Genomic DNA, 134292 nt, shown 5'->3' on the forward strand with positions numbered 1-134292 from the left:
TTGACAAAAACAAACTACATTGTCACCAGAAGAGCAATACAAAATGTACAAGTGATATATTAAAATCATCTTTCCAGCTTGAATTTCAATGATGCATTGGGGCAACGATTTTGTGAGAAACATCTTCACCCTTAAATAAAGATTTTCTTAATTCCTTACCTGTGTGCTAATTAGATATCACCTTGTTTTCACATTAAACAGACTTCCACATGAGAAAACAGCAAAGATGCAGTGGCGTTAATGTTTCCTGGTGTCAACCTGTATTATTTCCGTAGATATTGAAATGAGGATGCATCTTGCTGCCTTTCCAATGAAGCAAGTTTAATTTAGTAATAGGTGAAAAACCATCCCTACAAAGATGTTAATCAGATACTTGGCTTTGTGGACACTTTTCAGAGAACAAATTTGTTATCATAAAAATAAAGCCAGAAAATGAAGAGCTGTTTAATCACTCAATTGGATTTTTCTGCCAGCATTTTTCTTTTTCTCTGCAACCCACTGCTAAATTGTGCTTCCTAGCTGTTTTTTTTATAAAATCACTTAATCAAATCTAACTCTGATTACATCAGAGAAGGCCAGGTACCCTACACCATAAGAGAGGGTTTGCAATTTTGACTTGTCTACTTAAATATCACCAAAATCTGATCACAAGGTCAATTACGTCCCTGGGTGGGATTGAACCACCAACCTTTTGATTAATAGCTGAACACACTAACAGATTGCGCCACAGAGACACTTTGCAAAAAGTCCATACTGACAAAGACTAATAAGCATTCATCTAGAACGTTTCCTAGAAAAACTTTAAAAAGTCAATAATCTGGAGAGTTTTTGTAAGATGTTTCTTCCAGCAACCAATGAAGAAACACATTGGTACTTTCGCATGATGAGTGAGTGCTTCAGGATCTCTTGCACTTAAATGTGCAGCAGAGTACTGCAATGGAAGCATGCTGGGCCCATAACCCAGAGGTAGGCAGATTGAAACTATCCTTTGCTATATGCATTTTTTTTTGTTCATTAAAGTAATCCAAAACTGGGATTGATATTTTAGCTTTTATTTTTACTTAAAGTACAATAACTTTTACCATTTTAATTTGTTTTAATAGTATATTGACAGTATTGTTTTCTTTCAAAAATCCACTTAATTTTTGTTTACCCTATTATTAAAATGGTAATTGACAAAAACAAACTACATTGTCACCAGAAGAGCAATACAAAATGTACAAGTGATACATTAAAATCATCTTTCCAGCTTGAATTTCAATGATGCATTGGGGCAACGATTATGTGAGAAACATCTTCACCCTTAAATAAAGATTTTCTTAATTCCTTACCTGTGTGCTAATTAGATATCACCTTGTTTTCACATTAAACAGACTTCCACATGAGAAAGCAGCAAGGATGCAGTGGCGTTAATGTTTCCTGGTGTCAACCTGTATTATTTCAGTAGATATTGAAATGAGGATGCATCTTGCTGCCTTTCCAATGAAGCAAGTTTAATTTAGTAATAGATGAAAAACCATCCCTACAAATATGTTAATCAGATACTTGGCTTTGTGGACACTTTTCAGAGAACAAATTAGTTAGCATAAAAATAAAGCCAGAAAATGAAGAGCTGTTTAATCACTCAATTGGATTTTTCTGCCAGCATATTTCTTTTTCTCTGCAACCCACTGCTAAATTGTGCTTCCTAGCTGTTTTTATAAAATCACTGAATCAAATCTAACTACATCAGAGAAGGCCAGGTAGCCTACACCATAACAGGGGGTTTGAAATTTTGACTTGTCTACTTAAAGATCACCAAAATCTGATAACAAGGTCAATTAAGTCCCTGGGTGGGATTGAACCACCAACCTTTTGGTTAATAGCCTTACACACTAACTGATTGCGCCACAGCGACACTTTGCAAAAGTACATACTGACAAAGGCTAATAAGCATTCATCTAGAACGATTCCTAGAAACATTTTAAAAAGTCAATAATGTGGAGAGTTTTTGTAAGATGTTTCTTCCATCAACCAATGAAGAAACACATTGGTACTTTCCCATGATGAGTGAGTGCTTCAGGATCTTCTGCACTTACATGTGCAGCAGAGTACTGTAATGGAAGCATGCTGGGTCCATAACCCAGAGGTAGGCAGATTGAAACTATCCTCTGCTATATGCATTTTTTTTTTGTTAATTAACGTAATCCAAAACTGGGATTGATATTTTTGCTCTTTTATTTTTACTTAAAGTACAATAACTTTTACCATTTTAATTTGTTTTAATAGTATATTGACAGTATTGTTTTCTTTCAAAAATCCACTTAATTTTCTTTACCCGATTATTAAAATGGTAATTGACAAAAACAAACTACATTGTCACCAGAAGAGCAATACAAAATGTACAAGTGATATATTAAAATCATCTTTCCAGCTTGAATTTCAATGATGCATTGGGGCAACGATTTTGTGAGAAACATCTTCACCCTTAAATAAAGATTTTCTTAATTCCTTACCTGTGTGCTAATTAGATATCACCTTGTTTTCACATTAAACAGACTTCCACATGAGAAAACAGTAAAGATGCAGTGGCGTTAATGTTTCCTGGTGTCAACCTGTATTATTTCCGTAGATATTGAAATGAGGATGCATCTTGCTGCCTTTCCAATGAAGCAAGTTTAATTTAGTAATAGGTGAAAAACCATCCCTACAAAGATGTTAATCAGATATTTGGCTTTGTGGACACTTTTCAGAGAACAAATTTGTTATCATAAAAATAAAGCCAGAATATGAAGAGCTGTTTAATCACTCAATTGGATTTTTCTGCCAGCATTATTCTTTTTCTCTGCAACCCACTGCTAAATTGTGCTTCCTAGCTGTTTTTTAATAAAATCACTTAATCAAATCTAACCCTGATTACATCAGAGAAGGCCAGGTACCCTACACCATAACAGGGGGTTTGCAATTTTGACTTGTCTACTTAAATATCACCAAAATCTGATCACAAGGTCAATTATGTCCCTGGGAGGGATTGAACCACCAACCTTTTGATTAATAGCTGAACACACTAACCGATTGCGCCACAGAGACACTTTGCAAAAAGTACATACTGACAAAGACTAATAAGCATTCATCTAGAACGTTTCCTAGAAAAACTTTAAAAAATCAATAATCTGGAGAGTTTTTGTAAGATGTTTCTTCCAGCAACCAATGAAGAAACACATTGGTACTTTCGCATGATGAGTGAGTGCTTCAGGATCTCTTGCACTTACATGTGCAGCAGAGTACTGCAATGAAAGCATGCTGGGCCCATAACCCAGAGGTAGGCAGATTGAAACTATCCTCTGCTATATGCATTTTTTATTGTTAATTAAAGTAATCCAAAACTGGGATTGATATTTTTGCTCTTTTATTTTTACTTAAAGTACAATAACTTTTACCATTTTAATTTGTTTTAATAGTATATTGACAGTATTGTTTTCTTTCAAAAATCCACTTAATTTTCTTTACCCTATTATTATAATGGTAATTGACAAAAACAAACTACATTGTCACCAGAAGAGCAATACAAAATGTACAAGTGATATATTAAAATCATCTTTCCAGCTTGAATTTCAATGATGCATTGGGGCAACGATTTTGTGAGAAACACCTTCACCCTTAAATAAAGATTTTCTTAATTCCTTACCTGTGTGCTAATTAGATATCACCTTGTTTTCACATTAAACAGACTTCCACATGCGAAAGCAGCAAGGATGCAGTGGCGTTAATGTTTCCTGGTGTCAACCTGTATTATTTCAGTAGACATTGAAATGAGGATGCATCTTGCTGCCTTTCCAATGAAGCAAGTTTAATTTAGTAATAGGTGAAAAACCATCCCTACAAAGATGTTAATCAGAGACTTGGCTTTGTGGACACTTTTCAGAGAACAAATTTGTTAGCATAAAAATAAAGCCAGAAAATGAAGAGCTGTTTAATCACTCAATTGGATTTTTTTGCCAGCATATTTCTTTTTCTCTGCAACTCACTGCTAAATTGTGCTTCCTAGCTGTTTTTATAAAATCACTAAATCAAATCTAACTCTGATTACATCAGAGAAGGCCAGGTACCCTACACCATAACAGGGGGTTTGAAATTTTGACTTGTCTACTTAAAGATCACCAAAATCTGATAACAAGGTCAATTAAGTCCCTGGGTGGGATTGAACCACCAACCTTTTGGTTAATAGCCTTACACACTAACTGATTGCGCCACAGCGACACTTTGCAAAAGTACATACTGACAAAGACTAATAAGCATTCATCTAGAACGTTTCCTAGAAACATTTTAAAAAGTCAATAATGTGGAGAGTTTTTGTAAGATGTTTCTTCCATCAACCAATGAAGAAACACATTGGTACTTTCCCATGATGAGTGAGTGCTTCAGGATCTCTTGCACTTACATGTGCAGCAGAGTACTGTAATGGAAGCATGCTGGGTCCATAACCCAGAGGTAGGCAGATTGAAACTATCCTCTGCTATATGCATTTTTTTTGTTAATTAAAGTAATCCAAAACTGGGATTGATATTTTTGCTCTTTTATTTTTACTTAAAGTACAATAACTTTTACCATTTTAATTTGTTTTAATAGTATATTGACAGTATTGTTTTCTTTCAAAAATCCAATTAATTTTCTTTACCCGATTATTAAAATGGTAATTGACAAAAGCAAACTACATTGTCACCAGAAGAGCAATACAAAATGTACAAGTGATATATTAAAATCATCTTTCCAGCTTGAATTTCAATGATGCATTGGGGCAACGATTTTGTGAGAAAAATCTTCACCCTTAAATAAAGATTTTCTTAATTCCTTACCTGTGTGCTAATTAGATATCACCTTGTTTTCACATTAAACAGACTTCCACATGAGAAAGCAGCAAGGATGCAGTGGCGTTAATGTTTCCTGGTGTCAACCTGTATTATTTCAGTAGATATTGAAATGAGGATGCATCTTGCTGCCTTTCCAATGAAGCAAGTTTAATTTAGTAATAGGTGAAAAACCATCCCTACAAAGATGTTAATCAGATACTTGGCTTTGTGGACACTTTTCAGAGAACAAATTTGTTAGCATAAAAATAAAGCCAGAAAATGAAGAGCTGTTTAATCACTCAATTGGATTTTTTTGCCAGCATATTTCTTTTTCTCTGCAACCCACTGCTAAATTGTGCTTCCTAGCTGTTTTTATAAAATCACCGAATCAAATCTAACTCTGATTACATCAGAGAAGGCCAGGTACCCTACACCAGTGTTTCCCAACCACGGTCCTCAAGGCACACTAACAGTCCTGGTTTTAGTGAAATCCAGGCTTGAACACAGGTGACTTAATTAGTACCTCAGTTATTTTGATTTAACCATCTGTGCTGAAGCCTGGATATCACTAAAACCTGCACTGTTGGTGTGCCTTGAGGACCGCGGTTGGGAATGCCTGCCCTACACCATAACAGGGGTTTTCGAAATTTTGACTTGTCTACTTAAAGATCAACAAAATCTGATAACAAGGTCAATTACGTCCCTGGGTGGGGTTGAACCACCAACCTTTTGGTTAATAGCCATACACACTAACTGATTGCGCCACAGCGACACTTTGCAAAAGTACTTACTGACAAAGGCTAATAAGCATTCATCTAGAACGTTTCCTATAAAAACTTTAAATAGTCAATAATCTGGAGAGTTTTTGTAAGATGTTTCTTCCATCAACCAATGAAGAAACACATTGGTACTTTCCCATGATGAGTGAGTGCTTCAGGATCTCTTGCACTTACATGTGCAGCAGAGTACTGTAATGGAAGCATGCTGGGTCCATAACCCAGAGGTAGGCAGATTGAAACTATCCTCTGCTATATGCATTTTTTTTGTTAATTAAAGTAATCCAAAACTGGGATTGATATTTGTGCTCTTTTATTTTTACTTAAAGTACAATAACTTTTACCATTTTAATTTGTTTTAATAGTATATTGACAGTATTGTTTTCTTTCAAAAATCCAATTAATTTTCTTTACCCGATTATTAAAATGGTAATTGACAAAAACAAACTACATTGTCACCAGAAGAGCAATACAAAATGTACAAGTGATATATTAAAATCATCTTTCCAGCTTGAATTTCAATGATGCATTGGGGCAACGATTTTGTGAGAAACATCTTCACCCTTAAATAAAGATTTTCTTAATTCCTTACCTGTGTGCTAATTAGATATCACCTTGTTTTCACATTAAACAGACTTCCACATGAGAAAGCAGCAAGGATGCAGTGGCGTTAATGTTTCCTGGTGTCAACCTGTATTATTTCCGTAGATATTGAAATGAGGATGCATCTTGCTGCCTTTCCAATGAAGCAAGTTTAATTTAGTAATAGGTGAAAAACCATCCCTACAAAGATGTTAATCAGACACTTGGCTTTGTGGACACTTTTCAGAGAACAAATTAGTTAGCATAAAAATAAAGCCAGAAAATGAAGAGCAGTTTAATCACTCAATTGGATTTTTCTGCCAGCATATTTCTTTTTCTCTGCAACCCACTGCTAAATTGTGCTTCCTAGCTGTTTTTTTATAAAATCACTTAATCAAATCTAACTCTGATTACATCAGAGAAGGCCAGGTACCCTACACCATAAGAGGGGGTTTGAAATTTTGACTAGTCTACTTAAAGATCACCAAAATCTGATAATAAGGTCAATTACATCCCTGGGTGGGATTGAACCACCAACCCTTTGATTAATAACCAAACACACTAACCGATTGCGCCACAGAGACACTTTGCAAACTTTCATACTGACAAAGGCTAATAAGCATTCATCTAGAACGATTCCTAGAAAAACTTTAAAAAGTCAATAATCTGGAGAGTTTTTGTAAGATGTTTCTTCCATCAACCAACGAAGAAACACATTGGTACTTTCCCATGATGAGTGAGTGCTTCAGGATCTCTTGCACTTACATGTGCAGCAGAGTACTGCATTGGAAACATGCTGGGCCCATAACCCAGAGGTAGGCAGATTGAAACTATCCTCTGCTATATGCATTTTTTATTGTTAATTAAAGTAATCCAAAACTGGGATTGATATTTTTGCTCTTTTATTTTTACTTTAAAGTACAATAACTTTTACCATTTTAATTTGTTTTAATAGTATATTGACAGTATTGTTTTCTTTCAAAAATCCACTTAATTTTCTTTACCCTATTTTTATAATGGTAATTGACAAAAACAAACTACATTGTCACCAGAAGAGCAATACAAAATGTACAAGTGATATATTAAAATCATCTTTCCAGCTTGAATTTCAATGATGCATTGGGGCAACGATTTTGTGAGAAACATCTTCACCCTTAAATAAAGATTTTCTTAATTCCTTACCTGTGTGCTAATTAGATATCACCTTGTTTTCACATTAAACAGACTTCCACATGCGAAAGCAGCAAGGATGCAGTGGCGTTAATGTTTCCTGGTGTCAACCTGTATTATTTCAGTAGACATTGAAATGAGGATGCATCTTGCTGCCTTTCCAATGAAGCAAGTTTAATTTAGTAATAGGTGAAAAACCATCCCTACAAAGGTGTTAATCAGAGACTTGGCTTTGTGGACACTTTTCAGAGAACAAATTTGTTAGCATAAAAATAAAGCCAGAAAATGAAGAGCTGTTTAATCACTCAATTGGATTTTTTTGCCAGCATATTTCTTTTTCTCTGCAACTCACTGCTAAATTGTGCTTCCTAGCTGTTTTTATAAAATCACTGAATCAAATCTAACTCTGATTACATCAGAGAAGGCCAGGTACCCTACACCATAAAAGGGGGTTTGAAATTTTGACTTGTCTACTTAAAGATCACCAAAATCTGATAACAAGGTCAATTACGTCCCTGGGTGGGATTGAACCACCAACCTTTTAGTTAATAACCATACACACAGACTGATTGCGCCACAGCGACACTTTGCAAAAGTACATACTGACAAATGCTAATAAGCATTCATCTAGAACGTTTCCTAGAAACATTTTAAAAAGTCAATAATGTGGAGAGTTTTTGTAAGATGTTTCTTCCATCAACCAATAAAGAAACACATTGGAACTTTCCCATGATAAGTGAGTGCTTCAGGACCTCTTGCACTTACATGTGCAGCAGAGTACTGTAATGGAAGCATGCTGGGTCCATAACCCAGAGGTAGGCAGATTGAAACTATCCTCTGCTATATGCATTTTTTTTTGTTAATTAAAGTAATCCAAAACTGGGATTGATATTTTTGCTCTTTTATTTTTACTTAAAGTACAATAACTTTTACCATTTTAATTTGTTTTAATAGTATATTGACAGTATTGTTTTCTTTCAAAAATCCAATTAATTTTCTTTACCCGATTATTAAAATGGTAATTGACAAAAACAAACTACATTGTCACCAGAAGAGCAATACAAAATGTACAAGTGATATATTAAAATCATCTTTCCAGCTTGAATTTCAATGATGCATTGGGGCAACGATTTTGTGAGAAACATCTTCACCCTTTAATAAAGATTTTCTTAATTCCTTACCTGTGTGCTAATTAGATATCACCTTGTTTTCACATTAAACAGACTTCCACATGAGAAAGCAGCAAGGATGCAGTGGCGTTAATGTTTCCTGGTGTCAACCTGTATTATTTCAGTAGATATTGAAATGAGGATGCATCTTGCTGCCTTTCCAATGAAGCAAGTTTAATTTAGTAATAGGTGAAAAACCATCCAAGAGCTGTTTAATCACTCAATTGGATTTTTTTTGCCAGCATATTTCTTTTTCTTTGCAACCCACTGCTAAATTGTGCTTCCTAGCTGTTTTTATAAAATCACTGAATCAAATCTAACTCTGATTACATCAGAGAAGTCTAAATACCTAACACCATAACAGGGGGTTTGAAATTTTGACTTGTCTACTTAAAGATCACCAAAATCTGATAACAAAGTCAATTACATCCCTGGGTGGGATTGAACCACCAACCTTTTGGTTAATAGCCATACACACTAACTGATTGCGCCACAGCGACACTTTGCAAAATTACATACTGACAAAGGCTAATAAACAATCATCTAGAACGTTTCCTAGAAAAACTTTAAAAAGTCAATAATCTGGAGTGTTTTTGTAAGATGTTTCTGCCATCAACCAATGAAGAAACACATTGGTACTTTCCCATGATGAGTGAGTGCTTCAGGATCTCTTGCACTTACATGTGCAGCAGAGTACTGCAATGGAAGCATGCTGGGCCCATAACCCAGAGGTAGAAAGATTGAAACTATCCTCTGCTATATGCATTTTTTTTGTTAATTAAAGTAATCCAAAACTGGGATTGATATTTTTGCTCTTTTATTTTTACTTAAAGTACAATAACTTTTACCATTTTAATTTGTTTTAATAGTATATTGACAGTATTGTTTTCTTTCAAAAATTCACTTAATTTTCTTTTCTGTGTGCTAATTAGATATCACCTTGTTTTCACATTAAATAGACTTCCACATGAGAAAGCAGCAAGGATGCAGTGGCGTTAATGTTTCCTGGTGGTAGTGGGGTACTGTGTTTGTGCTTTCCTCTGGTCAGCTCTGGTAAAAGTCAGATTTCTTTGTCTCAGATCTTCCTCTAGCCTTGTTCTTCTTTCGAGAGTTCCCTTGTGCTGCCTCAGTTGGATCTCCTTCACTTGACAGGGGGGTACCCGAGCAGCGACCCTCCCCAGCACTAGCCCAACTCCTACTTACCTGCCAGGTGAGATACTATGATCAGGAAGGTGCTTCTCCCAGGGAAAGGCTCACCCATTGCAATCTGGGTGTGCTGCTCCTGCGATTTCCCCAAATGTGGGAAACTTGACTGCATAATTTGTGTTTCCCCTGGTCGGCTCTCGTATAATTCAGATCTCTTTGTCTCAGGTCTCTCTCCAGCCTAGTTTGCTGTCTGTTTCCACTTCTCTTTTCTTAAACCGCTCCCTTCTATGCCCTTGTGCACCTTAATTAAATCTAACTCTGATTACGTCAGAGAAGGCCAGGTACCCTACACCATAAGAGGGGGTTTGAAATTTTGACTTGTCTACTTAAAGATCACCAAAATCTGATCACAAGGTCAATTACATCACTGGGTGGGAACCTTTTGGTTAATAGCCCATGTAAGTGCAAGAGATCCTGAAGCACTCACTCATCATGGGAATGTACCAATGTGTTTCTTACAAAAATTCTCCAGATTATTGACTTTTTAAAGTTTTTCTAGGAAACGTTCTAGATGAATGCTTATTAGCCTTTGTCAGTATGTACTTTTGCGAAGTGTCGCTGTGGCGCAATCAGTTAGTGTGTATGGCTATTAACCTAAAGGTTGGTGATTCAATCCCACCCAGGGACGTAATAGACCTTGTTATCAGATTTTGGTGATCTTTAAGTAGACAAGTCAAAATTTCAAACCCCCTCTTATGGTGTAGGGTACCCGGCCTTCTCTGATGTAATCAGAATTAGATTTGATTAAGTGATTTTATAAAAAACAGCTAGGAAGCACAATTTAGCAGTGGGTTGCAGAGAAAAAAAATTATGCTGGCAGAAAAGTCCAATTGAGTGATTAAACAGCTCTTCATTTTCTGATTTTATGTTTATGCTAACAAATTTGCTCTCTGAAAAGTGTCCACAAAGCCAAGTCTCTGATTAACACCTTTGTAGGAATGGTTTTTCACCTATTACTGAATTAAACTTGCTTCATTGGAAAGGCAGCAAGATGCATCCTCATTTCAATGTCTACTGAAATAATACAGGTTGACACCAGGAAACATAAACGTCACTGCATCCTTGCTGCTTCCTCATGGGGAAGTCTGTTTAATGTGAAAACAAGGTGATATCTAATCAGCACACAGGTAAGGAATTAAGAAAATCTTTCTTTATGGGTGAAGATGTTTCTCACAAAATTGTTGCACCAAGGCATCATTGAAATTCAAGCTGGAAAGATGATTTTAATATATCACTTGTACATTTTGTACTGCTCTTCTGGTGACAATGTAGATTGTTTTTGTCAATTACCATTTTAATAATCGGGTAAAGAAAATTAATTGGATTTTTGAAAGAAAACAATACTGTCAATATACTATTAAAACAAATTAAAATGGTAAAAGTTATTGTACTTTAAGTAAAAATAAAAGAGCAAAAATATCAATCCCAGTTTTGGATTACTTTAATTAATAAAAACAATGCATATAGCAGAGGATAGTTTCAATCTGCCTACCTCTGGGTTATGGACCCAGCATGCTTCCATTACAGTACTCTGCTGCACATGTAAGTGCAAGAGATCCTGAAGCACTCACATATCATAGGAAAGTACCAATGTGTTTCTTCATTGGTTGATGGAAGAAACATCTTACAAAAACTCTCCACATTATTGACTTTTTAAAATGTTTCTAGGAAACGTTCTAGATGAATGCTTATTAGCCTTTGTCAGTATGTACTTTTGAAAAGTGTCGCTGTGGCGCAATCAGTTAGTGTATAAGGCTATTAACCAAAAGGTTGGTGGTTCAATCCCACCCAGGGACGTAATTGACCTTGTTATCAGATTTCGGTGATCTTTAAGTAGACAAGTCAAAATTTCAAACCCCCTCTTATGGTGTAGGGTACCTGGCCTTCTCTGATGTAATCAGAGTTAGATTTGATTAAGTGATTTTATAAAAAAAACAGCTAGGAAGCACAATTTAGCAGTGGGTTGCAGAGAAAAAGAAAAATGCTGGCAGAAAAATCCAATTGAGTGATTAAACAGCTCTTCATTTTCTGGCTTTATTTTTATGCTAACAAATTTGTTCTCTGAAAAGTGTCCACAAAGCCAAGTCTCTGATTAACACCTTTGTAGGGATGGTTTTTAACCTATTACTAAATTAAACTTGCTTCATTGGAAAGGCAGCAAGATGCATCCTCATTTCAATGTCTACTGAAATAATACAGGTTGACACCAGGAAACATTAACGCCACTGCATCCTTGCTGCTTTCTCATGTGAAAGTCTGTTTAATGTGAAAACAAGGTGATATCTAATTAGCACACAGGTAGGGAATTAAGAAAATCTTTATTTAAGGGTGAAGATGTTTCTCACAAAATCGTTACCTCAATGCATCATTGAAATTCAAGCTGAAAAGATGATTTTAATATATCACTTGTACATTTTGTATTGCTCTTCTGGTGACAATGTAGTTTGTTTTTGTCAATTACCATTTTAATAATAGGGTAAAGAAAATTAAGTGGATTTTTGAAAGAAAACAATACTGTCAATATATTATTAAAACAAATTAAAACAGTAAAAGTTATTGTACTTTAAGTAAAAATAAAAGAGCCAAAATATCAATCCCAGTTTTGGATTACTTTAATTAACAAAAAAAATGCATATAGCAGAGGACAGTTGCAATCTGCCTACCTCTGGGTTATAGGCCCAGCATGCTTCCATTGTAGTCCTTTGCTGCACATGTAAGTGCAAGAGATCCTGAAGCACTCACTCATCATGGGAAAGTACCAATGTGTTTCTTCATTGGTTGATGGAAGGAACATCTTACAAAAACTCTCCAGATTATTGACTTTTTAAAGTTTTTCTAGGAAACGTTCTAGATGAATGCTTATTAACCTTTGTCAGTATGTACTTTTGCAAAGTGTCTCTGAGGCGCAAACAGTTAGCGTGTTCAGTTGTTAACCAAAAGGTTGGTGGTTCAATCCCACCTAGGGACGTAATTGACCTCGTTATCAGATTTTGGTGATCTTTAAGTAGACAAGTAAAAATTTCAAACCACCTCTTATGGTGTAGGGTACCTGGCCTTCTCTGATGTAATCAGAGTTAGATTTGATTAAGTGATTTTATAAAAAAAACAGCCACGAAGCACAATTTAGCAGTGGGTTGCAGAGAAAAAGAAATATGCTGGCAGAAAAATCCAATTGAGTGATTAAACAGCTCTTCATTATCTGGCTTTATTTTTATGCTAACAAATTTGTGCTCTGAAAAGTGTCCACAAAGCCAAGTATCTGATTAACACCTTTGTAGGGATGGTTTTTCACCTATTATTAAATTAAACTTGCTTCATTGGAAAGGCAGCAAGTGATGTCATCCAAGCAGTGGGTCAAAGTTGGCTTCAAACCTCGTCTGCTTATGAAAAGAGAAAAGGGGTATGCAGGGCATGGCGGCCTTTTGCGGTGCTTGGATGACCCCTAGTTCGCATTAGATAATGCAGTCGAGTTTCCCACATTTGGGGAAATCACAGGGGTCAGCATACCCAGAATGCAATGAATGAACCGCACCCTGGGAGAACAGTCTTCATGACCATGGTATCTCCTATGCAAAATAAGTATGATTTGGGATAGGGCTGGGGAGGGCCGCTGCTCAGGCACATCTCTGTCAAGTAAAGGAGATTCAACTGAGGCAGCACAAGGGAACTCTCATCTGGGGACAACAACTGCAGGGAGAACACATATTTTCAGATGAACATGGGAGGGCAGAAGGCTGCCTAATACTGAAGCACCCCCAAACAACAAACCAAATGCAACAACTAGTGCAAGCATTCCTGGGGGAAGGCCTGCAGCAGATGGATTTGCATATGGCGATGTCATCCAAGCAGTGGGTCAAAGTTGGCTTCAACCCTCGTCTGCATATGAAAAGAGAAAAGGGGCGTGCAGGGCATGGCGGCCTTTTGCGGCACTTGGATGACCCCTAGTTTGCATTAAACACCTCCACCCTCCGTCGGTGTGGGGCTCATGTTGGCTATGCCCCAGCCCCTGAAGCATTCAAGCTGATTTCTTGCAGCAGCTGGGCACTGTAACAGCTCCAGAGCTGCTCTGTAAGGCAAGTAAAAGGGTGTGGGCCCTGCAGCACTACCTGTAGTTCGCATTGTGCGAGACCCCTAGTTCGCATTAAACACCCCCACCCTCCTTCGGTGTGGGGCTCATGTTGGCCATGCCCCAGCCCCTGAAGCATTCACGCTGATTTCTTGCAGCAGCTGGGCACTGTAACAGCTCAAGAGCTGCTCTGTAAGGCAAGTAAAAGGGTGTGGGCCCTGCAGCACTACCTGTAGTTTGCATTGTGCATTGGAAGGCACAAAGTAAGCAGACGGGAGGAGAAGTCAGGATAGTGCACAAGGGTATAGACGGGAGGGGCTCAAGAAAAAAGAAGTGGAAACAGACAGCAAACTAGGCTTCCAATGCACAATGCAAACTACAGGTAGTGCTGCAGGGCCCACACCCTTTTACTTGCCTTACAGAGCAGCTCTGGAGCTGTTTAATCACTCAATTGGATTTTTCTGCCAGCATAATTTTTCTCTTACGTCCTAGAGGATGCTGGGGACTCCGTAAGGACCATGGGGGATAGACGGGCTCCGCAGGAGACATGGGCACTTAAAGAAAGACTTTAGATCTGGGTGTGCACTGGCTCCTCCCTCTATGCCCCTCCTCCAGACCTCAGTTTACTACTGTGCCCAGAGGAGACTGGGTGCTTTTCAGGGAGCTCTCCTGAGTTTCCTGACAGAAAGTATATTTGTTAGATTTTTTTATTTTCAGGGAGCCTGCTGGCAACAGACTCCCTGCATCGAGGGGCGGAGGGGAGAGATGCACACCTACTTCTGTGAGTTGATAGGCTCTGCTTCTTAGGCTACTGTACAGCATTAGCTCCAGAGGGATCGGTACGCAGGTCTCACCCTCGCCGTCCGTCCCAGAGCCGCGCCGCCGTCCCCCTCGCAGAGCCGGAAGATAGAAGCCGGGTGAGTATGAGAAGAAAAGAAGACTTCAGAGGCGGCGGAAGACTTCATGATCTTCACTGAGGTAACGCACAGCAGTAAAGCTGTGCTCCATTGCTCCCATACACCTCACACACGGCAGTCAGTGTAAGGGTGAAGGGCTCAGGGGGGACGCCCTGGGCAGCAATATAGACCTCTCTTTGGCAAAATAAATATATATGCAGCTAGGCACTGTATATATATATATAAGAGCCCCCGCCATTTTTTTACTATATTTGAGCGGGACAGAAGCCCGTCGCTGAGGGGGTGGTGCTTCTCCCTCAGCACTCACCAGCACCATTTTCTCCACAGCACCGCTGAGGGGAAGCTCCACGGACTCTCCCCTGCTTATACCACGGTAGAAAGAGGGTCTTAAAGAAGAGGGGGGCACATAATTAGGCGCATATATATATGGAAATACAGCGCTACTGGGTAAACATAAAATTATTGTGTTTTTTTCCTGGGTCATATAGCGCTGGGGTGTGTGCTGGCATACTCTCTCTCTCTGTCTCTCCAAAGGGCCTTGTTGGGGAACTGTCCTCAGATAAGAGGATTCCCTGAGTGTATGGTGTGTCGGTACACGTGTGTCGACATGTCTGAGGTAGAAGGCTCTCCTAGAGAGGAGCAGGAGCAAATTAATGTGGTGTCTCCATCGACAACGCCGACACCTGACTGAATGGATATGTGAAATGTTTTAAGTGCTAATGTAAACTTATTACACAAGAGATTAGACAAAGCTGAAGCTAGGGAACAGTCAGGGAGTCAACCCATGCCTGTCCCTATGTCGCAGGGACCTTCGGGGTCTCAAAAGCGCCCACTATCCCAAATACTCTCAAACACTAAAAAATTGACAAAAATGGTCCCCTAAACAAATTGGTTAAATTTTGGGTTTAACCAATTTGTGTAATGACCATTTTTGACCACTTTTCTAGTGTTTGGGAGCAAATGGTTAATTGACATTTGCTCCTATACATTACCAGATTTTCATTCCATCCATCCAGACTGGATAGATAGCCTGACAGATAATTGTGTAGTGTACGCCCAGGATAACTGTTAGTCATGCTTTATTTTATGGCGGCACATAAATGGGTGGACAGATCCAGGGCAAGCACTGCCCACTCATGCATAGTTGTCAACTGATGTGAAGTTCCAGGGGGCAATCTCAGTTATAAAGAGAAGTATCTGGAAATTGTCCCTAGTTAAAAAAAAAATAATAATTTTTATCAATTCCATTTATTTAGTATGATATCCCAGGTGATAGGATGCCGGCAGTCAGAACAACATACTTTATTAAATAACACATCTCAAACTACCATACCCAGGATTCAAACCTATAACCTGTTGAATTCTAATCAAACACCCTACCTATTGAGCTATTTGATCCTGCATAAAAATTGTGAACATTATATGAAGCTATTGGTACTTTGCAAAAAAAAAGAATCAGCATTACAACGCAGCAGATCCATGCAGTTTGCAGCCACACACTACATGTATCTGCTCAGCCACAATGCTGATTATTTCTTCACAAAGTACAAGGTGAGCTCCAAACAGAATTCTCAAGCTTAGAATTATACCTTTCTTTGCCAAACCTTGAAGTCGGGCCCCCCACCCTGGGATCCCCCAGAGGGAGGCCTGCACCGTCATGCGGCAGGCTTGTCCGTTTTGGAAGCAGGCTGATGGGCAGCCCAGGATTGCTTCAGTCTGGGCTTGGCAGGTCTGGAAACATGAGCCTGCTTTGGGTATGCCTGACTAAAGTAAAGGAGATTCAACTGAGGCAGCACAAGGGAACTCTCATCTGGGGACAACAACTGCAGGGAGAACACATATTTTCAGATGAACATGGGAGAGCAGAAGGCTGCCTAATACTGAAGCACCCCCAAACAACAAACCAAATGCAACAACTAGTGCAAGCATTCCTGGGGGAAGGCCTGCAGCAGATAGATTTGCATATGGTGATGTCATCCAAGCAGTGGGTCAAAGTTGGCTTCAACCCTCGTCTGCATATGAAAAGAGAAAAGGGGCGTGCAGGGCATGGTGGCCTTTTGCGGCACTTGGCTGACCCCTAGTTTGCATTAAACACCTCCACCCTCCTTCGGTGTGGGGCTCATGTTGGCTATGCCCCAGCCCCTGAAGCATTCAAGCTGATTTCTTGCAGCAGCTGGGCACTGTAACAGCTCCAGAGCTGCTCTGTAAGGCAAGTAAAAGGGTGTGGGCCCTGCAGCACTACCTGTAGTTCGCATTGTGCGTTGGAAGGCACAAAGTAAGCAGAAAGGAGGAGAAGTCAGGATAGTGCGCAAGGGCATAGAAGGGAGCGGCTCAAGAAAAGAGAAGTGGAAACAGACAGCAAACTAGGCTGGAGAGAGACCTGAGACAAAGATATCTGAATTATACGAGACCTGACCAGGGGAAACACAAATTATGCAGTCAAGTTTCCCACATTTGGGGAAATCGCAGGAGCAGCACACCCAGAGTGCAATGGGTGAGCCTTGCCCTTGGAGAAGCACCTTCAGGATCATAGTATCTCACCTGGCAGGTAAGTAGGAGTTGGGCTAGAGCTGGGGAGGGTCGCTGCTCGGGCACCCCCCTGTCAAGTGAAGGAGATCCAACTGAGGCAGCACAAAGGAACTCTCGAAAGAAGAACAAGGCTAGAGGAAGATCTGAGACAAAGAAATCTGACTTTAACCAGAGCTGACCAGAGGAAAGCACAAACACAGTCCACCACTACCACAAATAATGCAGTCGAGTTTCCCACATTTGGGGAAATCACAGGGTTCAGCATACCCAGAGTGCAATGAATGAACCGCACCCTGGGAGAACAATCTTCATAACAATGGTATCTCCTATGCAAAATAAGTATGATTTGGGATATGGCTGCGGAGGGCCGCTGCTCAGGCACATCTCTGTCAAGTAAAGGAGATTCAACTGAGGCAGCACAAGGGAACTCTCATCTGGGGACAACAACTGCAGGGAGAACACATATTTTCAGATGAACATGGGAGGGCAGAAGGCTGCCTAATACTGAAGCACCCCCAAACAACAAACCAAATGCAACAACTAGTGCAAGCATTCCTGGGGGAAGGCCTGCAGCAGATAGATTTGCATATGGTGATGTCATCCAAGCAGTGGGTCAAAGTTGGCTTCAACCCTCGTCTGCATATGAAAAGAGAAAAGGGGCGTGCAGGGCATGGTGGCCTTTTGCAGCACTTGGCTGACCCCTAGTTTGCATTAAACACCTCCACCCTCCTTCGGTGTGGGGCTCATGTTGGCTATGCCCCAGCCCCTGAAGCATTCAAGCTGATTTCTTGCAGCAGCTGGGCACTGTAACAGCTCGAGAGCTGCTCTGTAAGGCAAGTAAAAGGGTGTGGGCCCTGCAGCACTACCTGTAGTTCGCATTGTGCGTTGGAAGGCACAAAGTAAGCAGAAAGGAGGAGAAGTCAGGATAGTGCGCAAGGGCATAGAAGGGAGCGGCTCAAGAAAAGAGAAGTGGAAACAGACAGCAAACTAGGCAGGAGAGAGACCTGAGACAAAGAGATCTGAATTATACGAGACCTGACCAGGGGAAACACAAATTATGCAGTCAAGTTTCCCACATTTGGGGAAATCGCAGGGGCAGCACACCCAGAGTGCAATGGGTGAGCCTTGCCCTGGGAGAAGCACCTTCATGATCATAGTATCTCACCTGGCAGGTAAGTAGGAGTTGGGCTAGAGCTGGGGAGGGTCGCTGCTCGGGCACCCCCCTGTCAAGTGAAGGAGATCCAACTGAGGCAGCACAAGGAAACTCTCGAAAGAAGAACAAGGCTAGAGGAAGATCTGAAACAAAGAAATCTGACTTTTACCAGAGATCAGAGGAAAACACAAACACAGTCCCCCACTGCCAACAAATAAAGCAGTCACGTTTCCCACATTTGGGGAAATCACAGGGGTCAGCATACCCAGAATGCAATGAATGAACCTCACCCTGGGAGAGTAATCTTCATGACCATGGTATCTCCTATGCAAAATAAGTATGATTTGGGATAGGGCTGGGGAGGGCCGCTGCTCATGCACATCTCTGTCAAGTAAAGGAGATTCAACTGAGGCAGCACAAGGGAACTCTCATCTGGGGACAACAACTGCAGGGAGAACACATATTTTCAGATGAACATGGGAGGGCAGAAGGCTGCCTAATACTGAAGCACCCCCAAACAACAAACCAAATGCAACAACTAGTGCAAGCATTCCTGGGGGAAGTTCTGCAGAAGACGGATTTGCATACGGTGATGTCATCCAAGCAGTGGGTCAAAGTTGGCTTCAACCCTCATCTGCATATGAAAAGAGAAAAGGGGCGTGCAGGGCATGGCGGCCTTTTGCGGTGCTTGGATGACCCCTAGTTCGCATTAAACACCCCACCCTCCTTTGGTGTGGGGCTCATGTTGGCCATGCCCCATCCCCTGAAGCATTCAAGCTGATTTATTGCAGCAGCTGGGCACTGTAACAGCTCCAGAGCAGCTCTGAACGGCAAGTAAAAGGGTGTGGGCCCTGCAGCACTACCTGTAGTTTGCATTGTGCATTGGAAGGCACAAAGTAAGCAGACGGGAGAAGTCAGGATAGTGCGCAAGGGCATAGAAGGGAGCGGCTCAAGAAAAGAGAAGTTGAAACAGACAGCAAACTAGGCTGGAGAGAGACCTGAGACAAAGAGATCTGAATTATACGAGAGCCGACCAGGGGAAACACAAATTATGCAGTCAAGTTTCACACATTTGGGGAAATCGCAGGAGCAGCACACCCAGAGTGCAATGGGTGAGCCTTGCCCTGGGAGAAGCACCTACATGATCATAGTATCTCACCTGCCAGGTAAGTAGAAGTTGGGCTAGAGCTGGGGAGGGTCGCTGCTCGGGTACCCCCCTGTCAAGTGAAGGAGATCCAACTGAGGCAGCACAAGGGAACTCTCGAAAGAAGAACAAGGCTAAAGGAAGATCTGAGACAAAGAAATCTGACTTTTACCAGAGCTGACCAGAGGAAAGCACAAACACAGTCCCCCACTACCACAAATAAAGCAGTCGAGTTTCCCACATTTGGGGAAATCACAGGGGTCAGCATACCCAGAATGCAATGAATGAACCTCACCGTGGGAGAACAATCTTCATGACCATGGTATCTCCTATGCAAAATAAGTATGATTTGGGATAGGGCTGGGGAGGGCCGCTGCTCAGGCACATCTCTGTCAAGTAAAGGAGATTCAACTGAGGCAGCACAAGGGAACTCTCATCTGGGGACAACAACTGCAGGGAGAACACATATTTTCAGATGAACATGGGAGGGCAGAAGGCTGCCTAATACTGAAGCACCCCCAAACAACAAACCAAATGCATCAACTAGTGCAAGCATTCCTGGGGGAAGGCCTGCAGCAGATGGATTTGCATACGGTGATGTCATCCAAGCAGTGGGTCAAAGTTGGCTTCAACCCTCGTCTGCATATGAAAAGAGAAAAGGGGCGTGCAGGGCATGGCGGCCTTTTGCGGCGCTTGGATGACCCCTAGTTCGCATTAAACACCTCCACCCTCCTTCGGTGTGGGGCTCATGTTGGCTATGCCCCAGCCCCTGAAGCATTCAAGCTGATTTCTTGCAGCAGCTGGGCACTGTAACAGCTCCAGAGCTGCTCTGTACGGCAAGTAAAAGGGTGTGGGCCCTGCAGCACTACCTGTAGTTTGCATTGTGCATTGGAAGGCACAAAGTAAGCAGACAGGTATAAAAGGGAGGGGCTCATGAAAAAAGAAGTGGAAACAGACAGCAAACTAGGCTGGAGAGAGACCTGAGACAAAGAGATCTGAATTATACGAGAGCCGACCAGGGGAAACACAAATTATGCAGTCAAGCTTCCCACATTTGGGGAAATCAGAGTGCAATGGGTGAGCCTTGCCCTGGGAGAAGCACCTTCATGATCATAGTATCTCACCTGGCAGGTAAGTAGGAGTTGGGCTAGACCTGGGGAGGGTCGCTGCTCGGGCACCCCCCTGTCAAGTGAAAGAGATCCAACTGAGGCAGCACAAGGAAACTCTCGAAAGAAGAACAAGGCTAGAGGAAGATATGAGACAAATAAATCTGACTTTTACCAGAGCTGACCAGAGGAAAGCACAAACACAGTCCCCCACTACCACAAATAATGCAGTCGAGTTTCCCACATTTGGGGAAATCACAGGGGTCAGCATACCCAGAATGCAATGAATGAACCTCACCCTGGGAGAACAATCTTCATGACCATGGTATCTCCTATGCAAAATAAGTATGATTTGGGATAGGGCTGGGGAGGGCCGCTGCTCAGGCACATCTCTGTCAAGTAAAGGAGATTCAACTGAGGCAGCACAAGGGAACTCTCATCTGGGGACAACAACTGCAGGGAGAACACATATTTTCAGATGAACATGGGAGGGCAGAAGGCTGCCTAATACTGAAGCACCCCCAAACAACAAACCAAATGCAACAACTAGTGCAAGCATTCCTGGGGGAAGGCCTGCAGCAGATGGATTTGCATACGGTGATGTCATCCAAGCAGTGGGTCAAAGTTGGCTTCAACCCTCGTCTGCATATGAAAAGAGAAAAGGGGCGTGCAGGGCATGGCGGCCTTTTGCGGTGCTTGGATGACCCCTAGTTCACATTAAACACCTCCACCCTCCTTCGGTGTGGGGCTCATGTTGGCTGTGCCCCAGCCCCTGAAGCATTCAAGCTGATTTCTTGCAGTAGCTGGGCACTGTAACAGCTCCAGAGCTGCTCTGTACGGCAAGTAAAAGGGTGTGGGCCCTACAGCACTACCTGTAGTTTGCATTGTGCATTGGAAGGCACAAAGTAAGCAGACAGGAGGAGAAGTCAGGATAGTGCACAAGGGTATAAAAGGGAGGGGCTCATGAAAAAAGAAGTGGAAACAGACAGCAAACTAGGCTGGAGAGAGACCTGAGACAAAGAGATCTGAATTATACGAGAGCCGACCAGGGGAAACACAAATTATGCAGTTAAGCTTCCCACATTTGGGGAAATCGCAGGGGCACCACACCCAGAGTGCAATGGGTGAGCCTTGCCCTGGGAGAAGATCCTTCATGATCATAGTATCTCACCTGGCAAGTAAGTAGGAGTTGGGCTAGAGCTGGGGAGGGTCGCTGCTCGGGCACCCCCCTGTCAAGTTAAAGAGATCCAACTGAGGCAGCACAAGGGAACTCTCGAAAGAAGAACAAGGCTAGAGGAAGATCTGAGACAAAGAAATCTGACTTTTACCAGAGCTGTCCAGAGGAAAGCACAAACACAGTCCCCCACAACCACAAATAATGCAGTCGAGTTTCCCACATTTGGGGAAATCACAGGGGTCAGCATACCCAGAATGCAATGAATGAACCTCACCCTGGGAGAACAATCTTCATGACCATGGTATCGCCTATGCAAAATAAGTATGATTTGGGATAGGGTTGGGGAGGGCCGCTGCTCAGGCACATCTCTGTCAAGTAAAGGAGATTCAACTGAGGCAGCACAAGGGAACTCTCATCTGGGGACAACAACTGCAGGGAGAACACATATTTTCAGATAAACATGGGAGGGCAGAGGCTGCCTAATACTGAAGCACCCCCAAACAACAAACCAAATGCAACAACTAGTACAAGCATTCCTGGGGGAAGGCCTGCAGCAGATGGATTTGCATATAGTGATGTCATCCAAGCAGTGGGTCAAAGTTGGCTTCAACCCTCGTCTGCATATGAAAAGAGAAAAGGGGCGTGCAGGGCATGGCGGCCTTTTGCGGCGCTTGGATGACCCCTAGTTCGCATTAAACACCTCCACCCTCCTTCGGTGTGGGGCTCATGTTGGCTATGCCCCAGCCCCTGAAGCATTCAAGCTGATTTCTTGCAGCAGCTGGGCACTGTAACAGCTCCAGAGCTGCTCTGAACGGCAAGTAAAAGGGTGTGGGCCCTGCAGCACTACCTGTAGTTTGCATTATGCATTGGAAGGCACAAAGTAAGCAGACGGGAGAAGTCAGGATAGTGCGCAAGGGCATAGAAGGGAGCGGCTCAAGAAAAGAGAAGTTGAAACAGACAGCAAACTAGGCTGGAGAGAGACCTGAGACAAAGAGATCTGAATTATACGAGAGCCGACCAGGGGAAACACAAATTATGCAGTCAAGTTTCCCACATTTGGGGAAATCGCAGGAGCAGCACACCCAGAGTGCAATGGGTGAGCCTTGCCCTGGGAGAAGCACCTACATGATCATAGTATCTCACCTGCCAGGTAAGTAGAAGTTGGGCTAGAGCTGGGGAGGGTCGCTGCTCGGGTACCCCCCTGTCAAGTGAAGGAGATTCAACTGAGGCAGCACAAGGGAACTCTCGAAAGAAGAACAAGGCTAGAGGAAGATCTGAGACAAATAAATCTGACTTTTACCAGAGCTGACCAGAGGAAAGCACAAACACAGTCCCCCACTACCACAAATAATGCAGTCGAGTTTCCCACATTTGGGGAAATCACAGGGGTCAGCATACCCAGAATGCAATGAATGAACCTCACCCTGGGAGAACAATCTTCATGACCATGGTATCTCCTATGCAAAATAAGTATGATTTGGGATAGGGCTGGGGAGGGCCGCTGCTCAGGCACATCTCTGTCAAGTAAAGGAGATTCAACTGAGGCAGCACAAGGGAACTCTCATCTGGGGACAACAACTGCAGGGAGAACACATATTTTCAGATGAACATGGGAGGGCAGAAGGCTGCCTAATAATGAAGCACCCCCAAACAACAAACCAAATGCAACAACTAGTGCAAGCATTCCTGGGGGAAGGCCTGCAGCAGATGGATTTGCATACGGTGATGTCATCCAAGCAGTGGGTCAAAGTTGGCTTCAACCCTCGTCTGCATATGAAAAGAGAAAAGGGGCGTGCAGGGCATAGCGGCCTTTTGCGGCGCTTGGATGACCCCTAGTTCGCATTAAACACCTCCACCCTCCTTCGGTGTGGGGCTCATGTTGGCTATGCCCCAGCCCCTGAAGCATTCAAGCTGATTTCTTGCAGCAGCTGGGCACTGTAACAGCTCCAGAGCTGCTCTGTACGGCAAGTAAAAGGGTGTGGGCCCTGCAGCACTACCTGTAGTTTGCATTGTGCATTGGAAGGCACAAAATAAGCAGACAAGAGGAGAAGTCAGGATAGTGCACAAGGGTATAAAAGGGAGGGGCTCATGAAAAAAGAAGTGGAAACAGACAGCAAACTAGGCTGGAGAGAGACCTGAGACAAAGAGATCTGAATTATACGAGAGCCGACCAGGGGAAACACAAATTATGCAGTCAAGCTTCCCACATTTGGGGAAATCTCAGGGGCACCACACCCAGAGTGCAATGGGTGAGCCTTGCCCTGGGAGAAGCACCTTCATGATCATAGTATCTCACCTGGCAGGTAAGTAGGAGTTGGGCTAGAGCTGGGGAGGGTCGCTACTCGGGCACCCCCCTGTCAAGTGAAAGAGATCCAACTTAGGCAGCACAAGGGAACTCTCGAAAGAAGAACAAGGCTAGAGGAAGATCTGAGACAAATAAATCTGACTTTTACCAGAGCTGACTAGAGGAAAGCACAAACACAGTCCCCCACTACCACAAATAATGCAGTCGAGTTTCCCACATTTGGGGAAATCACAGGGGTCAGCATACCCAGAATGCAATGAATGAACCTCACCCTGGGAGAACAATCTTCATGACCATGGTATCGCCTATGCAAAATAAGTATGATTTGGGATAGGGCTGGGGAGGGCCGCTGCTCAGGCACATCTCTGTCAAGTAAAGGAGATTCAGCTGAGGCAGCACAAGGGAACTCTCATCTGGGGACAACAACTGCAGGGAGAACACATATTTTCAGATAAAAATCTTGGTCATGCTCTGGTTTCTCTTCAGAACGAACAAATCTTTCGCCTCTTACTAAAGATTTCCGTGGAGAGGAGCAAAACCGAGTTTTATCTCAATTTTTGCATGCCCCATCTTTTTGGGGTTTCTTTTACCGGTTTAAAGATAGAATGAGTGTGCTTTAATGTAAGCTCATTTGCATAGAAATGACAGTAAATGTTTATTTATGTTCAAACAGAACTTTCTTGACCATGCTACTTGCTTTAAAGATCTGGGAGCACATGGAATACAGTACAAACCATGCTTATAGCAAGGAGAAGCCAGGTGAGAAATCTGCTTTCTTTCAAATTGGGCGCTCACTTTGATCTGAATGAGGACTGCTGGCACAGCACTCAGGCGACAGGTGGAATCTTGGTCATGCTCTGGTTTCTCTTCAGAATGAACAAATCTTTCGCCTTTTATTAAAGATTATCCGTGGAGAGGAGCAAAACTGAGTTTTATCTCAATTTTTGCATGCCCCATATTATTGGGGTTTCTTTTATCAGTTTAAAGACAGAACGAGTGTGCTTTCTTGTTAGCTTTAATGTAAGTTTATTTGCATAACAATGACAATAAATGTCTGTTTCTTTTCAAGCAGAACTTTCTTGACCATACTAATTGCTTGAAAGATCTGGGAGCACATGGAAAAGAGTACAAACCATGTTTATAGCAAGGGGAAGCCTGGTGAGAAATCTGCTTTCTTTCTTTCAAATTGGGTGCTCACTTTGAGCTGAATGAGGACTGCTGGCATGGCACTCAGGCGACAGGTGGAATCTTGGTCATGCTCTGGTTTCTCTTCAGAACGAACAAATCTTTCGCCTTTTACTAAAGATTTCCGTGGAGAGGAGCAAAACTGAGTTTTATCTCAATTTTTGCATGCCCCATATCATACCTCCCAACTGTCCCGATTTTCGCGGGACAGTCCCGTTTTTTGGGGACTGTCCCGCTGTCCCACCTGCGGGCCGCAGTGTCCCGCGGTGGGGAGGACAGTTGGGAGGCTCTGTCTGTCGCTGCCCTGCTTAGCAGAGCAGCGGTGAATAGTCGCTGTGCGCACAGCGTCTATTCACTGAAGTCAGAGGGAGAGGTGGCATGCCAGCGGCTCACAGAGCGCTGGGCATGCCCCCTCAGTGCCGAAAACGGGGGCGTGACTCGCGATCGCGGGTCCTCCCGCGAAGCCATGCCCCTTTTTACTTAGGCCACGCCCTTTTTGGGAGCGCGTGCGACTTCGCCGCGCGTGTGTCCCTCTTTGCGAGCCGACAAAGTTGGGAGGTATGCCCATATTATTGGGGTTTCTTTTATCAGTTTAAAGACAGAACGAGTGTGCTTTCTGGTTAGCTTTAATGTAAGTTTATTTGCATAACAATGACAGTAAATGTTTGTTTCTTTTCAAACAGAACTTTCTTGACCATGCTACTTGCTTGAAAGATCTGGGAGCACATGGAAAACAGTACAAACCATGCAGTATCACAAGAGCCTTTATTTGATCTTTCATGAAGATAGAGCAGAATTGAGGACACGTCAACAATTTCTGCCGAAGGTGGTTCATCTTTCCACATGGTGCCTTTGGCCACTGACACCTTCGTTGAGTCAAAGTCTCTGGCTGTGGTCAGAACTTTGAAAATTTATGTCACCAGAACGGTTCAGATTAGGAAAACAGAGGCTCTGTTTGTCCTGTATGCTCCCAACAGGATTGGGTGTCCTGCTTCCATGTAGACCATTATGCGCTGGATCTGTGGTAAGATTCAGCATGCTCATTCCATGGCAGGATTGCCGTTACTGAATTAGGTGAAGACCCATTCTACTAGAAAGGTGGGTTCATCCTGGGCAGCTGGTCGGGGAGTCTCGGCATTGCAACTTTGCCGAGCAGCTATTTAGTAAACACTTTTGCTAAGTTTTACAAGTTTGATACCTTGGCCGATGATAACTTCAAGTTGGGTCATTCGGTGCTGCAGAGTCGTACGCACTCTTCCACCCGTTCAAGAGCTTTGGTATAACCCCATGGTTCTTAATGTGACCCCAGCATCCTCTAGGTCGTATGAGAAAATAGGATTTTAATACCTACCGGTAAATCCTTTTCTCTTAGTCTGTAGAGGATGCTGGGCACCCGTCCCAGTCCATACTGTGTCTGCAGTTATTACTTGTGGTTATACACATGTTGTGTTATGGTTCTGGTCAGCTTTTTGCTGCAATTGTTCATGCCGTTGGCTTGTGTTCTGTTGAATGCCACGTTCTGCGGCATGCTTAAGGTGTGAGCTGGTAAGATGCTCACCTTAGTTTAACAATAAATCCTTTCCTCGAAATGTCCGTCTCCATGGGCACAGTTCCTATAACTGGAGTCTGGAGGAGGGGCATAGAGGGAGGAGCCAGTTCACACCCTTTGATAGTCTTAAAGTGCCCATGTCTCTTGCGGATCCCGTCTATACCCCATGGTTCTTAATGTGACCCCAGCATCCTCTACGGACTAAGAGAAAAGGATGCCCTTGCGCACTATCCTGACTTCTCCTCCCGTCTGCTTACTTTGTGCCTTCCAACGCACAATGCAAACTACAGGTGGTGCTGCAGGGCCCACACCCTTTTACTTGCCTTACAGAACAGCTCTGGAGCTGTTACAGTGCCCAGCTGCTGCAAGAAATCAGCTTGAATGCTTCAGGGGATGGGGCATGGCCAACATGAGCCCCACACCAAAGGAGGGTGGGGGTGTTTAATGAGAACTAGGGGTCATCCAAGCACTGCAAAAGGCCGCCATGCCCTGCACGCCCCTTTTCTCTTTTCATATGCAGATGAGGGTTCCAGCCAACTTTGGCCCACTGCTTGAATAACATCACTGTATGCAAATCCGTCTGCTGCAGACCTTCCCCCAGGAAGGCTTGTACTAGATGTTGCATATGGTTTGATATTTGATGGTGCTTCAGTATTAGGCAGCCTTCCGCCCTCCCATGTTCATCTGAAAAGATGTGGTCTCCCTGCAGTTGTTGTCCCCAGACGAGAGTTCCCTTGTGCTTCCTCAGTTGAATCTCCTTAACTTGACGGGGGAGGGGCTGCCCGAGCAGCCACCCTCCCCAGCCCTATCCCAACTCATACTTATTTTGCATATGAGATCTCTTGATCATGAAGATTGTTATCACAGGGTGAGGTTCATCCATTATATTTTAAAATAGGAAGGTACAAATTACATATTTGAATTGCATTTATGTGCTGGATTCAAATGTCCCCCCCCCCCTTCCTTTCTCAATTGTGCCCGTCAGCAGCTATTCTAAGGTTGCTGCCAATGGGTGTGACACATTAATTTCTTCTGTGGGGTACACTGGACTCCACAAGGATTCACATTGGGGTGTAGAGTAGGATCTTGATCTGAGGCACCAACCGGCTCAAAGCTTTTGACTGTTCCCAAGATGCTCAGTGCATTCTCCTCTATAACCCCGCTTCCATGAACAGGGAGCTCAGTTTGTAGTTGGTGCCTTCAGTAGCAGGCCACTTAACAGGGGCCTGCCTCAGGCAGCCTATTCTTAGCTATAAATTTTGACAAGAAAAGAAGAACTTGTTTTATGAGAATCTACAAGGGCTGCAGCAGGCTAGGTCTAATAGACATCTTTACTGCAGCTTCATCACTCCCAGCGGCGCTGTATACTCCCGTGCCCTGGTTGCTGGGTCACTGCAGCGGAGGGTCCGGTTTCATCCTAAGGTCAGTCACACACACACCACCCTTCCGGATCACGAGGCCGCTGATGAAGGGGAGCGTGGCCGTAGGGGGTGGACCGTGTGCGCACTGGCGTGGACACTGATTACTGGGCAGCCGCTCCACTAGCCACCAGGTACAGTTAAGGAGCACAGGTCTGGGGGTTTTTCTCCTATATTAACCCAATTTTGTACTGCCCGCAGCGCATTGTGATAGGTAATAGGGCCTGATTCAGGTTGGATTGCAATCACAATAAGCGATCCAACTGCAAAAATTGCTAAGAGCATACGCATGTGCCTGCATTTTCTGCGGCACCCCGCAGAGAATGCGATCGCCTCTGCCTGTCAATCGGGGCGGGGGGGGGATAGGTGGGTCAGCAACACTCCATTTCCAAGTCAGGGATGGAGCGGTGCGGGGGCAAGGCTTCAAAATGGGGTCTGCAACGGAGGAGACACAGGGGGCGTGGTCACAGCGGCTGTATGACATCACATTCAGCCGCTGTGATCACAAAAATGGTGGCGGCTTCCTGCGCGCACATACAGTCTGCACCAGCAGGAGGCTACACCATTTTTTATGATCACGCTGAACTGCAGTGCGACTGCAATTACAGCATGGTCAAGAAGGGAGGCGTCATGCTGGGTGGCCATGCCCTTTCACTGTGCAGGAGCCAGCACTGCTCACACACTAGTCCCCGGGTGCAGCCCCCAACCCCCGGGACACCCGGAGCAACAAAATGTAGATACAGGCCACCAGGCCACGCCCCTACCTATGAAACCATGCCTCCTTTTTACCATTGCGCTGCTTATCTGCGCGCACTGCATTACAATCTCCCTCGCCACCTCTCTGGGTGTCACCAGTGATAGTGACACCTCTGCCATGCTTGTAGCAGCTGGTCCTAAGATCTACGCCTCAAGCCCTGAGTGTTTGCCCTTGTGACTTGTTGATCATCATAGCGAAGCAGATGCTTACAGAAAACTGCAGGGGCTTAGATTGAAAATAAAAAAATTGATGGGTATAAGGTAGAGAGGAGCGGGTTCGGTTCTCCGAGAACCGAATTCCCCACGAACTCCACGTTGTTTACACTGGTCCGAGGCAGGCTCGGTTGTTCCCGCCTGACTCGGAAAACCTGAACAAGGGAAAATGTCATCATCCCGCTGTCGGATTCTCGCGAGATTCGGATTCCATATAAAGAGCTGCTTGTTGCCGCCATTTTTACTCGTGCTTTGAAGAGAGAGCGGAACGGACGTGGCTATGTTCTCTCAGTGGAAATCTCAATATCAGTGCTCAGTATCAGTGGTTACTTATTGCTGCTCAGTAATACTAGTAGTGTGTCTCTCCTGCTCAGTGTCAGTTCTCAGTAGTATCCTCATCAGTGCTCAGTGCTGCATTGTGGTGCTCAGCATACTACAGTACATTACTAATAGTCCAGTGCTGCATCTTGCTGCTCAGTGTCAGTTCTAGTATCCTCATCAGTGCTCACTATCACTGTTCATTGCATTTTGGTTTTCTGTATACTACAGTAACATAGTAATATAGTAACATATAGTAACATAGTTTTTGAGGTTGAATAGAGGCAAATTGCCCATCGTGTTCAACCTGTTTTAAGTTGTGATGATTCTACATACTTGCTGAATGTTTTATGACTAGTTAGCTACTATAACTCATGTTACCCCCGGATTAACCATGTTGATATTTTAAGTATTATAACCTTAGATAGCTTTTTCATTCAGAAATGTATCCATTCCTTTTTTAAATCCAATTACAGAGTCCGCCATTACCACCTTCCCTGGCAGGGAATTCCACATCCTGATTGCCCTAACAGTGAAGATCATAGTATCTCACCTGGCAGGTAAGTAGGAGTTGGGCTAGAGCTGTGGAGGATTGCTGCTCGGGCACCCCCTGTCAAGTGAAGGAGATCCAACTGAGGCAGCACAAGGGAACTCTCGAAAGAAGAACAAGGCTAGAGGAAGATCTGAGACAAAGAAATCTGACTTTTACCAGAGCTGACCAGAGGAAAGCACAAACACAGTCCCCCACTACCACAAATAATGCAGTCGAGTTTCCCACATTTGGGGAAATCACAGGGGTCAGCATACCCAGAATGCAATGAATGAACCTCACCCTGGGAGAACAATCTTCATGACCATGGTATCTCCTATGCAAAATAAGTATGATTTGGGATAGGGCTGGGGAGGGCCGCTGCTCAGGCACATCTCTGTCAAGTAAAGGAGATTCAACTGAGGCAGCACAAGGGAACTCTCATCTGGGGACAACAACTGCAGGGAGAACACATATTTTCAGATGAAAATCTTGGTCATGCTCTGGTTTCTCTTCAGAACGAACAAATCTTTCGCCTTTTACTAAAGATTTCCGTGGAGAGGAGCAAAACTGAGTTTTACCTCAATTTTTGCATGCCCCATCTTTTTGGATTTTCTTTTATCGGTTTAAAGATAGAATGAGTGTGCTTTAATGAAAGCTCATTTGCATAGAAATTACAGTAAATGTTTGTTTCTTTTCAAACAGAACTTTCTTGACCATGCTACTTGCTTGAAAGATCTGGGAGCACATGGAATACAGTACAAACCATGCTTATAGCAAGGAGAAGCCAGGTGAGAAATCTGCTTTCTTTCAAATTGGGCGCTCACTTTGATCTGAATGAGGACTGCTGGCATGGCACTCAGGCGACAGGTGGAATCTTGGTCATGCTCTGGTTTCTCTTCAGAATGAACAAATCTTTCGCCTTTTATTAAAGATTTCCGTGGAGAGGAGCAAAACTGAGTTTTATCTCAATTTTTGCATGCCCCATATTATTGGGGTTTCTTTTATCAGTTTAAAGACAGAACGAGTGTGCTTTCTTGTTGGCTTTAATGTAAGTTTATTTGTATAACAATGATAGTAAATGTCTGTTTCTTTTCAAACAGAACTTTCTTGACCATGCTACTTGCTTGAAAGATCTGGGAGCACATGGAAAAGAGTACAAACCATGCTTATAGCAAGGGGAAGCCTGGTGAGAAATCTGCTTTCTTTCTTTCAAATTGGGTGCTCACTTTGAGCTGAATGAGGACTGCTGGCATGGCACTCAGGCGACAGGTGGAATCTTGGTCATGCTCTGGTTTCTCTTCAGAACGAACAAATCTTTCGCCTTTTACTAAAGATTTCCGTGGAGAGGAGCAAAACTGAGTTTTATCTCAAATTTTGCATGCCCCATCTTATTGGGGTTTTATTTTATCTGTTTAAAGATAGAACGAGTGTGCTTTAATGTAAGCTCATTTGCATAGAAATGACAGTAAATGTTTGTTTCTTTTCAAACAGAACTTTCTTGACTATACTAATTGCTTGAAAGATCTGGGAACACATGGAAAAGAGTACAAACCATGTTTATAGCTAGGGGAAGCCTGGTGAGAAATCTGCTTTCTTTCTTTCAAATTGGGTGCTCACTTTGAGCTCAATGAGAACTGCTGGCATGGCACTCAGGCGACAGGTGAAATCTTGGTCATGCTCTGGTTTCTCTTCAGAACTAACAAATATTTCGCCTTTTATTAAAGATTTCCGTGGAGAGGAGCAAAACTGAGTTTTATCTCAATTTTTGCATGCCCCATATTATTGGGGTTTCTTTTATCAGTTTAAAGACAGAACGAGTGTGCTTTCTTGTTAGCTTTAATGTAAGTTGCCATAGATGCAGTGAAACACATGTGTAGGGCACGGCGTGTCCGCGTGTATTTGACTCATGTGAAATGTTATAAAACAAAAATATATGATTATGATGTTAGCTGTTAGTCTCCACTAATAGGGAATAGAAGCTGAGCTATAAGAAAGGAATACACTAGATATGATGTCACTTAGCAATTACAATGTCTAAAGTGCATACAGATAGCTACTAATAACTCTTGATAAGAAAGTATATCAGTGTGGGTATATTTATATGATGGGATATTGGGACTAGTGAATATATATCACTCCTGCTGTCCAGATTGGCAATAACCAGACAATTATGATAAGAGTAGAGATGTCACATGGGCTGCTATAGATATTAATTTAATGCTGTATGTGTCATTTGTTACAAATGGATACATTTTCTATGAGTCAGCCTAGCAGCTGCATGTTCTAAAAGAACACTATCCTCACACAGAATCTGCTAACCTTGAGATAACTAAATGACAGTGTGTAACAGTCTCTTTACTATAAGACTGTTACAAAGTAATATATATATTTGAAGTCAGTCTAGCAGCTGTGTGTTCCAGCAGTTTATAAGACAAAGAAAATCTCCTATTGTGGAATCTAGACACATGGGACTGCTGGCCTGTGTCATACTATTTCTATGTAATACCAGTAACATGTATATAACTGTTACATAATTGTTACAAATGGATAAATCTTTGAGTCAGCCTAGCAGCTGCATGTCCTAACAGGACACCATAAATCCTTTACAGTGTAACAAATTGATTGGTAACACTTAAAGGCTGGAGAGCAGTTATATGCCTTACTAGCATACTCAATATACCACATTATTACACCAGTTACCACGATTATTGACAGCGCATTTGATATATTATATTACCCTCACACTGAGTCTGTTTACCTTTAGATAACTAAGTGACCGAATATGTAACAGTTTCTCTATCATAAGACTGTTACAAAGTGAGATAGATATATTTGGAAGTCAGTCAAACAGCTGTGTGTTTCAGCTGTTTATAAGAAAATTCCTCATTGTGGAATCTGGACCACTAAGGGTTATTATATATATAGCACATGGAATTGCCACATCTCCCTATATGATAATTTCATTACACTGTAACATAATAAGAATTAACTCTTTAACAGTGTAAATAGAGAGTAATGAATCTCTGACACATGGAATATATTATTTCTTAGATGAATTGGATAAACCATTATGACAGACACTTTGCTTCTTAATAAGAATTGAGGTGGCTATACCTCTAAGGAAAGCATTATTGCCTACGCCTAGATCAGATTAAATAAGATCTGGCTGAATATATGAAGGAAGGTTGCTATTTATATGAGAATTGGAATTGCTATATTCCTTAAGGCAACCCCACCGATTGATATATGTTGTCAATTAAGTATATCTGAACGGCTATATCTGGACCAGATTTAATAAGATCTGGCTGATTATATGAAGGAGGGCTGCTATTTATATTGGAATTGCCATATTCCTTAAGGCAACCGCACCTGTTGGTATATCTCGCCAATTAACTATATCTAAACAGCTAAATTAAAGCTATTCATCATTTTTTTAGTTTGGATATTAATAAATATGATCTTTCCATGATCCATAGAGATTTCCCTATCAAGTGATTCCTTATCCGATATAGAAAGCTATCCCCCTGTGGTATTGAATTTAGGAATATAGTCTTAGGGGACACAGAGAAATAAGTGATCCCCATCTACCTAAGCACCCCACAAATTGGAGGTTAGCTTACCGGTTATACTCAATCACCCCCACAAATTCGCCAATGGGGATGGCTTCCCGGGAGGTAACCCCTATTGAGTGAAGGGAGTATATAGGATACGACCCAGTGGTACCTGACGACATAGATACTAACAGCTATTTAATAACATTACGCTAGAAAGTGATTATTAGCAACATATATATCTATATAAACAACCCCGCCAGGGTTGTGCCTTCAAAAATAATCACACACGGACACGCTTTTTAAACCTTTTTTTCACATCTCTTTATTCTTCTTATGCACATGTATGTTAGTTCTGTGATTTTAACATTTATGTTTCACTGCAGTTTGGGATAATAATATTAATATTTATCCAATTTTAATACATACTTAATAAAGGTTATATTTTATGATTCATTCATTCTGTCCAGTGCGTCAACAGTGCAGATTTCTTCTTGTTTTTTCTCCCAAATTCTATAACAATGACAGTAAATGTTGTTTCTTTTCAAACAGAACTTTCTTGACCATGCTACTTGCTTGAAAGATCTGGGAGCACATGGAAAACAGTACAAACCATGCAGTATCACAAGAGCCTTTATTTGATCTTTCATGAAGATAGAGCAGAATTGAGGACACGTCAACAATTTCTGCCGAAGGTGGTTCATCTTTCCACATGGTGCCTTTGGCCACTGACACCTTCGTTGAGTCAAAGTCTCTGGCTGTGGTCAGAACTTTGAAAATTTATGTCACCAGAACGGTTCAGATTAGGAAAACAGAGGCTCTGTTTGTCCTGTATGCTCCCAACAGGATTGGGTGTCCTGCTTCCATGTAGACCATTATGCGCTGGATCTGTGGTAAGATTCAGCATGCTCATTCCATGGCAGGATTGCCATTACTGAATTAGGTGAAGACCCATTCTACTAGAAAGGTGGGTTCATCCTGGGCAGCTGGTCGGGGAGTCTCGGCATTGCAACTTTGTCGAGCAGCTATTTAGTAAACACTTTTGCTAAGTTTTACAAGTTTGATACCTTGGCTGATGATAACCTCAAGTTGGGTCATTCGGTGCTGCAGAGTCGTACGCACTCTCCCACCCGTTCAAGAGCTTTGGTATAACCCCATGGTTCTTAATGTGACCCCAGCATCCTCTAGGTCGTATGAGAAAATAGGATTTTAATACCTACTGGTAAATCCTTTTCTCTTAGTCCGTAGAGGATGCTGGGCACCCGTCCCAGTCCATACTGTGTCTGCAGTTATTACTTGTGGTTATACACATGTTATGTTATGGTTCTGGTCAGCTTTTTGCTGCAATTGTTCATGCCGTTGGCTTGTGTTCTGTTGAATGCCACGTTCTGCGGCATGCTTAAGGTGTGAGCTGGTAAGATGCTCACCTTAGTTTAACAATAAATCCTTTCCTCGAAATGTCCGTCTCCCTGGGCACAGTTCCTATAACTGGAGTCTGGAGGAGGGGCATAGAGGGAGGAGCCAGTTCACACCCTTTGAAAGTCTTAAAGTGCCCATGTCTCTTGCGGATCCCGTCTATACCCCATGGTTCTTAATGTGACCCCAGCATCCTCTACGGACTAAGAGAAAAGGATGCCCTTGCGCACTATCCTGACTTCTCCTCCCGTCTGCTTACTTTGTGCCTTCCAACGCACAATGCGAACTACAGGTGGTGCTGCAGGGCCCACACCCTTTTACTTGCCTTACAGAACAGCTCTGGAGCTGTTACAGTGCCCAGCTGCTGCAAGAAATCAGCTTGAATGCTTCAGGGGATGGGGCATGGCCAACATGAGCCCCACACCAAAGGAGGGTGGGGGTGTTTAATGCGAACTAGGGGTCATCCAAGCACCGCAAAAGGCCGCCATGCCCTGCATGCCCCTTTTCTCTTTTCATATGCAGATGAGGGTTCCAGCCAACTTTGGCCCACATCTTGGATGACATCACCGTATGCAAATCCGTCTTCTGCAGACCTTCCCCCAGGAATGCTTGTACTAGTTGTTGCATATGGTTTGATATTTGATGGTGCTTCAATATTAGGCAGCCTTCCACCCTCCCATGTTCATCTGAACAGATGTGGTCTCCCTGCAGTTGGTGTCCCCAGACGAGAGTTCCCTTGTGCGTCCTCAGTTGAATCTCCTCCCCAGCCCTATCCCAACTCATACTTATTTTGCATATGAGATCTCTTGATCATGAAGATTGTTCTCACAGGGTGAGGTTCATCCATTATATTTTAAAATAGGAAGGTACAAATTACATATTTGAATTGCATCTATGTGCTGGATTCAAATGTCCCCCCCCCCCCTTCCTTTCTCAATTGTGCCCGTCAGCAGCTATTCTAAGGTTGCTGCCAATGGGTGTGACACATTAATTTCTTCTGTGGGGTACACTGGACTCCACAAGGATTCACATTGGGGTGTAGAGTAGGATCTTGATCTGAGGCACCAACCGGCTCAAAGCTTTTGACTGTTCCCAAGATGCTCAGCGCATCCTCCTCTATAACCCCGCTTCCATGAACAGGGAGCTCAGTTTGTAGTTGGTGCCTTCAGTAGCAGGCCACTTAACAGGGGCCTGCCTCAGGCAGCCTATTCTTAGCTATTAATTTTGACAAGAAAAGAAGAACTTGTTTTATGAGAATCTACAAGGGCTGCAGCAGGCTAGGTCTAACAGACATCTTTACTGCAGCTTCATCACTCCCAGCGGCGCTGTATACTCCCGTGCCCTGGTTGCTGGGTCACTGCAGCGGAGGCTCCAGTTTCTTCCTAAGGTCAGTCACACACACACCGCCCTTCCGGATCACGAGGCCGCTGATGAAGGGGAGCGTGGCCGTAGGGGGTGGACCGTGTGCGCACTGGCGTGGACACTGATTACTGGGCAGCCGCTCCACTAGCCACCAGGTACAGTTAAGGAGCACAGGTCTGGGAGTTTTACTCCTATATTAACCCAATTTTGTACTGCCCGCAGCGCATTGTGATAGGTAATAGGGCCTGATTCAGGTTGGAATGCAATCACAATAAGCGATCCAACTGCAAAATTTGCTAACAGCATACGCATGTGCCTGCATTTTCTGCGGCACCCCGCAGAGAATGCGATCGCCTCTGCCTGTCAATCGGGGCGGGGGGGGGAGAGGGGGGTCAGCAACACTCCATTTCCAAGTCAGGGATGGAGCGGTGCGGGGGCAAGGCTTCAAAATGGGGTCTGCAACGGAGGAGACACAGGGGGCGTGGTCACAGCGGCTGTATGACATCACATTCAGCCGCTGTGATCACAAAAATGGTGGCGGCTTCCTGCGCGCACATACAGTCTGCACCAGCAGGAGGCTACACCATTTTTTATGATCACGCTGAACTGCAGTGCGACTGCAATTACAGCATGGTCAAGAATGGAGGCGTCATGCTGGGTGGCCATGCCCTGTCACTGTGCAGGAGCCAGCACCGCACACACACTAGTCCCCGGGTGCAGCCCCCAACCCCCGGGACACCCGGAGCAACAAAATGTAGATTCAGGCCACCAGGCCACGCCCCTACCTATGAAACCATGCCTCCTTTTTACCATTGCACTGCTTATCTGCGCGCACTGCATTACAATCTCCCTCGCCACCTCTCTGGGTGTCACCAGTGATAGTGACACCTCTGCCATGCTTGTAGCAGCTGGTCCTAAGATCTACGCCTCAAGCCCTGAGTGTTTGCCCTTGTGACTTGTTGATCATCATAGCGAAGCAGATGCTTACAGAAAACTGCAGGGGCTTAGATTGAAAATAAAAAAATTGATGGGTATAAGGTAGAGAGGAGCGGGTTCGGTTCTCCGAGAACCGAATTCCCGACGAACTCCACGTGGTTTACACTGGTCCGAGGCAGGCTCGGTTGTTCCCGCCTGACTCGGAAAACCTGAACAAGGAAAAATGTCATCATCCCGCTGTCGGATTCTCGCGAGATTCGGATTCCATATAAAGAGCTGCGCGTTGCCGCCATTTTTACTCGTGCATTGAAGAGAGAGCGGAGAGGACGTGGCTATGTTCTCTCAGTGGAAATCTCAATATCAGTGCTCAGTATCAGTGGTTACTTATTGCTGCTCAGTAATACTAGTAGTGTGTCTCTCCTGCTCAGTGTCAGTTCTCAGTAGTATCCTCATCAGTGCTCAGTATCACTGCTCATTGTCTTGTGCTGCATTGTGGTGCTCAGCATACTACAGTACATTACTAATAGTCCAGTGCTGCATCTTGCTGCTCAGTGTCAGTTCTAGTATCCTCATCAGTGCTCACTATCACTGCTCATTACATTGTGGTGTTCTGTATACTACAGTAACATAGTAATATAGTAACATATAGTAACATAGTTTTTGAGGTTGAATAGAGGCAAATTGCCCATCGTGTTCAACCTGTTTTAAGTTGTGATGATTCTACATACTTGCTGAATAATGTTTTATGACTAGTTAGCTACTATAACTCATGTTACCCCCGGATTAACCATGTTGATATTTTAAGTATTATAACCTTGGATAGCTTTTTCATTCAGAAATGTATCCATTCCTTTTTTAAATCCAATTACAGAGTCCGCCATTACCACCTTCCCTGGCAGGGAATTCCACATCCTGATTGCCCTAACAGTGAAGATCATAGTATCTCACCTGGCAGGTAAGTAGGAGTTGGGCTAGAGCTGTGGAGGATTGCTGCTCGGGCACCCCCTGTCAAGTGAAGGAGATCCAACTGAGGCAGCACAAGGGAACTCTCGAAAGAAGAACAAGGCTAGAGGAAGATCTGAGACAAAGAAATCTGACTTTTACCAGAGCTGACCAGAGGAAAGCACAAACGCAGTCCCCCACTACTACAAATAATGCAGTCGAGTTTCCCACATTTGGGGAAATCACAGGGGTCAGCATACCCAGAGTGCAATGAATGAACCTCACCCTGGGAGAAGAATCTTCATGACCATGGTATCTCCTATGCAAAATAAGTATGATTTGGGATAGGGCTGGGGAGGGCCGCTGCTCAGGCACATCTCTGTCAAGTAAAGGAGATTCAACTGAGGCAACACAAGGGAACTCTCATCTGGGGACAACAACTGCAGGGAGAACACATATTTTCAGATGAACATGGGAGGGCAGAAGGCTGCCTAATACTGAAGCACCCCCAAACAACAAATCAAATGCAACTACTAGTGCAAGCATTCCTGGGGGAAGGCCTGCAGCAGATGGATTTGCATATGGTGATGTCATCCAAGCAGTGGGTCAAAGTTGGCTTCAACCCTCGTCTGCATATGAAAATAAAAAAGGGGTGTGCAGGGCATGGCGGCCTTTTGCGGCGCTTGGATGACCCCTAGTTCGCATTAAACACCTCCACCTTCCTTCGGTGTGGGGCTCATGTTGGCTATGCCCCAGCCCCTGAAGCATTCAAGCTGATTTCTTGCAGCAGCTGGGCACTGTAACAGCTCCAGAGCTGCTCTGTAAAGCAAGTAAAAGGGTGTGGGCCCTGCAGCACTACCTGTAGTTTGCATTGTGCGTTGGAAGGCACAAAGTAAGCAGACGGGAGAAGTCAGGAGAGTGCACAAGGGCATAGAAGGGAGCGGCTCAAGAAAAGAGAAGTGGAAACAGACAGCAAACTAGGCTGGAGAGAGTACTGAGACAAAGAGATCTGAATTATACGAGAGCCGACCAGAGGAAACACAAATTATGTAATCAAGTGTCCCACATTTGGGGAAATCGTAGGAGCAGCACACCCAGAGTGCATTGGGTGAGCCTTGCCCTGGGAGAAGCACCTTCCTGATCATAGTATCTCACCTGGCAGGTAAGTAGGAGTTGGGCTAGAGCTGGGGAGGGTCGCTGTTCGGGCACCCCCCTGTCAAGTGAAGGAGATCCAACTGAGGCAGCACAAGGAAACTCTCGAAAAAAGAACAAGGCTAGAGGAAGATCTGAGACAAAGAAATCTGACTTTTACCAGAGCTGACCAGAGGAAAGCACAAACACAGTCCCCCACTACCACAAATAATGCAGTCGAGTTTCCCACATTTGGGGAAATCACAGGAGTCAGCATACCCAGAATGCAATGAATGAACTTCACCCTGGGAGAACAATCTTCATGACAATTGTATCTCCTATGCAAAATAAGTATGATTTGGGATAGGGCTGGGGAGGGCCGCTGCTCAGGCACATCTCTGTCAAGTAAAGGAGATTCAACTGAGGCAGCACAAGGGAACTCTCATCTGGGGACAACAACTGCAGGGAGAACACATATTTTCAGATGAACATGGGAGAGCAGAAGGCTGCCTAATACTGAAGCACCCCCAAACAACAAACCAAATGCAACAACTAGTACAAGCATTCCTGGGAAAAGGTCTGCAGAAGACGGATTTGCATACGGTGATGTCATCCAAGCAGTGGGCCAAAGTTGGCTGGAACCCTCATCTGCATATGAAAAGAGAAAAGGGGTATGCAGGGCATGGCGGCCTTTTGCGGCGCTTGGATGACCCTTAGTTAGCATTAAACACCTCCACCCTCCGTCGGTGTGGGGCTCATGTTGGCTATGCCCCAGCCCCTGAAGCATTCAAGCTGATTTCTTGCAGCAGCTGGGCACTGTAACAGCTCCAGAGCTGCTCTGTAAGGCAAGTAAAAGGGTGTTGGCCCTGCAGCACTACCTGTAGTTTGCATTGTGCGTTGGAAGGCACAAAGTAAGCAGACAGGTGAAGTCAGGAGAGTGCACAAGGGCATAGAAGGCAGCGGCTCAAGAAAAGAGAAGTGGAAACAGACAGCAAACTAGGCTGGAGAGAGACCTGAGACAAAGAGATCTGAATTATACGAGAGCCGACCAGGGGAAACACAAATTATGCAGTCAAGTTTCCCACATTTGGGGAAATCACAGGAGCAGCACACCCAGAGTGCAATGGGTGAGCCTTGCCCTGGGAGAAGCACCTTCATGATCATAGTATCTCACCTGGCAGGTATGTAGGAGTTGGGCTAGAGCTGGGGAGGGTCGCTGCTCGGGTACCCCCCTGTCAAGTGAAGGAGATCAAACTGAGGCAGCACAATGGAACTCTCGAAAGAAGAACAAGGCTAGAGGAAGATCTGAGACAAAGAAATCTGACTTTTACCAGAGCTGACCAGAGGAAAACACAAACACAGTCCCCCACTACCACAAATAATGCAGTTGAGTTTCCCACATTTGGGGAAATCACAGGGGTCAGCATACCCAGAATGCAATGAATGAACCTCACCCTGGGAGAACAATCTTTATGACCATGGTATCTCCTATGCAAAATAAGTATGATTTGGGATAGGGCTGGGGAGGGCCGCTGCTCAGGCACATCTCTGTCAAGTAAAGGAGATTCAACTGAGGCAGCACAAGGGAACTCTCATCTGGGGACAACAACTGCAGGGAGAACACATATTTTCAGATGAACATGGGAGAGCAGAAGGCTGCCTAATACTGAAGCACCCCCAAACAACAAACCAAATGCAACAACTAGTGCAAGCATTCCTGGGGGAAGGCCTGCAGCAGATAGATTTGCATATGGTGATGTCATCCAAGCAGTGGGTCAAAGTTGGCTTCAACCCTCGTCTGCATATGAAAAGAGAAAAGGGGCGTGCAGGGCATGGTGGCCTTTTGCGGCACTTGGCTGACCCCTAGTTTGCATTAAACACCTCCACCCTCCTTCGGTGTGGGGCTCATGTTGGCTATGCCCCAGCCCCTGAAGCATTCAAGCTGATTTCTTGCAGCAGCTGGGCACTGTAACAGCTCCAGAGCTGCTCTGTAAGGCAAGTAAAAGGGTGTGGGCCCTGCAGCACTACCTGTAGTTCGCATTGTGCGTTGGAAGGCACAAAGTAAGCAGAAAGGAGGAGAAGTCAGGATAGTGCGCAAGGGCATAGAAGGGAGCGGCTCAAGAAAAGAGAAGTGGAAACAGACAGCAAACTAGGCTGGAGAGAGACCTGAGACAAAGATATCTGAATTATACGAGACCTGACCAGGGGAAACACAAATTATGCAGTCAAGTTTCCCACATTTGGGGAAATCGCAGGAGCAGCACACCCAGAGTGCAATGGGTGAGCCTTGCCCTTGGAGAAGCACCTTCATGATCATAGTATCTCACCTGGCAGGTAAGTAGGAGTTGGGCTAGAGCTGGGGAGGGTCGCTGCTCGGGCACCCCCCTGTCAAGTGAAGGAGATCCAACTGAGGCAGCACAAAGGAACTCTCGAAAGAAGAACAAGGCTAGAGGAAGATCTGAGACAAAGAAATCTGACTTTAACCAGAGCTGACCAGAGGAAAGCACAAACACAGTCCACCACTACCACAAATAATGCAGTCGAGTTTCCCACATTTGGGGAAATCACAGGGTTCAGCATACCCAGAGTGCAATGAATGAACCGCACCCTGGGAGAACAATCTTCATAACAATGGTATCTCCTATGCAAAATAAGTATGATTTGGGATATGGCTGCGGAGGGCCGCTGCTCAGGCACATCTCTGTCAAGTAAAGGAGATTCAACTGAGGCAGCACAAGGGAACTCTCATCTGGGGACAACAACTGCAGGGAGAACACATATTTTCAGATGAACATGGGAGGGCAGAAGGCTGCCTAATACTGAAGCACCCCCAAACAACAAACCAAATGCAACAACTAGTGCAAGCATTCCTGGGGGAAGGCCTGCAGCAAATAGATTTGCATATGGTGATGTCATCCAAGCAGTGGGTCAAAGTTGGCTTCAACCCTCGTCTGCATATGAAAAGAGAAAAGGGGCGTGCAGGGCATGGTGGCCTTTTGCAGCACTTGGCTGACCCCTAGTTTGCATTAAACACCTCCACCCTCCTTCGGTGTGGGGCTCATGTTGGCTATGCCCCAGCCCCTGAAGCATTCAAGCTGATTTCTTGCAGCAGCTGGGCACTGTAACAGCTCCAGAGCTGCTCTGTAAGGCAAGTAAAAGGGTGTGGGCCCTGCAGCACTACCTGTAGTTCGCATTGTGCGTTGGAAGGCACAAAGTAAGCAGAAAGGAGGAGAAGTCAGGATAGTGCGCAAGGGCATAGAAGGGAGCGGCTCAAGAAAAGAGAAGTGGAAACAGACAGCAAACTAGGCAGGAGAGAGACCTGAGACAAAGAGATCTGAATTATACGAGAGCCGACCAGGGGAAACACAAATTATGCAGTCAAGTTTCCCACATTTGGGGAAATCACAGGAGCAGCACACCCAGAGTGCAATGGGTGAGCCTTGCCCTGGGAGAAGCACCTTCATGATCATAGTATCTCACCTGGCAGGTATGTAGGAGTTGGGCTAGAGCTGGGGAGGGTCGCTGCTCGGGTACCCCCCTGTCAAGTGAAGGAGATCAAACTGAGGCAGCACAATGGAACTCTCGAAAGAAGAACAAGGCTAGAGGAAGATCTGAGACAAAGAAATCTGACTTTTACCAGAGCTGACCAGAGGAAAACACAAACACAGTCCCCCACTACCACAAATAATGCAGTTGAGTTTCCCACATTTGGGGAAATCACAGGGGTCAGCATACCCAGAATGCAATGAATGAACCTCACCCTGGGAGAACAATCTTTATGACCATGGTATCTCCTATGCAAAATAAGTATGATTTGGGATAGGGCTGGGGAGGGCCGCTGCTCAGGCACATCTCTGTCAAGTAAAGGAGATTCAACTGAGGCAGCACAAGGGAACTCTCATCTGGGGACAACAACTGCAGGGAGAACACATATTTTCAGATGAACATGGGAGAGCAGAAGGCTGCCTAATACTGAAGCACCCCCAAACAACAAACCAAATGCAACAACTAGTGCAAGCATTCCTGGGGGAAGGCCTGCAGCAGATAGATTTGCATATGGTGATGTCATCCAAGCAGTGGGTCAAAGTTGGCTTCAACCCTCGTCTGCATATGAAAAGAGAAAAGGGGCGTGCAGGGCATGGTGGCCTTTTGCGGCACTTGGCTGACCCCTAGTTTGCATTAAACACCTCCACCCTCCTTCGGTGTGGGGCTCATGTTGGCTATGCCCCAGCCCCTGAAGCATTCAAGCTGATTTCTTGCAGCAGCTGGGCACTGTAACAGCTCCAGAGCTGCTCTGTAAGGCAAGTAAAAGGGTGTGGGCCCTGCAGCACTACCTGTAGTTCGCATTGTGCGTTGGAAGGCACAAAGTAAGCAGAAAGGAGGAGAAGTCAGGATAGTGCGCAAGGGCATAGAAGGGAGCGGCTCAAGAAAAGAGAAGTGGAAACAGACAGCAAACTAGGCTGGAGAGAGACCTGAGACAAAGATATCTGAATTATACGAGACCTGACCAGGGGAAACACAAATTATGCAGTCAAGTTTCCCACATTTGGGGAAATCGCAGGAGCAGCACACCCAGAGTGCAATGGGTGAGCCTTGCCCTTGGAGAAGCACCTTCATGATCATAGTATCTCACCTGGCAGGTAAGTAGGAGTTGGGCTAGAGCTGGGGAGGGTCGCTGCTCGGGCACCCCCCTGTCAAGTGAAGGAGATCCAACTGAGGCAGCACAAAGGAACTCTCGAAAGAAGAACAAGGCTAGAGGAAGATCTGAGACAAAGAAATCTGACTTTAACCAGAGCTGACCAGAGGAAAGCACAAACACAGTCCACCACTACCACAAATAATGCAGTCGAGTTTCCCACATTTGGGGAAATCACAGGGGTCAGCATACCCAGAGTGCAATGAATGAACCGCACCCTGGGAGAACAATCTTCATAACAATGGTATCTCCTATGCAAAATAAGTATGATTTGGGATATGGCTGCGGAGGGCCGCTGCTCAGGCACATCTCTGTCAAGTAAAGGAGATTCAACTGAGGCAGCACAAGGGAACTCTCATCTGGGGACAACAACTGCAGGGAGAACACATATTTTCAGATGAACATGGGAGGGCAGAAGGCTGCCTAATACTGAAGCACCCCCAAACAACAAACCAAATGCAACAACTAGTGCAAGCATTCCTGGGGGAAGGCCTGCAGCAAATAGATTTGCATATGGTGATGTCATCCAAGCAGTGGGTCAAAGTTGGCTTCAACCCTCGTCTGCATATGAAAAGAGAAAAGGGGCGTGCAGGGCATGGTGGCCTTTTGCAGCACTTGGCTGACCCCTAGTTTGCATTAAACACCTCCACCCTCCTTCGGTGTGGGGCTCATGTTGGCTATGCCCCAGCCCCTGAAGCATTCAAGCTGATTTCTTGCAGCAGCTGGGCACTGTAACAGCTCCAGAGCTGCTCTGTAAGGCAAGTAAAAGGGTGTGGGCCCTGCAGCACTACCTGTAGTTCGCATTGTGCGTTGGAAGGCACAAAGTAAGCAGAAAGGAGGAGAAGTCAGGATAGTGCGCAAGGGCATAGAAGGGAGCGGCTCAAGAAAAGAGAAGTGGAAACAGACAGCAAACTAGGCAGGAGAGAGACCTGAGACAAAGAGATCTGAATTATACGAGACCTGACCAGGGGAAACACAAATTATGCAGTCAAGTTTCCCACATTTGGGGAAATCGCAGGGGCAGCACACCCAGAGTGCAATGGGTGAGCCTTGCCCTGGGAGAAGCACCTTCATGATCATAGTATCTCACCTGGCAGGTAAGTAGGAGTTGGGCTAGAGCTGGGGAGGGTCGCTGCTCGGGCACCCCCCTGTCAAGTGAAGGAGATCCAACTGAGGCAGCACAAGGAAACTCTCGAAAGAAGAACAAGGCTAGAGGAAGATCTGAAACAAAGAAATCTGACTTTTACCAGAGATCAGAGGAAAACACAAACACAGTCCCCCACTGCCAACAAATAAAGCAGTCACGTTTCCCACATTTGGGGAAATCACAGGGGTCAGCATACCCAGAATGCAATGAATGAACCTCACCCTGGGAGAGTAATCTTCATGACCATGGTATCTCCTATGCAAAATAAGTATGATTTGGGATAGGGCTGGGGAGGGCCGCTGCTCATGCACATCTCTGTCAAGTAAAGGAGATTCAACTGAGGCAGCACAAGGGAACTCTCATCTGGGGACAACAACTGCAGGGAGAACACATATTTTCAGATGAACATGGGAGGGCAGAAGGCTGCCTAATACTGAAGCACTCCCAAACAACAAACCAAATGCAACAACTAGTGCAAGCATTCCTGGGGGAAGTTCTGCAGAAGACGGATTTGCATACGGTGATGTCATCCAAGCAGTGGGTCAAAGTTGGCTTCAACCCTCATCTGCATATGAAAAGAGAAAAGGGGCGTGCAGGGCATGGCGGCCTTTTGCGGTGCTTGGATGACCCCTAGTTCGCATTAAACACCCCACCCTCCTTTGGTGTGGGGCTCATGTTGGCCATGCCCCATCCCCTGAAGCATTCAAGCTGATTTATTGCAGCAGCTGGGCACTGTAACAGCTCCAGAGCAGCTCTGAACGGCAAGTAAAAGGGTGTGGGCCCTGCAGCACTACCTGTAGTTTGCATTGTGCATTGGAAGGCACAAAGTAAGCAGACGGGAGAAGTCAGGATAGTGCGCAAGGGCATAGAAGGGAGCGGCTCAAGAAAAGAGAAGTTGAAACAGACAGCAAACTAGGCTGGAGAGAGACCTGAGACAAAGAGATCTGAATTATACGAGAGCCGACCAGGGGAAACACAAATTATGCAGTCAAGTTTCACACATTTGGGGAAATCGCAGGAGCAGCACACCCAGAGTGCAATGGGTGAGCCTTGCCCTGGGAGAAGCACCTACATGATCATAGTATCTCACCTGCCAGGTAAGTAGAAGTTGGGCTAGAGCTGGGGAGGGTCGCTGCTCGGGTACCCCCCTGTCAAGTGAAGGAGATCCAACTGAGGCAGCACAAGGGAACTCTCGAAAGAAGAACAAGGCTAAAGGAAGATCTGAGACAAAGAAATCTGACTTTTACCAGAGCTGACCAGAGGAAAGCACAAACACAGTCCCCCACTACCACAAATAAAGCAGTCGAGTTTCCCACATTTGGGGAAATCACAGGGGTCAGCATACCCAGAATGCAATGAATGAACCTCACCGTGGGAGAACAATCTTCATGACCATGGTATCTCCTATGCAAAATAAGTATGATTTGGGATAGGGCTGGGGAGGGCCGCTGCTCAGGCACATCTCTGTCAAGTAAAGGAGATTCAACTGAGGCAGCACAAGGGAACTCTCATCTGGGGACAACAACTGCAGGGAGAACACATATTTTCAGATGAACATGGGAGGGCAGAAGGCTGCCTAATACTGAAGCACCCCCAAACAACAAACCAAATGCATCAACTAGTGCAAGCATTCCTGGGGGAAGGCCTGCAGCAGATGGATTTGCATACGGTGATGTCATCCAAGCAGTGGGTCAAAGTTGGCTTCAACCCTCGTCTGCATATGAAAAGAGAAAAGGGGCGTGCAGGGCATGGCGGCCTTTTGCGGCGCTTGGATGACCCCTAGTTCGCATTAAACACCTCCACCCTCCTTCGGTGTGGGGCTCATGTTGGCTATGCCCCAGCCCCTGAAGCATTCAAGCTGATTTCTTGCAGCAGCTGGGCACTGTAACAGCTCCAGAGCTGCTCTGTACGGCAAGTAAAAGGGTGTGGGCCCTGCAGCACTACCTGTAGTTTGCATTGTGCATTGGAAGGCACAAAGTAAGCAGACAGGAGGAGAAGTCAGGATAGTGCACAAGGGTATAAAAGGGAGGGGCTCATGAAAAAAGAAGTGGAAACAGACAGCAAACTAGGCTGGAGAGAGACCTGAGACAAAGAGATCTGAATTATACGAGAGCCGACCAGGGGAAACACAAATTATGCAGTCAAGCTTCCCACATTTGGGGAAATCAGAGTGCAATGGGTGAGCCTTGCCCTGGGAGAAGCACCTTCATGATCATAGTATCTCACCTGGCAGGTAAGTAGGAGTTGGGCTAGAGCTGGGGAGGGTCGCTGCTCGGGCACCCCCCTGTCAAGTGAAAGAGATCCAACTGAGGCAGCACAAGGAAACTCTCGAAAGAAGAACAAGGCTAGAGGAAGATCTGAGACAAATAAATCTGACTTTTACCAGAGCTGACCAGAGGATAGCACAAACACAGTCCCCCACTACCACAAATAATGCAGTCGAGTTTCCCACATTTGGGGAAATCACAGGGGTCAGCATACCCAGAATGCAATGAATGAACCTCACCCTGGGAGAACAATCTTCATGACCATGGTATCTCCTATGCAAAATAAGTATGATTTGGGATAGGGCTGGGGAGGGCCGCTGCTCAGGCACATCTCTGTCAAGTAAAGGAGATTCAACTGAGGCAGCACAAGGGAACTCTCATCTGGGGACAACAACTGCAGGGAGAACACATATTTTCAGATGAACATGGGAGGGCAGAAGGCTGCCTAATACTGAAGCACCCCCAAACAACAAACCAAATGCAACAACTAGTGCAAGCATTCCTGGGGGAAGGCCTGCAGCAGATGGATTTGCATACGGTGATGTCATCCAAGCAGTGGGTCAAAGTTGGCTTCAACCCTCGTCTGCATATGAAAAGAGAAAAGGGGCGTGCAGGGCATGGCGGCCTTTTGCGGTGCTTGGATGACCCCTAGTTCACATTAAACACCTCCACCCTCCTTCGGTGTGGGGCTCATGTTGGCTGTGCCCCAGCCCCTGAAGCATTCAAGCTGATTTCTTGCAGTAGCTGGGCACTGTAACAGCTCCAGAGCTGCTCTGTACGGCAAGTAAAAGGGTGTGGGCCCTACAGCACTACCTGTAGTTTGCATTGTGCATTGGAAGGCACAAAGTAAGCAGACAGGAGGAGAAGTCAGGATAGTGCACAAGGGTATAAAAGGGAGGGGCTCATGAAAAAAGAAGCGGAAACAGACAGCAAACTAGGCTGGAGAGAGACCTGAGACAAAGAGATCTGAATTATACGAGAGCCGACCAGGGGAAACACAAATTATGCAGTCAAGCTTCCCACATTTGGGGAAATCGCAGGGGCACCACACCCAGAGTGCAATGGGTGAGCCTTGCCCTGGGAGAAGATCCTTCATGATCATAGTATCTCACCTGGCAAGTAAGTAGGAGTTGGGCTAGAGCTGGGGAGGGTCGCTGCTCGGGCACCCCCCTGTCAAGTTAAAGAGATCCAACTGAGGCAGCACAAGGGAACTCTCGAAAGAAGAACAAGGCTAGAGGAAGATCTGAGACAAAGAAATCTGACTTTTACCAGAGCTGTCCAGAGGAAAGCACAAACACAGTCCCCCACTACCACAAATAATGCAGTCGAGTTTCCCACATTTGGGGAAATCACAGGGGTCAGCATACCCAGAATGCAATGAATGAACCTCACCCTGGGAGAACAATCTTCATGACCATGGTATCGCCTATGCAAAATAAGTATAATTTGGGATAGGGTTGGGGAGGGCCGCTGCTCAGGCACATCTCTGTCAAGTAAAGGAGATTCAACTGAGGCAGCACAAGGGAACTCTCATCTGGGGACAACAACTGCAGGGAGAACACATATTTTCAGATAAACATGGGAGGGCAGAAGGCTGCCTAATACTGAAGCACCCCCAAACAACAAACCAAATGCAACAACTAGTACAAGCATTCCTGGGGGAAGGCCTGCAGCAGATGGATTTGCATATAGTGATGTCATCCAAGCAGTGGGTCAAAGTTGGCTTCAACCCTCGTCTGCATATGAAAAGAGAAAAGGGGCGTGCAGGGCATGGCGGCCTTTTGCGGCGCTTGGATGACCCCTAGTTCGCATTAAACACCTCCACCCTCCTTCGGTGTGGGGCTCATGTTGGCTATGCCCCAGCCCCTGAAGCATTCAAGCTGATTTCTTGCAGCAGCTGGGCACTGTAACAGCTCCAGAGCTGCTCTGAACGGCAAGTAAAAGGGTGTGGGCCCTGCAGCACTACCTGTAGTTTGCATTATGCATTGGAAGGCACAAAGTAAGCAGACGGGAGAAGTCAGGATAGTGCGCAAGGGCATAGAAGGGAGCGGCTCAAGAAAAGAGAAGTTGAAACAGACAGCAAACTAGGCTGGAGAGAGACCTGAGACAAAGAGATCTGAATTATACGAGAGCCGACCAGGGGAAACACAAATTATGCAGTCAAGTTTCCCACATTTGGGGAAATCGCAGGAGCAGCACACCCAGAGTGCAATGGGTGAGCCTTGCCCTGGGAGAAGCACCTACATGATCATAGTATCTCACCTGCCAGGTAAGTAGAAGTTGGGCTAGAGCTGGGGAGGGTCGCTGCTCGGGTACCCCCCTGTCAAGTGAAGGAGATTCAACTGAGGCAGCACAAGGGAACTCTCGAAAGAAGAACAAGGCTAGAGGAAGATCTGAGACAAATAAATCTGACTTTTACCAGAGCTGACCAGAGGAAAGCACAAACACAGTCCCCCACTACCACAAATAATGCAGTCGAGTTTCCCACATTTGGGGAAATCACAGGGGTCAGCATACCCAGAATGCAATGAATGAACCTCACCCTGGGAGAACAATCTTCATGACCATGGTATCTCCTATGCAAAATAAGTATGATTTGGGATAGGGCTGGGGAGGGCCGCTGCTCAGGCACATCTCTGTCAAGTAAAGGAGATTCAACTGAGGCAGCACAAGGGAACTCTCATCTGGGGACAACAACTGCAGGGAGAACACATATTTTCAGATGAACATGGGAGGGCAGAAGGCTGCCTAATAATGAAGCACCCCCAAACAACAAACCAAATGCAACAACTAGTGCAAGCATTCCTGGGGGAAGGCCTGCAGCAGATGGATTTGCATACGGTGATGTCATCCAAGCAGTGGGTCAAAGTTGGCTTCAACCCTCGTCTGCATATGAAAAGAGAAAAGGGGCGTGCAGGGCATAGCGGCCTTTTGCGGCGCTTGGATGACCCCTAGTTCGCATTAAACACCTCCACCCTCCTTCGGTGTGGGGCTCATGTTGGCTATGCCCCAGCCCCTGAAGCATTCAAGCTGATTTCTTGCAGCAGCTGGGCACTGTAACAGCTCCAGAGCTGCTCTGTACGGCAAGTAAAAGGGTGTGGGCCCTGCAGCACTACCTGTAGTTTGCATTGTGCATTGGAAGGCACAAAATAAGCAGACAAGAGGAGAAGTCAGGATAGTGCACAAGGGTATAAAAGGGAGGGGCTCATGAAAAAAGAAGTGGAAACAGACAGCAAACTAGGCTGGAGAGAGACCTGAGACAAAGAGATCTGAATTATACGAGAGCCGACCAGGGGAAACACAAATTATGCAGTCAAGCTTCCCACATTTGGGGAAATCGCAGGGGCACCACACCCAGAGTGCAATGGGTGAGCCTTGCCCTGGGAGAAGCACCTTCATGATCATAGTATCTCACCTGGCAGGTAAGTAGGAGTTGGGCTAGAGCTGGGGAGGGTCGCTACTCGGGCACCCCCCTGTCAAGTGAAAGAGATCCAACTTAGGCAGCACAAGGGAACTCTCGAAAGAAGAACAAGGCTAGAGGAAGATCTGAGACAAATAAATCTGACTTTTACCAGAGCTGACTAGAGGAAAGCACAAACACAGTCCCCCACTACCACAAATAATGCAGTCGAGTTTCCCACATTTGGGGAAATCACAGGGGTCAGCATACCCAGAATGCAATGAATGAACCTCACCCTGGGAGAACAATCTTCATGACCATGGTATCGCCTATGCAAAATAAGTATGATTTGGGATAGGGCTGGGGAGGGCCGCTGCTCAGGCACATCTCTGTCAAGTAAAGGAGATTCAGCTGAGGCAGCACAAGGGAACTCTCATCTGGGGACAACAACTGCAGGGAGAACACATATTTTCAGATAAAAATCTTGGTCATGCTCTGGTTTCTCTTCAGAACGAACAAATCTTTCGCCTCTTACTAAAGATTTCCGTGGAGAGGAGCAAAACCGAGTTTTATCTCAATTTTTGCATGCCCCATCTTTTTGGGGTTTCTTTTACCGGTTTAAAGATAGAATGAGTGTGCTTTAATGTAAGCTCATTTGCATAGAAATGACAGTAAATGTTTATTTATGTTCAAACAGAACTTTCTTGACCATGCTACTTGCTTTAAAGATCTGGGAGCACATGGAATACAGTACAAACCATGCTTATAGCAAGGAGAAGCCAGGTGAGAAATCTGCTTTCTTTCAAATTGGGCGCTCACTTTGATCTGAATTAGGACTGCTGGCACAGCACTCAGGCGACAGGTGGAATCTTGGTCATGCTCTGGTTTCTCTTCAGAATGAACAAATCTTTCGCCTTTTATTAAAGATTATCCGTGGAGAGGAGCAAAACTGAGTTTTATCTCAATTTTTGCATGCCCCATATTATTGGGGTTTCTTTTATCAGTTTAAAGACAGAACGAGTGTGCTTTCTTGTTAGCTTTAATGTAAGTTTATTTGCATAACAATGACAATAAATGTCTGTTTCTTTTCAAGCAGAACTTTCTTGACCATACTAATTGCTTGAAAGATCTGGGAGCACATGGAAAAGAGTACAAACCATGTTTATAGCAAGGGGAAGCCTGGTGAGAAATCTGCTTTCTTTCTTTCAAATTGGGTGCTCACTTTGAGCTGAATGAGGACTGCTGGCATGGCACTCAGGCGACAGGTGGAATCTTGGTCATGCTCTGGTTTCTCTTCAGAACGAACAAATCTTTCGCCTTTTACTAAAGATTTCCGTGGAGAGGAGCAAAACTGTGTTTTATCTCAATTTTTGCATGCCCCATATCATACCTCCCAACTGTCCCGATTTTCGCGGGACAGTCCCGTTTTTTGGGGACTGTCCCGCTGTCCCACCTGCGGGCCGCAGTGTCCCGCGGTGGGGAGGACAGTTGGGAGGCTCTGTCTGTCGCTGCCCTGCTTAGCAGAGCAGCGGTGAATAGTCGCTGTGCGCACAGCGTCTATTCACTGAAGTCAGAGGGAGAGGTGGCATGCCAGCGGCTCACAGAGCGCTGGGCATGCCCCCTCAGTGCCGAAAACGGGGGCGTGACTCGCGATCGCGGGTCCTCCCGCGAAGCCATGCCCCTTTTTACTTAGGCCACGCCCTTTTTGGGAGCGCGTGCGACTTCGCCGCGCGTGTGTCCCTCTTTGCGAGCCGACAAAGTTGGGAGGTATGCCCATATTATTGGGGTTTCTTTTATCAGTTTAAAGACAGAACGAGTGTGCTTTCTGGTTAGCTTTAATGTAAGTTTATTTGCATAACAATGACAGTAAATGTTTGTTTCTTTTCAAACAGAACTTTCTTGACCATGCTACTTGCTTGAAAGATCTGGGAGCACATGGAAAACAGTACAAACCATGCAGTATCACAAGAGCCTTTATTTGATCTTTCATGAAGATAGAGCAGAATTGAGGACACGTCAACAATTTCTGCCGAAGGTGGTTCATCTTTCCACATGGTGCCTTTGGCCACTGACACCTTCGTTGAGTCAAAGTCTCTGGCTGTGGTCAGAACTTTGAAAATTTATGTCACCAGAACGGTTCAGATTAGGAAAACAGAGGCTCTGTTTGTCCTGTATGCTCCCAACAGGATTGGGTGTCCTGCTTCCATGTAGACCATTATGCGCTGGATCTGTGGTAAGATTCAGCATGCTCATTCCATGGCAGGATTGCCGTTACTGAATTAGGTGAAGACCCATTCTACTAGAAAGGTGGGTTCATCCTGGGCAGCTGGTCGGGGAGTCTCGGCATTGCAACTTTGCCGAGCAGCTATTTAGTAAACACTTTTGCTAAGTTTTACAAGTTTGATACCTTGGCCGATGATAACTTCAAGTTGGGTCATTCGGTGCTGCAGAGTCGTACGCACTCTTCCACCCGTTCAAGAGCTTTGGTATAACCCCATGGTTCTTAATGTGACCCCAGCATCCTCTAGGTCGTATGAGAAAATAGGATTTTAATACCTACCGGTAAATCCTTTTCTCTTAGTCTGTAGAGGATGCTGGGCACCCGTCCCAGTCCATACTGTGTCTGCAGTTATTACTTGTGGTTATACACATGTTGTGTTATGGTTCTGGTCAGCTTTTTGCTGCAATTATTCATGCCGTTGGCTTGTGTTCTGTTGAATGCCACGTTCTGCGGCATGCTTAAGGTGTGAGCTGGTAAGATGCTCACCTTAGTTTAACAATAAATCCTTTCCTCGAAATGTCCGTCTCCATGGGCACAGTTCCTATAACTGGAGTCTGGAGGAGGGGCATAGAGGGAGGAGCCAGTTCACACCCTTTGATAGTCTTAAAGTGCCCATGTCTCTTGCGGATCCCGTCTATACCCCATGGTTCTTAATGTGACCCCAGCATCCTCTACGGACTAAGAGAAAAGGATGCCCTTGCGCACTATCCTGACTTCTCCTCCCGTCTGCTTACTTTGTGCCTTCCAACGCACAATGCAAACTACAGGTGGTGCTGCAGGGCCCACACCCTTTTACTTGCCTTACAGAACAGCTCTGGAGCTGTTACAGTGCCCAGCTGCTGCAAGAAATCAGCTTGAATGCTTCAGGGGATGGGGCATGGCCAACATGAGCCCCACACCAAAGGAGGGTGGGGGTGTTTAATGAGAACTAGGGGTCATCCAAGCACTGCAAAAGGCCGCCATGCCCTGCACGCCCCTTTTCTCTTTTCATATGCAGATGAGGGTTCCAGCCAACTTTGGCCCACTGCTTGAATAACATCACTGTATGCAAATCCGTCTGCTGCAGACCTTCCCCCAGGAAGGCTTGTACTAGATGTTGCATATGGTTTGATATTTGATGGTGCTTCAGTATTAGGCAGCCTTCCGCCCTCCCATGTTCATCTGAAAAGATGTGGTCTCCCTGCAGTTGTTGTCCCCAGACGAGAGTTCCCTTGTGCTTCCTCAGTTGAATCTCCTTAACTTGACGGGGGAGGGGCTGCCCGAGCAGCCACCCTCCCCAGCCCTATCCCAACTCATACTTATTTTGCATATGAGATCTCTTGATCATGAAGATTGTTCTCACAGGGTGAGGTTCATCCATTATATTTTAAAATAGGAAGGTACAAATTACATATTTGAATTGCATTTATGTGCTGGATTCAAATGTCCCCCCCCCCCCTTCCTTTCTCAATTGTGCCCGTCAGCAGCTATTCTAAGGTTGCTGCCAATGGGTGTGACACATTAATTTCTTCTGTGGGGTACACTGGACTCCACAAGGATTCACATTGGGGTGTAGAGTAGGATCTTGATCTGAGGCACCAACCGGCTCAAAGCTTTTGACTGTTCCCAAGATGCTCAGTGCATTCTCCTCTATAACCCCGCTTCCATGAACAGGGAGCTCAGTTTGTAGTTGGTGCCTTCAGTAGCAGGCCACTTAACAGGGGCCTGCCTCAGGCAGCCTATTCTTAGCTATAAATTTTGACAAGAAAAGAAGAACTTGTTTTATGAGAATCTACAAGGGCTGCAGCAGGCTAGGTCTAATAGACATCTTTACTGCAGCTTCATCACTCCCAGCGGCGCTGTATACTCCCGTGCCCTGGTTGCTGGGTCACTGCAGCGGAGGGTCCGGTTTCATCCTAAGGTCAGTCACACACACACCACCCTTCCGGATCACGAGGCCGCTGATGAAGGGGAGCGTGGCCGTAGGGGGTGGACCGTGTGCGCACTGGCGTGGACACTGATTACTGGGCAGCCGCTCCACTAGCCACCAGGTACAGTTAAGGAGCACAGGTCTGGGGGTTTTTCTCCTATATTAACCCAATTTTGTACTGCCCGCAGCGCATTGTGATAGGTAATAGGGCCTGATTCAGGTTGGATTGCAATCACAATAAGCGATCCAACTGCAAAAATTGCTAAGAGCATACGCATGTGCCTGCATTTTCTGCGGCACCCCGCAGAGAATGCGATCGCCTCTGCCTGTCAATCGGGGCGGGGGGGGATAGGTGGGTCAGCAACACTCCATTTCCAAGTCAGGGATGGAGCGGTGCGGGGGCAAGGCTTCAAAATGGGGTCTGCAACGGAGTAGACACAGGGGGCGTGGTCACAGCGGCTGTATGACATCACATTCAGCCGCTGTGATCACAAAAATGGTGGCGGCTTCCTGCGCGCACATACAGTCGGCACCAGCAGGAGGCTACACCATTTTTTATGATCACGCTGAACTGCAGTGCGACTGCAATTACAGCATGGTCAAGAAGGGAGGCGTCATGCTGGGTGGCCATGCCCTTTCACTGTGCAGGAGCCAGCACCGCTCACACACTAGTCCCCGGGTGCAGCCCCCAACCCCCGGGACACCCGGAGCAACAAAATGTAGATTCAGGCCACCAGGCCACGCCCCTACCTATGAAACCATGCCTCCTTTTTACCATTGCGCTGCTTATCTGCGCGCACTGCATTACAATCTCCCTCGCCACCTCTCTGGGTGTCACCAGTGATAGTGACACCTCTGCCATGCTTGTAGCAGCTGGTCCTAAGATCTACGCCTCAAGCCCTGAGTGTTTGCCCTTGTGACTTGTTGATCATCATAGCGAAGCAGATGCTTACAGAAAACTGCAGGGGCTTAGATTGAAAATAAAAAAAATGATTGGTATAAGGTAGAGAGGAGCGGGTTCGGTTCTCCGAGAACCGAATTCCCCACGAACTCCACGTTGTTTACACTGGTCCGAGGCAGGCTCGGTTGTTCCCGCCTGACTCGCAAAACCTGAACAAGGGAAAATGTCATCATCCCGCTGTCGGATTCTCGCGAGATTCGGATTCCATATAAAGAGCTGCGCGTTGCCGCCATTTTTACTCGTGCATTGAAGAGAGAGCGGAATGGACGTGGCTATGTTCTCTCAGTGGAAATCTCAATATCAGTGCTCAGTATCAGTGGTACCTTATTGCTGCTCAGTAATACTAGTAGTGTGTCTCTCCTGCTCAGTGTCAGTTCTCAGTAGTATCCTCATCAGTGCTCAGTATCACTGCTCATTGTCTTGTGCTGCATTGTGGTGCTCAGCATACTACAGTACATTACTAATAGTCCAGTGCTGCATCTTGCTGCTCAGTGTCAGTTCTAGTATCCTCATCAGTGCTCACTATCACTGTTCATTGCATTTTGGTTTTCTGTATACTACAGTAACATAGTAATATAGTAACATATAGTAACATAGTTTTTGAGGTTGAATAGAGGCAAATTGCCCATCGTGTTCAACCTGTTTTAAGTTGTGATGATTCTACATACCTGCTGAATAATGTTTTATGACTAGTTAGCTACTATAACTCATGTTACCCCCGGATTAACCATGTTGATATTTTAAGTATTATAACCTTAGATAGCTTTTTCATTCAGAAATGTATCCATTCCTTTTTTAAATCCAATTACAGAGTCCGCCATTACCACCTTCCCTGGCAGGGAATTCCACATCCTGATTGCCCTAACAGTGAAGATCATAGTATCCCACCTGGCAGGTAAGTAGGAGTTGGGCTAGAGCTGTGGAGGATTGCTGCTCGGGCACCCCCTGTCAAGTGAAGGAGATCCAACTGAGGCAGCACAAGGGAACTCTCGAAAGAAGAACAAGGCTAGAGGAAGATCTGAGACAAAGAAATCTGACTTTTACCAGAGCTGACCAGAGGAAAGCACAAACACAGTCCCCCACTACCACAAATAATGCAGTCGAGTTTCCCACATTGGGGAAATCACAGGGGTCAGCATACCCAGAATGCAATGAATGAACCTCACCCTGGGAGAACAATCTTCATGACCATGGTATCTCCTATGCAAAATAAGTATGATTTGGGATAGGGCTGGGGAGGGCCGCTGCTCAGGCACATCTCTGTCAAGTAAAGGAGATTCAACTGAGGCAGCACAAGGGAACTCTCATCTGGGGACAACAACTGCAGGGAGAACACATATTTTCAGATGAAAATCTTGGTCATGCTCTGGCTTCTCTTCAGAACGAACAAATCTTTCGCCTTTTACTAAAGATTTCCGTGGAGAGGAGCAAAACTGAGTTTTACCTCAATTTTTGCATGCCCCATCTTTTTGGATTTTCTTTTATCGGTTTAAAGATAGAATGAGTGTGCTTTAATGAAAGCTCATTTGCATAGAAATTACAGTAAATGTTTGTTTCTTTTCAAACAGAACTTTCTTGACCATGCTACTTGCTTGAAAGATCTGGGAGCACATGGAATACAGTACAAACCATGCTTATAGCAAGGAGAAGCCAGGTGAGAAATCTGCTTTCTTTCAAATTGGGCGCTCACTTTGATCTGAATGAGGACTGCTGGCATGGCACTCAGGCGACAGGTGGAATCTTGGTCATGCTCTGGTTTCTCTTCAGAATGAACAAATCTTTCGCCATTTATTAAAGATTTCCGTGGAGAGGAGCAAAACTGAGTTTTATCTCAATTTTTGCATGCCCCATATTATTGGGGTTTCTTTTATCAGTTTAAGGACAGAATGAGTGTGCTTTCTTGTTGGCTTTAATGTAAGTTTATTTGTATAACAATGACAGTAAATGTCTGTTTCTTTTCAAACAGAACTTTCTTGACCATGCTACTTGCTTGAAAGATCTGGGAGCACATGGAAAAGAGTACAAACCATGCTTATAGCAAGGGGAAGCCTGGTGAGAAATCTGCTTTCTTTCTTTCAAATTGGGTGCTCACTTTGAGCTGAATGAGGACTGCTGGCATGGCACTCAGGCGACAGGTGGAATCTTGGTCATGCTCTGGTTTCTCTTCAGAACGAACAAATCTTTCGCCTTTTACTAAAGATTTCCGTGGAGAGGAGCAAAACTGAGTTTTATCTCAAATTTTGCATTCCCCATCTTATTGGGGTTTTATTTTATCTGTTTAAAGATAGAACGAGTGTGCTTTAATGTAAGCTCATTTGCATAGAAATGACAGTAAATGTTTGTTTCTTTTCAAACAGAACTTTCTTGACTATACTAATTGCTTGAAAGATCTGGGAACACATGGAAAAGAGTACAAACCATGTTTATAGCTAGGGGAAGCCTGGTGAGAAATCTGCTATCTTTCTTTCAAATTGGGTGCTCACTTTGAGCTCAATGAGAACTGCTGGCATGGCACTCAGGCGACAGGTGGAATCTTGGTCATGCTCTGGTTTCTCTTCAGAACTAACAAATATTTCGCCTTTTATTAAAGATTTCCGTGGAGAGGAGCAAAACTGAGTTTTATCTCAATTTTTGCATGCCCCATATTATTGGGGTTTCTTTTATCAGTTTAAAGACAGAACGAGTGTGCTTTCTTGTTAGCTTTAATGTAAGTTGCCATAGATGCAGTGAAACACACGTGTAGGGCACGGCGTGTCCGCGTGTATTTGACTCATGTGAAATGTTATAAAACAAAAATATATGATTATGATGTTAGCTGTTAGTCTCCACTAATAGGGAATAGAAGCTGAGCTATAAGAAAGGAATACACTAGATATGATGTCACTTAGCAGATACAATGTCTAAAGTGCATACAGATAGCTACTAATAACTCTTGATAAGAAAGTATATCAGTGTGGGTATATTTATATGATGGGATATTGGGACTAGTGAATATATATCACTCCTGCTGTCCAGATTGGCAATAACCAGACAATTATGATAAGAGTAGAGATGTCACATGGGCTGCTATAGATATTAATTTAATGCTGTATGTGTCATTTGTTACAAATGGATACATTTTCTATGAGTCAGCCTAGCAGCTGCATGTTCTAACAGAACACTATCCTCACACAGAATCTGCTAACCTTGAGATAACTAAATGACAGTGTGTAACAGTCTCTTTACTATAAGACTGTTACAAAGTAATATATATATTTGAAGTCAGTCTAGCAGCTGTGTGTTCCAGCAGTTTATAAGACAAAGAAAATCTCCTATTGTGGAATCTAGACACATGGGACTGCTGGCCTGTGTCATACTATTTCTATGTAATACCAGTAACATGTATATAACTGTTACATAATTGTTACAAATGGATAAATCTTTGAGTCAGCCTAGCAGCTGCATGTCCTAACAGGACACCATAAATCCTTTACAGTGTAACAAATTGATTGGTAACACTTAAAGGCTGGAGAGCAGTTATATGCCTTACTAGCATACTCAATATACCACATTATTACACCAGTTACCACGATTATTGACAGCGCATTTGATATATTATATTACCCTCACACTGAGTCTGTTTACCTTTAGATAACTAAGTGACCGAATATGTAACAGTTTCTCTATCATAAGACTGTTACAAAGTGAGATAGATATATTTGGAAGTCAGTCAAACAGCTGTGTGTTTCAGCGGTTTATAAGAAAATTCCTCATTGTGGAATCTGGACCACTAAGGGTTATTATATATATAGCACATGGAATTGCCACATCTCCCTATATGATAATTTCATTACACTGTAACATAATAAGAATTAACTCTTTAACAGTGTAAATAGAGAGTAATGAATCTCTGACACATGGAATATATTATTTCTTAGATGAATTGGATAAACCATTATGACAGACACTTTGCTTCCTAATAAGAATTGAGGTGGCTATACCTCTAAGGAAAGCATTATTGCCTACGCCTAGATCAGATTAAATAAGATCTGGCTGAATATATGAAGGAAGGTTGCTATTTATATGAGAATTGGAATTGCTATATTCCTTAAGGCAACCCCACCGATTGATATATGTTGTCAATTAAGTATATCTGAACGGCTATATCTGGACCAGATTTAATAAGATCTGGCTGATTATATGAAGGAGGGCTGCTATTTATATTGGAATTGCCATATTCCTTAAGGCAACCGCACCTGTTGGTATATCTCGCCAATTAACTATATCTAAACAGCTAAATTAAAGCTATTCATCATTTTTTTAGTTTGGATATTAATAAATATGATCTTTCCATGATGCATAGAGATTTCCCTATCAAGTGATTCCTTATCCGATATAGAAAGCTATCCCCCTGTGGTATTGAATTTAGGAATATAGTCTTAGGGGACACAGAGAAATAAGTGATCCCCATCTACCTAAGCACCCCACAAATTGGAGGTTAGCTTACCGGTTATACTCAATCACCCCCACAAATTCGCCAATGGGGATGGCTTCCCGGGAGGTAACCCCTATTGAGTGAAGGGAGTATATAGGATACGACCCAGTGGTACCTGACGACATAGATACTAACAGCTATTTAATAACATTACGCTAGAAAGTGATTATTAGCAACATATATATCTATATAAACAACCCCGCCAGGGTTGTGCCTTCAAAAATAATCACACACGGACACGCTTTTTAAACCTTTTTTTCACATCTCTTTATTCTTCTTATGCACATGTATGTTAGTTCTGTGATTTTAACCTTTATGTTTCACTGCAGTTTGGGATAATAATATTAATATTTATCCAATTTTAATACATACTTAATAAAGGTTATATTTTATGATTCATTCATTCTGTCCAGTGCGTCAACAGTGCAGATTTCTTCTTGTTTTTTCTCCCAAATTCTATAACAATGACAGTAAATGTTGTTTCTTTTCAAACAGAACTTTCTTGACCATGCTACTTGCTTGAAAGATCTGGGAGCACATGGAAAACAGTACAAACCATGCAGTATCACAAGAGCCTTTATTTGATCTTTCATGAAGATAGAGCAGAATTGAGGACACGTCAACAATTTCTGCCGAAGGTGGTTCATCTTTCCACATGGTGCCTTTGGCCACTGACACCTTCGTTGAGTCAAAGTCTCTGGCTGTGGTCAGAACTTTGAAAATTTATGTCACCAGAACGGTTCAGATTAGGAAAACAGAGGCTCTGTTTGTCCTGTATGCTCCCAACAGGATTGGGTGTCCTGCTTCCATGTAGACCATTATGCGCTGGATCTGTGGTAAGATTCAGCATGCTCATTCCATGGCAGGATTGCCGTTACTGAATTAGGTGAAGACCCATTCTACTAGAAAGGTGGGTTCATCCTGGGCAGCTGGTCGGGGAGTCTCGGCATTGCAACTTTGCCGAGCAGCTATTTAGTAAACACTTTTGCTAAGTTTTACAAGTTTGATACCTTGGCTGATGATAACCTCAAGTTGGGTCATTCGGTGCTGCAGAGTCGTACGCACTCTCCCACCCGTTCAAGAGCTTTGGTATAACCCCATGGTTCTTAATGTGACCCCAGCATCCTCTAGGTCGTATGAGAAAATAGGATTTTAATACCTACCGGTAAATCCTTTTCTCTTAGTCCGTAGAGGATGCTGGGCACCCGTCCCAGTCCATACTGTGTCTGCAGTTATTACTTGTGGTTATACACATGTTATGTTATGGTTCTGGTCAGCTTTTTGCTGCAATTGTTCATGCCGTTGGCTTGTGTTCTGTTGAATGCCACGTTCTGCGGCATGCTTAAGGTGTGAGCTGGTAAGATGCTCACCTTAGTTTAACAATAAATCCTTTCCTCGAAATGTCCGTCTCCCTGGGCACAGTTCCTATAACTGGAGTCTGGAGGAGGGGCATAGAGGGAGGAGCCAGTTCACACCCTTTGAAAGTCTTAAAGTGCCCATGTCTCTTGCGGATCCCGTCTATACCCCATGGTTCTTAATGTGACCCCAGCATCCTCTACGGACTAAGAGAAAAGGATGCCCTTGCGCACTATCCTGACTTCTCCTCCCGTCTGCTTACTTTGTGCCTTCCAACGCACAATGCGAACTACAGGTGGTGCTGCAGGGCCCACACCCTTTTACTTGCCTTACAGAACAGCTCTGGAGCTGTTACAGTGCCCAGCTGCTGCAAGAAATCAGCTTGAATGCTTCAGGGGATGGGGCATGGCCAACATGAGCCCCACACCAAAGGAGGGTGGGGGTGTTTAATGCGAACTAGGGGTCATCCAAGCACCGCAAAAGGCCGCCATGCCCTGCATGCCCCTTTTCTCTTTTCATATGCAGATGAGGGTTCCAGCCAACTTTGGCCCACATCTTGGATGACATCACCGTATGCAAATCCGTCTTCTGCAGACCTTCCCCCAGGAATGCTTGTACTAGTTGTTGCATATGGTTTGATATTTGATGGTGCTTCAATATTAGGCAGCCTTCCACCCTCCCATGTTCATCTGAACAGATGTGGTCTCCCTGCAGTTGTTGTCCCCAGACGAGAGTTCCCTTGTGCGTCCTCAGTTGAATCTCCTTAACTTGACGGGGGAGGGGCTGCCCGAGCAGCCACCCTCCCCAGCCCTATCCCAACTCATACTTATTTTGCATATGAGATCTCTTGATCATGAAGATTGTTCTCACAGGGTGAGGTTCATCCATTATATTTTAAAATAGGAAGGTACAAATTACATATTTGAATTGCATCTATGTGCTGGATTCAAATGTCCCCCCCCCCCCCCCTTCCTTTCTCAATTGTGCCCGTCAGCAGCTATTCTAAGGTTGCTGCCAATGGGTGTGACACATTAATTTCTTCTGTGGGGTACACTGGACTCCACAAGGATTCACATTGGGGTGTAGAGTAGGATCTTGATCTGAGGCACCAACCGGCTCAAAGCTTTTGACTGTTCCCAAGATGCTCAGCGCATCCTCCTCTATAACCCCGCTTCCATGAACAGGGAGCTCAGTTTGTAGTTGGTGCCTTCAGTAGCAGGCCACTTAACAGGGGCCTGCCTCAGGCAGCCTATTCTTAGCTATTAATTTTGACAAGAAAAGAAGAACTTGTTTTATGAGAATCTACAAGGGCTGCAGCAGGCTAGGTCTAATAGACATCTTTACTGCAGCTTCATCACTCCCAGCGGCGCTGTATACTCCCGTGCCCTGGTTGCTGGGTCACTGCAGCGGAGGCTCCAGTTTCTTCCTAAGGTCAGTCACACACACACCGCCCTTCCGGATCACGAGGCCGCTGATGAAGGGGAGCGTGGCCGTAGGGGGTGGACCGTGTGCGCACTGGCGTGGACACTGATTACTGGGCAGCCGCTCCACTAGCCACCAGGTACAGTTAAGGAGCACAGGTCTGGGAGTTTTACTCCTATATTAACCCAATTTTGTACTGCCCGCAGCGCATTGTGATAGGTAATAGGGCCTGATTCAGGTTGGAATGCAATCACAATAAGCGATCCAACTGCAAAAATTGCTAACAGCATACGCATGTGCCTGCATTTTCTGCAGCACCCCGCAGAGAATGCGATCGCCTCTGCCTGTCAATCGGGGCGGGGGGGGGAGAGGGGGGTCAGCAACACTCCATTTCCAAGTCAGGGATGGAGCGGTGCGGGGGCAAGGCTTCAAAATGGGGTCTGCAACGGAGGAGACACAGGGGGCGTGGTCACAGCGGCTGTATGACATCACATTCAGCCGCTGTGATCACAAAAATGGTGGCGGCTTCCTGCGCGCACATACAGTCTGCACCAGCAGGAGGCTACACCATTTTTTATGATCACGCTGAACTGCAGTGCGACTGCAATTACAGCATGGTCAAGAATGGAGGCGTCATGCTGGGTGGCCATGCCCTGTCACTGTGCAGGAGCCAGCACCGCACACACACTAGTCCCCGGGTGCAGCCCCCAACCCCCGGGACACCCGGAGCAACAAAATGTAGATTCAGGCCACCAGGCCACGCCCCTACCTATGAAACCATGCCTCCTTTTTACCATTGCGCTGCTTATCTGCGCGCACTGCATTACAATCTCCTTCGCCACCTCTCTGGGTGTCACCAGTGATAGTGACACCTCTGCCATGCTTGTAGCAGCTGGTCCTAAGATCTACGCCTCAAGCCCTGAGTGTTTGCCCTTGTGACTTGTTGATCATCATAGCGAAGCAGATGCTTACAGAAAACTGCAGGGGCTTAGATTGAAAATAAAAAAATTGATGGGTATAAGGTAGAGAGGAGCGGGTTCGGTTCTCCGAGAACCGAATTCCCGATGAACTCCACGTGGTTTACACTGGTCCGAGGCAGGCTCGGTTGTTCCCGCCTGACTCGGAAAACCTGAACAAGGGAAAATGTCATCATCCCGCTGTCGGATTCTCTCGAGATTCGGATTCCATATAAAGAGCTGCGCGTTGCCGCCATTTTTACTCGTGCATTGAAGAGAGAGCGGAGAGGACGTGGCTATGTTCTCTCAGTGGAAATCTCAATATCAGTGCTCAGTATCAGTGGTTACTTATTGCTGCTCAGTAATACTAGTAGTGTGTCTCTCCTGCTCAGTGTCAGTTCTCAGTAGTATCCTCATCAGTGCTCAGTATCACTGCTCATTGTCTTGTGCTGCATTGTGGTGCTCAGCATACTACAGTACATTACTAATAGTCCAGTGCTGCATCTTGCTGCTCAGTGTCAGTTCTAGTATCCTCATCAGTGCTCACTATCACTGCTCATTACATTGTGGTGTTCTGTATACTACAGTAACATAGTAATATAGTAACATATAGTAACATAGTTTTTGAGGTTGAATAGAGGCAAATTGCCCATCGTGTTCAACCTGTTTTAAGTTGTGATGATTCTACATACTTGCTGAATAATGTTTTATGACTAGTTAGCTACTATAACTCATGTTACCCCCGGATTAACCATGTTGATATTTTAAGTATTATAACCTTAGATAGCTTTTTCATTCAGAAATGTATCCATTCCTTTTTTTAAATCCAATTACAGAGTCCGCCATTACCACCTTCCCTGGCAGGGAATTCCACATCCTGATTGCCCTAACAGTGAAGATCATAGTATCTCACCTGGCAGGTAAGTAGGAGTTGGGCTAGAGCTGTGGAGGATTGCTGCTCGGGCACCCCCTGTCAAGTGAAGGAGATCCAACTGAGGCAGCACAAGGGAACTCTCGAAAGAAGAACAAGGCTAGAGGAAGATCTGAGACAAAGAAATCTGACTTTTACCAGAGCTGACCAGAGGAAAGCACAAACACAGTCCCCCACTACCACAAATAATGCAGTCGAGTTTCCCACATTGGGGAAATCACAGGGGTCAGCATACCCAGAATGCAATGAATGAACCTCACCCTGGGAGAACAATCTTCATGACCATGGTATCTCCTATGCAAAATAAGTATGATTTGGGATAGGGCTGGGGAGGGCCGCTGCTCAGGCACATCTCTGTCAAGTAAAGGAGATTCAACTGAGGCAGCACAAGGGAACTCTCATCTGGGGACAACAACTGCAGGGAGAACACATATTTTCAGATGAAAATCTTGGTCATGCTCTGGCTTCTCTTCAGAACGAACAAATCTTTCGCCTTTTACTAAAGATTTCCGTGGAGAGGAGCAAAACTGAGTTTTACCTCAATTTTTGCATGCCCCATCTTTTTGGATTTTCTTTTATCGGTTTAAAGATAGAATGAGTGTGCTTTAATGAAAGCTCATTTGCATAGAAATTACAGTAAATGTTTGTTTCTTTTCAAACAGAACTTTCTTGACCATGCTACTTGCTTGAAAGATCTGGGAGCACATGGAATACAGTACAAACCATGCTTATAGCAAGGAGAAGCCAGGTGAGAAATCTGCTTTCTTTCAAATTGGGCGCTCACTTTGATCTGAATGAGGACTGCTGGCATGGCACTCAGGCGACAGGTGGAATCTTGGTCATGCTCTGGTTTCTCTTCAGAATGAACAAATCTTTCGCCATTTATTAAAGATTTCCGTGGAGAGGAGCAAAACTGAGTTTTATCTCAATTTTTGCATGCCCCATATTATTGGGGTTTCTTTTATCAGTTTAAGGACAGAATGAGTGTGCTTTCTTGTTGGCTTTAATGTAAGTTTATTTGTATAACAATGACAGTAAATGTCTGTTTCTTTTCAAACAGAACTTTCTTGACCATGCTACTTGCTTGAAAGATCTGGGAGCACATGGAAAAGAGTACAAACCATGCTTATAGCAAGGGGAAGCCTGGTGAGAAATCTGCTTTCTTTCTTTCAAATTGGGTGCTCACTTTGAGCTGAATGAGGACTGCTGGCATGGCACTCAGGCGACAGGTGGAATCTTGGTCATGCTCTGGTTTCTCTTCAGAACGAACAAATCTTTCGCCTTTTACTAAAGATTTCCGTGGAGAGGAGCAAAACTGAGTTTTATCTCAAATTTTGCATTCCCCATCTTATTGGGGTTTTATTTTATCTGTTTAAAGATAGAACGAGTGTGCTTTAATGTAAGCTCATTTGCATAGAAATGACAGTAAATGTTTGTTTCTTTTCAAACAGAACTTTCTTGACTATACTAATTGCTTGAAAGATCTGGGAACACATGGAAAAGAGTACAAACCATGTTTATAGCTAGGGGAAGCCTGGTGAGAAATCTGCTATCTTTCTTTCAAATTGGGTGCTCACTTTGAGCTCAATGAGAACTGCTGGCATGGCACTCAGGCGACAGGTGGAATCTTGGTCATGCTCTGGTTTCTCTTCAGAACTAACAAATATTTCGCCTTTTATTAAAGATTTCCGTGGAGAGGAGCAAAACTGAGTTTTATCTCAATTTTTGCATGCCCCATATTATTGGGGTTTCTTTTATCAGTTTAAAGACAGAACGAGTGTGCTTTCTTGTTAGCTTTAATGTAAGTTGCCATAGATGCAGTGAAACACACGTGTAGGGCACGGCGTGTCCGCGTGTATTTGACTCATGTGAAATGTTATAAAACAAAAATATATGATTATGATGTTAGCTGTTAGTCTCCACTAATAGGGAATAGAAGCTGAGCTATAAGAAAGGAATACACTAGATATGATGTCACTTAGCAGATACAATGTCTAAAGTGCATACAGATAGCTACTAATAACTCTTGATAAGAAAGTATATCAGTGTGGGTATATTTATATGATGGGATATTGGGACTAGTGAATATATATCACTCCTGCTGTCCAGATTGGCAATAACCAGACAATTATGATAAGAGTAGAGATGTCACATGGGCTGCTATAGATATTAATTTAATGCTGTATGTGTCATTTGTTACAAATTGATACATTTTCTATGAGTCAGCCTAGCAGCTGCATGTTCTAACAGAACACTATCCTCACACAGAATCTGCTAACCTTGAGATAACTAAATGACAGTGTGTAACAGTCTCTTTACTATAAGACTGTTACAAAGTAATATATATATTTGAAGTCAGTCTAGCAGCTGTGTGTTCCAGCAGTTTATAAGACAAAGAAAATCTCCTATTGTGGAATCTAGACACATGGGACTGCTGGCCTGTGTCATACTATTTCTATGTAATACCAGTAACATGTATATAACTGTTACATAATTGTTACAAATGGATAAATCTTTGAGTCAGCCTAGCAGCTGCATGTCCTAACAGGACACCATAAATCCTTTACAGTGTAACAAATTGATTGGTAACACTTAAAGGCTGGAGAGCAGTTATATGCCTTACTAGCATACTCAATATACCACATTATTACACCAGTTACCACGATTATTGACAGCGCATTTGATATATTATATTACCCTCACACTGAGTCTGTTTACCTTTAGATAACTAAGTGACCGAATATGTAACAGTTTCTCTATCATAAGACTGTTACAAAGTGAGATAGATATATTTGGAAGTCAGTCAAACAGCTGTGTGTTTCAGCGGTTTATAAGAAAATTCCTCATTGTGGAATCTGGACCACTAAGGGTTATTATATATATAGCACATGGAATTGCCACATCTCCCTATATGATAATTTCATTACACTGTAACATAATAAGAATTAACTCTTTAACAGTGTAAATAGAGAGTAATGAATCTCTGACACATGGAATATATTATTTCTTAGATGAATTGGATAAACCATTATGACAGACACTTTGCTTCCTAATAAGAATTGAGGTGGCTATACCTCTAAGGAAAGCATTATTGCCTACGCCTAGATCAGATTAAATAAGATCTGGCTGAATATATGAAGGAAGGTTGCTATTTATATGAGAATTGGAATTGCTATATTCCTTAAGGCAACCCCACCGATTGATATATGTTGTCAATTAAGTATATCTGAACGGCTATATCTGGACCAGATTTAATAAGATCTGGCTGATTATATGAAGGAGGGCTGCTATTTATATTGGAATTGCCATATTCCTTAAGGCAACCGCACCTGTTGGTATATCTCGCCAATTAACTATATCTAAACAGCTAAATTAAAGCTATTCATCATTTTTTTTAGTTTGGATATTAATAAATATGATCTTTCCATGATGCATAGAGATTTCCCTATCAAGTGATTCCTTATCCGATATAGAAAGCTATCCCCCTGTGGTATTGAATTTAGGAATATAGTCTTAGGGGACACAGAGAAATAAGTGATCCCCATCTACCTAAGCACCCCACAAATTGGAGGTTAGCTTACCGGTTATACTCAATCACCCCCACAAATTCGCCAATGGGGATGGCTTCCCGGGAGGTAACCCCTATTGAGTGAAGGGAGTATATAGGATACGACCCAGTGGTACCTGACGACATAGATACTAACAGCTATTTAATAACATTACGCTAGAAAGTGATTATTAGCAACATATATATCTATATAAACAACCCCGCCAGGGTTGTGCCTTCAAAAATAATCACACACGGACACGCTTTTTAAACCTTTTTTTCACATCTCTTTATTCTTCTTATGCACATGTATGTTAGTTCTGTGATTTTAACCTTTATGTTTCACTGCAGTTTGGGATAATAATATTAATATTTATCCAATTTTAATACATACTTAATAAAGGTTATATTTTATGATTCATTCATTCTGTCCAGTGCGTCAACAGTGCAGATTTCTTCTTGTTTTTTCTCCCAAATTCTATAACAATGACAGTAAATGTTGTTTCTTTTCAAACAGAACTTTCTTGACCATGCTACTTGCTTGAAAGATCTGGGAGCACATGGAAAACAGTACAAACCATGCAGTATCACAAGAGCCTTTATTTGATCTTTCATGAAGATAGAGCAGAATTGAGGACACGTCAACAATTTCTGCCGAAGGTGGTTCATCTTTCCACATGGTGCCTTTGGCCACTGACACCTTCGTTGAGTCAAAGTCTCTGGCTGTGGTCAGAACTTTGAAAATTTATGTCACCAGAACGGTTCAGATTAGGAAAACAGAGGCTCTGTTTGTCCTGTATGCTCCCAACAGGATTGGGTGTCCTGCTTCCATGTAGACCATTATGCGCTGGATCTGTGGTAAGATTCAGCATGCTCATTCCATGGCAGGATTGCCGTTACTGAATTAGGTGAAGACCCATTCTACTAGAAAGGTGGGTTCATCCTGGGCAGCTGGTCGGGGAGTCTCGGCATTGCAACTTTGCCGAGCAGCTATTTAGTAAACACTTTTGCTAAGTTTTACAAGTTTGATACCTTGGCTGATGATAACCTCAAGTTGGGTCATTCGGTGCTGCAGAGTCGTACGCACTCTCCCACCCGTTCAAGAGCTTTGGTATAACCCCATGGTTCTTAATGTGACCCCAGCATCCTCTAGGTCGTATGAGAAAATAGGATTTTAATACCTACCGGTAAATCCTTTTCTCTTAGTCCGTAGAGGATGCTGGGCACCCGTCCCAGTCCATACTGTGTCTGCAGTTATTACTTGTGGTTATACACATGTTATGTTATGGTTCTGGTCAGCTTTTTGCTGCAATTGTTCATGCCGTTGGCTTGTGTTCTGTTGAATGCCACGTTCTGCGGCATGCTTAAGGTGTGAGCTGGTAAGATGCTCACCTTAGTTTAACAATAAATCCTTTCCTCGAAATGTCCGTCTCCCTGGGCACAGTTCCTATAACTGGAGTCTGGAGGAGGGGCATAGAGGGAGGAGCCAGTTCACACCCTTTGAAAGTCTTAAAGTGCCCATGTCTCTTGCGGATCCCGTCTATACCCCATGGTTCTTAATGTGACCCCAGCATCCTCTACGGACTAAGAGAAAAGGATGCCCTTGCGCACTATCCTGACTTCTCCTCCCGTCTGCTTACTTTGTGCCTTCCAACGCACAATGCGTACTACAGGTGGTGCTGCAGGGCCCACACCCTTTTACTTGCCTTACAGAACAGCTCTGGAGCTGTTACAGTGCCCAGCTGCTGCAAGAAATCAGCTTGAATGCTTCAGGGGATGGGGCATGGCCAACATGAGCCCCACACCAAAGGAGGGTGGGGGTGTTTAATGCGAACTAGGGGTCATCCAAGCACCGCAAAAGGCCGCCATGCCCTGCATGCCCCTTTTCTCTTTTCATATGCAGATGAGGGTTCCAGCCAACTTTGGCCCACATCTTGGATGACATCACCGTATGCAAATCCGTCTTCTGCAGACCTTCCCCCAGGAATGCTTGTACTAGTTGTTGCATATGGTTTGATATTTGATGGTGCTTCAATATTAGGCAGCCTTCCACCCTCCCATGTTCATCTGAACAGATGTGGTCTCCCTGCAGTTGTTGTCCCCAGACGAGAGTTCCCTTGTGCGTCCTCAGTTGAATCTCCTTAACTTGACGGGGGAGGGGCTGCCCGAGCAGCCACCCTCCCCAGCCCTATCCCAACTCATACTTATTTTGCATATGAGATCTCTTGATCATGAAGATTGTTCTCACAAGGTGAGGTTCATCCATTATATTTTAAAATAGGAAGGTACAAATTACATATTTGAATTGCATCTATGTGCTGGATTCAAATGTCCCCCCCCCCCTTCCTTTCTCAATTGTGCCCGTCAGCAGCTATTCTAAGGTTGCTGCCAATGGGTGTGACACATTAATTTCTTCTGTGGGGTACACTGGACTCCACAAGGATTCACATTGGGGTGTAGAGTAGGATCTTGATCTGAGGCACCAACCGGCTCAAAGCTTTTGACTGTTCCCAAGATGCTCAGCGCATCCTCCTCTATAACCCCGCTTCCATGAACAGGGAGCTCAGTTTGTAGTTGGTGCCTTCAGTAGCAGGCCACTTAACAGGGGCCTGCCTCAGGCAGCCTATTCTTAGCTATTAATTTTGACAAGAAAAGAAGAACTTGTTTTATGAGAATCTACAAGGGCTGCAGCAGGCTAGGTCTAATAGACATCTTTACTGCAGCTTCATCACTCCCAGCGGCGCTGTATACTCCCGTGCCCTGGTTGCTGGGTCACTGCAGCGGAGGCTCCAGTTTCTTCCTAAGGTCAGTCACACACACACCGCCCTTCCGGATCACGAGGCCGCTGATGAAGGGGAGCGTGGCCGTAGGGGGTGGACCGTGTGCGCACTGGCGTGGACACTGATTACTGGGCAGCCGCTCCACTAGCCACCAGGTACAGTTAAGGAGCACAGGTCTGGGAGTTTTACTCCTATATTAACCCAATTTTGTACTGCCCGCAGCGCATTGTGATAGGTAATAGGGCCTGATTCAGGTTGGAATGCAATCACAATAAGCGATCCAACTGCAAAAATTGCTAACAGCATACGCATGTGCCTGCATTTTCTGCGGCACCCCGCAGAGAATGCGATCGCCTCTGCCTGTCAATCGGGGCGGGGGGGGGGGAGAGGGGGGTCAGCAACACTCCATTTCCAAGTCAGGGATGGAGCGGTGCGGGGGCAAGGCTTCAAAATGGGGTCTGCAACGGAGGAGACACAGGGGGCGTGGTCACAGCGGCTGTATGACATCACATTCAGCCGCTGTGATCACAAAAATGGTGGCGGCTTCCTGCGCGCACATACAGTCTGCACCAGCAGGAGGCTACACCATTTTTTATGATCACGCTGAACTGCAGTGCGACTGCAATTACAGCATGGTCAAGAATGGAGGCGTCATGCTGGGTGGCCATGCCCTGTCACTGTGCAGGAGCCAGCACCGCACACACACTAGTCCCCGGGTGCAGCCCCCAACCCCCGGGACACCCGGAGCAACAAAATGTAGATTCAGGCCACCAGGCCACGCCCCTACCTATGAAACCATGCCTCCTTTTTACCATTGCGCTGCTTATCTGCGCGCACTGCATTACAATCTCCTTCGCCACCTCTCTGGGTGTCACCAGTGATAGTGACACCTCTGCCATGCTTGTAGCAGCTGGTCCTAAGATCTACGCCTCAAGCCCTGAGTGTTTGCCCTTGTGACTTGTTGATCATCATAGCGAAGCAGATGCTTACAGAAAACTGCAGGGGCTTAGATTGAAAATAAAAAAATTGATGGGTATAAGGTAGAGAGGAGCGGGTTCGGTTCTCCGAGAACCGAATTCCCGACGAACTCCACGTGGTTTACACTGGTCCGAAGCAGGCTCGGTTGTTCCCGCCTGACTCGGAAAACCTGAACAAGGGAAAATGTCATCATCCCGCTGTCGGATTCTCTCGAGATTCGGATTCCATATAAAGAGCTGCGCGTTGCCGCCATTTTTACTCGTGCATTGAAGAGAGAGCGGAGAGGACGTGGCTATGTTCTCTCAGTGGAAATCTCAATATCAGTGCTCAGTATCAGTGGTTACTTATTGCTGCTCAGTAATACTAGTAGTGTGTCTCTCCTGCTCAGTGTCAGTTCTCAGTAGTATCCTCATCAGTGCTCAGTATCACTGCTCATTGTCTTGTGCTGCATTGTGGTGCTCAGCATACTACAGTACATTACTAATAGTCCAGTGCTGCATCTTGCTGCTCAGTGTCAGTTCTAGTATCCTCATCAGTGCTCACTATCACTGCTCATTACATTGTGGTGTTCTGTATACTACAGTAACATAGTAATATAGTAACATATAGTAACATAGTTTTTGAGGTTGAATAGAGGCAAATTGCCCATCGTGTTCAACCTGTTTTAAGTTGTGATGATTCTACATACTTGCTGAATAATGTTTTATGACTAGTTAGCTACTATAACTCATGTTACCCCCGGATTAACCATGTTGATATTTTAAGTATTATAACCTTGGATAGCTTTTTCATTCAGAAATGTATCCATTCCTTTTTTAAATCCAATTACAGAGTCCGCCATTACCACCTTCCCTGGCAGGGAATTCCACATCCTGATTGCCCTAACAGTGAACATCATAGTATCTCACCTGGCAGGTAAGTAGGAGTTGGGCTAGAGCTGTGGAGGATTGCTGCTCGGGCACCCCCTGTCAAGTGAAGGAGATCCAACTGAGGCAGCACAAGGGAACTCTCGAAAGAAGAACAAGGCTAGAGGAAGATCTGAGACAAAGAAATCTGACTTTTACCAGAGCTGACCAGAGGAAAGCACAAACGCAGTCCCCCACTACCACAAATAATGCAGTCGAGTTTCCCACATTTGGGGAAATCACAGGGGTCAGCATACCCAGAGTGCAATGAATGAACCTCACCCTGGGAGAACAATCTTCATGACCATGGTATCTCCTATGCAAAATAAGTATGATTTGGGATAGGGCTGGGGAGGGCCGCTGCTCAGGCACATCTCTGTCAAGTAAAGGAGATTCAACTGAGGCAACACAAGGGAACTCTCATCTGGGGACAACAACTGCAGGGAGAACACATATTTTCAGATGAACATGGGAGGGCAGAAGGCTGCCTAACACTGAAGCACCCCCAAACAACAAACCAAATGCAACTACTAGTGCAAGCATTCCTGGGGGAAGGCCTGCAGCAGATGGATTTGCATATGGTGATGTCATCCAAGCAGTGGGTCAAAGTTGGCTTCAACCCTCGTCTGCATATGAAAATAAAAAAGGGGTGTGCAGGGCATGGCGGCCTTTTGCGGCGCTTGGATGACCCCTAGTTTGCATTAAACACCTCCACCTTCCTTCGGTGTGGGGCTCATGTTGGCTATGCCCCAGCCCCTGAAGCATTCAAGCTGATTTCTTGCAGCAGCTGGGCACTGTAACAGCTCCAGAGCTGCTCTGTAAAGCAAGTAAAAGGGTGTGGGCCCTGCAGCACTACCTGTAGTTTGCATTGTGCGTTGGAAGGCACAAAGTAAGCAGACGGGAGAAGTCAGGATAGTGCACAAGGGCATAGAAGGGAGCGGCTCAAGAAAAGAGAAGTGGAAACAGACAGCAAACTAGGCTGGAGAGAGACCTGAGACAAAGAGATTTGAATTATACGAGAGCCGACCAGAGGAAACACAAATTATGTAATCAAGTGTCCCACATTTGGGGAAATCGTAGGAGCAGCACACCCAGAGTGCATTGGGTGAGCCTTGCCCTTCCTGATCATAGTATCTCACCTGGCAGGTAAGTAGGAGTTGGGCTAGAGCTGGGGAGGGTCGCTGTTCGGGCACCCCCCTGTCAAGTGAAGGAGATCCAACTGAGGCAGCACAAGGAAACTCTCGAAAAAAGAACAAGGCTAGAGGAAGATCTGAGACAAAGAAATCTGACTTTTACCAGAGCTGACCAGAGGAAAGCACAAACACAGTCCCCCACTACCACAAATAATGCAGTCGAGTTTCCCACATTTGGGGAAATGACAGGGGTCAGCATACCCAGAATGCAATGAATGAACCTCACCCTGGGAGAACAATCTTCATGACAATGGTATCTCCTATGCAAAATAAGTATGATTTGGGATAGGGCTGGGGAGGGCCGCTGCTCAGGCACATCTCTGTCAAGTAAAGGAGATTCAACTGAGGCAGCACAAGGGAACTCTCATCTGGGGACAACAACTGCAGGGAGAACACATATTTTCAGATGAACATGGGAGAGCAGAAGGCTGCCTAATACTGAAGCACCCCCAAACAACAAACCAAATGCAACAACTAGTACAAGCATTCCTGGGAAAAGGTCTGCAGAAGACGGATTTGCATACGGTGATGTCATCCAAGCAGTGGGCCAAAGTTGGCTGGAACCCTCATCTGCATATGAAAAGAGAAAAGGGGTATGCAGGGCATGGCGGCCTTTTGCGGCGCTTGGATGACCCTTAGTTCGCATTAAACACCTCCACCCTCCGTCGGTGTGGGGCTCATGTTGGCTATGCCCCAGCCCCTGAAGCATTCAAGCTGATTTCTTGCAGCAGCTGGGCACTGTAACAGCTCCAGAGCTGCTCTGTAAGGCAAGTAAAAGGGTGTTGGCCCTGCAGCACTACCTGTAGTTTGCATTGTGCGTTGGAAGGCACAAAGTAAGCAGACAGGAGAAGTCAGGAGAGTGCACAAGGGCAAGGGCAGGGGCTCAAGAAAAGAGAAGTGGAAACAGACAGCAAACTAGGCTGGAGAGAGACCTGAGACAAAGAGATCTGAATTATACGAGTAGCCGACCAGAGGAAACACAAATTATGTAGTCAAGTGTCCCACATTTGGGGAAATCGTAGGAGCAGCACACCCAGAGTGCAATGGGTGAGCCTTGCCCTGGGAGAAGCACCTTCCTGATCATAGTATCTCACCTGGCAGGTAAGTAGGAGTTGGGCTAGAGCTGGGGAGGGTCGCTGCTCGGGCACCCCCCTGTCAAGTGAAGGAAATCCAACTGAGGCAGCACAAGGAAACTCTCAAAAAAAGAACAAGGCTAGAGGAAGATCTGAGACAAAGAAATCTGACTTTTACCAGAGCTGACCAGAGGAAAGCACAAACACAGTCCCCCACTACCACAAATAATGCAGTCGAGTTTCCCACATTTGGGGAAATCACAGGGGTCAGCATACCCAGAATGCAATGAATGAACCTCACCCTGGAAGAACAATCTTCATGACCATGGTATCTCCTATGCAAAATAAGTATGATTTGGGATAGGGCTGGGGAGGGCCGCTGCTCAGGCACATCTCTGTCAAGTAAAGGAGATTCAACTGAGGCAGCACAAGAGAACTCTCATCTGGGGACAACAACTGCAGGGAGAACACATATTTTCAGATGAACATGGGAGAGCAGAAGGCTGCCTAATACTGAAGCACCCCAAACAACAAACCAAATGCAACAACTAGTACAAGCATTCCTGGGGGAAGGTCTGCAGAAGACGTATTTGCATACGGTGATGTCATCCAAGCAGTGGGCCAAAGTTGGCTGGAACCCTCATCTGCATATGAAAAGAGAAAAGGGGTATGCAGGGCATGGCGGCCTTTTGCGGCGCTTGGATGACCCTTAGTTCGCATTAAACACCTCCACCCTCCGTCGGTGTGGGGCTCATGTTGGCTATGCCCCAGCCCCTGAAGCATTCAAGCTGATTTCTTGCAGCAGCTGGGCACTGTAACAGCTCCAGAGCTGCTCTGAAAGGCAAGTAAAAGGGTGTGGGCCCTGCAGCACTACCTGTAGTTTGCATTGTGCGTTGGAAGGCACAAAGTAAGCAGACAGGAGAAGTCAGGAGAGTGCACAAGGGCATAGAAGGCAGCGGCTCAAGAAAAGAGAAGTGGAAACAGACAGCAAACTAGGCTGGAGAGAGACCTGAGACAAAGAGATCTGAATTATACGAGAGCCGACCAGGGGAAACACAAATTATGCAGTCAAGTTTCCCACATTTGGGGAAATCGCAGGAGCAGCACACCCAGAGTGCAATGGGTGAGCCTTGCCCTGGGAGAAGCACCTTCATGATCATAGTATCTCACCTGGCAGTTATGTAGGAGTTGGGCTAGAGCTGGGGAGGGTCGCTGCTCGGGTACCCCCCTGTCAAGTGAAGGAGATCAAACTGAGGCAGCACAATGGAACTCTCGAAAGAAGAACAAGGCTAGAGGAAGATCTGAGACAAAGAAATCTGACTTTTACCAGAGCTGACCAGAGGAAAACACAAACACAGTCCCCCACTACCACAAATAATGCAGTTGAGTTTCCCACATTTGGGGAAATCACAGGGGTCAGCATACCCAGAATGCAATGAATGAACCTCACCCTGGGAGAACAATCTTTATGACCATGGTATCTCCTATGCAAAATAAGTATGATTTGGGATAGGGCTGGGGAGGGCCGCTGCTCAGGCACATCTCTGTCAAGTAAAGGAGATTCAACTGAGGCAGCACAAGGGAACTCTCATCTGGGGACAACAACTGCCGGGAGAACACATATTTTCAGATGAACATGGGAGGGCAGAAGGCTGCCTAATACTGAAGCACCCCCAAACAACAAACCAAATGCAACAACTAGTACAAGCATTCCTGGGGGAAGGTCTGCAGAAGACGGATTTGCATACAGTGATGTCATCCAAGCAGTGGGCCAAAGTTGGCTGGAACCCTCATCTGCATATGAAAAGAGAAAAGGGGTATGCAGGGCATGGCGGCCTTTTGCGGCGCTTGGATGACCCTTAGTTCGCATTAAACACCCCCACCCTACTTCGGTGTGGGGCTCATGTTGGCCATGCCCCAGCCCCTGAAGCATTCAAGCTGATTTCTTGCAGCAGCTTGGCACTGTAACAGCTCCAGAGCTGCTCTGTAAGGCAAGTAAAAGGGTGTGGGCCCTGCAGCACTACCTGTAGTTTGCATTGTGCATCGGAAGGCACAAAGTAAGCAGACAGGAGGAGAAGTCAGGATAGTGCACAAGGGTGTAGAAGGGAGGGGCTCAAGAAAAAAGAAGTGGAAACAGACAGCAAACTAGGCTGGAGAGAGACCTGAGACAAAGAGATCTGAATTATATGAGAGCCGACTAGGGGAAACACAAATTATGCAATCAAGTTTCCCATATTTGGGGAAATCGCAGGGGCAGCACACCCAGAGTGCAATGGGTGAGCCTTGCCCTGGGAGAAGCAACTTCATGATCATAGTATCTCACCTGGCAGGTAAGTAGGAGTTGGGCTAGAGCTGGGGAGGGTCGCTGCTCGGGCACCCCCCTGTCAAGTGAAGGAGATCCAACTGAGGCAGCACAAGGGAACTCTTGAAAGAAGAACAAGGCTAGAGGAAGATCTGAGACAAAGAAATCTGACTTTTACCAGAGCTGACCAGAGGAAAGCACAAACACAGTCCCCCACTACCACAAATAATGCAGTTGAGTTTCCCACATTTGGGGAAATCACAGAGGTCAGCATACCCAGAACGCAATGAATGAACCTAACCCTGGGAGAACAATCTTCATGACCATGGTATATCCTATGCAAAATAAGTATGATTTGGGATAGGGCTGGGGAGGGCCGCTGCTCAGGCACATCTCTGTCAAGTAAAGGAGATTCAACTGAGGCAGCACAAGGGAACTCTCATCTGGGGACAACAACTGCAGGGAGAACACATATTTTCAGATGAACATGGGAGGGCAGAAGGCTGCCTAATACTGAAGCACCCCCAAACAACAAACCAAATGCAACAACTAGTGCAAGCATTCCTGGGGGAAGGCCTGCCGCAGATGGATTTGCATATGGTGATGTCATCCAAGCAGTGGGTCAAAGTTGGCTTCAACCCTCGTCTGCATATGAAAAGAGAAAAGGGGCATGCAGGGCATGGTGGCCTTTTGCGGCGCTTGGCTGACCCCTAGTTTGCATTAAACACCTCCACCCTCCGTCGGTGTGGGGCTCATGTTGGCTATGCCCCAGCCCCTGAAGCATTCAAGCTGATTTCTTGCTGCAGCTGGGCACTGTAACAGCTCCAGAGCTGCTCTGTAAGGCAAGTAAAAGGGTGTGGGCCCTGCAGCACTACCTGTAGTTTGCATTGTGCGTTGGAAGGCACAAAGTAAGCAGACAGGAGAAGTCTGGAGAGTGCACAAGGGCATAGAAGGCAGCGGCTCAAGAAAAGAGAAGTGGAAACAGACAGCAAACTAGGCTGGAGAGAGACCTGAGACAAAGAGATCTGAATTATACGAGAGCCGACCAGGGGAAACACAAATTATGCAGTCAAGTTTCCCACAGGAGTATATAGGATACGACCCAGTGGTACCTGACGACATAGATACTAACAGCTATTTAATAACATTACGCTAGAAAGTGATTATTAGCAACATATATATCTATATAAACAACCCCGCCAGGGTTGTGCCTTCAAAAATAATCACACACGGACACGCTTTTTAAACCTTTTTTTCACATCTCTTTATTCTTCTTATGCACATGTATGTTAGTTCTGTGATTTTAACCTTTATGTTTCACTGCAGTTTGGGATAATAATATTAATATTTATCCAATTTTAATACATACTTAATAAAGGTTATATTTTTTGATTCATTCATTCTGTCCAGTGCGTCAACAGTGCAGATTTCTTCTTGTTTTTTCTCCCAAATTCTATAACAATGACAGTAAATGTTGTTTCTTTTCAAACAGAACTTTCTTGACCATGCTTCTTGCTTGAAAGATCTGGGAGCACATGGAAAACAGTACAAACCATGCAGTATCACAAGAGCCTTTATTTGATATTTCATGAAGATAGAGCAGAATTGAGGACACGTCAACTATTTCTGCCGAAGGTGGTTCATCTCTCCACATGGTGCCTTTGGCCACTGACACCTTCGTTGAGTCAAAGTCTCTGGCTGTGGTCAGAACTTTGAAAATTTATGTCACCAGAACGGTTCAGATTAGGAAAACAGAGGCTCTGTTTGTCCTGTATGCTCCCAACAGGATTGGGTGTCCTGCTTCCATGTAGACAATTATGTGCTGGATCTGTGGTAAGATTCAGCATGCTCATTCCACGGCAGGATTGCCGTTACTGAATTAGGTGAAGACCCATTCTACTAGAAAGGTGGGTTCATCCTGGGCAGCTGGTCGGGGAGTCTCGGCATTGCAACTTTGCCGAGCAGCTATTTAGTAAACACTTTTGCTAAGTTTTACAAGTTTTAGAGTAAAGGAGATTCAACTGAGGCAGCACAAGGGAACTCTCATCTGGGGACAACAACTGCAGTGAGAACACATATTTTCAGATGAACATGGGAGGGCAGAAGGCTGCCTAATACTGAAGCACCCCCAAACAACAAACCAAATGCAACAACTAGTACAAGCATTCCTGGGGGAAGGTCTGCAGAAGACGGATATGCATATAGTGATGTCATCCAAGCAGTGGGCCAAAGTTGGCTGGAACCCTCATCTGCATATGAAAAGAGAAAAGGGGTATGCAGGGCATGGCGGCCTTTTGCGGCGCTTGGATGACCCTTAGTTCGCATTAAACACCCCCACCCTCCTTCGGTGTGGGGCTCATGTTGGCCATGCCCCAGCCCCTGAAGCATTCAAGCTGATTTCTTGCAGCAGCTTGGCACTGTAACAGCTCCAGAGCTGCTCTGTAAGGCAAGTAAAAGGGTGTGGGCCCTGCAGCACTACCTGTAGTTTGCATTGTGCATTGGAAGGCACAAAGTAAGCAGACAGGAGGAGAAGTCAGGATAGTCCACAAGGGTATAGAAGGGAGGGGCTCAAGAAAAAAGAAGTGGAAACAGACAGCAAACTAGGCTGGAGAGAGACCTGAGACAAAGAGATCTGAATTATATGAGAGCCGACCAGGGGAAACACAAATTATGCAGTCAAGTTTCCCACATTTGGGGAAATCACAGGGGCAGCACACCCAGGTGAGATACTATAATCAGGAAGGTGCTTCTCCCAGGGCAAGGCTCACCCATTGCACACTGGGTGTGCTGCTCCTACGATTTCCCCAAATGTGGGACACTTGACTGCATAATTTGTGTTTCCTCTGGTCGGCTCTCGTATAATTCAGATCTCTTTGTCTCAGGTCTCTCTCCAGCCTAGTTTGCTCTCTGTTTCCACTTCTTTTTTCTTGAGCCCCTCCCTTCTATACCCTTGTGGACTATCCTGACTTCTCCTCCCGTCTGCTTACTTTGTGCCTTCCAATGCACAATGCAAACTACAGGTAGTGCTGCAGGGCCCACACCCTTTTACTTGCCTTACAGAGCAGCTCTGGAGCTGTTACAGTGCCCAGCTGCTGCAAGAAATCAGCTTGAATGCTTCATGGGATGGGGCATGGCCAACATGAGCCCCACACCAAAGGAGGGTGGGGGTGTTTAATGCGATCTAGGGGTCATCCAAGCACCGCAAAAGGCCGCCATGCCCTGCACGCCCCTTTTCTCTTTTCATATGCAGATGAGGGTTGAAGCCAACTTTGACCCACTGCTTGGATAACATCACCATATGCAAATCCATCTGCTGCAGGCCTTCCCCCAGGAATGCTTGCACTAGTTGTTGCATTTGGTTTGTTGTTTGGGGGTGCTTCAGTATTAGGCAGCCTTCTGCCCTCCCATGTTCATCTGAAAATATGTGTTCTCCCTGCAGTTGTTGTCCCCATATGAGAGTTCCCTTGTGCTGCCTCAGTTGAATCTCCTTTACTTGACAGAGATGTGCCTGAGCAGCGGCCCTCCCCAGCCCTATCCCAAATCATACTTATTTTGCATAGGAGACACCATGGTCATGAAAATTGTTCACCCAGGGTGAGGTTCATTCATTGCATTCTGGGTATGCTGACCCCTGTGATTTACCCAAATGTGGGAAACTCGCCTGCATTATTTGTGGTAGTTGGGGACTGTGTTTGTGTTTTCCGCTGGTCAGCTCTGGTAAAAGTCAGATTTCTTTGTCTCAGATCTTCCTCTAGCCTTGTTCTTCTTTCGAGAGTTCCATTGTGCTGCCTCAGTTGGATCTCCTTCACTTGACAGGGGGGTGCCCAAGCAGCGACCCTCCCCAGCTCTAGCCCAACTCCTACTTACCTGCCAGGTGAGATACTATGATCTTGAAGGTGCTTCTCCCAGGGCAAGGCTCAACCATTGCACTCTGGGTGTGCTGCCCCTGCGATTTCCCCAAATATGGGAAACTTGACTGCATAATTTGTGTTTCCCCTGGTCGGCTCTCGTATAATTCAGATCTCTTTGTCTCAGGTCTCTCTCCAGCCTAGTTTGCTGTCTGTTTCCACTTCTCTTTTCTTGAGCCGCTCCCTTCTATGCCCTTGCGCACTATCCTGACTTCTCCCGTCTGCTTACTTTGTGCCTTCCAACGCACAATGCGAACTACAGGTAGTGCTGCAGGGCCCACACCCTTTTATTTGCCTTACAGAGCAGCTCTGGAGCTGTTACAGTGCCCAGCTGCTGCAAGAAATCAGCTTGAATGCTTCAGGGGCTGGGGCATAGCCAACATGAGCCCCACACCGAAGGAGGGTGGAGGTGTTTAATGCGAACTAGGGGTCATCCAAGCGCCGCAAAAGGCCGCCATGCCCTGCATAACCCTTTTCTATGTTCATATGCAGATGAGGGTTCCAGCCAACTTTGGCCCACTGCTTGGATGACATCACCGTATGCAAATTCGTCTCCTGCAGACCTTCCCCCAGGAATGCTTGTACTAATTATTGCATATGGTTTGATATTTGATGGTGCTTCAGTATTAGGCAGCCTTCCGCCCTCCCATGTTCATCTGAAAAAATGTGGTCTCCCTGCAGTTGTTGTCCCCAGACGAGAGTTCCCTTGTGCTTCCTCAGTTGAATCTCCTTAACTTGACGGGGGAGGGGCTTGCCCGAGCAGCCACCCTCCCCAGCCCTATCCCAACTCATACTTATTTTGCATATGAGATCTCTATATCATGAAGATTGTTATCACAGGGTGAAGTTCATCCATTATATTTTAAAATAGGAAGGTTCAAATTACATATTTGAATTGCATCTATGTGCTGGATTCAAATGTCCCCCCCCCCTTCCTTTCTCAATTGTGCCCGTCAGCAGCTATTCTAAGGTTGCTGCCAATGGGTGTGACACATTAATTTCTTCTGTGGGGTACACTGGACTCCACAAGGATTCACATTGGGGTGTAGAGTAGGATCTTGATCTGAGGCACCAACCGGCTCAAAGCTTTTGACTGTTCCCAAGATGCTCAGCGCATTCTCCTCTATAACCCCGCTTCCATGAACAGGGAGCTCAGTTTGTAGTTGGTGCCTTCAGTAGCAGGCCACTTAACAGGGGCCTGCCTCAGGCAGCCTATTCTTAGCTATTAATTTTGACAAGAAAATAAGAACTTTTTTTATGAGAATCTACAAGGGCTGCAGCAGGCTAGGTCTAATAGACATCTTTACTGCAGCTTCATCACTCCCAGCGGCGCTGTATACTCCCGTGCCCTGGTTGCTGGGTCACTGCAGCGGAGGCTCCGGTTTCTTCCTAAGGTCAGTCACACACGCACCGCCCTTCCGGATCACGAGGCCGCTGATGAAGGGGAGCGTGGCCGTAGGGGGTGGACCGTGTGCGCACTGGCGTGGACACTGATTACTGGGCAGCCGCTCCACGAGCCACCAGGTACAGTTAAGGAGCACAGGTCTGGGGTTTTTTCTCCCATATTAAACCAATTTTGTACTGCCCGCAGCGCATTGTGATAGGTAATAGGGCCTGATTCAGGTTGGATTGCAATCACAGTAAGCGATCCAACTGCAAAAATTGCTAAGAGCATACGCATGTGCCTGCATTTTCTGCGGCACCCCGCAGAGAATGCGATCGCCTCTGCCTGTCAATCGGGGCAGGGGGGGAGAGGGGGGTCAGCAACACTCCATTTCCAAGTCAGGGATGGAGCGGTGCGGGGGCAAGGCTTCAAAATGGGGTCTGCAACGGAGGAGACACAGGGGGCGTGGTCACAGCGGCTGTATGACATCACATTCAGCCGCTGTGATCACAAAAATGGTGGCGGCTTCCTGCGCGCACATACAGTCTGCACCAGCAGGAGGCTACACCATTTTTTATGATCACGCTGAACTGCAGTGCGACTGCAATTACAGATTGGTCAAGAAGGGAGGCGTCATGCTGGGTGGCCATGTCCTGTCACTGTGCAGGAGCCAGCACCGCTCACACACTAGTCCCCGGGTGCAGCCCCCAACCCCCGGGACACCCGGAGCAACAAAATGTAGATTCAGGCCACCAGGCCACGCCCCTACCTATGAAACCATGCCTCCTTTTTACCATTGCGCTGCTTATCTGCGCGCACTGCATTACAATCTCCTTCGCCACCTCTCTGGGTGTCACCAGTGATAGTGACACCTCTGCCATGCTTGTAGCAGCTGGTCCTAAGATCTACGCCTCAAGCCCTGAGTGTTTGCCCTTGTGACTTGTTGATCATCATAGCGAAGCAGATGCTTACAGAAAACTGCAGGGGCTTAGATTGAAAATAAAAAAATATATGGGTATAAGGTAGAGAGGAGCGGGTTCGGTTCTCCGAGAACCGAATTCCCCACGAACTCCACGTGGTTTACACTGGTCCGAGGCAGGCTCGGTTGTTCCCGCCTGACTCGGAAAACCTGAACAAGGGAAAATGTCATCATCCCGCTGTCGGATTCTCGCGAGATTCGGATTTCATATAAAGAGCTGCGCGTTGCCGCCATTTTTACTCGTGCATTGAAGAGGGAGCGGAGAGGACGTGGCTATGTTCTCTCAGTGGAAATCTCAATATCAGTGCTCAGTATCAGTGGTTACTTATTGCTGCTCAGTAATACTAGTAGTGTGTCTCTCCTGCTCAGTGTCAGTTCTCAGTAGTATCCTCATCAGTGCTCAGTATCACTGCTCATTGTCTTGTGCTGCATTGTGGTGCTCAGCATACTACAGTACATTACTAATAGTCCAGTGCTGCATCTTGCTGCTCAGTGTCAGTTCTAGTATCCTCATCAGTGCTCACTATCACTGCTCATTACATTGTGGTGTTCTGTATACTACAGTAACATAGTAATATAGTAACATATAGTAATATAGTTTTTGAGGTTGAAAAGAGGCAAATTGCCCATCGTGTTCAACCTGTTTTAAGTTGTGATGATTCTACATACTTGCTGAATAATGTTTTATGACTAGTTAACTACTACAACTCATGTTACCCCCGGATTAACCATGTTGATATTTTAAGTATTATAACCTTGGATAGCTTTTTCATTCAGAAATGTATCCATTCCTTTTTTAAATCCAATTACAGAGTCCGCCATTACCACCTTCCCTGGCAGGGAATTCCACATCCTGATTGCCCTAACAGTGAAGATCATAGTATCTCACCTGGCAGGTAAGTAGGAGTTGGGCTAGAGCTGTGGAGGATTGCTGCTTGGGCACCCCCTGTCAAGTGAAGGAGATCCAACTGAGGCAGCACAAGGGAACTCTCGAAAGAAGAACAAGGCTAGAGGAAGATCTGAGACAAAGAAATCTGACTTTTACCAGAGCTGACCAGAGGAAAGCACAAACACAGTCCCCCACTACCACAAATAATGCAGTCGAGTTTCCCACATTTGGGGAAATCACAGGGGTCAGCATACCCAGAATGCAATGAATGAACCTCACCCTGGGAGAACAATCTTCATGACCAAGGTATCTCCTATGCAAAATAAGTATGATTTGGGATAGGGCTGGGGAGGGCCGCTGCTCAGGCACATCTCTGTCAAGTAAAGGAGATTCAACTGAGGCAGCACAAGGGAACTCTCATCTGGGGACAACAACTGCAGGGAGAACACATATTTTCAGATGAACATGGGAGGGCAGAAGGCTGCCTAAAACTGAAGCACCCCCAAACAACGAACCAAATGCAACTACTAGTGCAAGCATTCCTGGGGGAAGGCCTGCAGCAGATGGATTTGCATATGGTGATGTCATCCAAGCAGTGGGTCAAAGTTGGCTTCAACCCTCGTCTGCATATGAAAAGAAAAAAGGGGTGTGCAGGGCATGGCGGCCTTTTGCGGCGCTTGGATGACCCCTAGTTCGCATTAAACACCTCCACCCTCCTTCGGTGTGGGGCTCATGTTGGCTATGCCCCAGCCCCTGAAGCATTCAAGCTGATTTCTTGCAGCAGCTGGGCACTGTAACAGCTCCAGAGCTGCTCTGTAAAGCAAGTAAAAGGGTGTGGGCCCTGCAGCACTACCTGTAGTTTGCATTGTGCGTTGGAAGGCACAAAGTAAGCAGATGGGAGAAGTCAGGATAGTGCACAAGGGTATAGAAGGGAGGGGCTCAAGAAAAAAGAAGTGGAAACAGACAGCAAACTAGGCTGGAGAGAGACCTGAGACAAAGAGATCTGAATTATATGAGAGCCGACCAGGGGAAACACAAATTATGCAGTCAAGTTTCCCACATTTGGGGAAATCGCAGGGGCAGCACAGCCAGAGTGCAATGGGTGAGCCTTGCCCTGGGAGAAGCATCTTCATGATCATAGTATCTCACCTGGCAGGTAAGTAGGAGTTGGGCTAGAGCTGGGGATGGTCGCTGCTCGGGCACCCCCCTGTCAAGTGAAGGAGATCCAACTGAGGCAGCACAAGGGAACTCTCGAAAGAAGAACAAGGCTAGAGGAAGATCTGAGACAAAGAAATCTGACTTTTACCAGAGCTGACCAGAGGAAAGCACAAACACAGTCCCCCACTACCACAAATAATGCAGTTGAGTTTCCCACATTTGGGGAAATCACAGGGGTCAGCATACCCAGAATGCAATGAATGAACCTAACCCTGGGAGAACAATCTTCATGACCATGGTATCTCCTATGCAAAATAAGTATGATTTGGGATAGGGCTGGGGAGGGCCGCTGCTCAGGCACATCTCTGTCAAGTAAAGGAGATTCAACTGAGGCAGCACAAGGGAACTCTCATCTGGGGACAACAACTGCAGGGAGAACACATATTTTCAGATGAACATGGGAGGGCAGAAGGCTGCCTAATACTGAAGCACCCCCAAACAACAAACCAAATGCAACAACTAGTGCAAGCATTCCTGGGGGAAGGCCTGCAGCAGATGGATTTGAATATGGTGATGTCATCCAAGCAGTGGGTCAAAGTTGGCTTCAACCCTCGTCTGCATATGAAAAGAATAAAGGGGTGTGCATGGCATGGCGGCCTTTTGCGGCGCTTGGATGACCCCTAGTTCGCATTAAACACCTCCACCCTCCTTCGGTGTGGGGCTCATGTTGGCTATGCCCCAGCCCCTGAAGCATTCAAGCTGATTTCTTGCAGCAGCTGGGCACTGTAACAGCTCCAGAGCTGCTCTGTAAAGCAAGTAAAAGGGTGTGGGCCCTGCAGCACTACCTGTAGTTTGTATTGTGCGTTGGAAGGCACAAAGTAAGCAGACGGGAGAAGTCAGGATAGTGCACAAGGGTATAGAAGGGAGGGGCTCAAGAAAAAAGAAGTGGAAACAGACAGCAAACTAGGCTGGAGAGAGACCTGAGACAAAGAGATCTGAATTATATGAGAGCCGACCAGGGGAAACACAAATTATGCAGTCAAGTTTCCCACATTTGGGGAAATCGCAGGGGCAGCACACCCAGAGTGCAATGGGTGAGCCTTGCCCTGGGAGAAGCATCTTCATGATCATAGTATCTCACCTGGCAGGTAAGTAGGAGTTGGGCTAGAGCTGGGGAGGGTCGCTGCTCGGGCACCCCCCTGTCAAGTGAAGGAGATCCAACTGAGGCAGCACAAGGGAACTCTCGAAAGAAGAACAAGGCTAGAGGAAGATCTGAGACAAAGAAATCTGACTTTTACCAGAGCTGACCAGAGGAAAGCACAAACACAGTCCCCCACTACCACAAATAATGCAGTTGAGTTTCCCACATTTGGGGAAATCACAGGGGTCAGCATACCCAGAATGCAATGAATTAACCTAACCCTGGGAGAACAATCTTCATGACCATGGTATCTCCTATGCAAAATAAGTATGATTTGGGATAGGGCTGGGGAGGGCCGCTGCTCAGGCACATCTCTGTCAAGTAAAGGAGATTCAACTGAGGCAGCACAAGGGAACTCTCATCTGGGGACAACAACTGCAGGGAGAACACATATTTTCAGATGAACATGGGAGGGCAGAAGGCTGCCTAATACTGAAGCACCCCCAAACAACAAACCAAATGCAACAACTAGTGCAAGCATTCCTGGGGGAAGGCCTGCCGCAGATGGATTTGCATATGGTGATGTCATCCAAGCAGTGGGTCAAAGTTGGTTCAAACACCTTTGCAAAGTTCTATAAGTTTGATACCCTGGCTGAGGAGGACCTCCTGTTTGCTCAATCGGTGCTGCAAAGTCATCCGCACTCTCCTGCCCGTTTGGGAGCTTTGGTATAATCCCCATGGTCCTTACGGAGTCCCCAGCATCCTCTAGGACGTAAGAGAAAATAAGATTTTAAACCTACCGGTAAATCTTTTTCTCGTAGTCCGTAGAGGATGCTGGGTGCCCGTCCCAAGTGCGGTCTACTTCTGCAAGACTTGTATATAGTTATTGCTTACATAAGGGTTATATGTTAGTTTTCATCGGTCTTGGACTGATGCTATGTTGTTTTCATACTGTTAACTGGGTAGTATATCACAAGTTATACGGTGTGATTGGTGTGGCTGGTATGAATCTTGACCTTGGATTAACAAAAATCCTTTCCTCGTACTGTCCGTCTCCTCTGGGCACAGTTTCTCTAACTGAGGTATGGAGGAGGGGCATAGAGGGAGGAGCCAGTGCACACCCAGATCTAAAGTCTTTCTTAAAGTGCCCATGTCTGCTGCGGAGCCCGTCTATCCCCCATGGTCCTTACGGAGTCCCCATCATCCTCTACGGACTACGAGAAAAAAAAATTACCGGTAGGTTTAAAATGTTATTTTTTTCTCTGCAACCCACTGCTAAATTGTGCTTCCTAGCTGTTTTTTATAAAATCACTTAATTAAATCTAACTCTGATTACGTCAGAGAAGGCCAGGTACCCTACACCATAAGAGGGGGTTTGAAATTTTGACTTGTCTACTTAAAGATCACCAAAATCTGATGACAAGGTCAATTACATCCCTGGGTGGGATTGAACCACCAACCTTTTGGTTAATAGCCCATGTAAGTGCAAGAAATCCTGAAGCACTCACTCATCATGGGAAAGTACCAATGTGTTTCTTACAAAAATTCTCCAGATTATTGACTTTTTAAAGTTTTTCTAGGAAACGTTCTAGATGAATGCTTATTAGCCTTTGTCAGTATTGACTTTCGCAAGGTGTCTCTGTGGCGCAATCGGTTAGCATGTTTGGCTATTAACCAAAAGGTTGGTGGTTCAATCCCACCCAGGGATGTAATTGACCTTGTAATCAGATTTTGGTGATCTTTAAGTAGACAAGTCAAAATTTCAAAAACCCCCCTTATGGTGTAGGGTACCTGGCCTTCTCTGATGTAATCAGAGTTAGATTTGATTAAGTGATTTTATAAAAAAACAGCTAGGAAGCACAATTTAGCAGTGAGTTGCAGAGAAAAAAAATTATGCTGGCAGAAAAGTCCAATTGAGTGATTAAACAGCTCTTCATTTTCTGATTTTATGTTTATGCTAACAAATTTGCTCTCTGAAAAGTGTCCACAAAGCCAAGTCTCTGATTAACACCTTTGTAGGAATGGTTTTTCACCTATTACTGAATTAAACTTGCTTCATTGGAAAGGCATCAAAGATGCATCCTCATTTCAATGTCTACTGAAATAATACAGGTTGACACCAGGAAACGTCACTGCATCCTTGCTGCTTCCTCATGGGGAAGTCTGTTTAATGTGAAAACAAGGTGATATCTAATCAGCACACAGGTAAGGAATTAAGAAAATCTTTCTTTATGGGTGAAGATGTTTCTCACAAATTGTTGTCCCAATGCATCATTGAAATTCAAGATGGAAGATGATTTTCATATATCACTTGTACATTTTGCATTGCTCTTCTGGTGACAATGTAGTTTGTTTTTGTCAATTACCATTTCAGTAATAGGGTAAAGAAAATTAAGTGGATTTTTTAAAGAAAACAATGCTGTCAATATACTATTAAAACAAATTAAAATGATAAAAGTTATTGTACTTTAAGTAAAAATAAAAGTGCCAAAATATCAATCCCAGTTTTTGATTACTTTAATTATAAAAAAAAAAAAATGCACATAGCAGAGGATAGTTTCGATCAATCGACCTCTGGGTTATGGGCCCAGCATGCTTCCATTGCACTACTCTGCTGCTCATGGAAGTGTCAGAGATCCTGAAGACTAAATTGATTAAAGGCCTTAAAGTACTGGACTATAAGGAAAGACTTACTAGGCTGAATATTTATACACTAGAAAAGAGGTGCCTAAGAGGAGATATTATTAATATCTTCAAATATGTAAAGATACATAACAAAGAGTTATCAGAGGAATTATTTATTAAAAGAACACGTGGTCACTCGCTGCGACTGGAGGAAAGTTCAGAACGCAATGGAGGAAAGGTTTCTTCACTGTTAGGGCAATCAGGATGTGGAATTCCCTGCCAGGGAAGGTGGTAATGGCGGACTCTGTAATTGGATTTAAAAAAGGAATGGATACATTTCTGAATGAAAAAGCTATCCAAGGTTATAATACTTAAAATATCAACATGGTTAATCCGGGGGTAACATGAGTTATAGTAGCTAACTAGTCATAAAACATTATTCAGCAAGTATGTAGAATCATCACAACTTAAAACAGGTTGAACACGATGGGCAATTTGCCTCTATTCAACCTCAAAAACTATGTTACTATATTACTATGTTATTGTAGTATACAGAACACCACAATGCAATGAGCAGTGATAGTGAGCACTGATGAGGATACTAGAACTGACACTGAGCAGCAAGATGCAGCACTGGACTATTAGTAATGTACTGTATTATGCTGAGCAACACAATGCAGCACAAGACAATGAACAGTGATACTGAGCACTGATGAGGATACTACTGAGAACTGACACTGAGCAGGAGAGACACACTACTAGTATTACTGAGCAGCAATAAGTAACCACTGATACTGAGCACTGATATTGAGATTTCCACTGAGAGAACATAGCCACGTCCTCTCCGCTCTCTCTTCAATGCACGAGTAAAAATGGCAGCAACGCGCAGCTCTTTATATGGAATCCGAATCTCGCGAGAATCCGACAGCGGGATGATGACATTTTCCCTTGTTCAGGTTTTCCGAGTCAGGCGGGAACAACCGAGCCTGCCTCGGACCAGTGTAAACCACGTGGAGTTCGTGGGGAATTCGGTTCTCGGAGAACCGAACCCGCTCCTCTCTACCTTATACCCTATCAATTTTTTTATTTTCAATCTAAGCCCCTGCAGTTTTCTGTAAGCATCTGCTTCGCTATGATGATCAACAAGTCACAAGGGCAAACACTCAGGGTTTGAGGCGTAGATCTTAGGACCAGCTGCTACAAGCATGGCAGAGGTGTCACTATCACTGGTGACACCCAGAGAGGTGGCGAGGGAGATTGTAATGCAGTGCGCGCAGATAAGCAGTGCAATGGTAAAAAGGAGGCATGGTTTCATAGGTAGGGGCGTGGCCTGGTGGCCTGAATCTACATTTTGTTGCTCCGGGTGTCCCGGGGGTTGGGGGCTGCACCCGGGGACTAGTGTGTGAGCGGTGCTGGCTCCTGCAAAGTGACAGGGCATGGCCACCCAGCATGACGCCTCCCTTCTTGACCATGCTGTAATTGCAGTCGCACTGCAGTTCAGCGTGATCATAAAAAATGGTGTAGGCTCCTGCTGGTGCAGACTGTATGTGCGCGCAGGAAGCCGCCACCATTTTTGTGATCACAGCGGCTGAATGTGATGTCATACAGTCGCTGTGACCACGCCCCCTGTGTCTCCTCCGTTGCAGACCCCATTTTGAAGCCTTGCCCCCGCACCGCTCCATCCCTGACTTGGAAATGGAGTGTTGCTGACCCACCTCTCCCCCCCTTCCCCGCCCCGATTGACAGGCAGAGGCGATCACATTCTCTGCGGGGTGCCGCAGAAAATGCAGGCACATGCGTATGCTCTTAGCAATTTTTGCAGTTGGATCGCTTATTGTGATTGCAATCCAACCTGAATCAGGCCCTATTACCTATCACAATGCGCTGCGGGCAGTACAAAATTGGGTTAATATAGGAGAAAACCCCCCAGACCTGTGCTCCTTAACTGTACCTGGTGGCTAGTGGAGCGGCTGCCCAGTAATCAGTGTCCACCGCAGTACGCACACGGCCCACCCCCTACGGCCTCGCTCCCCTTCAGCAGCGGCCTCGTGATCCGGAAGGGTGGTGTGTGTGTGACTGACCTTAGGATGAAACCGGAGCCTCCGCTGCAGTGACCCAGCAACCAGGGCACGGGAGTATACAGCGCCGCTGGGAGTGATGAAGCTGCAGTAAAGATGTCTATTAGACCTAGCCTGCTGCAGCCCTTGTAGATTCTCATAAAACAAGTTCTTCTTTTCTTGTCAAAATTAATAGCTAAGAATAGGCTGCCTGAGGCAGGCCCCTGTTAATTGGCCTGCTACTGAAGGCACCAACTACAAACTGAGCTCCCTGTTCATGGAAGCGGGGTTATAGAGGAGAATGCACTGAGCTTCTTGGGAACAGTCAAAAGCTTTGAGCCGGTTGGTGCCTCAGATCAAGATCCTACTCTACACCCCAATGTGAATCCTTGTGGAGTCCAGTGTACCCCACAGAAGAAATTAATGTGTCACACCCATTGGCAGCAACCTTAGAATAGCTGCTGACGGGCACAATTGAGAAAGGAAGGGGGGGGACATTTGAATCCAGCACATAGATGCAATTCAAATATGTAATTCGTACCTTCCTATTTTAAAATATAATGGATGAACCTCACCCTGTGAGAACAATCTTCATGATCAAGAGATCTCATATGCAAAATAAATATGAGTTGGGATAGGGCTGGGGAGGGCTGCTCGGGCAGCACCTCCCCCGTCAAGTTAAGGAGATTCAACTGAGGAAGCACAAGGGAACTCTCGTCTGGGGACAACAACTGCAGGGAGACCACATCTTTTCAGATGAACATGGGAGGGAGGAAGGCTGCCTAATACTGAAGCACCATATGCAACAACTAGTACAAGCATTCCTGGGGGAAGGTCTGCAGCAGACGGATTTGCATACGGTGATGTTATCCAAGCAGTGGGCCAAAGTTGACTGGAACCCTCATCTGCATATGAAAAGAGAAAAGGGGCATGCAGGGCATGGCGGCCTTTTGCAGTGCTTGGATGACCCCTAGTTCACATTAAACACCCCCACCCTCCTTTGGTGTGGGGCTCATGTTGGCCATGCCCCATCCCCTGAAGCATTCAAGCTGATTTCTTGCAGCAGCTGGGCACTGTAACAGCTCCAGAGCTGTTCTGTAAGGCAAGTAAAAGGGTGTGGGCCCTGCAGCACCACCTGTAGTTCGCATTGTGCGTTGGAAGGCACAAAGTAAGCAGACGGGAGGAGAAGTCAGGATAGTGCGCAAGGGCATTCTTTTCTCTTAGTCCGTAGAGGATGCTGGGGTCACATTAAGAACCATGGGGTATAGACGGGATCCGCAAGAGACATGGGCACTTTAAGACTTTCAAAGGGTGTGAACTGGCTCCTCCCTCTATGCCCCTCCTCCAGACTCCAGTTATAGGAACTGTGCCCAGGGAGACGGACATTTCGAGGAAAGGATTTATTGTTAAACTAAGGTGAGCATCTTACCAGCTCACACCTTAAACATGCCGCAGAACGTGGCATTCAACAGAACACAAGCCAACGGCATGAACAATTGCAGCAAAAAGCTGACCAGAACCATAACACAACATGTGTATAACCACAAGTAATAACTGCAGACACAGTATGGACTGGGACGGGTGCCCAGCATCCTCTACAGACTAAGAGAAAAGGATTTACCGGTAGGTATTAAAATCCTATTTTCTCATACGACCTAGAGGATGCTGGGGTCACATTAAGAACCATGGGGTTATACCAAAGCTCTTGAACGGGTGGGAGAGTGCGTACGACTCTGCAGCACCGAATGACCCAACTTAAGGTTATCATCAGCCAAGGTATCAAACTTGTAAAACTTAGCAAAAGTGTTTACTAAATAGCTGCTCGGCAAAGTTGCAATGCCGAGACTCCCCGACCAGCTGCCCAGGATGAACCCACCTTTCTAGTAGAATGGGTCTTCACCTACTTCAGTAACGGCAATCCTGCCGTGGAACGAGCATGCTGAATCTTACCACAGATCCAGCGCATAATGGTCTGCATGGAAGCAGGACACCAAATCCTGTTGGGAGCATACAGGACAAACAGAGCCTCTGTTTTCCTAATCTGAACCGTTCTGGTGACATACATTTTCAAAGTTCTGACCACAGCCAGAGACTTTGACTCAACGAAGGTGTCAGTGGCCAAAGGCACCATGTGGAAAGATGAACCACCTTCGGCAGAAATTGTTGACGTGTCCTCAATTCTGCTCTATCTTCATGAAAGATCAAATAAAGGCTCTTGTGATACTGCATGGTTTGTACTGTTTTCCATGTGCTCCCAGACCTTTAAGCAAGTAGCATGGTCAAGAAAGTTCTGTTTGAAAAGAAACAACATTTACTGTCATTGTTATGCAAATAAACTTACATTAAAGCTAACAAGAAAGCACACTCGTTCTGTCTTTAAACTGATAAAAGAAACCCCAATAATATGGGGCATGCAAAAATTGAGATAAAACTCAGTTTTGCTCCTCTCCACGGAAATCTTTAATAAAAGGCGAAATATTTGTTAGTTCTGGAGAGAAACCAGAGCATGACCAAGATTCCACCTGTCGCCTGAGTGCCATGCCAGCAGTTCTCATTCAGCTGAAAGTGAGCACCCAATTTGAATGAAAGAAAGCAGATTTCTCACCAGGCTTCCCCTTGCTATAAACATGGTTTGTACTCTTTTCCATGTGCTCCCAGATCTTTCAAGCAATTAGTGTGGTCAAGAAAGTTCTGTTTGAAAAGAAACAAACATTTACTGTCATTTCTATGCAAATGAGCTTACATTAAAGCACACTCGTTCTATCTTTAAACCGATAAAATAAAACCCCAATAAGATGGGGCATGCAAAAATTGAGATAAAACTCAGTTTTGCTCCTCTCCACGGAAATCTTTAGTAAAAGGCGAAAGATTTGTTCGTTCTGAAGAGAAACCAGAACATGACCAAGATTCCACCTGTCGCCTGAGTGCCATGCCAGCAGTCCTCATTCAGCTCAAAGTGAGCACCCAATTTGAAAGAAAGAAAGCAGATTTCTCACCAGGCTTCCCCTTGCTATAAACATGGTTTGTACTCTTTTCCATGTGCTCCCAGATCTTTCAAGCAATTAGTATAGTCAAGAAAGTTCTGTTTGAAAAGAAACAAACATTTACTGTCATTTCTATGCAAATGAGCTTACATTAAAGCACACTCGTTCTATCTTTAAACCGATAAAAGAAACCCCAATAAGACGGAGCATGCAAAAATTGAGATAAAACTCAGTTTTGCTCCTCTCCACGGAAATCTTTAGTAAAAGGCGAAAGATCTGTTCGTTTTGAAGAGAAACCAGAGCATGACCAAGATTCCACCTGTCGCCTGAGTGCCATGCCAGCAATCCTCATTCAGCTCAAAGTGAGCACCCAATTTGAAAGAAAGAAAGCAGATTTCTCACCAGGCTTCCCCTTGCTATAAACATGGTTTGTACTCTTTTCCATGTGCTCCCAGATCTTTCAAGCAATTAGTGTGGTCAAGAAAGTTCTGTTTGAAAAGAAACAAACATTTACTGTCATTTCTATGCAAATGAGCTTACATTAAAGCACACTCGTTCTATCTTTAAACCGATAAAATAAAATCCCAATAAGATGGGGCATGCAAAAATTGAGATAAAACTCAGTTTTGCTCCTCTCCACGGAAATCTTTAGTAAAAGGCGAAAGATTTGTTCGTTCTGAAGAGAAACCAGAACATGACCAAGATTCCACCTGTCGCCTGAGTGCCATGCCAGCAGTCCTCATTCAGCTCAAAGTGAGCACCCAATTTGAAAGAAAGAAAGCAGATTTCTCACCAGGCTTCCCCTTGCTATAAACATGGTTTGTACTCTTTTCCATGTGCTCCCAGATCTTTCAAGCATTTAGTATAGTCAAGAAAGTTCTGTTTGAAAAGAAACAAACATTTACTGTCATTTCTATGCAAATGAGCTTACATTAAAGCACACTCGTTCTATCTTTAAACCGATAAAAGAAACCCCAATAAGACGGAGCATGCAAAAATTGAGATAAAACTCAGTTTTGCTCCTCTCCACGGAAATCTTTAGTAAAAGGCGAAAGATCTGTTCGTTTTGAAGAGAAACCAGAGTATGACTAAGATTCCACCTGTCGCCTGAGTGCCATGCCAGCAGTCCTCATTCAGCGCAAAGTGAGCACCCAATTTGAAAGAAAGAAAGCAGATTTCTCACCAGGCTTCCCCTTGCTATAAGCATGGTTTGTACTCTTTTCCATGTGCTCCCAGATCTTTCAAGCAATTAGAATGGTCAAGAAAGTTCTGCTTGAAAAGAAACAGACATTTATAGTCATTGTTATGCAAATAAACTTACATTAAAGCTAACAAGAAACTGATAAAAGAAACCCCAATAATATGGGGCATGCAAAAATTGAGATAAAACTCAGTTTTGCTCCTCTCCACAGAAATCTTTAATAAAAGGCGAAAGATTTGTTCGTTCTGAAGAGAAACCAGAGCATGACCAAGATTCCACCTGTCGCCTAAATGCTGTGCCAGCAGTCCTCATTCAGATCAAAGTGAGCGCCCAACTTGAAAGTAAGCAGATTTCTCACCTGGCTTCTCCTTGCTATAAGCATGGTTTGTACTGTATTCCATGTGCTCCCAGATCTTTCAAGCAAGTAGCATGGTCAAGAAAGTTCTGTTTGAAAAGAAACAAACATTTACTGTCATTTCTATGCAAATGAGCTTACATTAAAGCACACTCATTCTATCTTTAAACCGATAAAAGAAACCCCAAAAAGATGGGGCATGCAAAAATTGAGATAAAACTCGGTTTTGCTCCTCTCCACGGAAATCTTTAATAAAAGGCGAAAGATTTGTTCGTTCTGAAGAGAAACCAGAGCATGACCAAGATTTTTATCTGAAAATATGTGTTCTCCCTGCAGTTGTTGTCCCCAGATGAGAGTTCCCTTGTGCTGCCTCAGTTGAATCTCCTTTACTTGACAGAGATGTGCCTGAGCAGCGGCCCTCCCCAGCCCTATCCCAAATCATACTTATTTTGCATAGGAGATACCATGGTCATGAAGATTGTTCTCCCAGGGTGAGGTTCATTCATTGCATTCTGGGTATGCTGACCCCTGTGATTTTCCCAAATGTGGGAAACTCGCTTTTATACCCTTGTGCACTATCCTGACTTCTCCTCCTGTCTGCTTACTTTGTGCCTTCCAATGCACAATGCAAACTACAGGTAGTGCTGCAGGGCCCACACCCTTTTACTTGCCTTACAGAGCAGCTCTGGAGCTGATACAGTGCCAAGCTGCTGCAAGAAATCAGCTTGAATGCTTCAGGGGATGGGGCATGGCCAACATGAGCCCCACACCGAAGGAGGGTGGGTGTGTTTAATGCGAACTAAGGGTCATCCAAGCGCCGCAAAAGGCCGCCATGCCCTGCATACCCCTTTTCTCTTTTCATATGCAGATGAGGGTTCCAGCCAACTTTGGCCCACTGCTTGGATGACATCACCGTATGCAAATCCGTCTTCTGCAGAACTTCCCCCAGGAATGCTTGCACTAGTTGTTGCATTTGGTTTGTTGTTTGGGGGTGCTTCAGTATTAGGCAGCCTTCTGCCCTCCCATGTTCATCTGAAAATATGTGTTCTCCCTGCAGTTGTTGTCCCCAGATGAGAGTTCCCTTGTGCTGCCTCAGTTGAATCTCCTTTACTTGACAGAGATGTGCATGAGCAGTGGCCCTCCCCAGCCCTATCCCAAATCATACTTATTTTGCATAGGAGATACCATGGTCATGAAGATTGTTCTCCCAGGGTGAGGTTCATTCATTGCATTTTGGGTATGCTGACCCCTGTGATTTACCCAAATGTGGGAAACTCGACTGCATTATTTGTGGTAGTGGGGGACTGTGTTTGTGCTTTCCTCTGGTCAGCTCTGTTAAAACTCAGATTTCTTTGTCTCAGATTTTCCTCTAGCCTTGTTCTTCTTTCGAGAGTTCCCTTGTGCTGCCTCAGGTGGATCTCCTTCACTTGACAGGGGGGTGCCCGAGCAGCGACCCTCCCCAGCTCTAGCCCAACTCCTACTTACCTGCCAGGTGAGATGCTATGATCAGGAAGGTGCTTCTCCCAGGGCAAGGCTCACCCATTGCACTCTGGGTGTGCTGCTCCTACGATTTCCCCAAATGTGGGACACTTGACTGCATAATTTGTGTTTCCTCTGGTCGGCTCTCGTATAATTCAGATCTCTTTGTCTCAGGTCTTTCTCCAGCCTAGTTTGCTGTCTGTTTCCACTTCTTTTATCTTGAGCCCCTCCCTTCTATACCCTTGTGCACTATCCTGACTTCTCCTCCCGTCTGCTTACTTTGTGCCTTCCAATGCACAATGCAAACTACAGGTAGTGCTGCAGGGCCCACACAATCTTTTACTTGCCTTAAAGAGCAGCTCTGGAGCTGTTACAGTGCCCAGCTGCTGCAAGAAATCAGCTTGAATGCTTCAGGGGATGGGGCATGGCCAACATGAGCCCCACACCAAAGGTGGGTGGGGGTGTTTAATGCGAACTAGGGGTAATCCAAGCACCGCAAAAGGCCGCCATGCCCTGCACGCCCCTTTTCTCTTTTCATATGCAGATGAGGGTTGAAGCCAACTTTGACCCACTGCTTGGATGACATCACCATATGCAAATCCATCTCCTGCAGGCCTTGCCCCAGGAATGCTTGCACTAGTTGTTGCATTTGGTTTGTTGTTTGGGGGTGCTTCAGTATTAGGCAGCCTTCTGCCCTCCCATGTTCATCTGAAAATATGTGTTCTCCCTGCAGTTGTTGTCCCCAGATGAGAGTTCCCTTGTGCTGCCTCAGTTGAATCTCCTTTACTTGACAGAGATGTGCCTGAGCAGCGGCCCTCCCAGCCCTATCCCAAATCATACTTATTTTGCATAGGAGACACCATGGTCATGAAGATTGTTCACCCAGGGTGAGGTTCATTCATTGCATTCTGGGTATGCTGACCCCTGTGATTTCCCCAAATGTGGGAAACTCGCCTGCATTTTTTGTGGTAGTGGGGGACTGTGTTTGTGTTTTCCTCTGGTCAGCTCTGGTAAAAGTCAGATTTCTTTGTCTCATATATTCCTCTAGCCTTGTTCTTCTTTCGAGAGTTCCCTTGTGCTGCCTCAGTTGGATCTCCTTCACTTGACAGGGGGGTGCCCGAGCAGTGACCCTCCCCAGCTCTAGCCCAACTCCTACTTACCTGCCAGGTGAGATACTATGATCATGAAGGTGCTTCTCCCAGGGCAAGGCTCACCCATTGCACTCTGGGTGTGCTGCTCCTGTGATTTCCCCAAATGTGGGAAACTTGATTGCATAATTTGTGTTTCCCCTGGTCGGCTCTCGTATAATTCAGATCTCTTTGTCTCAGGTCTCTCTCCAGCCTAGTTTGCTGTCTGTTTCCACTTCTCTTTTCTGGAGCCACTCCCTTCTATGCCCTTGCGCACTATCCTGACTTCTCCCGTCTGCTTACTTTGTGCCTTCCAACGCACAATGCGAACTACAGGTAGTGCTGCAGGGCCCACACCCTTTTAGTTGCCTTACAGAGCAGCTCTGGAGCTGTTACAGTGCCCAGCTGCTGCAAGAAATCAGCTTGAATGCTTCAGGGGCTGGGGCATAGCCAACATGAGCCCCACACCAAAGGAGGGTGGGGGTGTTTAATGCGAACTAGGGGTCATCCAAGCACCGCAAAAGGCCGCCATGCCCTGCATGCCCCTTTTCTCTTTTCATATGCAGATGAGGGTTCCAGCCAACTTTGGCCCACTGCTTGGATGACATCACCGTATGCAAATCCGTCTGCTGCAGACCTTCCCCCAGGAATGCTTGTACTAGTTGTTGCATATGGTTTGATATTTGATGGTGCTTCAGTATTAGGCAGCCTTCCGCCCTCCCATGTTCATCTGAAAAGATGTGGTCTCCCTGCAGTTGTTGTCCCCAGACGAGAGTTCCCTTGTGCTTCCTCAGTTGAATCTCCTTAACTTGATGGGGGAGGGGCTGCCCGAGCAGCCACCCTCCCCAGCCCTATCCCAACTCATACTTATTTTGCATATGAGATCTCTTGATCATGAAGATTGTTCTCACAGGGTGAAGTTCATCCATTATATTTTAAAATAGGAAGGTACAAATTACATATTTGAATTGCATCTATGTGCTGCATTCAAATGTCCCCCCCCCCCCTTCCTTTCTCAATTGTGCCCATCAGCAGCTATTCTAAGGTTGCTGCCAATGGGTGTGACACATTAATTTCTTCTGTGGGGTACACAGGACTCCACAAGGATTCACATTGGGGTGTAGAGTAGGAACTTGATCTGAGGCACCAACCGACTCAAAGCTTTTGACTGTTCCCAAGATGCTCAGCGCATCCTCCTCTATAACCCCGCTTCCATGAACAGGGAGCTCAGTTTGTAGTTGGTGCCTTCAGTAGCAGGCCACTTAACAGGGGCCTGCCTCAGGAAGCCAATTCTTAGCTATTCATTCTGACAAGAAAAGAAGAACTTGTTTTATGAGAATCTACAAGGGCTGCAGCAGGCTAGGTCTAATAGACATCTTTACTGCAGCTTCATCACTCCCAGCGGCGCTGTATACTCCCGTGCCCTGGTTGCTGGGTCACTGCAGCGGAGGCTCCGGTTTCTTCCTAAGGTCAGTCACACACACACCGCCCTTCCGGATCACGAGGCCGCTGATGAAGGGGAGCGTGGCCGTAGGGGGTGGACCGTGTGCGCACTGGCGTGGACACTGATTACTGGGCAGCCGCTCCACGAGCCACCAGGTACAGTTAAGGAGCACAGGTCTGGGGGTTTTTCTCCTATATTAAACCAATTTTGTACTGCCCGCAGCGCATTGTGATAGGTAATAGGGCCTGATTCAGGTTGGATTGCAATCACAATAAGTGATCCAACTGCAAAAATTGCTAAGAGCATACGCATGTGCCTGCATTTTCTGCGGCACCCCGCAGAGAATGCGATCGCCTCTGCCTGTCAATCGGGGCAGGGGGGGAGAGGGGGGTCAGCAACACTCCATTTCCAAGTCAGGGATGGAGCGGTGCGGGGGCAAGGCTTCAAAATGGGGTCTGCAATGGAGGAGACACAGGGGGCGTGGTCACAGCAGCTGTATGACATCACATTCAGCCGCTGTGATCACAAAAATGGTGGCGGCTTCCTGCGCGCACATACAGTCTGCACCAGCAGGAGGCTACACCATTTTTTATGATCACGCTGAACTGCAGTGCGACTGCAATTACAGCATGGTCAAGAAGGGAGGCGTCATGCTGGGTGGCCATAAGAGATGAGCGGGTTCGGTTCCTCGGAATCCGAACCCGCCCGAACTTCACCCTTTTTTGCTCGGGTCCGAGCAGACTCGGATCCTCTCGCCTTGCTCGGTTAACCCGAGCGCGCCCGAACGTCATCATCCCGCTGTCGGATTCTCACGAGACTTGGATTCTATATAAGGAGCCGCGCGTCGCCGCCATTTTCACACGTGCATTGAGATTGATAGGGAGAGGACGTGGCTGGCGTCCTCTCCGTTTAGATTAGAAGATAGAGACGAGTGACATTTGATTTACTACTAATTTGGGGAGCAGTTGAACTTGTCAGGAGTACTCAGTAGTGCAGAGTTTTGCTGATAGTGACCACCAGTTTTATTATTTATAATCCGTTCTCTGCCTGAAAAAAAACGATACACATACCATATCTGTGCTCAGCCTCAGTGTGCTGCATGATATATCATCTATGTATATCTGACTGTGCTGAGTGCTCACTGCTCACACAGCTTAATTGTGGGGGAGACTGGGGAGCAGTTATAGCAGGAGTACAGTGCACACTTTTGCTGCCAGTGTGACCACCAGTATATTGTCTGCCTGAAAAAGTTAAACACTCCTGTGGTGTTTTTTTTTTATTCTATAAATGCATTCTGCTGACAGTGTCCAGCAGGTCCGTCATACATATATTATATAAATATTTACCTGCAGTAGTGTTATATTTTTTTTTCATCTTTATCATCTCTATATTAGCAGACGCAGTACGGTAGTCCACGGCTGTGGCTATCTCTGTGTCGTCAGTGCTCGTCCATAATTGTATACCTACCTACCTGTGGTGGTTTTTTTTTTTCTATCTTCTTCATACTAGTAGTTTAGGAGTCTACTGACAGTGTCCACCAGGTCCATCATTATATTATATACCTACAGTAGTAATATATTTATTATATTATCTATACTAGCAGACGCAGTACGGTAGTCCACGGCTGTGGCTATCTCTGTGTCGTCAGTGCTCGTCCATAATTGTATACCTACCTACCTGTGGTGGGTTTTTTTTTTAATCTTCTTCATACTAGTAGTTTAGCAGTCTGCTGACAGTGTCCACCAGGTCCGTCATTATATTATATACCTACAGTAGTAATATATTTATTATATTATCTATACTAGCAGATGCAGTACGGTAGTCCACGGCTGTACCTACCTCTGTGTCGTCAGTGCTCGTCCATAATTGTATACCTACCTGTGGTGGGGTTTTTTTTTCTATCTTCTTCATACTAGTAGTTTAGGAGTCTGCTGACAGTGTCCACCAGGTCCGTCATTATATTATATACCTACAGTAGTAATATATTTAGTATATTATCTATACTAGCAGACGCAGTACGGTAGTCCACGGCTGTACCTACCTCTGTGTCGTCACTCGTCCATAATTGTATACCTAACTGTGGTGTTTTTTTTTTTCTATCTTCTTCATACTAGTAGTTTAGCAGTCTGCTGACAGTGTCCACCAGGTCCGTCATTATATTATATATACCTACAGTAGTTATATATTTTTTTTTTTATATCATTAATTATCATCTCTATACTAGCAGACGCAGTACGGTAGGCCACGGCTGTGGCTATCTCTGTGTCGTCAGTGCTCGTCCATAATTGTATACCTACCTACCTGTGGTGGAAGTTTTTTTCTATCTTCTTCATACTAGTAGTTTAGCAGTCTGCTGACAGTGTCCACCAGGTCCGTCATTATATTATATATACCTACAGTAGTTATATATATATTTTTTTTTATATCATTAATTATCATCTCTATACTAGCAGACGCAGTACGGTAGTCCACGGCTGTAGCTACCTCTGTGTCGTCAGTCACTCGTCATCCATAAGTATACTAGTATCCATCCATCTCCATTGTTTACCTGAGGTGCCTTTTAGTTGTGCCTATTAAAATATGGAGAACAAAAATGTTGAGGTTCCAAAAATAGGGAAAGATCAAGATCCACTTCCACCTCGTGCTGAAGCTGCTGCCACTAGTCATGGCCGAGACGATGAAATTCCATCAACGTCGTCTGCCAAGGCCGATGCCCAATGTCATAGTACAGAGCATGTAAAATCCAAAACACAAAAGATCAGTAAAAAAATGACTCAAAAATCTAAATAAAAATCGTCGGAGGAGAAGCGTAAACTTGCCAATATGCCATTTACCACACGGAGTGGCAAGGAACGGCTGAGGCCCTGGCCTATCTTCATGGCTAGTGGTTCAGCTTCACATGAGGATGGAAGCACTCAGCCTCTCGCTAGAAAAATGAAAAGACTTAAGCTGGCAAAAGCACAGCAAAGAACTGTGCGTTCTTCAAAATCACAAATCCACAAGGAGAGTCCAATTGTGTCGGTTGCGATGCCTGACCTTCCCAACACTGGACGTGAAGAGCATGCACCTTCCACCATTTGCACGCCCCCTGCAAGTGCTGGAAGGAGCACCCGCAGTCCAGTTCCTGATAGTCAGATTGAAGATGTCAGTGTTGAAGTACACCAGGATGAGGAGAATATGGGTGTTGCTGGCGCTGGGGAGGAAATTGACAAGGAGGATTCTGATGGTGAGGTGGTTTGTTTAAGTCAGGCACCCGGCGAGACACCTGTTGTCCGTGGGAGGAATATGGCCATTGACATGCCTGGTGAAAATACCAAAAAAATCAGCTCTTCGGTGTGGAAGTATTTCAACAGAAATGCGGACAACAGGTGTCAAGCCGTGTGTTGCCTTTGTCAAGCTGTAATAAGTAGGGGTAAGGACGTTAACCACCTCGGAACATCCTCCCTTATACGTCACCTGCAGCGCATTCATCATAAGTCAGTGACAAGTTCAAAAACTTTGGGCGACAGCGGAAGCAGTCCACTGACCAGTAAATCCCTTCCTCTTGTAACCAAGCTCACGCAAACCACCCCACCAACTCCCTCAGTGTCAATTTCCTCCTTCCCCAGGAATGCCAATAGTCCTGCAGGCCATGTCACTGGCAATTCTGACGAGTTCTCTCCTGCCTGGGATTCCTCCGATGCATCCTTGAGTGTAACGCCTACTGCTGCTGGCGCTGCTGTTGTTGCTGCTGGGAGTCGATGGTCATCCCAGAGGGGAAGTCGTAAGACCACTTTTACTACTTCCACCAAGCAATTGACTGTCCAACAGTCCTTTGCGAGGAAGATGAAATATCACAGCAGTCATCCTGCTGCAAAGCGGATAACTGAGGCCTTGGCATCCTGGGCAGTGAGAAACGTGGTTCCGGTATCCATCATTACTTCAGAGCCAACTATAGACTTGATTGAGGTACTGTGTCCCCGGTACCAAATACTATCTAGGTTCCATTTCTCTAGGCAGGCGATACCGAAAATGTACACAGACCTCAGAAAAAGACTCACCAGTGTCCTAAAAAATGCAGTTGTACCCAATGTCCACTTAACCACGGACATGTGGACAAGTGGAGCAGGGCAGACTCAGGACTATATGACTGTGACAGCCCACTGGGTAGATGTATTGACTCCCGCCGCAAGAACAGCAGCGGCGGCACCAGTAGCAGCATCTCGCAAACGCCAACTCTTTCCTAGGCAGGCTACGCTTTGTATCACCGCTTTCCAGAATACGCACACAGATGAAAACCTCTTACGGCAACTGAGGAAGATCATCACAGAATGGCTTACCCCAATTGGACTCTCCTGTGGATTTGTGGCATCGGACAACGCCAGCAATAATGTGCGTGCATTATATCTGGGCAAATTCCAGCACGTCCCATGTTTTGCACATACCTTGAATTTGGTGGTGCAGAATTATTTAAAAAACGACAATTTTCTAGTGAATTTTCCAATGCCTATCTCTTTGCAAAAGAGAGATATCGGCAAGGAAAAGCTGTATTGTACCTTTGCATTTTTCTCCCAAACGAAAGACACTAGAATGAAAATTTTAAAGCCTCCTGTTAGTGTTTCATCTACACGTTATAGCCCTGAATTTTCCAATGCCTATCTCTGTGCAAAAGAGAGATATCGGCAAGGAAATGCTGTATTGTACCTTTGCATTTTTCTCCCAAACGAAAGACACTAGAATGAAAATTTTAAAGCCTCCTGTTAGTGCTTCATCTACACGTTATAGCCCTGCATTTTCCAATGCCTATCTCTTTGCAAAAGAGAGATATCGGCAAGGAAAAGCTGCATTGTACCTTTGCATTTTTCTCCCAAACGAAAGACACTAGAATGAAAATTGTAAAGCCTCCTGTTAGTGATTCATCTACACGTTATAGCCCTGCATTTTCCAATGCCTAGCTCTTTGCAAAAGAGAGATATTGGCAAGGAAAAGCTGTATTGTACCTTTGCATTTTTCTCCCAAACGAAGGACACTAGATTGAAAATTTTAAAGCCTCCTATCAGTGCTTCATCTACACGTTATAGCCCTGAATTTTCCAATGCCTATCTCTTTGCAAAAGAGAGATATCGGCAAGGAAAAGCTGCATTGTACTTTTGCATTTTTCTCCCAAACGAAAGACACTAGAATGAAAATTTTAAAGCCTCCTTTTAGTGCTTCATCTACACGTAATAGTCCTGAATTTTCCAATGCCTATCTCTTTGCAAAAGAGAGATATCGGCAAGGAAATGCTGTATTGTACCTTTGCATTTTTCTCCCAAACGAAAGACACTAGAATGAAAATTTTAAAGCCTCCTGTTAGTGCTTCATCTACACGTTATAGCCCTGCATTTTCCAATGCCTATCTCTTTGCAAAAGAGAGATATCGGCAAGGAAATGCTGCATTGTACCTTTGCATTTTTCTCCCAAACGAAAGACACTAGAATGAAAATTGTAAAGCCTCCTGTTAGTGCTTCATCTACACGTTATAGCCCTGCATTTTCCAATGCCTAGCTCTTTGCAAAAGAGAGATATTGGCAAGGAAAAGCTGTATTGTACCTTTGCATTTTTCTCCCAAACGAAGGACACTAGATTGAAAATTTTAAAGCCTCCTATTAGTGCTTCATCTACACGTTATAGCCCTGAATTTTCCAATGCCTATCTCTTTGCAAAAGAGAGATATCGGCAAGGAAAAGCTGCATTGTACTTTTGCATTTTTCTCCCAAACGAAAGACACTAGAATGAAAATTTTAAAGCCTCCTTTTAGTGCTTCATCTACACGTAATAGTCCTGAATTTTCCAATGCCTATCTCTTTGCAAAAGAGAGATATCGGCAAGGAAATGCTGTATTGTACCTTTGCATTTTTCTCCCAAACGAAAGACACTAGAATGAAAATTTTAAAGCCTCCTGTTAGTGCTTCATCTACACGTTATAGCCCTGCATTTTCCAATGCCTATCTCTTTGCAAAAGAGAGATATCGGCAAGGAAAAGCTGTATTGTACCTTTGCATTTTTCTCCCAAACGAAAGACACTAGAATGAAAATTGTAAAGCCTCCTGTTAGTGCTTCATCTACACGTTATAGCCCTGAATTTTCCAATGCCTATCTCTTTGCAAAAGAGAGATATCGGCAAGGAAAAACTGTATTGTACCTTTGCATTTTTCTCCCAAACGAAAGACACTAGAATGAAAATTTTAAAGCCTCCTGTTAGTGCTTCATCTACACGTTATAGCCCTGAATTTTCCAATGCCTAGCTCTTTGCAAAAGAGAGATATTGGCAAGGAAAAGCTGTATTGTACCTTTGCATTTTTCTCCCAAACGAAGGACACTAGATTGAAAATTTTAAAGCCTCCTATTAGTGCTTCATCTACACGTTATAGCCCTGAATTTTCCAATGCCTATCTCTTTGCAAAAGAGAGATATCGGCAAGGAAAAGCTGTATTGTACCTTTGCATTTTTCTCCCAAACGAAGGACACTAGAATGAAAATTTTAAAGCCTCCTGTTAGTGCTTCATCTACACGTTATAGCCCTGAATTTTCCAATGCCTATCTCTTTGCAAAAGAGAGATATCGGCAAGGAAAAGCTGTATTGTACCTTTGCATTTTTCTCCCAAACGAAAGACACTAGAATGAAAATTTTAAAGCCTCCTGTTAGTGTTTCATCTACACGTTATAGCCCTGAATTTTCCAATGCCTATCTCTGTGCAAAAGAGAGATATCGGCAAGGAAATGCTGTATTGTACCTTTGCATTTTTCTCCCAAACGAAAGACACTAGAATGAAAATTTTAAAGCCTCCTGTTAGTGCTTCATCTACACGTTATAGCCCTGCATTTTCCAATGCCTATCTCTTTGCAAAAGAGAGATATCGGCAAGGAAAAGCTGCATTGTACCTTTGCATTTTTCTCCCAAACGAAAGACACTAGAATGAAAATTGTAAAGCCTCCTGTTAGTGATTCATCTACACGTTATAGCCCTGCATTTTCCAATGCCTAGCTCTTTGCAAAAGAGAGATATTGGCAAGGAAAAGCTGTATTGTACCTTTGCATTTTTCTCCCAAACGAAGGACACTAGATTGAAAATTTTAAAGCCTCCTATCAGTGCTTCATCTACACGTTATAGCCCTGAATTTTCCAATGCCTATCTCTTTGCAAAAGAGAGATATCGGCAAGGAAAAGCTGCATTGTACTTTTGCATTTTTCTCCCAAACGAAAGTCACTAGAATGAAAATTTTAAAGCCTCCTTTAAGTGCTTCATCTACACGTAATAGTCCTGAATTTTCCAATGCCTATCTCTTTGCAAAAGAGAGATATCGGCAAGGAAATGCTGTATTGTACCTTTGCATTTTTCTCCCAAACGAAAGACACTAGAATGAAAATTTTAAAGCCTCCTGTTAGTGCTTCATCTACACGTTATAGCCCTGCATTTTCCAATGCCTATCTCTTTGCAAAAGAGAGATATCGGCAAGGAAAAGCTGTATTGTACCTTTGCATTTTTCTCCCAAACGAAAGACACTAGAATGAAAATTGTAAAGCCTCCTGTTAGTGCTTCATCTACACGTTATAGCCCTGAATTTTCCAATGCCTATCTCTTTGCAAAAGAGAGATATCGGCAAGGAAAAACTGTATTGTACCTTTGCATTTTTCTCCCAAACGAAAGACACTAGAATGATAATTTTAAAGCCTCCTGTTAGTGCTTCATCTACACGTTATAGCCCTGAATTTTCCAATGCCTAGCTCTTTGCAAAAGAGAGATATTGGCAAGGAAAAGCTGTATTGTACCTTTGCATTTTTCTCCCAAACGAAGGACACTAGATTGAAAATTTTAAAGCCTCCTATTAGTGCTTCATCTACACGTTATAGCCCTGAATTTTCCAATGCCTATCTCTTTGCAAAAGAGAGATATCGGCAAGGAAAAGCTGTATTGTACCTTTGCATTTTTCTCCCAAACGAAGGACACTAGAATGAAAATTTTAAAGCCTCCTGTTAGTGCTTCATCTACACGTTATAGCCCTGAATTTTCCAATGCCTATCTCTTTGCAAAAGAGAGATATCGGCAAGGAATAGCTGTATTGTACCTTTGCATTTTTCTCCCAAACGAAAGACACTAGAATGAAAATTTTAAAGCCTCCTGTTAGTGCTTCATCTACACGTTATAGCCCTGAATTTTCCAATGCCTATCTCTGTGCAAAAGAGAGATATCGGCAAGGAAATGCTGTATTGTACCTTTGCATTTTTCTCCCAAACGAAAGACACTAGAATGAAAATTTTAAAGCCTCCTGTTAGTGCTTCATCTACACGTTATAGCCCTGCATTTTCCAATGCCTATCTCTTTGCAAAAGAGAGATATCGGCAAGGAAAAGCTGCATTGTACCTTTGCATTTTTCTCCCAAACGAAAGACACTAGAATGAAAATTGTAAAGCCTCCTGTTAGTGCTTCATCTACACGTTATAGCCCTGCATTTTCCAATGCCTAGCTCTTTGCACAAGAGAGATATTGGCAAGGAAAAGCTGTATTGTACCTTTGCATTTTTCTCCCAAACGAAGGACACTAGATTGAAAATTTTAAAGCCTCCTATTAGTGCTTCATCTACACGTTATAGCCCTGAATTTTCCAATGCCTATCTATTTGCAAAAGAGAGATATCGGCAAGGAAAAGCTGCATTGTACTTTTGCATTTTTCTCCCAAACGAAAGACACTAGAATGAAAATTTTAAAGCCTCATTTTAGTGCTTCATCTACACGTAATAGTCCTGAATTTTCCAATGCCTATCTCTTTGCAAAAGAGAGATATCGGCAAGGAAATGCTGTATTGTACCTTTGCATTTTTCTCCCAAACGAAAGACACTAGAATGAAAATTTTAAAGCCTCCTGTTAGTGCTTCATCTACACGTTATAGCCCTGCATTTTCCTATGCCTATCTCTTTGCAAAAGAGAGATATCGGCAAGGAAAAGCTGTATTGTACCTTTGCATTTTTCTCCCAAACGAAAGACACTAGAATGAAAATTGTAAAGCCTCCTGTTAGTGCTTCATCTACACGTTATAGCCCTGAATTTTCCAATGCCTATCTCTTTGCAAAAGAGAGATATCGGCAAGGAAAAACTGTATTGTACCTTTGCACTTTTCTCCCAAACGAAAGACACTAGAATGAAAATTTTAAAGCCTCCTGTTAGTGCTTCATCTACACGTTATAGCCCTGAATTTTCCAATGCCTAGCTCTTTGCAAAAGAGAGATAATGGCAAGGAAAAGCTGTATTGTACCTTTGCATTTTTCTCCCAAACGAAGGACACTAGATTGAAAATTTTAAAGCCTCCTATTAGTGCTTCATCTACACGTTATAGCCCTGAATTTTCCAATGCCTATCTCTTTGCAAAAGAGAGATATCGGCAAGGAAAAGCTGTATTGTACCTTTGCATTTTTCTCCCAAACGAAGGACACTAGAATGAAAATTTTAAAGCCTCCTGTTAGTGCTTCATCTACACGTTATAGCCCTGAATTTTCCAATGCCTATCTCTTTGCAAAAGAGAGATATCGGCAAGGAAAAGCTGCATTGTACCTTTGCATTTTTCTCCCAAACGAAAGACACTAGAATGAAAATTTTAAAGCCTCCTGTTAGTGCTTCATCTACACGTTATAGACCTGCATTTTCCAATGCCTATCTCTTTGCAAAAGAGAGATATCGGCAAGGAAAAGCTGCATTGTACCTTTGCATTTTTCTCCCAAACGAAAGACACTAGAATGAAAATTGTAAAGCCTCCTGTTAGTGATTCATCTACACGTTATAGCCCTGCATTTTCCAATGCCTAGCTCTTTGCAAAAGAGAGATATTGGCAAGGAAAAGCTGTATTGTACCTTTGCATTTTTCTCCCAAACGAAGGACACTAGATTGAAAATTTTAAAGCCTCCTATCAGTGCTTCATCTACACGTTATAGCCCTGAATTTTCCAATGCCTATCTCTTTGCAAAAGAGAGATATCGGCAAGGAAAAGCTGCATTGTACTTTTGCATTTTTCTCCCAAACGAAAGACACTAGAATGAAAATTTTAAAGCCTCCTTTTAGTGCTTCATCTACACGTAATAGTCCTGAATTTTCCAATGCCTATCTCTTTGCAAAAGAGAGATATCGGCAAGGAAATGCTGTATTGTACCTTTGCATTTTTCTCCCAAACGAAAGACACTAGAATGAAAATTTTAAAGCCTCCTGTTAGTGCTTCATCTACACGTTATAGCCCTGCATTTTCCAATGCCTATCTCTTTGCAAAAGAGAGATATCGGCAAGGAAATGCTGCATTGTACCTTTGCATTTTTCTCCCAAACGAAAGACACTAGAATGAAAATTGTAAAGCCTCCTGTTAGTGCTTCATCTACACGTTATAGCCCTGCATTTTCCAATGCCTAGCTCTTTGCAAAAGAGAGATATTGGCAAGGAAAAGCTGTATTGTACCTTTGCATTTTTCTCCCAAACGAAGGACACTAGATTGAAAATTTTAAAGCCTCCTATTAGTGCTTCATCTACACGTTATAGCCCTGAATTTTCCAATGCCTATCTCTTTGCAAAAGAGAGATATCGGCAAGGAAAAGCTGCATTGTACTTTTGCATTTTTCTCCCAAACGAAAGACACTAGAATGAAAATTTTAAAGCCTCCTTTTAGTGCTTCATCTACACGTAATAGTCCTGAATTTTCCAATGCCTATCTCTTTGCAAAAGAGAGATATCGGCAAGGAAATGCTGTATTGTACCTTTGCATTTTTCTCCCAAACGAAAGACACTAGAATGAAAATTTTAAAGCCTCCTGTTAGTGCTTCATCTACACGTTATAGCCCTGCATTTTCCAATGCCTATCTCTTTGCAAAAGAGAGATATCGGCAAGGAAAAGCTGTATTGTACCTTTGCATTTTTCTCCCAAACGAAAGACACTAGAATGAAAATTGTAAAGCCTCCTGTTAGTGCTTCATCTACACGTTATAGCCCTGAATTTTCCAATGCCTATCTCTTTGCAAAAGAGAGATATCGGCAAGGAAAAACTGTATTGTACCTTTGCATTTTTCTCCCAAACGAAAGACACTAGAATGAAAATTTTAAAGCCTCCTGTTAGTGCTTCATCTACACGTTATAGCCCTGAATTTTCCAATGCCTAGCTCTTTGCAAAAGAGAGATATTGGCAAGGAAAAGCTGTATTGTACCTTTGCATTTTTCTCCCAAACGAAGGACACTAGATTGAAAATTTTAAAGCCTCCTATTAGTGCTTCATCTACACGTTATAGCCCTGAATTTTCCAATGCCTATCTCTTTGCAAAAGAGAGATATCGGCAAGGAAAAGCTGTATTGTACCTTTGCATTTTTCTCCCAAACGAAGGACACTAGAATGAAAATTTTAAAGCCTCCTGTTAGTGCTTCATCTACACGTTATAGCCCTGAATTTTCCAATGCCTATCTCTTTGCAAAAGAGAGATATCGGCAAGGAAAAGCTGTATTGTACCTTTGCATTTTTCTCCCAAACGAAAGACACTAGAATGAAAATTTTAAAGCCTCCTGTTAGTGTTTCATCTACACGTTATAGCCCTGAATTTTCCAATGCCTATCTCTGTGCAAAAGAGAGATATCGGCAAGGAAATGCTGTATTGTACCTTTGCATTTTTCTCCCAAACGAAAGACACTAGAATGAAAATTTTAAAGCCTCCTGTTAGTGCTTCATCTACACGTTATAGCCCTGCATTTTCCAATGCCTATCTCTTTGCAAAAGAGAGATATCGGCAAGGAAAAGCTGCATTGTACCTTTGCATTTTTCTCCCAAACGAAAGACACTAGAATGAAAATTGTAAAGCCTCCTGTTAGTGATTCATCTACACGTTATAGCCCTGCATTTTCCAATGCCTAGCTCTTTGCAAAAGAGAGATATTGGCAAGGAAAAGCTGTATTGTACCTTTGCATTTTTCTCCCAAACGAAGGACACTAGATTGAAAATTTTAAAGCCTCCTATCAGTGCTTCATCTACACGTTATAGCCCTGAATTTTCCAATGCCTATCTCTTTGCAAAAGAGAGATATCGGCAAGGAAAAGCTGCATTGTACTTTTGCATTTTTCTCCCAAACGAAAGTCACTAGAATGAAAATTTTAAAGCCTCCTTTAAGTGCTTCATCTACACGTAATAGTCCTGAATTTTCCAATGCCTATCTCTTTGCAAAAGAGAGATATCGGCAAGGAAATGCTGTATTGTACCTTTGCATTTTTCTCCCAAACGAAAGACACTAGAATGAAAATTTTAAAGCCTCCTGTTAGTGCTTCATCTACACGTTATAGCCCTGCATTTTCCAATGCCTATCTCTTTGCAAAAGAGAGATATCGGCAAGGAAAAGCTGTATTGTACCTTTGCATTTTTCTCCCAAACGAAAGACACTAGAATGAAAATTGTAAAGCCTCCTGTTAGTGCTTCATCTACACGTTATAGCCCTGAATTTTCCAATGCCTATCTCTTTGCAAAAGAGAGATATCGGCAAGGAAAAACTGTATTGTACCTTTGCATTTTTCTCCCAAACGAAAGACACTAGAATGATAATTTTAAAGCCTCCTGTTAGTGCTTCATCTACACGTTATAGCCCTGAATTTTCCAATGCCTAGCTCTTTGCAAAAGAGAGATATTGGCAAGGAAAAGCTGTATTGTACCTTTGCATTTTTCTCCCAAACGAAGGACACTAGATTGAAAATTTTAAAGCCTCCTATTAGTGCTTCATCTACACGTTATAGCCCTGAATTTTCCAATGCCTATCTCTTTGCAAAAGAGAGATATCGGCAAGGAAAAGCTGTATTGTACCTTTGCATTTTTCTCCCAAACGAAGGACACTAGAATGAAAATTTTAAAGCCTCCTGTTAGTGCTTCATCTACACGTTATAGCCCTGAATTTTCCAATGCCTATCTCTTTGCAAAAGAGAGATATCGGCAAGGAATAGCTGTATTGTACCTTTGCATTTTTCTCCCAAACGAAAGACACTAGAATGAAAATTTTAAAGCCTCCTGTTAGTGCTTCATCTACACGTTATAGCCCTGAATTTTCCAATGCCTATCTCTGTGCAAAAGAGAGATATCGGCAAGGAAATGCTGTATTGTACCTTTGCATTTTTCTCCCAAACGAAAGACAATAGAATGAAAATTTTAAAGCCTCCTGTTAGTGCTTCATCTACACGTTATAGCCCTGCATTTTCCAATGCCTATCTCTTTGCAAAAGAGAGATATCGGCAAGGAAAAGCTGCATTGTACCTTTGCATTTTTCTCCCAAACGAAAGACACTAGAATGAAAATTGTAAAGCCTCCTGTTAGTGCTTCATCTACACGTTATAGCCCTGCATTTTCCAATGCCTAGCTCTTTGCACAAGAGAGATATTGGCAAGGAAAAGCTGTATTGTACCTTTGCATTTTTCTCCCAAACGAAGGACACTAGATTGAAAATTTTAAAGCCTCCTATTAGTGCTTCATCTACACGTTATAGCCCTGAATTTTCCAATGCCTATCTATTTGCAAAAGAGAGATATCGGCAAGGAAAAGCTGCATTGTACTTTTGCATTTTTCTCCCAAACGAAAGACACTAGAATGAAAATTTTAAAGCCTCATTTTAGTGCTTCATCTACACGTAATAGTCCTGAATTTTCCAATGCCTATCTCTTTGCAAAAGAGAGATATCGGCAAGGAAATGCTGTATTGTACCTTTGCATTTTTCTCCCAAACGAAAGACACTAGAATGAAAATTTTAAAGCCTCCTGTTAGTGCTTCATCTACACGTTATAGCCCTGCATTTTCCTATGCCTATCTCTTTGCAAAAGAGAGATATCGGCAAGGAAAAGCTGTATTGTACCTTTGCATTTTTCTCCCAAACGAAAGACACTAGAATGAAAATTGTAAGTGCTTCATCTACACGTTATAGCCCTGAATTTTCCAATGCCTATCTCTTTGCAAAAGAGAGATATCGGCAAGGAAAAACTGTATTGTACCTTTGCACTTTTCTCCCAAACGAAAGACACTAGAATGAAAATTTTAAAGCCTCCTGTTAGTGCTTCATCTACACGTTATAGCCCTGAATTTTCCAATGCCTAGCTCTTTGCAAAAGAGAGATAATGGCAAGGAAAAGCTGTATTGTACCTTTGCATTTTTCTCCCAAACGAAGGACACTAGATTGAAAATTTTAAAGCCTCCTATTAGTGCTTCATCTACACGTTATAGCCCTGAATTTTCCAATGCCTATCTCTTTGCAAAAGAGAGATATCGGCAAGGAAAAGCTGTATTGTACCTTTGCATTTTTCTCCCAAACGAAGGACACTAGAATGAAAATTTTAAAGCCTCCTGTTAGTGCTTCATCTACACGTTATAGCCCTGAATTTTCCAATGCCTATCTCTTTGCAAAAGAGAGATATCGGCAAGGAAAAGCTGCATTGTACCTTTGCATTTTTCTCCCAAACGAAAGACACTAGAATGAAAATTTTAAAGCCTCCTGTTAGTGCTTCATCTACACGTTATAGCCCTGCATTTTCCAATGCCTATCTCTTTGCAAAAGAGAGATATCGGCAAGGAAAAGCTGCATTGTACCTTTGCATTTTTCTCCCAAACGAAAGACACTAGAATGAAAATTGTAAAGCCTCCTGTTAGTGCTTCATCTACACGTTATAGCCCTGCATTTTCCAATGCCTAGCTCTTTGCAAAAGAGAGATATTGGCAAGGAAAAGCTGTATTGTACCTTTGCATTTTTCTCCCAAACGAAGGACACTAGATTGAAAATTTTAAAGCCTCCTATTAGTGCTTCATCTACACGTTATAGCCCTGAATTTTCCAATGCCTATCTATTTGCAAAAGAGAGATATCGGCAAGGAAAAGCTGCATTGTACTTTTGCATTTTTCTCCCAAACGAAAGACACTAGAATGAAAATTTTAAAGCCTCATTTTAGTGCTTCATCTACACGTAATAGTCCTGAATTTTCCAATGCCTATCTCTTTGCAAAAGAGAGATATCGGCAATGAAATGCTGTATTGTACCTTTGCATTTTTCTCCCAAACGAAAGACACTAGAATGAAAATTTTAAAGCCTCCTGTTAGTGCTTCATCTACACGTTATAGCCCTGCATTTTCCTATGCCTATCTCTTTGCAAAAGAGAGATATCGGCAAGGAAAAGCTGTATTGTACCTTTGCATTTTTCTCCCAAACAAAGACACTAGAATGAAAATTGTAAAGCCTCCTGTTAGTGCTTCATCTACACGTTATAGCCCTGAATTTTCCAATGCCTATCTCTTTGCAAAAGAGAGATATCGGCAAGGAAAAACTGTATTGTACCTTTGCACTTTTCTCCCAAACGAAAGACACTAGAATGAAAATTTTAAAGCCTCCTGTTAGTGCTTCATCTACACGTTATAGCCCTGAATTTTCCAATGCCTAGCTCTTTGCAAAAGAGAGATATTGGCAAGGAAAAGCTGTATTGTACCTTTGCATTTTTCTCCCAAACGAAGGACACTAGATTGAAAATTTTAAAGCCTCCTATTAGTGCTTCATCTACACGTTATAGCCCTGAATTTTCCAATGCCTATCTCTTTGCAAAAGAGAGATATCGGCAAGGAAAAGCTGTATTGTACCTTTGCATTTTTCTCCCAAACGAAGGACACTAGAATGAAAATTTTAAAGCCTCCTGTTAGTGCTTCATCTACACGTTATAGCCCTGAATTTTCCAATGCCTATCTCTTTGCAAAAGAGAGATATCGGCAAGGAAAAGCTGCATTGTACCTTTGCATTTTTCTCCCAAACGAAAGACACTAGAATGAAAATTTTAAAGCCTCCTGTTAGTGCTTCATCTACACGTTATAGCCCTGCATTTTCCAATGCCTATCTCTTTGCAAAAGAGAGATATCGGCAAGGAAAAGCTGCATTGTACCTTTGCATTTTTCTCCCAAACGAAAGACACTAGAATGAAAATTGTAAAGCCTCCTGTTAGTGCTTCATCTACACGTTATAGCCCTGCATTTTCCAATGCCTAGCTCTTTGCAAAAGAGAGATATTGGCAAGGAAAAGCTGTATTGTACCTTTGCATTTTTCTCCCAAACGAAGGACACTAGATTGAAAATTTTAAAGCCTCCTATTAGTGCTTCATCTACACGTTATAGCCCTGAATTTTCCAATGCCTATCTCTTTGCAAAAGAGAGATATCGGCAAGGAAAAGATGCATTGTACTTTTGCATTTTTCTCCCAAACGAAAGACACTAGAATGAAAATTTTAAAGCCTCCTTTTAGTGCTTCATCTACACGTTATAGCCCTGCATTTTCCAATGCCTATCTCTTTGCAAAAGAGAGATATCGGCAAGGAAATGCTGTATTGTACCTTTGCATTTTTCTCCCAAACGAAAGACACTAGAATGAAAATTTTAAAGCCTCCTGTTAGTGCTTCATCTACACGTTATAGCCCTGCATTTTCCAATGCCTATCTCTTTGCAAAAGAGAGATATCGGCAAGGAAATGCTGCATTGTACCTTTGCATTTTTCTCCCAAACGAAAGACACTAGAATGAAAATTGTAAAGCCTCCTGTTAGTGCTTCATCTACACGTTATAGCCCTGCATTTTCCAATGCCTAGCTCTTTGCAAAAGAGAGATATTGGCAAGGAAAAGCTGTATTGTACCTTTGCATTTTTCTCCCAAACGAAGGACACTAGATTGAAAATTTTAAAGCCTCCTATTAGTGCTTCATCTACACGTTATAGCCCTGAATTTTCCAATGCCTATCTCTTTGCAAAAGAGAGATATCGGCAAGGAAAAGCTGCATTGTACTTTTGCATTTTTCTCCCAAACGAAAGACACTAGAATGAAAATTTTAAAGCCTCCTTTTAGTGCTTCATCTACACGTAATAGTCCTGAATTTTCCAATGCCTATCTCTTTGCAAAAGAGAGATATCGGCAAGGAAATGCTGTATTGTACCTTTGCATTTTTCTCCCAAACGAAAGACACTAGAATGAAAATTTTAAAGCCTCCTGTTAGTGCTTCATCTACACGTTATAGCCCTGCATTTTCCAATGCCTATCTCTTTGCAAAAGAGAGATATCGGCAAGGAAAAGCTGTATTGTACCTTTGCATTTTTCTCCCAAACGAAAGACACTAGAATGAAAATTGTAAAGCCTCCTGTTAGTGCTTCATCTACACGTTATAGCCCTGAATTTTCCAATGCCTATCTCTTTGCAAAAGAGAGATATCGGCAAGGAAAAACTGTATTGTACCTTTGCATTTTTCTCCCAAACGAAAGACACTAGAATGAAAATTTTAAAGCCTCCTGTTAGTGCTTCATCTACACGTTATAGCCCTGAATTTTCCAATGCCTAGCTCTTTGCAAAAGAGAGATATTGGCAAGGAAAAGCTGTATTGTACCTTTGCATTTTTCTCCCAAACGAAGGACACTAGATTGAAAATTTTAAAGCCTCCTATTAGTGCTTCATCTACACGTTATAGCCCTGAATTTTCCAATGCCTATCTCTTTGCAAAAGAGAGATATCGGCAAGGAAAAGCTGTATTGTACCTTTGCATTTTTCTCCCAAACGAAGGACACTAGAATGAAAATTTTAAAGCCTCCTGTTAGTGCTTCATCTACACGTTATAGCCCTGAATTTTCCAATGCCTATCTCTTTGCAAAAGAGAGATATCGGCAAGGAAAAGCTGTATTGTACCTTTGCATTTTTCTCCCAAACGAAAGACACTAGAATGAAAATTTTAAAGCCTCCTGTTAGTGTTTCATCTACACGTTATAGCCCTGAATTTTCCAATGCCTATCTCTGTGCAAAAGAGAGATATCGGCAAGGAAATGCTGTATTGTACCTTTGCATTTTTCTCCCAAACGAAAGACACTAGAATGAAAATTTTAAAGCCTCCTGTTAGTGCTTCATCTACACGTTATAGCCCTGCATTTTCCAATGCCTATCTCTTTGCAAAAGAGAGATATCGGCAAGGAAAAGCTGCATTGTACCTTTGCATTTTTCTCCCAAACGAAAGACACTAGAATGAAAATTGTAAAGCCTCCTGTTAGTGATTCATCTACACGTTATAGCCCTGCATTTTCCAATGCCTAGCTCTTTGCAAAAGAGAGATATTGGCAAGGAAAAGCTGTATTGTACCTTTGCATTTTTCTCCCAAACGAAGGACACTAGATTGAAAATTTTAAAGCCTCCTATCAGTGCTTCATCTACACGTTATAGCCCTGAATTTTCCAATGCCTATCTCTTTGCAAAAGAGAGATATCGGCAAGGAAAAGCTGCATTGTACTTTTGCATTTTTCTCCCAAACGAAAGTCACTAGAATGAAAATTTTAAAGCCTCCTTTAAGTGCTTCATCTACACGTAATAGTCCTGAATTTTCCAATGCCTATCTCTTTGCAAAAGAGAGATATCGGCAAGGAAATGCTGTATTGTACCTTTGCATTTTTCTCCCAAACGAAAGACACTAGAATGAAAATTTTAAAGCCTCCTGTTAGTGCTTCATCTACACGTTATAGCCCTGCATTTTCCAATGCCTATCTCTTTGCAAAAGAGAGATATCGGCAAGGAAAAGCTGTATTGTACCTTTGCATTTTTCTCCCAAACGAAAGACACTAGAATGAAAATTGTAAAGCCTCCTGTTAGTGCTTCATCTACACGTTATAGCCCTGAATTTTCCAATGCCTATCTCTTTGCAAAAGAGAGATATCGGCAAGGAAAAACTGTATTGTACCTTTGCATTTTTCTCCCAAACGAAAGACACTAGAATGATAATTTTAAAGCCTCCTGTTAGTGCTTCATCTACACGTTATAGCCCTGAATATTCCAATGCCTAGCTCTTTGCAAAAGAGAGATATTGGCAAGGAAAAGCTGTATTGTACCTTTGCATTTTTCTCCCAAACGAAGGACACTAGATTGAAAATTTTAAAGCCTCCTATTAGTGCTTCATCTACACGTTATAGCCCTGAATTTTCCAATGCCTATCTCTTTGCAAAAGAGAGATATCGGCAAGGAAAAGCTGTATTGTACCTTTGCATTTTTCTCCCAAACGAAGGACACTAGAATGAAAATTTTAAAGCCTCCTGTTAGTGCTTCATCTACACGTTATAGCCCTGAATTTTCCAATGCCTATCTCTTTGCAAAAGAGAGATATCGGCAAGGAATAGCTGTATTGTACCTTTGCATTTTTCTCCCAAACGAAAGACACTAGAATGAAAATTTTAAAGCCTCCTGTTAGTGCTTCATCTACACGTTATAGCCCTGAATTTTCCAATGCCTATCTCTGTGCAAAAGAGAGATATCGGCAAGGAAATGCTGTATTGTACCTTTGCATTTTTCTCCCAAACGAAAGACACTAGAATGAAAATTTTAAAGCCTCCTGTTAGTGCTTCATCTACACGTTATAGCCCTGCATTTTCCAATGCCTATCTCTTTGCAAAAGAGAGATATCGGCAAGGAAAAGCTGCATTGTACCTTTGCATTTTTCTCCCAAACGAAAGACACTAGAATGAAAATTGTAAAGCCTCCTGTTAGTGCTTCATCTACACGTTATAGCCCTGCATTTTCCAATGCCTAGCTCTTTGCACAAGAGAGATATTGGCAAGGAAAAGCTGTATTGTACCTTTGCATTTTTCTCCCAAACGAAGGACACTAGATTGAAAATTTTAAAGCCTCCTATTAGTGCTTCATCTACACGTTATAGCCCTGAATTTTCCAATGCCTATCTATTTGCAAAAGAGAGATATCGGCAAGGAAAAGCTGCATTGTACTTTTGCATTTTTCTCCCAAACGAAAGACACTAGAATGAAAATTTTAAAGCCTCATTTTAGTGCTTCATCTACACGTAATAGTCCTGAATTTTCCAATGCCTATCTCTTTGCAAAAGAGAGATATCGGCAAGGAAATGCTGTATTGTACCTTTGCATTTTTCTCCCAAACGAAAGACACTAGAATGAAAATTTTAAAGCCTCCTGTTAGTGCTTCATCTACACGTTATAGCCCTGCATTTTCCTATGCCTATCTCTTTGCAAAAGAGAGATATCGGCAAGGAAAAGCTGTATTGTACCTTTGCATTTTTCTCCCAAACGAAAGACACTAGAATGAAAATTGTAAAGCCTCCTGTTAGTGCTTCATCTACACGTTATAGCCCTGAATTTTCCAATGCCTATCTCTTTGCAAAAGAGAGATATCGGCAAGGAAAAACTGTATTGTACCTTTGCACTTTTCTCCCAAACGAAAGACACTAGAATGAAAATTTTAAAGCCTCCTGTTAGTGCTTCATCTACACGTTATAGCCCTGAATTTTCCAATGCCTAGCTCTTTGCAAAAGAGAGATAATGGCAAGGAAAAGCTGTATTGTACCTTTGCATTTTTCTCCCAAACGAAGGACACTAGAATGAAAATTTTAAAGCCTCCTGTTAGTGCTTCATCTACACGTTATAGCCCTGAATTTTCCAATGCCTATCTCTTTGCAAAAGAGAGATATCGGCAAGGAATAGCTGTATTGTACCTTTGCATTTTTCTCCCAAACGAAAGACACTAGAATGAAAATTTTAAAGCCTCCTGTTAGTGCTTCATCTACACGTTATAGCCCTGCATTTTCCAATGCCTATCTCTTTGCAAAAGAGAGATATCGGCAAGGAAAAGCTGCATTGTACCTTTGCATTTTTCTCCCAAACGAAAGACACTAGAATGAAAATTGTAAAGCCTCCTGTTAGTGCTTCATCTACACGTTATAGCCCTGCATTTTCCAATGCCTAGCTCTTTGCACAAGAGAGATATTGGCAAGGAAAAGCTGTATTGTACCTTTGCATTTTTCTCCCAAACGAAGGACACTAGATTGAAAATTTTAAAGCCTCCTATTAGTGCTTCATCTACACGTTATAGCCCTGAATTTTCCAATGCCTATCTATTTGCAAAAGAGAGATATCGGCAAGGAAAAGCTGCATTGTACTTTTGCATTTTTCTCCCAAACGAAAGACACTAGAATGAAAATTTTAAAGCCTCATTTTAGTGCTTCATCTACACGTAATAGTCCTGAATTTTCCAATGCCTATCTCTTTGCAAAAGAGAGATATCGGCAAGGAAATGCTGTATTGTACCTTTGCATTTTTCTCCCAAACGAAAGACACTAGAATGAAAATTTTAAAGCCTCCTGTTAGTGCTTCATCTACACGTTATAGCCCTGCATTTTCCTATGCCTATCTCTTTGCAAAAGAGAGATATCGGCAAGGAAAAGCTGTATTGTACCTTTGCATTTTTCTCCCAAACGAAAGACACTAGAATGAAAATTGTAAAGCCTCCTGTTAGTGCTTCATCTACACGTTATAGCCCTGAATTTTCCAATGCCTATCTCTTTGCAAAAGAGAGATATCGGCAAGGAAAAACTGTATTGTACCTTTGCACTTTTCTCCCAAACGAAAGACACTAGAATGAAAATTTTAAAGCCTCCTGTTAGTGCTTCATCTACACGTTATAGCCCTGAATTTTCCAATGCCTAGCTCTTTGCAAAAGAGAGATAATGGCAAGGAAAAGCTGTATTGTACCTTTGCATTTTTCTCCCAAACGAAGGACACTAGAATGAAAATTTTAAAGCCTCCTGTTAGTGCTTCATCTACACGTTATAGCCCTGAATTTTCCAATGCCTATCTCTTTGCAAAAGAGAGATATCGGCAAGGAAAAGCTGCATTGTACCTTTGCATTTTTCTCCCAAACGAAAGACACTAGAATGAAAATTTTAAAGCCTCCTGTTAGTGCTTCATCTACACGTTATAGCCCTGCATTTTCCAATGCCTATCTCTTTGCAAAAGAGAGATATCGGCAAGGAAAAGCTGCATTGTACCTTTGCATTTTTATCCCAAACGAAAGACACTAGAATGAAAATTGTAAAGCCTCCTGTTAGTGCTTCATCTACACGTTATAGCCCTGCATTTTCCAATGCCTAGCTCTTTGCAAAAGAGAGATATTGGCAAGGAAAAGCTGTATTGTACCTTTGCATTTTTCTCCCAAACGAAGGACACTAGATTGAAAATTTTAAAGCCTCCTATTAGTGCTTCATCTACACGTTATAGCCCTGAATTTTCCAATGCCTATCTATTTGCAAAAGAGAGATATCGGCAAGGAAAAGCTGCATTGTACTTTTGCATTTTTCTCCCAAACGAAAGACACTAGAATGAAAATTTTAAAGCCTCATTTTAGTGCTTCATCTACACGTAATAGTCCTGAATTTTCCAATGCCTATCTCTTTGCAAAAGAGAGATATCGGCAAGGAAATGCTGTATTGTACCTTTGCATTTTTCTCCCAAACGAAAGACACTAGAATGAAAATTTTAAAGCCTCCTGTTAGTGCTTCATCTACACGTTATAGCCCTGCATTTTCCTATGCCTATCTCTTTGCAAAAGAGAGATATCGGCAAGGAAAAGCTGTATTGTACCTTTGCATTTTTCTCCCAAACGAAAGACACTAGAATGAAAATTGTAAAGCCTCCTGTTAGTGCTTCATCTACACGTTATAGCCCTGAATTTTCCAATGCCTATCTCTTTGCAAAAGAGAGATATCGGCAAGGAAAAACTGTATTGTACCTTTGCACTTTTCTCCCAAACGAAAGACACTAGAATGAAAATTTTAAAGCCTCCTGTTAGTGCTTCATCTACACGTTATAGCCCTGAATTTTCCAATGCCTAGCTCTTTGCAAAAGAGAGATATTGGCAAGGAAAAGCTGTATTGTACCTTTGCATTTTTCTCCCAAACGAAGGACACTAGATTGAAAATTTTAAAGCCTCCTATTAGTGCTTCATCTACACGTTATAGCCCTGAATTTTCCAATGCCTATCTCTTTGCAAAAGAGAGATATCGGCAAGGAAAAGATGTATTGTACCTTTGCATTTTTCTCCCAAACGAAGGACACTAGAATGAAAATTTTAAAGCCTCCTGTTAGTGCTTCATCTACACGTTATAGCCCTGAATTTTCCAATGCCTATCTCTTTGCAAAAGAGAGATATCGGCAAGGAAAAGCTGCATTGTACCTTTGCATTTTTCTCCCAAACGAAAGACACTAGAATGAAAATTTTAAAGCCTCCTGTTAGTGCTTCATCTACACGTTATAGCCCTGCATTTTCCAATGCCTATCTCTTTGCAAAAGAGAGATATCGGCAAGGAAAAGCTGCATTGTACCTTTGCATTTTTCTCCCAAACGAAAGACACTAGAATGAAAATTGTAAAGCCTCCTGTTAGTGCTTCATCTACACGTTATAGCCCTGCATTTTCCAATGCCTAGCTCTTTGCAAAAGAGAGATATTGGCAAGGAAAAGCTGTATTGTACCTTTGCATTTTTCTCCCAAACGAAGGACACTAGATTGAAAATTTTAAAGCCTCCTATTAGTGCTTCATCTACACGTTATAGCCCTGAATTTTCCAATGCCTATCTCTTTGCAAAAGAGAGATATCGGCAAGGAAAAGCTGCATTGTACTTTTGCATTTTTCTCCCAAACGAAAGACACTAGAATGAAAATTTTAAAGCCTCCTTTTAGTGCTTCATCTACACGTTATAGCCCTGCATTTTCCAATGCCTATCTCTTTGCAAAAGAGAGATATCGGCAAGGAAAAGCTGTATTGTACCTTTGCATTTTTCTCCCAAACGAAAGACACTAGAATGAAAATTGTAAAGCCTCCTGTTAGTGCTTCATCTACACGTTATAGCCCTGAATTTTCCAATGCCTATCTCTTTGCAAAAGAGAGATATCGGCAAGGAAAAACTGTATTGTACCTTTGCATTTTTCTCCCAAACGAAAGACACTAGAATGAAAATTTTAAAGCCTCCTGTTAGTGCTTCATCTACACGTTATAGCCCTGAATTTTCCAATGCCTAGCTCTTTGCAAAAGAGAGATATCGGCAAGGAAAAGCTGTATTGTACCTTTGCATTTTTCTCCCAAACGAAGGACACTAGAATGAAAATTTTAAAGCCTCCTGTTAGTGCTTCATCTACACGTTATAGCCCTGAATTTTCCAATGCCTATCTCTTTGCAAAAGAGAGATATCGGCAAGGAAAAGCTGCATTGTACCTTTGCATTTTTCTCCCAAACGAAAGACACTAGAATGAAAATTTTAAAGCCTCCTGTTAGTGCTTCATCTACACGTTATAGCCCTGCATTTTCCAATGCCTATCTCTTTGCAAAAGAGAGATATCGGCAAGGAAAAGCTGCATTGTACCTTTGCATTTTTATCCCAAACGAAAGACACTAGAATGAAAATTGTAAAGCCTCCTGTTAGTGCTTCATCTACACGTTATAGCCCTGCATTTTCCAATGCCTAGCTCTTTGCAAAAGAGAGATATTGGCAAGGAAAAGCTGTATTGTACCTTTGCATTTTTCTCCCAAACGAAGGACACTAGATTGAAAATTTTAAAGCCTCCTATTAGTGCTTCATCTACACGTTATAGCCCTGAATTTTCCAATGCCTATCTATTTGCAAAAGAGAGATATCGGCAAGGAAAAGCTGCATTGTACTTTTGCATTTTTCTCCCAAACGAAAGACACTAGAATGAAAATTTTAAAGCCTCATTTTAGTGCTTCATCTACACGTAATAGTCCTGAATTTTCCAATGCCTATCTCTTTGCAAAAGAGAGATATCGGCAAGGAAATGCTGTATTGTACCTTTGCATTTTTCTCCCAAACGAAAGACACTAGAATGAAAATTTTAAAGCCTCCTGTTAGTGCTTCATCTACACGTTATAGCCCTGCATTTTCCTATGCCTATCTCTTTGCAAAAGAGAGATATCGGCAAGGAAAAGCTGTATTGTACCTTTGCATTTTTCTCCCAAACGAAAGACACTAGAATGAAAATTGTAAAGCCTCCTGTTAGTGCTTCATCTACACGTTATAGCCCTGAATTTTCCAATGCCTATCTCTTTGCAAAAGAGAGATATCGGCAAGGAAAAACTGTATTGTACCTTTGCACTTTTCTCCCAAACGAAAGACACTAGAATGAAAATTTTAAAGCCTCCTGTTAGTGCTTCATCTACACGTTATAGCCCTGAATTTTCCAATGCCTAGCTCTTTGCAAAAGAGAGATATTGGCAAGGAAAAGCTGTATTGTACCTTTGCATTTTTCTCCCAAACGAAGGACACTAGATTGAAAATTTTAAAGCCTCCTATTAGTGCTTCATCTACACGTTATAGCCCTGAATTTTCCAATGCCTATCTCTTTGCAAAAGAGAGATATCGGCAAGGAAAAGATGTATTGTACCTTTGCATTTTTCTCCCAAACGAAGGACACTAGAATGAAAATTTTAAAGCCTCCTGTTAGTGCTTCATCTACACGTTATAGCCCTGAATTTTCCAATGCCTATCTCTTTGCAAAAGAGAGATATCGGCAAGGAAAAGCTGCATTGTACCTTTGCATTTTTCTCCCAAACGAAAGACACTAGAATGAAAATTTTAAAGCCTCCTGTTAGTGCTTCATCTACACGTTATAGCCCTGCATTTTCCAATGCCTATCTCTTTGCAAAAGAGAGATATCGGCAAGGAAAAGCTGCATTGTACCTTTGCATTTTTCTCCCAAACGAAAGACACTAGAATGAAAATTGTAAAGCCTCCTGTTAGTGCTTCATCTACACGTTATAGCCCTGCATTTTCCAATGCCTAGCTCTTTGCAAAAGAGAGATATTGGCAAGGAAAAGCTGTATTGTACCTTTGCATTTTTCTCCCAAACGAAGGACACTAGATTGAAAATTTTAAAGCCTCCTATTAGTGCTTCATCTACACGTTATAGCCCTGAATTTTCCAATGCCTATCTCTTTGCAAAAGAGAGATATCGGCAAGGAAAAGCTGCATTGTACTTTTGCATTTTTCTCCCAAACGAAAGACACTAGAATGAAAATTTTAAAGCCTCCTTTTAGTGCTTCATCTACACGTTATAGCCCTGCATTTTCCAATGCCTATCTCTTTGCAAAAGAGAGATATCGGCAAGGAAAAGCTGTATTGTACCTTTGCATTTTTCTCCCAAACGAAAGACACTAGAATGAAAATTGTAAAGCCTCCTGTTAGTGCTTCATCTACACGTTATAGCCCTGAATTTTCCAATGCCTATCTCTTTGCAAAAGAGAGATATCGGCAAGGAAAAACTGTATTGTACCTTTGCATTTTTCTCCCAAACGAAAGACACTAGAATGAAAATTTTAAAGCCTCCTGTTAGTGCTTCATCTACACGTTATAGCCCTGAATTTTCCAATGCCTAGCTCTTTGCAAAAGAGAGATATCGGCAAGGAAAAGCTGTATTGTACCTTTGCATTTTTCTCCCAAACGAAGGACACTAGAATGAAAATTTTAAAGCCTCCTGTTAGTGCTTCATCTACACGTTATAGCCCTGAATTTTCCAATGCCTATCTCTTTGCAAAAGAGAGATATCGGCAAGGAAAAGCTGTATTGTACCTTTGCATTTTTCTCCCAAACGAAAGACACTAGAATGAAAATTGTAAAGCCTCCTGTTAGTGCTTCATCTACACGTTATAGCCCTGAATTTTCCAATGCCTATCTCTTTGCAAAAGAGAGATATCGGCAAGGAAAAACTGTATTGTACCTTTGCATTTTTCTCCCAAACGAAAGACACTAGAATGAAAATTTTAAAGCCTCCTGTTAGTGCTTCATCTACACGTTATAGCCCTGAATTTTCCAATGCCTAGCTCTTTGCAAAAGAGAGATATTGGCAAGGAAAAGCTGTATTGTACCTTTGCATTTTTCTCCCAAACGAAGGACACTAGATTGAAAATTTTAAAGCCTCCTATTAGTGCTTCATCTACACGTTATAGCCCTGAATTTTCCAATGCCTATCTCTTTGCAAAAGAGAGATATCGGCAAGGAAAAGCTGTATTGTACCTTTGCATTTTTCTCCCAAACGAAGGACACTAGAATGAAAATTTTAAAGCCTCCTGTTAGTGCTTCATCTACACGTTATAGCCCTGCATTTTCCAATGCCTATCTCTTTGCAAAAGAGAGATATCGGCAAGGAAAAGCTGTATTGTACCTTTGCATTTTTATCCCAAACGAAAGACACTAGAATGAAAATTTTAAAGCCTCCTGTTAGTGCTTTATCTACACGTTATAGCCCTGCATTTTCCAATGCCTATCTCTTTGCAAAAGAGAGATATCGGCAAGGAAAAGCTGCATTGTACCTTTGCATTTTTCTCCCAAACGAAAGACACTAGAATGAAAATTGTAAAGCCTCCTGTTAGTGCTTCATCTACACGTTATAGCCCTGCATTTTCCAATGCCTAGCTCTTTGCAAAAGAGAGATATTGGCAAGGAAAAGCTGTATTGTACCTTTGCATTTTTCTCCCAAACGAAGGACACTAGATTGAAAATTTTAAAGCCTCCTATTAGTGCTTCATCTACACGTTATAGCCCTGAATTTTCCAATGCCTATCTCTTTGCAAAAGAGAGATATCGGCAAGGAAAAGCTGCATTGTACTTTTGCATTTTTCTCCCAAACGAAAGACACTAGAATGAAAATTTTAAAGCCTCCTTTTAGTGCTTCATCTACACGTTATAGCCCTGCATTTTCCAATGCCTATCTCTTTGCAAAAGAGAGATATCGGCAAGGAAAAGCTGTATTGTACCTTTGCATTTTTCTCCCAAACGAAAGACACTAGAATGAAAATTGTAAAGCCTCCTGTTAGTGCTTCATCTACACGTTATAGCCCTGAATTTTCCAATGCCTATCTCTTTGCAAAAGAGAGATATCGGCAAGGAAAAACTGTATTGTACCTTTGCATTTTTCTCCCAAACGAAAGACACTAGAATGAAAATTTTAAAGCCTCCTGTTAGTGCTTCATCTACACGTTATAGCCCTGAATTTTCCAATGCCTAGCTCTTTGCAAAAGAGAGATATCGGCAAGGAAAAGCTGTATTGTACCTTTGCATTTTTCTCCCAAACGAAGGACACTAGAATGAAAATTTTAAAGCCTCCTGTTAGTGCTTCATCTACACGTTATAGCCCTGAATTTTCCAATGCCTATCTCTTTGCAAAAGAGAGATATCGGCAAGGAAAAGCTGTATTGTACCTTTGCATTTTTCTCCCAAACGAAAGACACTAGAATGAAAATTTTAAAGCCTCCTGTTAGTGCTTCATCTACACGTTATAGCCCTGAATTTTCCAATGCCTATCTCTGTGCAAAAGAGAGATATCGGCAAGGAAATGCTGTATTGTACCTTTGCATTTTTCTCCCAAACGAAAGACACTAGAATGAAAATTTTAAAGCCTCCTGTTAGTGCTTCATCTACACGTTATAGCCCTGCATTTTCCAATGCCTATCTCTTTGCAAAAGAGAGATATCGGCAAGGAAATGCTGCATTGTACCTTTGCATTTTTCTCCCAAACGAAAGACACTAGAATGAAAATTGTAAAGCCTCCTGTTAGTGCTTCATCTACACGTTATAGCCCTGCATTTTCCAATGCCTAGCTCTTTGCAAAAGAGAGATATTGGCAAGGAAAAGCTGTATTGTACCTTTGCATTTTTCTCCCAAACGAAGGACACTAGATTGAAAATTTTAAAGCCTCCTATTAGTGCTTCATCTACACGTTATAGCCCTGAATTTTCCAATGCCTATCTCTTTGCAAAAGAGAGATATCGGCAAGGAAAAGCTGCATTGTACTTTTGCATTTTTCTCCCAAACGAAAGACACTAGAATGAAAATTTTAAAGCCTCTTTTTAGTGCTTCATCTACACGTAATAGTCCTGAATTTTCCAATGCCTATCTCTTTGCAAAAGAGAGATATCGGCAAGGAAATGCTGTATTGTACCTTTGCATTTTTCTCCCAAACGAAAGACACTAGAATGAAAATTTTAAAGCCTCCTGTTAGTGCTTCATCTACACGTTATAGCCCTGCATTTTCCTATGCCTATCTCTTTGCAAAAGAGAGATATCGGCAAGGAAAAGCTGTATTGTACCTTTGCATTTTTCTCCCAAACGAAAGACACTAGAATGAAAATTGTAAAGCCTCCTGTTAGTGCTTCATCTACACGTTATAGCCCTGAATTTTCCAATGCCTATCTCTTTGCAAAAGAGAGATATCGGCAAGGAAAAACTGTATTGTACCTTTGCACTTTTCTCCCAAACGAAAGACACTAGAATGAAAATTTTAAAGCCTCCTGTTAGTGCTTCATCTACACGTTATAGCCCTGAATTTTCCAATGCCTAGCTCTTTGCAAAAGAGAGATATTGGCAAGGAAAAGCTGTATTGTACCTTTGCATTTTTCTCCCAAACGAAGGACACTAGATTGAAAATTTTAAAGCCTCCTATTAGTGCTTCATCTACACGTTATAGCCCTGAATTTTCCAATGCCTATCTCTTTGCAAAAGAGAGATATCGGCAAGGAAAAGATGTATTGTACCTTTGCATTTTTCTCCCAAACGAAGGACACTAGAATGAAAATTTTAAAGCCTCCTGTTAGTGCTTCATCTACACGTTATAGCCCTGAATTTTCCAATGCCTATCTCTTTGCAAAAGAGAGATATCGGCAAGGAAAAGCTGCATTGTACCTTTGCATTTTTCTCCCAAACGAAAGACACTAGAATGAAAATTTTAAAGCCTCCTGTTAGTGCTTCATCTACACGTTATAGCCCTGCATTTTCCAATGCCTATCTCTTTGCAAAAGAGAGATATCGGCAAGGAAAAGCTGCATTGTACCTTTGCATTTTTCTCCCAAACGAAAGACACTAGAATGAAAATTGTAAAGCCTCCTGTTAGTGCTTCATCTACACGTTATAGCCCTGCATTTTCCAATGCCTAGCTCTTTGCAAAAGAGAGATATTGGCAAGGAAAAGCTGTATTGTACCTTTGCATTTTTCTCCCAAACGAAGGACACTAGATTGAAAATTTTAAAGCCTCCTATTAGTGCTTCATCTACACGTTATAGCCCTGAATTTTCCAATGCCTATCTCTTTGCAAAAGAGAGATATCGGCAAGGAAAAGCTGCATTGTACTTTTGCATTTTTCTCCCAAACGAAAGACACTAGAATGAAAATTTTAAAGCCTCCTTTTAGTGCTTCATCTACACGTTATAGCCCTGCATTTTCCAATGCCTATCTCTTTGCAAAAGAGAGATATCGGCAAGGAAAAGCTGTATTGTACCTTTGCATTTTTCTCCCAAACGAAAGACACTAGAATGAAAATTGTAAAGCCTCCTGTTAGTGCTTCATCTACACGTTATAGCCCTGAATTTTCCAATGCCTATCTCTTTGCAAAAGAGAGATATCGGCAAGGAAAAACTGTATTGTACCTTTGCATTTTTCTCCCAAACGAAAGACACTAGAATGAAAATTTTAAAGCCTCCTGTTAGTGCTTCATCTACACGTTATAGCCCTGAATTTTCCAATGCCTAGCTCTTTGCAAAAGAGAGATATCGGCAAGGAAAAGCTGTATTGTACCTTTGCATTTTTCTCCCAAACGAAGGACACTAGAATGAAAATTTTAAAGCCTCCTGTTAGTGCTTCATCTACACGTTATAGCCCTGAATTTTCCAATGCCTATCTCTTTGCAAAAGAGAGATATCGGCAAGGAAAAGCTGTATTGTACCTTTGCATTTTTCTCCCAAACGAAAGACACTAGAATGAAAATTGTAAAGCCTCCTGTTAGTGCTTCATCTACACGTTATAGCCCTGAATTTTCCAATGCCTATCTCTTTGCAAAAGAGAGATATCGGCAAGGAAAAACTGTATTGTACCTTTGCATTTTTCTCCCAAACGAAAGACACTAGAATGAAAATTTTAAAGCCTCCTGTTAGTGCTTCATCTACACGTTATAGCCCTGAATTTTCCAATGCCTAGCTCTTTGCAAAAGAGAGATATTGGCAAGGAAAAGCTGTATTGTACCTTTGCATTTTTCTCCCAAACGAAGGACACTAGATTGAAAATTTTAAAGCCTCCTATTAGTGCTTCATCTACACGTTATAGCCCTGAATTTTCCAATGCCTATCTCTTTGCAAAAGAGAGATATCGGCAAGGAAAAGCTGTATTGTACCTTTGCATTTTTCTCCCAAACGAAGGACACTAGAATGAAAATTTTAAAGCCTCCTGTTAGTGCTTCATCTACACGTTATAGCCCTGCATTTTCCAATGCCTATCTCTTTGCAAAAGAGAGATATCGGCAAGGAAAAGCTGTATTGTACCTTTGCATTTTTATCCCAAACGAAAGACACTAGAATGAAAATTTTAAAGCCTCCTGTTAGTGCTTTATCTACACGTTATAGCCCTGCATTTTCCAATGCCTATCTCTTTGCAAAAGAGAGATATCGGCAAGGAAAAGCTGCATTGTACCTTTGCATTTTTCTCCCAAACGAAAGACACTAGAATGAAAATTGTAAAGCCTCCTGTTAGTGCTTCATCTACACGTTATAGCCCTGCATTTTCCAATGCCTAGCTCTTTGCAAAAGAGAGATATTGGCAAGGAAAAGCTGTATTGTACCTTTGCATTTTTCTCCCAAACGAAGGACACTAGATTGAAAATTTTAAAGCCTCCTATTAGTGCTTCATCTACACGTTATAGCCCTGAATTTTCCAATGCCTATCTCTTTGCAAAAGAGAGATATCGGCAAGGAAAAGCTGCATTGTACTTTTGCATTTTTCTCCCAAACGAAAGACACTAGAATGAAAATTTTAAAGCCTCCTTTTAGTGCTTCATCTACACGTTATAGCCCTGCATTTTCCAATGCCTATCTCTTTGCAAAAGAGAGATATCGGCAAGGAAAAGCTGTATTGTACCTTTGCATTTTTCTCCCAAACGAAAGACACTAGAATGAAAATTGTAAAGCCTCCTGTTAGTGCTTCATCTACACGTTATAGCCCTGAATTTTCCAATGCCTATCTCTTTGCAAAAGAGAGATATCGGCAAGGAAAAACTGTATTGTACCTTTGCATTTTTCTCCCAAACGAAAGACACTAGAATGAAAATTTTAAAGCCTCCTGTTAGTGCTTCATCTACACGTTATAGCCCTGAATTTTCCAATGCCTAGCTCTTTGCAAAAGAGAGATATCGGCAAGGAAAAGCTGTATTGTACCTTTGCATTTTTCTCCCAAACGAAGGACACTAGAATGAAAATTTTAAAGCCTCCTGTTAGTGCTTCATCTACACGTTATAGCCCTGAATTTTCCAATGCCTATCTCTTTGCAAAAGAGAGATATCGGCAAGGAAAAGCTGTATTGTACCTTTGCATTTTTCTCCCAAACGAAAGACACTAGAATGAAAATTTTAAAGCCTCCTGTTAGTGCTTCATCTACACGTTATAGCCCTGAATTTTCCAATGCCTATCTCTGTGCAAAAGAGAGATATCGGCAAGGAAATGCTGTATTGTACCTTTGCATTTTTCTCCCAAACGAAAGACACTAGAATGAAAATTTTAAAGCCTCCTGTTAGTGCTTCATCTACACGTTATAGCCCTGCATTTTCCAATGCCTATCTCTTTGCAAAAGAGAGATATCGGCAAGGAAATGCTGTATTGTACCTTTGCATTTTTCTCCCAAACGAAAGACACTAGAATGAAAATTTTAAAGCCTCCTGTTAGTGCTTCATCTACACGTTATAGCCCTGAATTTTCCAATGCCTAGCTCTTTGCAAAAGAGAGATATTGGCAAGGAAAAGCTGTATTGTACCTTTGCATTTTTCTCCCAAACGAAGGACACTAGATTGAAAATTTTAAAGCCTCCTATTAGTGCTTCATCTACACGTTATAGCCCTGAATTTTCCAATGCCTATCTCTTTGCAAAAGAGAGATATCGGCAAGGAAAAGCTGTATTGTACCTTTGCATTTTTCTCCCAAACGAAGGACACTAGAATGAAAATTTTAAAGCCTCCTGTTAGTGCTTCATCTACACGTTATAGCCCTGCATTTTCCAATGCCTATCTCTTTGCAAAAGAGAGATATCGGCAAGGAAAAGCTGTATTGTACCTTTGCATTTTTATCCCAAACGAAAGACACTAGAATGAAAATTTTAAAGCCTCCTGTTAGTGCTTTATCTACACGTTATAGCCCTGCATTTTCCAATGCCTATCTCTTTGCAAAAGAGAGATATCGGCAAGGAAAAGCTGCATTGTACCTTTGCATTTTTCTCCCAAACGAAAGACACTAGAATGAAAATTGTAAAGCCTCCTGTTAGTGCTTCATCTACACGTTATAGCCCTGCATTTTCCAATGCCTAGCTCTTTGCAAAAGAGAGATATTGGCAAGGAAAAGCTGTATTGTACCTTTGCATTTTTCTCCCAAACGAAGGACACTAGATTGAAAATTTTAAAGCCTCCTATTAGTGCTTCATCTACACGTTATAGCCCTGAATTTTCCAATGCCTATCTCTTTGCAAAAGAGAGATATCGGCAAGGAAAAGCTGCATTGTACTTTTGCATTTTTCTCCCAAACGAAAGACACTAGAATGAAAATTTTAAAGCCTCCTTTTAGTGCTTCATCTACACGTTATAGCCCTGCATTTTCCAATGCCTATCTCTTTGCAAAAGAGAGATATCGGCAAGGAAAAGCTGTATTGTACCTTTGCATTTTTCTC

General features: G+C 43.9%; 81 non-coding genes and 5 pseudogenes across 81 annotated transcripts; 27 read left to right on the forward strand and 59 right to left on the reverse strand.

Moving 5' to 3' along the window:
* The first annotated feature begins 9721 nt into the window (after positions 1-9721).
* Positions 9722-9884, forward strand: LOC135032221 (U1 spliceosomal RNA). Its single transcript, XR_010227770.1, has one exon. It is a non-coding gene; the product is annotated as a U1 spliceosomal RNA (small nuclear RNA).
* Positions 9885-13136: 3252 nt separating this feature from the next.
* Positions 13137-13315, reverse strand: LOC135032257 (U1 spliceosomal RNA; annotated as a pseudogene).
* Positions 13316-17108: 3793 nt separating this feature from the next.
* On the reverse strand, positions 17109-17271 carry LOC135032237 (U1 spliceosomal RNA). Its single transcript, XR_010227785.1, has one exon. It is a non-coding gene; the product is annotated as a U1 spliceosomal RNA (small nuclear RNA).
* Positions 17272-17423: 152 nt separating this feature from the next.
* Positions 17424-17587, reverse strand: LOC135032155 (U1 spliceosomal RNA). The gene has a single exon (XR_010227709.1). It is a non-coding gene; the product is annotated as a U1 spliceosomal RNA (small nuclear RNA).
* Positions 17588-18261: 674 nt separating this feature from the next.
* Positions 18262-18424, reverse strand: LOC135032181 (U1 spliceosomal RNA). Its single transcript, XR_010227734.1, has one exon. It is a non-coding gene; the product is annotated as a U1 spliceosomal RNA (small nuclear RNA).
* A 149-nt stretch (positions 18425-18573) lies between these two features.
* Positions 18574-18738, reverse strand: LOC135032217 (U1 spliceosomal RNA). The gene has a single exon (XR_010227766.1). It is a non-coding gene; the product is annotated as a U1 spliceosomal RNA (small nuclear RNA).
* Positions 18739-19408: 670 nt separating this feature from the next.
* On the reverse strand, positions 19409-19571 carry LOC135032194 (U1 spliceosomal RNA). Its single transcript, XR_010227747.1, has one exon. It is a non-coding gene; the product is annotated as a U1 spliceosomal RNA (small nuclear RNA).
* Positions 19572-19723: 152 nt separating this feature from the next.
* LOC135032141 (U1 spliceosomal RNA) lies at positions 19724-19887 on the reverse strand. The gene has a single exon (XR_010227696.1). It is a non-coding gene; the product is annotated as a U1 spliceosomal RNA (small nuclear RNA).
* A 945-nt stretch (positions 19888-20832) lies between these two features.
* LOC135032169 (U1 spliceosomal RNA) lies at positions 20833-20996 on the reverse strand. Its single transcript, XR_010227723.1, has one exon. It is a non-coding gene; the product is annotated as a U1 spliceosomal RNA (small nuclear RNA).
* Positions 20997-21670: 674 nt separating this feature from the next.
* Positions 21671-21833, reverse strand: LOC135032258 (U1 spliceosomal RNA). The gene has a single exon (XR_010227802.1). It is a non-coding gene; the product is annotated as a U1 spliceosomal RNA (small nuclear RNA).
* Positions 21834-21985: 152 nt separating this feature from the next.
* Positions 21986-22149, reverse strand: LOC135032132 (U1 spliceosomal RNA). The gene has a single exon (XR_010227687.1). It is a non-coding gene; the product is annotated as a U1 spliceosomal RNA (small nuclear RNA).
* A 670-nt stretch (positions 22150-22819) lies between these two features.
* Positions 22820-22982, reverse strand: LOC135032167 (U1 spliceosomal RNA). The gene has a single exon (XR_010227721.1). It is a non-coding gene; the product is annotated as a U1 spliceosomal RNA (small nuclear RNA).
* Positions 22983-23134: 152 nt separating this feature from the next.
* Positions 23135-23298, reverse strand: LOC135032180 (U1 spliceosomal RNA). The gene has a single exon (XR_010227733.1). It is a non-coding gene; the product is annotated as a U1 spliceosomal RNA (small nuclear RNA).
* Positions 23299-23972: 674 nt separating this feature from the next.
* Positions 23973-24135, reverse strand: LOC135032247 (U1 spliceosomal RNA). The gene has a single exon (XR_010227793.1). It is a non-coding gene; the product is annotated as a U1 spliceosomal RNA (small nuclear RNA).
* Positions 24136-24287: 152 nt separating this feature from the next.
* LOC135032340 (U1 spliceosomal RNA) lies at positions 24288-24451 on the reverse strand. The gene has a single exon (XR_010227882.1). It is a non-coding gene; the product is annotated as a U1 spliceosomal RNA (small nuclear RNA).
* A 144-nt stretch (positions 24452-24595) lies between these two features.
* On the forward strand, positions 24596-24711 carry LOC135032278 (U5 spliceosomal RNA). The gene has a single exon (XR_010227820.1). It is a non-coding gene; the product is annotated as a U5 spliceosomal RNA (small nuclear RNA).
* A 270-nt stretch (positions 24712-24981) lies between these two features.
* On the forward strand, positions 24982-25098 carry LOC135032309 (U5 spliceosomal RNA). The gene has a single exon (XR_010227851.1). It is a non-coding gene; the product is annotated as a U5 spliceosomal RNA (small nuclear RNA).
* Positions 25099-25384: 286 nt separating this feature from the next.
* LOC135032304 (U5 spliceosomal RNA) lies at positions 25385-25497 on the forward strand. The gene has a single exon (XR_010227846.1). It is a non-coding gene; the product is annotated as a U5 spliceosomal RNA (small nuclear RNA).
* A 4790-nt stretch (positions 25498-30287) lies between these two features.
* On the reverse strand, positions 30288-30451 carry LOC135032191 (U1 spliceosomal RNA). The gene has a single exon (XR_010227744.1). It is a non-coding gene; the product is annotated as a U1 spliceosomal RNA (small nuclear RNA).
* Positions 30452-30595: 144 nt separating this feature from the next.
* Positions 30596-30711, forward strand: LOC135032284 (U5 spliceosomal RNA). The gene has a single exon (XR_010227826.1). It is a non-coding gene; the product is annotated as a U5 spliceosomal RNA (small nuclear RNA).
* A 270-nt stretch (positions 30712-30981) lies between these two features.
* Positions 30982-31097, forward strand: LOC135032289 (U5 spliceosomal RNA). The gene has a single exon (XR_010227831.1). It is a non-coding gene; the product is annotated as a U5 spliceosomal RNA (small nuclear RNA).
* A 286-nt stretch (positions 31098-31383) lies between these two features.
* On the forward strand, positions 31384-31499 carry LOC135032267 (U5 spliceosomal RNA). Its single transcript, XR_010227810.1, has one exon. It is a non-coding gene; the product is annotated as a U5 spliceosomal RNA (small nuclear RNA).
* Positions 31500-31774: 275 nt separating this feature from the next.
* On the forward strand, positions 31775-31890 carry LOC135032299 (U5 spliceosomal RNA). The gene has a single exon (XR_010227841.1). It is a non-coding gene; the product is annotated as a U5 spliceosomal RNA (small nuclear RNA).
* A 6589-nt stretch (positions 31891-38479) lies between these two features.
* On the reverse strand, positions 38480-38643 carry LOC135032327 (U1 spliceosomal RNA). Its single transcript, XR_010227869.1, has one exon. It is a non-coding gene; the product is annotated as a U1 spliceosomal RNA (small nuclear RNA).
* A 671-nt stretch (positions 38644-39314) lies between these two features.
* LOC135032249 (U1 spliceosomal RNA) lies at positions 39315-39477 on the reverse strand. The gene has a single exon (XR_010227795.1). It is a non-coding gene; the product is annotated as a U1 spliceosomal RNA (small nuclear RNA).
* A 152-nt stretch (positions 39478-39629) lies between these two features.
* On the reverse strand, positions 39630-39793 carry LOC135032322 (U1 spliceosomal RNA). Its single transcript, XR_010227864.1, has one exon. It is a non-coding gene; the product is annotated as a U1 spliceosomal RNA (small nuclear RNA).
* Positions 39794-40464: 671 nt separating this feature from the next.
* Positions 40465-40627, reverse strand: LOC135032226 (U1 spliceosomal RNA). The gene has a single exon (XR_010227774.1). It is a non-coding gene; the product is annotated as a U1 spliceosomal RNA (small nuclear RNA).
* Positions 40628-40779: 152 nt separating this feature from the next.
* Positions 40780-40943, reverse strand: LOC135032329 (U1 spliceosomal RNA). The gene has a single exon (XR_010227871.1). It is a non-coding gene; the product is annotated as a U1 spliceosomal RNA (small nuclear RNA).
* A 674-nt stretch (positions 40944-41617) lies between these two features.
* Positions 41618-41780, reverse strand: LOC135032210 (U1 spliceosomal RNA). Its single transcript, XR_010227760.1, has one exon. It is a non-coding gene; the product is annotated as a U1 spliceosomal RNA (small nuclear RNA).
* Positions 41781-41932: 152 nt separating this feature from the next.
* On the reverse strand, positions 41933-42096 carry LOC135032156 (U1 spliceosomal RNA). The gene has a single exon (XR_010227710.1). It is a non-coding gene; the product is annotated as a U1 spliceosomal RNA (small nuclear RNA).
* A 674-nt stretch (positions 42097-42770) lies between these two features.
* LOC135032228 (U1 spliceosomal RNA) lies at positions 42771-42933 on the reverse strand. The gene has a single exon (XR_010227776.1). It is a non-coding gene; the product is annotated as a U1 spliceosomal RNA (small nuclear RNA).
* A 152-nt stretch (positions 42934-43085) lies between these two features.
* LOC135032331 (U1 spliceosomal RNA) lies at positions 43086-43249 on the reverse strand. Its single transcript, XR_010227873.1, has one exon. It is a non-coding gene; the product is annotated as a U1 spliceosomal RNA (small nuclear RNA).
* A 674-nt stretch (positions 43250-43923) lies between these two features.
* Positions 43924-44086, reverse strand: LOC135032211 (U1 spliceosomal RNA). The gene has a single exon (XR_010227761.1). It is a non-coding gene; the product is annotated as a U1 spliceosomal RNA (small nuclear RNA).
* Positions 44087-44238: 152 nt separating this feature from the next.
* On the reverse strand, positions 44239-44402 carry LOC135032148 (U1 spliceosomal RNA). The gene has a single exon (XR_010227702.1). It is a non-coding gene; the product is annotated as a U1 spliceosomal RNA (small nuclear RNA).
* A 674-nt stretch (positions 44403-45076) lies between these two features.
* On the reverse strand, positions 45077-45239 carry LOC135032182 (U1 spliceosomal RNA). The gene has a single exon (XR_010227735.1). It is a non-coding gene; the product is annotated as a U1 spliceosomal RNA (small nuclear RNA).
* A 149-nt stretch (positions 45240-45388) lies between these two features.
* LOC135032218 (U1 spliceosomal RNA) lies at positions 45389-45553 on the reverse strand. Its single transcript, XR_010227767.1, has one exon. It is a non-coding gene; the product is annotated as a U1 spliceosomal RNA (small nuclear RNA).
* A 670-nt stretch (positions 45554-46223) lies between these two features.
* LOC135032195 (U1 spliceosomal RNA) lies at positions 46224-46386 on the reverse strand. The gene has a single exon (XR_010227748.1). It is a non-coding gene; the product is annotated as a U1 spliceosomal RNA (small nuclear RNA).
* A 152-nt stretch (positions 46387-46538) lies between these two features.
* LOC135032143 (U1 spliceosomal RNA) lies at positions 46539-46702 on the reverse strand. The gene has a single exon (XR_010227697.1). It is a non-coding gene; the product is annotated as a U1 spliceosomal RNA (small nuclear RNA).
* Positions 46703-47674: 972 nt separating this feature from the next.
* On the reverse strand, positions 47675-47838 carry LOC135032275 (U1 spliceosomal RNA). The gene has a single exon (XR_010227817.1). It is a non-coding gene; the product is annotated as a U1 spliceosomal RNA (small nuclear RNA).
* A 674-nt stretch (positions 47839-48512) lies between these two features.
* LOC135032255 (U1 spliceosomal RNA) lies at positions 48513-48675 on the reverse strand. The gene has a single exon (XR_010227800.1). It is a non-coding gene; the product is annotated as a U1 spliceosomal RNA (small nuclear RNA).
* A 152-nt stretch (positions 48676-48827) lies between these two features.
* LOC135032346 (U1 spliceosomal RNA) lies at positions 48828-48991 on the reverse strand. The gene has a single exon (XR_010227888.1). It is a non-coding gene; the product is annotated as a U1 spliceosomal RNA (small nuclear RNA).
* A 671-nt stretch (positions 48992-49662) lies between these two features.
* Positions 49663-49825, reverse strand: LOC135032168 (U1 spliceosomal RNA). Its single transcript, XR_010227722.1, has one exon. It is a non-coding gene; the product is annotated as a U1 spliceosomal RNA (small nuclear RNA).
* A 152-nt stretch (positions 49826-49977) lies between these two features.
* Positions 49978-50141, reverse strand: LOC135032204 (U1 spliceosomal RNA). The gene has a single exon (XR_010227754.1). It is a non-coding gene; the product is annotated as a U1 spliceosomal RNA (small nuclear RNA).
* Positions 50142-50815: 674 nt separating this feature from the next.
* LOC135032234 (U1 spliceosomal RNA) lies at positions 50816-50978 on the reverse strand. The gene has a single exon (XR_010227782.1). It is a non-coding gene; the product is annotated as a U1 spliceosomal RNA (small nuclear RNA).
* A 152-nt stretch (positions 50979-51130) lies between these two features.
* On the reverse strand, positions 51131-51294 carry LOC135032342 (U1 spliceosomal RNA). The gene has a single exon (XR_010227884.1). It is a non-coding gene; the product is annotated as a U1 spliceosomal RNA (small nuclear RNA).
* A 144-nt stretch (positions 51295-51438) lies between these two features.
* On the forward strand, positions 51439-51554 carry LOC135032279 (U5 spliceosomal RNA). The gene has a single exon (XR_010227821.1). It is a non-coding gene; the product is annotated as a U5 spliceosomal RNA (small nuclear RNA).
* Positions 51555-51824: 270 nt separating this feature from the next.
* LOC135032310 (U5 spliceosomal RNA) lies at positions 51825-51941 on the forward strand. Its single transcript, XR_010227852.1, has one exon. It is a non-coding gene; the product is annotated as a U5 spliceosomal RNA (small nuclear RNA).
* A 286-nt stretch (positions 51942-52227) lies between these two features.
* Positions 52228-52340, forward strand: LOC135032313 (U5 spliceosomal RNA). Its single transcript, XR_010227855.1, has one exon. It is a non-coding gene; the product is annotated as a U5 spliceosomal RNA (small nuclear RNA).
* A 4813-nt stretch (positions 52341-57153) lies between these two features.
* Positions 57154-57316, reverse strand: LOC135032315 (U1 spliceosomal RNA). The gene has a single exon (XR_010227857.1). It is a non-coding gene; the product is annotated as a U1 spliceosomal RNA (small nuclear RNA).
* A 144-nt stretch (positions 57317-57460) lies between these two features.
* Positions 57461-57576, forward strand: LOC135032276 (U5 spliceosomal RNA). The gene has a single exon (XR_010227818.1). It is a non-coding gene; the product is annotated as a U5 spliceosomal RNA (small nuclear RNA).
* Positions 57577-57846: 270 nt separating this feature from the next.
* On the forward strand, positions 57847-57962 carry LOC135032294 (U5 spliceosomal RNA). Its single transcript, XR_010227836.1, has one exon. It is a non-coding gene; the product is annotated as a U5 spliceosomal RNA (small nuclear RNA).
* Positions 57963-58248: 286 nt separating this feature from the next.
* LOC135032271 (U5 spliceosomal RNA) lies at positions 58249-58364 on the forward strand. The gene has a single exon (XR_010227813.1). It is a non-coding gene; the product is annotated as a U5 spliceosomal RNA (small nuclear RNA).
* Positions 58365-58639: 275 nt separating this feature from the next.
* On the forward strand, positions 58640-58755 carry LOC135032300 (U5 spliceosomal RNA). Its single transcript, XR_010227842.1, has one exon. It is a non-coding gene; the product is annotated as a U5 spliceosomal RNA (small nuclear RNA).
* Positions 58756-65386: 6631 nt separating this feature from the next.
* LOC135032316 (U1 spliceosomal RNA) lies at positions 65387-65549 on the reverse strand. The gene has a single exon (XR_010227858.1). It is a non-coding gene; the product is annotated as a U1 spliceosomal RNA (small nuclear RNA).
* Positions 65550-65693: 144 nt separating this feature from the next.
* LOC135032277 (U5 spliceosomal RNA) lies at positions 65694-65809 on the forward strand. The gene has a single exon (XR_010227819.1). It is a non-coding gene; the product is annotated as a U5 spliceosomal RNA (small nuclear RNA).
* A 270-nt stretch (positions 65810-66079) lies between these two features.
* Positions 66080-66195, forward strand: LOC135032295 (U5 spliceosomal RNA). The gene has a single exon (XR_010227837.1). It is a non-coding gene; the product is annotated as a U5 spliceosomal RNA (small nuclear RNA).
* Positions 66196-66481: 286 nt separating this feature from the next.
* LOC135032272 (U5 spliceosomal RNA) lies at positions 66482-66597 on the forward strand. Its single transcript, XR_010227814.1, has one exon. It is a non-coding gene; the product is annotated as a U5 spliceosomal RNA (small nuclear RNA).
* A 275-nt stretch (positions 66598-66872) lies between these two features.
* LOC135032301 (U5 spliceosomal RNA) lies at positions 66873-66988 on the forward strand. Its single transcript, XR_010227843.1, has one exon. It is a non-coding gene; the product is annotated as a U5 spliceosomal RNA (small nuclear RNA).
* A 6629-nt stretch (positions 66989-73617) lies between these two features.
* LOC135032129 (U1 spliceosomal RNA) lies at positions 73618-73781 on the reverse strand. Its single transcript, XR_010227684.1, has one exon. It is a non-coding gene; the product is annotated as a U1 spliceosomal RNA (small nuclear RNA).
* Positions 73782-74754: 973 nt separating this feature from the next.
* Positions 74755-74918, reverse strand: LOC135032151 (U1 spliceosomal RNA). The gene has a single exon (XR_010227705.1). It is a non-coding gene; the product is annotated as a U1 spliceosomal RNA (small nuclear RNA).
* Positions 74919-75586: 668 nt separating this feature from the next.
* Positions 75587-75750, reverse strand: LOC135032223 (U1 spliceosomal RNA). The gene has a single exon (XR_010227772.1). It is a non-coding gene; the product is annotated as a U1 spliceosomal RNA (small nuclear RNA).
* A 152-nt stretch (positions 75751-75902) lies between these two features.
* On the reverse strand, positions 75903-76066 carry LOC135032335 (U1 spliceosomal RNA). Its single transcript, XR_010227877.1, has one exon. It is a non-coding gene; the product is annotated as a U1 spliceosomal RNA (small nuclear RNA).
* Positions 76067-76736: 670 nt separating this feature from the next.
* On the reverse strand, positions 76737-76899 carry LOC135032233 (U1 spliceosomal RNA). The gene has a single exon (XR_010227781.1). It is a non-coding gene; the product is annotated as a U1 spliceosomal RNA (small nuclear RNA).
* A 152-nt stretch (positions 76900-77051) lies between these two features.
* On the reverse strand, positions 77052-77215 carry LOC135032332 (U1 spliceosomal RNA). Its single transcript, XR_010227874.1, has one exon. It is a non-coding gene; the product is annotated as a U1 spliceosomal RNA (small nuclear RNA).
* Positions 77216-77917: 702 nt separating this feature from the next.
* On the reverse strand, positions 77918-78052 carry LOC135032242 (U1 spliceosomal RNA; annotated as a pseudogene).
* A 152-nt stretch (positions 78053-78204) lies between these two features.
* On the reverse strand, positions 78205-78368 carry LOC135032154 (U1 spliceosomal RNA). The gene has a single exon (XR_010227708.1). It is a non-coding gene; the product is annotated as a U1 spliceosomal RNA (small nuclear RNA).
* A 2361-nt stretch (positions 78369-80729) lies between these two features.
* On the forward strand, positions 80730-80885 carry LOC135032261 (U1 spliceosomal RNA). The gene has a single exon (XR_010227804.1). It is a non-coding gene; the product is annotated as a U1 spliceosomal RNA (small nuclear RNA).
* Positions 80886-81559: 674 nt separating this feature from the next.
* LOC135032166 (U1 spliceosomal RNA) lies at positions 81560-81723 on the forward strand. The gene has a single exon (XR_010227720.1). It is a non-coding gene; the product is annotated as a U1 spliceosomal RNA (small nuclear RNA).
* A 152-nt stretch (positions 81724-81875) lies between these two features.
* LOC135032239 (U1 spliceosomal RNA) lies at positions 81876-82038 on the forward strand. The gene has a single exon (XR_010227787.1). It is a non-coding gene; the product is annotated as a U1 spliceosomal RNA (small nuclear RNA).
* Positions 82039-85342: 3304 nt separating this feature from the next.
* On the reverse strand, positions 85343-85506 carry LOC135032338 (U1 spliceosomal RNA). The gene has a single exon (XR_010227880.1). It is a non-coding gene; the product is annotated as a U1 spliceosomal RNA (small nuclear RNA).
* A 692-nt stretch (positions 85507-86198) lies between these two features.
* On the reverse strand, positions 86199-86340 carry LOC135032225 (U1 spliceosomal RNA; annotated as a pseudogene).
* Positions 86341-86492: 152 nt separating this feature from the next.
* On the reverse strand, positions 86493-86656 carry LOC135032297 (U1 spliceosomal RNA). Its single transcript, XR_010227839.1, has one exon. It is a non-coding gene; the product is annotated as a U1 spliceosomal RNA (small nuclear RNA).
* Positions 86657-87348: 692 nt separating this feature from the next.
* On the reverse strand, positions 87349-87490 carry LOC135032201 (U1 spliceosomal RNA; annotated as a pseudogene).
* A 152-nt stretch (positions 87491-87642) lies between these two features.
* On the reverse strand, positions 87643-87806 carry LOC135032308 (U1 spliceosomal RNA). The gene has a single exon (XR_010227850.1). It is a non-coding gene; the product is annotated as a U1 spliceosomal RNA (small nuclear RNA).
* A 6743-nt stretch (positions 87807-94549) lies between these two features.
* LOC135032296 (U5 spliceosomal RNA) lies at positions 94550-94665 on the reverse strand. Its single transcript, XR_010227838.1, has one exon. It is a non-coding gene; the product is annotated as a U5 spliceosomal RNA (small nuclear RNA).
* A 275-nt stretch (positions 94666-94940) lies between these two features.
* LOC135032266 (U5 spliceosomal RNA) lies at positions 94941-95056 on the reverse strand. The gene has a single exon (XR_010227809.1). It is a non-coding gene; the product is annotated as a U5 spliceosomal RNA (small nuclear RNA).
* Positions 95057-95330: 274 nt separating this feature from the next.
* On the reverse strand, positions 95331-95446 carry LOC135032282 (U5 spliceosomal RNA). Its single transcript, XR_010227824.1, has one exon. It is a non-coding gene; the product is annotated as a U5 spliceosomal RNA (small nuclear RNA).
* A 275-nt stretch (positions 95447-95721) lies between these two features.
* On the reverse strand, positions 95722-95837 carry LOC135032274 (U5 spliceosomal RNA). The gene has a single exon (XR_010227816.1). It is a non-coding gene; the product is annotated as a U5 spliceosomal RNA (small nuclear RNA).
* Positions 95838-96111: 274 nt separating this feature from the next.
* On the reverse strand, positions 96112-96227 carry LOC135032273 (U5 spliceosomal RNA). The gene has a single exon (XR_010227815.1). It is a non-coding gene; the product is annotated as a U5 spliceosomal RNA (small nuclear RNA).
* A 264-nt stretch (positions 96228-96491) lies between these two features.
* LOC135032293 (U5 spliceosomal RNA) lies at positions 96492-96607 on the reverse strand. The gene has a single exon (XR_010227835.1). It is a non-coding gene; the product is annotated as a U5 spliceosomal RNA (small nuclear RNA).
* Positions 96608-96877: 270 nt separating this feature from the next.
* On the reverse strand, positions 96878-96993 carry LOC135032281 (U5 spliceosomal RNA). Its single transcript, XR_010227823.1, has one exon. It is a non-coding gene; the product is annotated as a U5 spliceosomal RNA (small nuclear RNA).
* Positions 96994-97137: 144 nt separating this feature from the next.
* Positions 97138-97265, forward strand: LOC135032260 (U1 spliceosomal RNA; annotated as a pseudogene).
* Positions 97266-97858: 593 nt separating this feature from the next.
* On the forward strand, positions 97859-98022 carry LOC135032135 (U1 spliceosomal RNA). The gene has a single exon (XR_010227690.1). It is a non-coding gene; the product is annotated as a U1 spliceosomal RNA (small nuclear RNA).
* A 152-nt stretch (positions 98023-98174) lies between these two features.
* Positions 98175-98337, forward strand: LOC135032207 (U1 spliceosomal RNA). The gene has a single exon (XR_010227757.1). It is a non-coding gene; the product is annotated as a U1 spliceosomal RNA (small nuclear RNA).
* Positions 98338-99012: 675 nt separating this feature from the next.
* Positions 99013-99176, forward strand: LOC135032163 (U1 spliceosomal RNA). Its single transcript, XR_010227717.1, has one exon. It is a non-coding gene; the product is annotated as a U1 spliceosomal RNA (small nuclear RNA).
* Positions 99177-99328: 152 nt separating this feature from the next.
* Positions 99329-99491, forward strand: LOC135032224 (U1 spliceosomal RNA). Its single transcript, XR_010227773.1, has one exon. It is a non-coding gene; the product is annotated as a U1 spliceosomal RNA (small nuclear RNA).
* The last annotated feature ends 34801 nt before the right edge of the window (positions 99492-134292 follow it).

This window comes from Pseudophryne corroboree, unplaced genomic scaffold, assembly GCF_028390025.1.
Source record: "Pseudophryne corroboree isolate aPseCor3 unplaced genomic scaffold, aPseCor3.hap2 scaffold_541, whole genome shotgun sequence".
Taxonomy (NCBI): Eukaryota; Metazoa; Chordata; class Amphibia; order Anura; family Myobatrachidae; genus Pseudophryne; species Pseudophryne corroboree.